Source organism: Drosophila ficusphila, unplaced genomic scaffold (assembly GCF_018152265.1).
Source record: "Drosophila ficusphila isolate 14025-0441.05 unplaced genomic scaffold, ASM1815226v1 contig_412, whole genome shotgun sequence".
NCBI classification, from domain to species: domain Eukaryota; kingdom Metazoa; phylum Arthropoda; class Insecta; order Diptera; family Drosophilidae; genus Drosophila; species Drosophila ficusphila.
Genome location: NW_025064326.1, coordinates 2,940,926 through 3,062,821, shown reverse-complemented (window position 1 = coordinate 3,062,821; position 121,896 = coordinate 2,940,926). Strand labels below are relative to the sequence as shown.

The window sequence follows — 121,896 nt, the reverse complement described above, 5'->3', positions numbered from 1 at the left end:
CCTTCCCCCTGAGTTCCCTACGTATCTCAGGCGCTTCCAGCTATTTGCACACAAACAAAAATAAATATTAAATCTCAGAAATCGTTTCTGGGCAGAGTGGCACACCCTTCTTAACCCCCGACCTGCAGCCTTCCCCCAATCCCGAATTCGGTTTATTACTCTTAGTGTGTGGCACGCTTATCGACGAGCGCAGCGTTTAGTTTTGTGATTGAGTGGGTGGACATGTGGATTGACAGCATGAGTCTGCTGGATCCACAGAAGCTCATCAATTTTCCGCCTCGATTTTCCACGAATCTGTGTGAAAACCACTGGCAGACTTTTGCGGATTCCCAGTTGAAACTCAACCGCTTTTAAAGTCGTCTCATTTTCGGCTGGTAATTAAAACCGCGTGAAACCCTTTACTGACGGTAATCCGCAGATACCCCTTCCCGCAATTCACTCATAAATCAGACAACGAAAAGCCATACATCATAGACGCCACAGGGAATCCCCCGAAAAAAGTAACTCAGAGATGACAAAGCTGCAAAAGTTATTTTGTAATTAGTGCACAAGGCAAGGACGACGGGAGACGGCTTGAAGGACACAACATGCCCAACAGGATAACGATGATTACGCTGGCGCAATGAAATTGAAGACGACTTTCTGCCGAAGCTGCACTAATTACCGCTGACGTGCGATGGGAACCGAAGCCAGGACAGCTTTTCCCGGATCACAGGACGAAACTCCGTTCCGGGGGACTGTCAACTCAAGTTTGACACTTTTTTGCCGACAATTTATGAGAGCGTTCTGAAGCAATGATTTTGGCACAGTGGTGACATCAGTGCAGTTTACTATATAAATAAAGATATATAAATAAATATAAATAAATAAATATTACATATACTTAAGAAATTAATAAGAAAAGATTCAAGAGAAATATTTACAGGAATGTTTTCTAGAACTACTTTTATAAAAAAATCCTGACAAATATAAAGTAAATACTTCAAGATTCAAAACCTCATTAAATAAAAATTAGTAGAGAAGCTATCAAGGTAACTTTTGTAATTCTTTTTTGTTAATACTTTAAATAATGATCTTTATTTATTTTTATCTTCAGCTTAAAAAGCAACTTGAAACCACTGTATATGATGGGTACGATGACACTCGAGCCGCCTGACAACGCCGCCACTTAGTTTAGAGTTTTATGGGCGCAATTCGATTATTCTTCATTTACGTCAATCAATATGGAGGCTGCTTTTAGCCGCTAGCCGCTATCCGCGCACCCTTAATCGCTCTGTTTAAATAGTAAAACGCGGTGCGGATAGGGATTTTTCCGAAATTTAATATCGCAGATGCGGCTGTTGTTGTGGCTGCTGTTATTGTGCCGCCGTCTTGTCTGCGAAATTGTCTGCCCCAGAGTCTGCTTTTCCGTGTATAGTATCCCTTTCGAATGCGAAAATCCCGCTGCCGTTCTGTTGACTTTCATTTCATTTCCCAGCTCGGCTGTTTTCCCGTCCGGCTTCTTGTTTACTTCGCTTTGCTGTTTACTTCCGCAACTTTATTATAGCTTTTGGCTGAGTTGCAACTGTTTGCTGTTTGCTTTATGCTTATGAGGGTTAGGCCAACGCGTCGTATTAGCAACGTGGCCAGGACATCCTGGCATGGCATCCCAAACGGAAGCAAGGATGTCTTTGAGGCATAGAATTTTTTGTGGATTATGAAGCGTTGAGTGTGGTGGGTGGGAATCGAGGCAAGTTGCTCACTCTATTGACCAAGATTATTGGCTACTTTAAGTGGCCATTGAGAAAGTGAAACTGGGAGTAAACTACACATAAACGTATAAGTACTCTGATTCATTATGTCCTTATAACTTAATGCTAGAGGGTAAACAAAGAACCTTTTAAAATTTTACTTACTGAACTTTTTCTAAAAAATACATATGTTATAAAAATATTTACAAATAAACTATTAAAAACCTTTTTAAAAAGCGAATGATTTATTGTTTTGCCACTTAAGTGCCTTATAATTAATGATACTCCATTAAATAGGAACCTAAACCAAAACTTGACCAATATAAAAAGCATCACGTACATCTCGAATCGATCAAATTACAAAGGGGAGCAACGAAACCTTATTCTGGCTGGTAAATCATCTATAGCCATTCCATAGATGTTTATCCATAAATCGCAGAATTTTTGAAAATTTTGTAGAGTTTGGGCCTGGGCAGAAGGGAAAAATATTCAAAATGGCTGACATTCTGAGAAGCGGAGGCGAGAGAAGCAGGACGCCCGTGTGCCAGGAGGAAAACAATGGAAAATGGCCTGGCAACATGTTAATAGCATTTCACGCACGGCTGAGATTCGCATGCCGACCCAAAGGAGGCGGCATTCCCATGTAGCAGCGCCTCTGATTGGTCCTTCGCAGCCAGGTGGCTGAGCGTTCCCCCACCGCGGCCCCAAGCCTCGACTGCTACTGTTGCCATCCACCGTCGACCAATGCCGAAGGACGAAGGACTCGTCCGGATTCTCGGGCCTGCGCAGCCCGCTTCTCCGTCGAGAGCTTTTCACCACAGCGGGTGCGAGCAGGACGGACGCGTTGATTATGCTGCGGAGGAGCATAATCCGCTGGCAGGACATCCATCTGGGCAGAAAAGAAAGGCGAATGCGGGCGCTTTTAGTTTCACTTCGTGCGTTGTCCTGCTGAGGCCAAAAAGCGAGCCTGGAGCCGCGGGTATATAGCTGGCCAAATCCATCTAAAATATATCTAAAAATCATCAATAAATAGGGATATATAGTTGAAAATAACTGAATAATCGTGTGCTTTTCGACAGTGTTTCGAGAAAGTGTTATTCTCTGGCTAAATCAAGAAAAAAACACGTTTCTGTGCCCACGCCTCGTAATACCCTTGAAAAGAAAAAACTCGCACATTCCAGTGGTTGAAAATTTCCAGTGTATATACTACGCTCCTCCCACCCCCTCCCCACTTTCCCGCTACTCATCCCCCCTGTCCAATGCATATATACATGTGATACATTCCAGACCGAGATGGCAGCTATGTATCCAAGTTCCGCCGCCACCTGTCCTCCGCCGATCCTCAAATGGAGGTCCGCATCGCGGCTGTTTCTGATTTGGATGTCACACAGTCTTCAGACAGAGTTCGATTCGGATCGCCGTCGTCCTCGTCCTCGTTGTCGTCGCCGTCGGTTCCCCAATATCCTGCCGCCGGTCTCGTGGTCAAACTCTGTCTGGATGTTGTCGTCCCACATTCTAAGTTATTAATTGGTTTATCCAAAGTTTTAAGTTCATTTTTCATTTCTTGTTCTTGTTTCTGCGGGGCGTGTGTTGCTCAGAAAATGTGAGGCTAACTAAAAATTAAAAAATAAAAAAGGAAATTATTTTTCAATAATTTGTTTACCTTTTTTACTTTTGCATAATACCTAATATCCTTTCCTTCTATCATCCACTTACAGCGTATCGCGTAGTGTATAATCAAGCTATATAATCTGTTATCTGTGTACCTTATTTGTGATATCCTAACCGACAACAACAAAATAGTTTGTAATACTTACAAATTTTGTTGAATAATACAACATAATTTAAACTAATTTATCTACCAAAATAACTGTGCTTAAAATACGAATAAAGGACGATTACATAATCGGGTACATCGGCGAAATGGATTACGTAACTCTCGTGTGCCATGTAAGTAGGCGTTGTGGCCAAAGGTCAAAAGTACATCGGATTTTGGGGGAAGCGATTTAAAAGGAATTTTCCAAGAACTTAATTAGAAATTCTCCAGAGTAGAAAATTTTGTTAAATTTTTTTTATTATATTTTTCCAGTTGAAAACTTGGACTCTTTTAATTTAAAAATAAAATTAATTGAATTTTTTACATTTTTTCCAAAAATGTTTTCAATACAATTTATTATTCTTTTATTTTATTATTTTTTTATAATCTCTAGGAATAAATAGCAAACTCTATTAAAAGAGATTACTCCTTCCATAGTGGGTATTGAATTTCATACACACAACAAATGAAGCATAAGAGGCAATCAAAATAGCCAACAAAGCCAGAAATATTTACAAAGTGATTTGCCGGCTCAGCATTTACCTCCCATCATTCGATATCCTTTATTTTCCCCCATCACTTCCCTTTGAGACCCAAGCAAATTTATGAACATAAGCCGATTACAAGAAATGTGCAAAATGATGAAATTGTACGAGACTTTTGCTTATCAGCAACGGAACACAAATTGTTGGTCCCATTATTAACCGGTACAAATCTCCTTTGCAGGCACTGTAAATGAAAATGCACCAACTCTCCGCAAGTCTAAATTATATGGCTACCAAGTGAAAATCCCCCGCTGAGAGAACGAGCCAACCCGAAAATAGAGTCATCAAATTTGTGCCGGCTTCACGGAAATTAACCGCCGCCGATTCGCCACGCTTATATACACGGCAATCCGCCGTGAAGTAGGCAACAAAATATATTTATGCGCCCAAGTGATAACGGCGGAAAAGCCAGCGAAGCACAACAGGCGCGGACTTAGGCGGCAGGACTCGGCGATCCGGAGACAGGGGCGGAGTCTGGAGTGAGAAGTGAGGATTCAGGAGTGAGGATTCAGGAGTGAGGAGTCAGGAGTCAGGAGGAAGAAAGGGGATTCGAGCACAGCATCAGCATGAAGGGTCTGACGGCGTTTAAGGAGAAGGCGACGGGCGTGTTCAGCGGGTGAGTTGAATATGAATAGATATACCCACAACACCAAGCAGCAGGGTTTTGGTTAAGGCAGCAACACTTAAAATTTTATATATGTTAAAAATTTAACTTGGGAAAAAATAAAATAATTATACTACCAAAAACTCTTTACTATATATTATGGTACTATAAAATATATACAAATAGATAGAATTCAAATTCTCGAAATCCTTTCTAGAAATAAGTAGTATTCTTGCTTGATTTGTTGACCAGTGTAAAGCAATGACGATGGGCAATATGCCTCGAATGAAATATGATTGCAATCAAATGGACTTTGAAAAGAACAAAAAAGAATAGAGAAGGAGAGTTTAATTTAACGCAAGGCTGGTCGGTGTTCGTGGTTGGCTGAACTTGACCATGCCAGGATAATGCAGTTAATGCCCACCGATATCGATACGCACTCCCGACTCGACTAGCCGGCGTCGCGAAACTTCGGCACGTGTCGCGCCCCGGAAAGTTGTAAAATTATTGGCATGCTTAACAAGTCATTAGAGAGGGGGGCCACGAATCTCGCAGGACTCTCAGGACTCTGGCAGGACTCTCCAGCGGTGACAACGAACGCGCTGGCATGCCGACGAGGCTCACCGGTGGCTCAGGAATTCCGGGCACGTTGCCAGCACGTGTCCCCGGAACTTACACTCCGGCAACTTCGCACCTTCGACTCGATTCCGGGAGAAAGACAATAAAGCCGCACTCCGGCATATTGGGCAAACACTCGACGAATGTGTGTGCTCCTGGTATGCAATTTGATGGCCACACCTCGCCTGATTTCTCGAGGACCTTGGGCTCAAATTAGGAATTGGAACAATAGGTGGCACATCGCTTTCATTAAGGAATGTGTTGCATACCGACGAAGGGCTGCTGCAGTGGCCCACGCAAATGAAATTGATTTTTACGACCCAGGACCTGCTGCTGAAGCCCTCGAGTGGCACTCGGCGCGAAGAAATTGAAATGCCTCATCGGGGGGAAGCGTTCAGTGCTCAGAACTCAAGGAGTTCCTTTATCCTCGCCAGTGAAAATGAAATTAGAATTGCCGCTGAAGACGCGTTCGTGTCGCTGACAAGCCACCGTTTTCCCCCCTCGGTTGTCAGGGCAAACAAACTAATACACAGCATACAATATATATTTCTTTATCTGTGAATGTGCCCCATTTACATCTCAATGGTCACGTTTTTGTGGCCGCCTTTAAGTCAAAGGCGAATGCCGCAAAGCCTCCAGTTCGTGGCGCCAGTTATCCTTAATCTATGCGGCGCCAAAGAGTCTGCAACATTTTTACTGACTATCAAAGCAGAACTTTAGCGCCAAAGATAGTTTGGCGAGACGTCAAAAAAACACAGCTCTACTTAAGGATGGGAAGTGATTTTAGAAAAAACAGTAGAAGATGAGATGTCCTGAAGTAAATTAAAAAAAAAACATGCAAAATAATCTAAGATATTTTTTATGAAATGTATTTTAATAATTGTGTAAGTGAAATACCCTTAAAAATTCCAGAAATATTTATTCTCACTTTCTTTATATTAATCCATGAATAACTTGAGGGGAATGGGCCTAAAATATCACATTGAAATGCTAATCGAAATATATTATTTCGTGATAAAACCAACCTAATGATGGTCATAACGCCACTCTGTTTTTTCTGAAGGGCAAACGACAATTGCCGCATAAAATTGGCGTCAGCCTTAAAGTCGGTCAAGGCGCAACTTGGTCGAAGGACGTCAGATGCTCCTTCTGCTCCCCGTTTTTGTCCTTTTTTCGAAGGGGATCCTGCGTGACCAGACGAGGGTAGCTTTGGCGGCAGACAGTTGAGTTATGTGACAGGCGGCGACTTCGACGACGACAAAGTTATATCCACTGTAGTGGCTTGTTTTCGGCTGGTGGCTGCTTATTAGTGGTATTGCACACTTACGAGGACTTTGTCTGGATATTTATGAAGAAAAATTCCAGGGTCACATCCCAGTTGATGTGTTACTTATCCCGGGTTAATGGCTTGCTGAGGAATGGCCGGTTAGGTCACCCCAGTTATCAGCTATCAGCTATCAGCTAACACACATCCATCCATCAATCAGTCGGTGACAAGTCTTTTAACTGTGTTTAAACTGGGAAATCAAATCTGGAAATGCGATTCGGATTCCGATTCCTACCTGCTCCAATCGACTTTAAATACCTGTAGCCTTGCTATCAGCACTTAATAAAATTGAATTTCACCCTCCCCTCGATTGCTACCCTCAGACGCCGCAATTCCTTTGGGACTCTTGGGAAAAACAACAACCACCTTTGAGGAAAAAAGTTGGAGGGGTGGCAGCTGTTGCTGCTAACAAGCCGAAAATATTTGTGTTTTCACGCCCTCTCGTTGACCTGTTGAATTCGGACTGCTATCCGCTCTAATTGGCATGAATTATGCCCCCAGAGAAAATATTTATGATACTTCTTATGGATTGATTTTGGGCTAATCATGAAGTAAATCTAAACTACTTTAGTTGGTACTGTATAAAAAGGATTTATTAACAATTTAAGAGTTCTATAAAATAAGTTATTCTCTACTTTAATCTTATATCTTACTTATCGTCCTATTTATTTCCTTTCTGCAGCCTGAAGCCGAACATGGAGAAGTTCGAGATATCCCAGAGCTACCACGGCGGTCACGGGGGCTACGAGGAGATGGAGGGGGCGAGCGGGAGGGCCGCGGACCTGGAGGCGGCCACGCCTACGACGACGACGACGACCGGCCCGACTCGCCCGCCTCCTTCGAGGAGATCGAGCGTCCGCCGCTGCGGAAGATCGACAAGTACTGCAAGGCGGAGTGTCCTTGCATGCCGGCCCGCTACACCATCGCCACCATGGCCTGCGTGGGATTCATGATCGCCTTCGGGATGCGCTGCAACATGTCCGCGGCCAAGCTCAAAGGAGAGCACAACGGGGTAACCACCTATTCTTTGTCCAAAACTAAAATTTTTCTCAATAGCCAAAAAATAATACATACTATATAACCGATAAAGGCATTGCATTGTTTTTATTTTGGAATCCAACGTAACTCATTCAAAAGAAATGTTATTTGAAATAGTTCAATAATGGATGATGGCTGGAAAAAGCATTTAAATTCGAGTACCAATAGATTCAATTATAATAAATTTAATTATTCTTTAAATGTCCTACTCTTAAACGAACTCTTCATTAAATTCTCCTCACATCTACAAATCACTCCACATTAAATTGACAAAATTGTCAGCATTAGAAGAGCAAAAATAAATACTAGAGAGTGGGAGCCATAAAATTCGCTTCGTTTGCTGAGAAGCTGTTGTCAATTAGGGAGTGTGTGGGTGTATGTAATGTGGGTGGATATCGCTCAAAAGTCATACACAAAAGACCACGCCCCCACGCAAACACATAGAAACCCATTTGAAACTGAACATCCGAGTTGACGCTCGTTAATAAATGCCTGCAGCGGTTTTTAATGATTGCCGAGCTCTGAATGATGATGATGACTAACCCCGCAAATGTGTTTCCGGATTTTCGCAGACTGTTTTCATGAACTGGACGGTCGCCGTGGAGAGCCATGTGGACTCGTCCTTCTTCTGGGGCTACTTGGTGACGCAGATTCCCGGCGGCTTCATCGCCTCCAAGTTCCCGGCCAACAAGATATTCGGCCTGTCCATCGTAAGCTCCGCCACGCTGCATCTCTTCGTGCCGTTCGCCATGACCCTGATGCACGGTCATGTGGTGATTTGTGTGCGCGTCCTGCAAGGACTCTTCGAGGTACGTAGCCCAACCATCCAACCAGCAAACCAACCAACCAACTGGAGAAGCAACCAACTTACCAAATTCGATTTTGCCACAGATCAAAGCCGGGGATTACGGCTGCGTGATGTTGCGAAAATGGGGAGGGTTAGATTTTGCTTTATGATAAGGCAAATATGTGAAATGGAAACATGCCCTAAGCCCTGCCAAAGGATGGGGATGCGAGTCCTGGCGGGGCAGAGAAAAAATAACAAAAGCATTTATTTTAATGCGATTTCTTTGTGCGAGGGACTGGGGAGTATGTCATTTTTCTTTGACTTGACGGGGCAAGAAAGATACTTCTCAAAAGGATGTTTACTTTCTTGGTTTTGTCGGTAGCTGAGAATGTTATCTTATATTTAATAGTATTTTTATTTATATTTATTTGAATTTTCTGGTTGAAATAAGTTAAGCAAAACTTAACTATTTAGCTCTTAAAATTTTTAAAACTAAGGTTACAAGATTCTTTTATTTATTTTACCATTCTCGAGTAACCAATATTTTCCCCTAGGGCGTTACGTATCCGGCTTGCCATGGCATCTGGCGCTTCTGGGCGCCTCCCATGGAGCGTTCCCGTTTGGCCACGCTGGCCTTCTCCGGTTCCTACGCCGGCGTGGTGGTGGGACTTCCGCTCTCGGGACTCCTTGCGGATGCCGTGGGCTACCAGGCGCCCTTCTACGCGTACGGGGTGTTCGGGATCATCTGGTACATGTTCTGGATCTGGCTGTGCTTCGAGAACCCGCGGAAGCACCCGGCCATCAGCATACCCGAGCTGAAGTACATCGAGAAGTCGCTGGGCGAGTCCGCACATCCCTCGATGCCCTCGCTAAAGACGACTCCTTGGCGCGAGATGATGCGCTCCATGCCGGTGTACGCCATCATCGTGGCGAACTTCTGCCGCTCCTGGAACTTCTACCTGCTGGTGCTGTTCCAGTCCTCGTTCCTCAAGCACAAGTTCGGTTTCAAGGTGGAGGAGGCGGGCTTCGTGGGCTCCCTGCCCCACTTGATCATGACCACGATAGTGCCCTTCGGAGGCATGTTGGCGGATCACCTGCGCAAGAACGGCATCCTGTCCACCACGAACGTGAGAAAGCTCTTCAACTGCGGCGGCTTCGGAATGGAGGGATTGTTCTTCCTGTTCGTGGCGCACTCCTCAACTGCGGTGGGTTATTGAGTTACCTAAGATTTTCCTTCTGGTTCTATTGAGACTTATTTTACCAGACTGGCGCCATGTTTGCCTTGACCTGCGGCGTGGCCTTCAGTGGCTTTGCCATTTCCGGCTATAATGTCAACCATCTGGACATAGCTCCTCGGTATGCCAGTATCCTAATGGGTCTCTCGAACGGAATAGGCACTCTGGCTGGCATCATTGTGCCCTATGCTTTGGATGGTCTTATCCAAGCTAATGTGAGTTAATCTTAAAACCACCAGAAATATATTTTAACAATATATTTTTAATATATTACTTATTTGTACAATTTAGCCTACTGGTTGTTGGACCACTGTGTTCACCTTGGCCGCCTGTGTTCACTTGGTTGGCTGCACTTTCTACGGAATTTTCGCCTCCGGAGAACTGCAACCTTGGGCGGAACCCCCACCCGAGGAGCAGAAGGTTTGGGCACCACCAGCAGGTGCCATTACCAACATGGATCCTAGCCAGGCGGGAATGATGGGAGACTACATGAAGGAGACCTCATTTGTAAGTGAAAATCTGTCTGCTAATATACTATTATTATTTATTGCATTCAAATTAGATTTCATAAGAACTTATTTCGTTTTGTAGATACTAAATTTTTATTTTTTGTGTAACCTTCACAATTTTATTAACTCATTAATGAACTCTATCATTTTGTTACCCATTCCAATAATAGGGCGCACCGGAGTACACCGAGCAGAGCCAAATGCAGCAGTCGAATGCCATTAGCTACGGCGCCACAGGGCACGTGGCCAACAATCCGTTCGCCATGGCCAGCGGTGCACCACCCATCGCCGAGGAGGATGCCCCACCGACCTACGGGGACGTGTCGAATACAGGACAATACGGATACAACACGCAAGGACAGGTGCCGTCCTACGATCCGCAGGGATACCAGCAGCAGTAAAGGGTCGCTTAGACATACGAGTATATCATAGCCTTTAGTTTTAGTCGGAAATCGTTTGACGTTATTGTTTGTTCTTGGTGTGCCGTTAAAGTTTTCCCCACACACTCTCTCTCTGTTTGTTGAGTTCCAGCCACGGAGGATCCTAAGTCCTTCGGACACAATACGAGTATATTTAACTAAGGAGTAACGAATTTGTCAGCGAATAAGGGGATTCCACATGCCACACTAACACAATGAAACTATGTACCTAACAGAGAAACTACATATGCAAACACAGCAATACCGATAGCCATTACCATTACCGTTAGCCCAGATATAGTAGGAACACACACTGGCCCAGTCGATCTATATAGCAATATGGTATGAAATAAGGGCCTCGCTTGCGCGAACTTCTATTTACAAGCTCCAAAAACCGAAACTGCAACACAAGATAGGGAAAGCACTGGAAATAAATAGTCAACTCTTGTGTATATCATAAACCACATAATCCGCACAAAGCATATAATAACTACCATATATTGAGTCGGTATAATCGTATATATATAGCCAAAGATTGTTGTTGAACTGCAAACTGCAAGTTTTATTACCGTTGATGATATTACCTTCTGTGTAAAGAGAACATTTTAATCAAACCCAAGCAATTGTTGATGTTCGGCACGAATAATAACCATAAAAGTACTAGCTAATCGAAGAAACATAATAATACTCTGTTAACTAATTCTTATTTGCTTTTGGTTGGTTCAGACGAACTTCTTGATGCACCTTTCGCTTTTGTGTTGAAGGAACATGAGCAAGGCATGATGTAGGTACTAAATTATAGAACTCAAGTAGATAGCAGTAGGCGCATATAACCTCAGACTTGGTCTTCATATGCTCACTATATTATAGTTAAAATAAGCAGAAGGAACACTTGGAGCACAATTATAAGAGTTTTTAGTTATTAGCACAATATAATTTAACTTCAAAGATGTTTTGTTTAAATCTATACACTCTAAAAAACTTGAAACTCTTTATTTATATTCCATCTTACTTTTTCAAATATAAAAAACTAAAAAATAATATTTTCAGTACATTTTTTTCTTTCCCAATGTGTGTTCCTTTTGTGAAAATTAAATAAAAAGTATTAACTATCAATTAAACTATATTTAACCTATTAAATCTCTCTAAACAAATAAATTTATACGATTTCGATAAACTTAGTAGATTGTAAATAAATTCTGAGTTGTGTAATTTTAAATCTTTAGTTCATTTTTGCACCAAATTTGATTTAAGAGCACAGTTTCACTTAATAAATGCACTGTTTCTTTTAGTTCTTTAAGTTCAATGCACCATTGTAAATGTTTTTTAGTTAATAAGTTTTATTACTGCCACGAAAAACATATTAAGACGCACTTACTTTCGCACTGTTCAATTGAAAATACAAATTTACAAGCAAATTATTTCTAATCGTCTGTATATTATCCAAACGTATTTAACTAACCATTAATATTATAGCTAACTATATAAAGGTAATTTAAAGTATTCACATTTAAATCACTATGTATTAAAAACGTGAAAATTTTCTAACTAAAAGAGTCAATTCTAATACCGTAATTTGTACAGCGCAGCGATTAAATACTCACGCAAATACTCGTATAGCAACTTTAAAATAGCTAATATATATTACAATTTTAATGGATTTGGATACAGGTTCCAACTGAAGAACAAAATACTGCTTGTGTGAGCGACAATACTTAGTGAAATAAGCTTAGTTATAGTTTAAATACTAAATTCAACTTTTATTTGTGTTGATTTGCCTTCATGATTTGATTCTAGGTACAAATTTTTAACTTATGCTCTGCGCATACAATTAAAAATGTTGGCCACTGGGGCGTATGTGTAATATTAGAATAGCTAAAATCCATTCTGTACATAAATCCATTTTTACTGTTAATCCATTCGTTCAAATGAGTATTTTAAGAGATCGATTCTCAGATTATCGACTTAATTTATTCTGTTTTTGGGAGATACTCAAGCTCTCTGGGCTGTGTGGACAATAATGACATAAATATGTTAGCCAGAAAGCCACGTTTGAACTTTTGCTAGCTAAGGTATGAAAATAATGAAAATCACTTGACATAACGGTTTGTAAATACAGTATATCTCGTAGTAAATGCCATCATTAAATGCTTTTGTGAGTAATTTAAGTGTACATAAAGCCGACTAAACCGAAGCGTAACTAAAAACTCGACGAGCGCAACTATAATAGTGTTAAACCATCAGTTTTGCTATAACCAGTCATAGATGAACAGGTTACATCTAGGGTATTTTAACTGCTAGCCAGACATTAACGTTGTGCTTGGAAATAAACCCAGAGTCTCTAAAATGCATACACTTTCATACAGAAATATAGGCGCACAAATACGAAACAAATATACGCTAACTATATAAATCGTATATATATTCAATTCATTAAATAAATGACAATTGGGCCAAGGCACTCATCGGATTATGCACCCGAGATTCCTTGAAATATTATTAAAGACGTAGCAAAGATATTAACACTATACTTAAACCGTGTATATAATTAGAAACAAATATTCTTTGTGTTTTCTGAGAGTTCTGTATGCAAGATATAAAATATTAAATCAAAATTAAGCATAATAAACTCATTCAGAGATCCCTTTTCTGGCAACACCCGCCCACGTTGTATAATTTGTATGTTAGCTAAACCAAATTAAGGTAAAAACTTATATATTTCAATGTATGTTAATTAACAAAGAAACAGATAAATATTCCCGGCAGCCACAAATGAATATTAACAGACAGTATTTATTTAAAACGTATCCTGATTCTATCAATGTTACTTATGTTTGGTTGAAAGAATTAAGTCCGACAATGCGAATTACCATATTTGAAGATCATGAAAAACAGAACAAAATTATACCTAATAAAATGTATTTGGAATTCAATAAAACGAACATGTTAAAAATTATGCCAAACACATTGAGTTTTTATTCCATCCAACTTTCAGCATACAACTTAACGATTAGAACTACTCATTTGTACAAGTCCCAATTAAAAATGGCTGCATTTAGAACTAATAACAAAAATACGAAATAAATAGGTATCAAATAGGAAACAAGCTAAAATCACATGTGTGCTACGGTGTAAAAGATGCATAAATCCAGGCGGTAAGTACTATATGTATTTCGTATTCTGACTACGCCGAGTTGAAAAGCATTATCTCCGTACTCCCTGGTACTCTCCATTCGAACGTCCTTTGCCGGGAAATCCTCGGGCAAAGGGCGCCTTCGCATTGGTGGTCACATAGTAATTCCCTCGAGCTCTGCAGGTAGAATATCGCTATAATTTAGTTTAGAATATCAGCATTTACTACTCACTTGTGGGAACAGTGTTCTCCCATGAGCACGTACTCCGAATCCTTGGGCTCACACCAGCCTATCAGATAGGAGAACAAATTGGGACAAGGACCTGCATAGAATCCTCTGGTCGTGGTTATAGATTCAATAAAGTAGGGAGTGACTTTTGTGTGATCGCAGGCCAAGGTTTCTGGGGATTGAAATATTGGTAATAAATTAAAGCTTTCAGGGAAATAAAATATAATGTAAAGTTTGCTTAATAAATCTATAAAAACCTTTTTCACACAATATAATTCGAATGTACTAAGCTTCATTAAAAGAAATAATAAATTAAATATATATCTAAATACAAATTAATTTGTAATAAATATTATTTATTTAAATTCTACATTACTCACGAAACAACGTGGCTGATCCGACGCAGGCTGGCTGCCTGGTGCCTCCATTGACATAGAAGTCCGCGTGGCCACTGGAGTGCCACTGCCCGAGGATTCCGGCTCCGGTGTGCAGGACATCCACGAAGTGGGCGTCGGTGGTGTCCAGATCCCTGGAGTTGTTCGCGCCCGCGTAGAAGAATATCGTTGGATCCAGGGCGGTGATCCTGCCGAGCTTCCCCTCCTCGGGCTTCAGGTAGTTGGCCACCAGACCGGCGATGTGGGCACCCACGCTGTAGCCGATGAAGTGCAGGTCGTCCGGCTGAACGCCCCGCGGATGGCGGGCGAGGTACTTGACCAGCTGGGAGATGCAGAGGCTGCCGAAGCGGGGAGCCCAGTCCATCTGGCTCAGGCAGGGCTCCTTCACCGCATCGGCGTAGTCCACGATGATGATGTTGTACTCGCCCACGCTGAAGTACGCCTCCCGGAGATCCGGACTGGGACTCAGGGTCCTTCCGCCCCCGAAGCCGTGGATGATGATCTTGGTGGGATGCCGCGGATTGAAGTGCGTGTAGTAGAGGGCATTCGCGTCCAGGACATCTATGAACTCCGGCAGCTCCTGAGTGCGACGGGTGTACAGGTAGAACTGGATCTTCGGATGGGGACAGCGGTACGGCTTCTGCAGGCAGGAATCCGTCACGTAGACCTGCGTTTGGTTTTGGCCCGCTGCCACTGCCGCGGCCACCACTCCTACATTTTGGCCAACTGTGAAGGATACAAGATTCGAGATTCCAGATTCAAGATTCAAGATTCGAGATTCAAGATTCGAGATTCAAGACTCAAGTTGACAAACAAGTTTCGCTCAACGATATTACATTTAATTACATAACCCGCTGGCTGCGACATTGAATGCTTGCAATTTGGCACGCTGCAAATGTCATGCGATTGCTGTTGCTGTTGCAGTTGCAGCAGCAACATTGGGTTGCAGCCACATTGCGTTGCAGAAAGTAAAAGTCACCCCGAAACGGAAGTGGCGCTGTTTGTGGCTCAGTGCTCTTTGTTTACCATTTGCACCGCATCGCGTTTATTTTTGACAAAACGTGCTGCTCATGATATAACTGGAGCTGGCAACTGGATGCGGAATGAATACGCGTAATTTATTCATCTGATTCATAGGGTGGTGGAGGGAGGTTGGGTGCCCCGGGAAAACCCAGTTGAGATCGGCTTATCCGACACTTGGCTGCCAGCAGACATGCGCCATGTGGTTCGCGATGGCGAGGAGGGAATTTCACATTCCTGGTTATGCCACTTGGGCAATGCATTAGTGCATATTACCTTACTAATAATTTGGATATTTTTACTACCTCTCTATTTAGTTAAGACGATCGTAACAGTTTCCTATATACTTTCTGTATATTTGTTTGATAATTTTGTTTGAATTTTATATATTTCTATTAGCTCAACTGCTGAACTAGTTCCCTCTTACTTTTTCAGCCAGCAACGTTGAGCTCACCACATGCGTAAGAAGCCAGCGCAGTGCGCTTTGAATCTAAATGGCCAAATTAAACATCTAACCCAAACATATGAGAATCGGCCTTCGGTTGACTCAGTTGGTGGCGCTTAACTGCCTACCAACAATTGGCCCACTTGCGGTTGGAGTGCTGGTAGTTGGTGGTTGGTAGTTGGTCGATAACCAAGAGCCATGCAACCGGTCTGGGAAGGCATTGCAGATGCAGACTCTTGACGGTTGGGTGGCCACTGGAAATACCCGATGATATTGGCTGCCTTATAGGGCTGAAATACCCCAGCGACACAGTGAACAGTGAACACGGCTTGTTTCGCTCGCGTTTCGATGACAGGTGCTCGCAAGACCAGCAGCTGGTTAAATTAATCATGCAATAAGCGTACTTTTACATCAGAGACCGCAGCATAATGCTCCTCTTTGTGTAATGCCAAAAAAAGAAGTGAACATAACAAAAATAAAGGTTGTTATTTGTATATTGCATGCACTCAATCAAACAATCAAAAGGTAAAGTGGTGAAAAGGTATTGCCCAAACTAACTAGTTGAAATTACAGGGAATAGTATTGTTTAGTTTTAAGACTTTTCTTTCTCTGTAAGCATGAAAATCCCCACCCGCACTCTTCTTTCTTCAATTAGCAGTGGGCTGTGGCCGCGGTCATGCCTCAATTGTCTTCGGCTTTTCTGTTTTCATTTGTTTTTCACAACCGTTTATCTCTGACTTCGTGAGCTGCTTTTCCCATCTTATGTAAGCCCACCCCCACACCCGCCCCCTTTTCATTTTCCTTTCCATTCGGCCATTACGCATGCCAATTAAATGACTTTGTTTTCGGTTTGTTTATACCTTTTTGGCGGGAAAATTTCATGGGGGAATTTTGGGGCCTCGGGTTGGCCGGAAAACTCTGTCCAACTAACACAAATCAAGCCCGAAACGGAAGCGGTCGAATGCGGAAGGAGAGACCCCAAGTTGGACGCGAGACACGAAATCTTCATCGCCTGCTAAGTGAAAGATGGTGTTGGGTTGGCTCGCTTTTGGCTCCACATATTTTTTGTTTGTTTATGGGTCTTTGTGTTTTCGATTTTGTCATGAGTCATGGACATTGTTTGGCTGGCGTTAGCGCTTTCGGATTATTGGCCAATTGACTCCGAATCGATATCGAGATTTGTGTGTCATAACCTTAAGGCTTTCGAGTGGCGGCTTGAGTGGAGCAACCACCATTGCCTGTCTTTTAGTTAGAGTGTCATGTTAACAAAATTCTCCAAAAATTGCCTAATTTCTGGTTATTACGCTTCGGTAATAAATGTCTTAATAGGAGGTTTAAAGTGTAATTTCAGATCTTAACACTGGCGGCCTACTTCTACTCCATAATTGCTACGATTTCCTTGGGTTCATTAACCCACAGTCTGGCCTAATGACACAGTACCTGCCATTCTATATCAACCGACGACCGTGGCCCTCCGAATGCCGAATCCGTCGGAATTAAAAACTTGACACTGACACGCACCTCGGCATCGCGCATACGCCCCATATAACACCTTCATCGGCAACAATAAAACAATGCCAGGCGGTAAATACGTTGCGAAAGCTGCGAAGAGTGTCAAGGTGCAGGGGCAAGTAAATATGAATTCGTAATTAAGCACCTTAAAATCAGAGATTCCAGAGCGCGCTTAAACGGCGGTCGCCGGGTCAATTAATTTATTAACTTGGCTTCGCGAGATTTCAAAAGTCTCGCCATGACAAGGCGGTATTTTTGTATTTTTGAGTGGGATGAGCCCCTAAAAATACGAGGTACTTGCGGAGAGACTGTTCAAGATATTTATACCGCTGTTGGCCAAGATATGAGGCAAGGTCGCAGTGGGGAAAAGAAAATGCTGGTAAACATTGTGCAACTAGTTAAAACCGAAATTCGAGGCGACGCCAATTCGAAGTGTCAACAAAAACAGCGGCCACAGTGACAGGGCCAAATGAAAGAAAGGTACCGAAAAAAAGGTGCCAACCGGGGCGAAAGTAAAAGTTAAACTTTAATTTGAATCTTTGGGTTTCTTTTAGCACACCGCATACGAACCGGCGAATTCCAGACGGGAGAGCGTGAAGCTCACGCAGAGCAGCTGCAGCCAAAAGTCTGCACTTTTCGGTTTCCTCACACACTTTTTCCACATATCTCTCCCCATTTCTTGGTTTCTGCAAATTCACGTTACTTTCGGTTCACTTGCAATTGCAACTGCGGTTATATAACTGGGCTATAAGAGCGCACTGTTTGAACTGCGGAAGGCTTTGGGTCAAGGCCTGCTCGTTGACCGGCGACGGCTGTCTCAAAGTGCGAAACTATTTCTTGGGCACCAGCTCGAGAGCTGGTCATTGGACCCGATTTCGATATCAGTGCACAGCGAGGCGACGGCGGCGGAGCTGGCGAGGCATAATTCCGGCTGCCTCCGCACAGAAATTGATTCACTTTTGTGTTTTTCCACACTTCTTTTATTTTTTGCGGGCACGCGCGGTCTCCCGAGGAGATTGGTTTTTGAATCTGGGCTTTCTCCGCCTCGAACTTCGCTTGCACGTGCGATTTGATTGCGCTCCAGCGAGCCACTGACTGTCAAGTTCGTGTCTGAAGTCTTTCGTTTTCGTTTTCGATTTCGGTGGCTGCTCGAAAAGCTTTCTGCTGACAAACGAGAGAGCCACCCGAATGTTAACGGACGGAAGCTGAACCTAAACGATTTGACAGTCTCTTCTGTCCGCTAGTGGCGCTTTAAAATGGTTACACCAAAAATCCGAGAGAGTCACTCATAAAACTATTGATAAATGATGTAACTTCCCTTAAAGTTAAATAATCTCGACTAGAGACTTTCCATAGAATAGTAAAAAATCAAATTAGGAACTGGCCGTATATTTAGCGATACACGTTCATCAGCTTCCTTGGTACACAGATGACTACACGATTTTAGGACTGACAGTTTGACAATTGGTAACGTTGAATTTGGGAACACTACTCTATGGGTGGTTACTCTAGATTTTGGAACATGCCGAGGAGTGGCAGAAGTCCACGGGCAGGTGCCACATCATGTAGCGGATCTTATGGCAGTGCTTGTCGATGTACTCCTGGCTCTCCTTGTCGATGTAGGCCACGATCTCGTAGTTGATGGCGTCGTCGTAGATCACCTTGGAGGGATACTCGGCGGAGCAGGGGTCCAGGGCCGTCTTGCTCATCACGCACCACTTGCTGGTGTCCAGGCCGCAGTTCTGCTTCTCGATCACGTTGAAGATGCGGCAGAGGGCCCGGTTGATCACCATCGGGATCACGAAGGTGCAGCGCACCATGTCGAAGTGCTTGATCAGGCTGGTGCACTTGAAGGGCGGGCACATGGGCCGCGTGGCGTTCAGGACCCAGTCGCTGGTGCCGCTGTCCTCGCAGACGATCAGCAGGGCGCAGTCGAAGGCGACGGCCGAGGTGCACTGGCTGAACTTCAGGCTGGCGGCGTCCTCGGCCAGGTGGAACTGCTCCACGAGGAACACCAGGATGCAGTTGAAGTCGCAGTCGCAGGGGTCCTCGTCGTTGGTGATCACCAGCCCGAAGCGCCGGTCCTCGGGCATCACGCTGGCGTACGGAGGTCGATCCCCCTGCTCTGCGACGCAGCACAGGACGTCGCACTTGCTGTGACAGCTGTCGTTCTCGTCCAACACCTGTCCCGGAGGACAGCACTTGCGGCTGGCCGCCTGCGTGCATCCGCCGGAGGCCGAGCCGGAGCTGCCCGAGGTGCCGGAGCCGCCACTTGCACTGTCCGAAGGACACTCGTCGCCACTGCCCGAGCCGGAGCGCACGCAACTGGAGCTGGACTGCTGCACGGAGGAAGACATCATGGAGGAGCAGCTGCCCACCAGCTGGCAGATGCGCGACCTCACCTCCAGCGGCCACTCCAGCTCCCGCTCGTCGAACCGGGGCGAGCGCGACGATCCGCACTCCGCGTCCGACAGGAACCGCATGCGGAACATGGGAATGTCCCTGTAGAAGGCCCGCAGGTCCCCCATGTGCTCCTCCACTCCAAAAGGCTGGCCGAAGCTCAGGCACCTGCTGGCCAGGAGCGACAGGGGCACTTCGTCGTAGCACACCGCGTCCACGAACTGTATGTTCTGACCGTCAGCGGGAATTTGGGTACGTTTCTCCAACTCGCGTTTCAGGTCGCGTATCACACCGTTCGGCTTAACTCTTATCAAAGGATCGCGCCGAGACCTCTCGGAACCGTGCAAAAATACTCGTAAATACATGTTGGTGAAAAAAGCGAAAACTACTTCCAAAATTATAAAAGTAAAAATAGGTATTGTCGGGTTGAACTCGGGGTTTGAACTGAGAATTGGTCGAACGGACCTACACTAGCTTGACAATTTATCAAAAAAGATTTGAATTCCGCTTGCTGAGTAAAAAAGATTAGTATAAAATGTAATTATAAAAGACATCTTTGGTAACAAGAACAATAAGCTTAAAGTTAACAAGAGCTCTAAAAACTAGCGATGTTCTGAGATCTCGAACTCGACTTCTACAAGAGGTCCTTTGGCGAAGGGCGAAACCTCGTGGGTGGTAAGAAAGTACGAGCCAGAGGCACTGAAAGGAAAGAGGGAGATCTTAGATTTGATAAAAAGAAAACCCAATTCAAAACTTACTCCTCCGAAACAAAGTAACCCATTTGGGAGTTGGGCATGTTGGAGTAGAAGCTGCAGCGCTGCGAGAAGAAGTCGAACCAACCGCCGCACTGCTGAGCCCAAAAGCCCCTGCTCGAAGTTATGGACTCTCCGTAGTAGACGGCAGCCCTGTAGTGATTGCAGTTGTAGAACCTCCAGTTGCTGATGTAGCTGCAGCCCCGCTGGTTCAGCTGGTCGAGGTTGGGATAGAAGTCCGCGTGACCCATCGGCGGCAGCATGGAGAAGAAGAACGGATCGGTGTGGATGATGTCCACGAAGTCCGCGTCGCTGGCATCCAGTTTCTGCTGCAGCGAACTCTGCATCATGAAGCCAGGACCCGCGGGATCCAGACCGGTGATCCTGGCCAGGGGCTGGCTCACATAGTTGGCCACCATCCCGGCCACCTGGGCGCCCAAGCTGAAGCCGATCAGGTGGATGTCCTCCCGCCTGCTGATGCCAGAGGACACCAAGTTGTTTATCATCTGGCCGAGGCACTCGGAGACGATCGGGGCATTGGTCACCGCCCAAGGGAAGTAGCACGGCCAGCGGACCAACGTCTCGTAGTCCACGGATATCACGTTCACAGGCTGGTGCTGGAGCAGCACATCCCTCACCTCCAGATTGGGCGTCAGGTTCCTGTTTCCTATGAACCCATGGATGAGTATTTTCAGTGGCAGGGCGGGTTGGAATGCATTCTTGCTGAGGTTGAGGGGGTCCAACTGAACGGGATTATCGCGGGTTTGGCTGTGTAAAAAGTTAGAACACAGTTCACTTTGAATCCAATCCTTGATTCCACTCACTTGGTGTAGAGCCAAAAGGAAATCCGCGAATTGGGACACGTTTGCTCCCCGAAAACACAGAACTCGGGCAGCCAGCCTCGCAGCTGCTGTTCCCCTCTGCAGAAACCGGAGATTGTTAGGAGGAGGATCCCCGCGATATACTTGCTCATGTCTGAGGTCTAAACTAATCTAAGCGCGCGTTCTAGCGACAATTCTATTAAATTTGCACGACCTGACATTGAAATTGGCTTGGAACATGGGGGCGCATATAAAATATTTGCCGACAGGTGATAAAGAGTCAAGGCTTCTCAAGGTGGTGGCGGGTGGGTGGAGCCAGTGGGTCAAGGTTGCTGCGGGTGGGGTTGGGCATTAGAAACTGGTAATGAAAATTTTAAATGCGAGTAGAGAGCTATGATTGGTAAGGGAACTCTGCCAGGTATGATAATTAGATGAATTATAAATGTAAATTAATAAATTGTACAAAGTGAATTGTTTAAGGAATACATTTTCTATAGGCTTTCATATTTTTCGAAAAGCTTTACCAATAAATTCCCTCGTAAACATTTCCATGACCATTTTGAATTATTCAAAATACCTTCAAATACCTTATCTTATCAATGATTTATTTATTATTTTCTATAATTTAATTTAACTAAATAAGCTTTCTTCTTAAACTCTTTTCTATTTCAATCCAGTTCAGATTTGAACCCAAATCTTCCTTGTCTATTTTCCCAATCACGTTCACCTTCTTCATGTCGAGGAAACCCTCCAACAGCTGCGGTTCAAGGTCAGACCCGATTTCATTTTCGTCCAGATTCAGATGGAACTTCGCCAGCAGTTTCGTATTATCCACATCCTCCAGTTTGCCCAGGGCGAAGTATTCTTTGCTAGCAGTGTTGAGGAAGTACGAACCCCTGAGTTTTTCCGAGACGTGGTATCCCATCGTTGCTTGATCTCCCGACGTGGGACACAGTCCAAGGAGATGGACCAACCAATCGGAGCAGCGACGTCCCCAGAAACCCACCGTGGTGTTTATGGACTCGGCGTAGTAGCGAGGCGCTCTCTCGTGATTGCAGCTGCCAGGATCCTGAGGATTTTCCTCCGAGCAGCCGGGCTGCTGGGGCCCGAAGTTGGGATAGAAGTCCACGTGACCCGCGGCACGCAGAACCCCCGACCGAAAACATCCGTGTGGATGACGTCCACGAATTCGGCGTCTCCTGCATCCAATCTCCTCGAATTCGGACCGAGGATAAATAGAGGTTTGGCAGGATCCAGTCCCGTGATCCTCTTCAGCTTCCTACTCACATAGTTGGCCGTCTGACCCGCCACTTGGGCACCCAAACTAAAACCGATCAGGTGGATCTGGTCGTTTGGCACTATTGCTCGGCCCACCAGGTTGTAGATCAACTGCGCCAAGCACCGACTGACCAGCGGGAGATTCTGGACCGCCTGGATGTAGCAGGGATACCGCACCAATGGTCCGTAATCGATGGAGATCACGTACACGTCCTCGTGGTCCAGGAGTACGGGGCGGATGTAGGAGTTGGGCGCAAAATCGCGGTATCCTGTGTAGCCATGGATGAGGATCTTGAGGGGACGCGGCGGCTGGAAGTCCCACGGATTGAGATCGAGGGGATCCAGCAGGATGGGCTTATTCCGGGTGGAACTGCAAGGTGTTTTAGAACATATTTATACACAAATTTAAATGAGATTATATGGAATATACTTTGAGTACAGCCAGAAGGAGATGTTTTTGTGGGGACATTCCCCCCGAACCACTTGGCAGGCGGGATCCACAAGACCCAGAAGAGGATTGGCAGACGCACTCCCCAGAAAAGCTGCTCAAGGGGATGCAAAATATAGTTATCTTTAACTTTTTAGGAACTCTAAGATCCACTCACCCAACAAAAAGAGCAACGCCGTCGACTTCATATCCCAAATACTCGCTCTTCTAAGCTCGGTGGTAAACTGGGTTCCGGCCTCCGAAAGTGGTTGCTATTTAAGTGGAGCGGATATCGCTGGCCACGATCTTCTATTGGCAACGGATTGAGACGTTGGCATACATAAGCACCCACACTGGGGCAAGTGGTGGTGTCAAACGGTGGTGCGATTGGTGTCAACCGAGAACGAAAGTGGTTGTAGTTAGGTTCGCGTGGTTGGCGGGTCTAATGAGTTGGGAAAAGCACTGCAAACAACTGACTTCACGGGCCCATTTTTTTCGCTTTTCTAATCGCTTTTGTATATTAAAATGTGGCATGAAATCGAAAGTTTCACAAGTAAGTTAATCCTATCCATTAAATAAAAAAGAATGAATTTAATTTGGGTGAATTTAAATAAAATTTAACCACAAAAACAAGAGAAAACAAACATTATTAAAATAACAAGCAAAAAGTCGAATATTTGTATTGACACATTCACGGTTGAAATATTTTCTGCATTAGTGAAAGTCAAGTGTTGCACACCATAAATAATCAATGAAAAAGTTTATTAGCTAATAAGTTAGGCTAATTAATTGTTTTGCCAACACCTTAAGTAACCAAATTAATTCCAAGCTGCACTCACGCCCGTTTGAATATAACTGTGACTGCACAATGCGGCAAACACTGACTTAGGCTTTCGTTATCTAATTAAATCAATGCCGCTGATTTTGTATATTGTAATTATCAGTTACATTTATTTCGAGCTACATTTAAATTAACAGTCCCTGTTAACTTAACATTACAGACACCGCATGTCGTAGCAGCCAGCTTGGGACATATAGCGCTTACAGAGGAGGGGTATTCCTTCAACTGTTGGAAATATTTGTATTGACTATTTAAACCTGACGTGTCTTACATTCATGGTCGTGCTATGTTTTACACAATTATAAAATTAAACATTATTCCGAATGGATATTGAACGCACTATTTGATTTTAATGTTATCGCTAATGATTAAAGCAGTCAACAGTCAGCTGATTGAACTGCTTGACGAACCAACCACTTGTTGCAGTCCAGGGTTGTCAGCTGTTTTGATAAGTAAAAATGATAAGTAAATCCGGATTTTTTAGCACCGCTCATCTGATTAAGATCGCCCGTGTCAGCAGCCCCGAACACCTTACATAATGGCCAAGCGACAGACTTGGGAGCAAATGCGGCAGATCTTCGCCCAGGCGGTGAATGCAGTGCATCCGGAGAAGATATTCGCCGACTTCCAGAGGTTCGATTTGCGGCCCCAAGTCGGGGAAACCCCCGCGGAGACCTTCATAAAACTGGATGGCGAACGGCAGGTGATAAGCGGGAAGACCTGCCACATCGTGGGCTTTGGAAAGGCCGTCCTGGGAATGGCCAACAAAGTGCACCAGGATCTGGGAAGCTGCTCAGCCGGTGGAGTCCTCAGTGTCCCCGTGAACACCCTCAAACAATGCCAACAATCCATTGCTCCTGGTTTGAGTGTCCTCGAAGGGGCGCCCAATAATCTGCCAGATGAGCAGGCTCTAAAAGCAGCCCGGGAAATCAAGCAGCTGGCCGAGAAGATGACGCCGCAGGACATACTCTTTGTCTTCATATCAGGCGGTGGATCTGCCCTGTTGCCCTTGCCCCGTTCTCCGTTGACCTTGGAAGACAAACGTTCCATTGCGGACAAGCTGATGAAACGCGGTGCCAGCATCCAGGAACTGAATGCCGTGAGGATTGCCTGTTCAGACATCAAGGGTGGTCGCTTGGCCAGGTTCGCCGCCAATGCAGGACTCCTGGTGACCTTCGTACTCAGCGATATCATAGGAGATCCCCTAGAGCTGATTGCCTGTGGTCCCACCATTCAACCCGTGGCTGGAGCATCCCCTTCCGACATCCTTAAGAAGCATCAGGTGTGGGAAGAACTCTCCCCGGAGATTCAAAAGGTTTTTGAGGCGACAAACGAGCAGGAAAATCCTCTGCTGCCGGAACACAAAGTCTTCATTGTGGGCAGCAATGTGATAGCTACATCCACAGCCGCCCAGGAAGCTGAGAAGCTGGGCTACATTCCCTGCGTGCTCAGTTGTGCGGTTCAAGGAGACGTTTCCCAAGTTGCTGGCGACTACCAGAGATTGCTGCAGGGCATCCAGGAGGCCAAGCATCAGGGCATTCGGGATCCGCAGCTGAGGGAGAAGTACGCCTTCGGAGAGAAGAGTTTCCCAGGATTCAGGAGGGCCCTAGAAGAGCATTTAAGCAGCAAGAAGCCATTGTTCTTGATTTGTGGAGGAGAGCCAGTCATAAAAGTTTGTAGAACATATTTCAATAATACCCCTAAGTATTTAATCAATCAATTTTACAGGTCACAGGTCAAGGATTGGGCGGCAGGAGTCAGCACTTGGCCCTGCTGATGTCGCAGGCTCTCCACCGCGACGAGACCTTGAGGGACTGCACCTTCCTGAGCGCCGGAACCGATGGCATCGACGGACCCACCGATGCAGCCGGTGCCATCGGCGACAGCAGCGTAGTGGAATCGTATTTGGGCGATCACACGCTCGATGAACTGGCTGAAACGCTGAGGAACTGCGACAGCTACAGCTTCTACAAGAATCTCGGGCAGGGCGAGCACCACGTGCTCACCGGCCACACGGGAACCAACGTGATGGATCTGCATTTCCTGGTCGTGCCTTAGTGTGCCTAGTGTGCCTAGTGTGCCGCCCCCAAAAAGACATAAATATGTATATGTGGGGCAGTTCGTTAATGGAGCTGCTCTTGAACCGCAGACGGGCAATAGTCGTTTAAATTTGTTTTTACGATTTTCCTCTTTAATTTCGCTCTATGAAATTTTTACGACTTTTTCATTAACATTTTTAATATCCATTCAAATTCAAATAATTTTGTGATCTTTATGCTCTGAGACGGTCTTCAGTGACAGCATAAAATGGCAATTAGCTTTCGTCTCCGGTTATGAAATCAGCCTGGAATTGTCTTGATTGTAATTATGTGCCAGGCAAAAAGTAATAGGCAATCGGCAATAGGCAATAGGCAGCAGGCGACAGATGTGATAAATCAATTTGTATATGCGATCACCGCGGAGCATAAATATATCTGAGTAATTTCCATTTAATTTCCATTTCTTTTGTACTGCGTCTCATAAAAACGCGCTTCTAATAAATCATCTTAATTGTTCGAAACGAAACGCCAAAGGCAAACAGTAGCTAGCGAGCAACTACAACAATAGCCAGCGATAATTGCAATTAAAAATGTAAATTTATTTGCTTCGCTTTATTTTTAGAAACTGAAAAACTAAAACGCGACGCGCGCCCAGTTGCAATTTAGCAATTTTACTAGCTAACACTTCGACTGCATATTTTTCTAATTGTGATTGTTTTGCCCGCTTCTATCAACGCTTTTATTGTTTACTTCGGTGTGAAACACCAGTGTAGTGTAATTATTTTGCCGCGCATTTGCCACAATTATTAAATAATCGCATTCGCCAGTCACTCTCTTGTGCTATTTTAGCTCGATTAGGTTTGTTATTAACTACATTCTGCAGTGCATGCCAGCGCCGATGACTAAGTTCTGATTCCTTCGAAACTATACTAGGAAAAGTCGGAGATATCTAGCTGCGGCGCACAAAAGTCATTTGTCTCTATGATGAATTGTCCCAAGATATGCATTTTACGTGCTGGCGAGTGAGTGATTGAGTCAAGCGTCCATTAAGTGGAGAAATTTATAGATGTTTTTATTAGGTACTTTTATTTAAATCAAATACTGTTTATCTTTTATACATTTTGTAATGAAAATATAAATATATTTCCACAAGATCACATTAAGATCGCTTTTTAATATCGTTCTTTTAATTGAATATACTAAAGTTCAGCACTCTACATGAGTGACAATAAGAAGTAAGCTGATATCTTCAGAGATTACCAGGAAATGCCTGATCTTGAGTCAATGGACTTCAATTGAGAGATGGAGGAGATGTAGGGCCCACTCTGAGATCCGTGGCAGGCGATTAGAAACGCTTCCGTTTCCGCTTTGATGGCACAGATGTCATCATCGGCGGCGGCTATATTTAACATTTTTATTAGCCACCGGACAAGCGGACCACCGGCAACTCCCCGCCCACAGACATGGAATGTCGCGTCAATTTGTCTGGCCGGCAACATGGCAACAATCTCGAATCTCGGCGAGCATCTCATCCTCCCCAACGCCTCGTCTCATCTCATCGCATCGCATCTCATCTCATCATCGGGGCAACAGATACGGCCATCGGCCATGGAGTGCAAGTGTCGCGTTGATTTATTAATTAAGCATTGGAGCGCGGCAGCTGAGCAACGCGTGGCAGCTGACGACGATGCTAATGAAGTACTCGCTGGAAATTTTAATTAACGATCCCCGATCCGATCGCCATATAGCATAGATTCCTCTTGTGTTGACTTATGACATCACACACCCAGAAGATCAGGGCATCGGAACACCAGAATACCAGAACACCAGAACACCAGAATACCAGAACACCAGAGTAGCAGAACACCAGCTGCTAGCTGACAGCGATCTCATTGCCAGACAAACTGACGGCGCTTATCACGAATGGACGAAAAAACGCCGAAGAGCCAACCACGAACGTTGCGCATACGCCGCGTGGCCCCAAAGCAAACAATTAAACACTATTCACCGCACTGCCTCCGGGCGACATACATAAATTTCAGTCGCTCGTCTGTTCTTAATTTGTCTAGACAATGGCAAAGTTCACTCCGAACAAATATAATATAGGCAAAGTTCAATTAACGCTCTTGTCACATGCCTTAGTTGGGGGCAAATGGATTCAAATTCAAATTCGAGCGAAGGAGCGGAAAGCAATTTGCATTCTGCTGGGAAATCGACTCGACTAACCTCCATGTGAGTCATGTTCGAAGACCTCGGTTGGAATCTCTTAATTTGAAGCAGATGTCTGGGGGAGATTTTGGGCAGATTTCAGGGGGCACAAGTACCGTGAACTCTTGTGGCAATGAACTTGACAAAGCGCTGGTAATTGGGAAAGAATGTTTGGGGAAAAAAAAATCTTAGCTCACGAGTTAAGTTTGTAAACTATAATATGATTTATTTATTAGGTAAAAATACAAGTTGAAAATGAGAGTAAGAACGTGGAAAGTTTTAAGTTCAGAGTTTTTGAAACTGAAATTTTACACGCTTTATAGCCACAAAAATTAGTTTAAAATATTAGATACGCTTTTAGTTCAAATAAAGTTGAAACCTTTCAAGTTTAGTTAGGTCTCGGTCGGTCTGATATGGATATCCTCAAGATGAACTGGCTGGCGATCGGTTTTCTGTTTTTAGGTGTTTTTCTCACCGTGGCAAGGCCTCAAAACACTCCCTATATCTGCGATGGAAAGGACGACAGGGTTTGTGACCAGTATCGCTGCATTTGCCGGAGAAAGCCTTCAACAGTAGCTTATTATACTCCGGACCCCCAGTATGAATTTTGAGCTTGGAATAAACTATGAATGTGTAAACAAGAAACTTTAAAAGTCTCTGAAAATGCATCTAACAAAGCAATCGAGTCTAAAAGGTTTTCAACGAAGCTTTTAGCTGCCCATAAACCTTTTCCCATCTTGCAACATCCCAGTACGATGTTCACCGAAACAATTATGCCTAACCGATGTTGGCATTAATAATTTCGGCCTGCTACTTGCCATTTATCAGAGGTATTGATCTCTCCATATGCCGAATGGGCAGCTTAATGTCAATCGGCTCTTTTCCAAGCTCTTGGCTCTTTTTTCTGTGGCCTCTGGGCCATTAATGCATTACAAATAGGTGCGGCAGACCGCAACAGCAACTGCAAAAGCAACAGCAACAGCAACAGCAGCATCGCATCGGCAAAGGGACTTGGCCACAGACGCTTCGGTGCCGTTGACCAACGTGACTGAGATTGAGATTGAGGCCTGCATCTCGCTCTGGCTACCTGCAAAAAAACGAAGAAAAAGCATATCCAGGCAGCAGACGACCTCAAGTGTAAGGCAGCGCAATCGAGTTGCTGGTGCAGCAGCAACAACAACGGCGGCAGCAACATGCAACATCCACAGTCCAGAAGCAGTTCAAGTTTGCGCCGAGGAATTCCTTGCCGCTGAAATAATTAAGCATTGCAACATTGTTTATTGTTGATGTTGTTGCTGCTGCTGCTGCTGCTGCTGCTGCTGGGGTGTTGCAGGCTCGTTTAACAAGGCAGCCAAGTTCTCAACAAGTGCCTCCTCCTGTTCTACAAGTTTTTTCCCCTCCACTCTTCATTTTTTTTTTGCGGCTGCCGTTGGTGCCACTCTAAGGAATTTCCATTTTATTTACATTTAGAATGTGCCGAACGGACTCGTCGCTTGTAAAGCGGGCCAAATCGAAAGCTATTAGACCTATTAGCATATCGGCTGGAACATGACAAATTTAGTGGCAACATTGTTGCCGTCGCGCGATAAACGCACAAAAATCAAGCGTCCTCGTTTATTACCGCATCGAAATGCCGCAATGCCATTGTGCAAAGAGAATAGGAAGCCATCGCCTCGAATAGAAAATATAGAAAAATACGAGTAAATGTAAAAAATGCCAATCGATTGGCGTTCAATTTACAGCGTTTACCTGATTGTTGTGGCCGGCCCACAGTTAACTTAATTGCCACTTCCCAAGCGCTTTATTTACGGAAATGCTGGCCGACAAGCAACAATTGGTACACAAGAAAAAAAAAGTTATGATAATAATTAGGAAAAATGAATTTTAAATGTATTATAATTCAGTAAGCCTTCATTAAGCTCTCTGTGCTGTTATTACATTCGTTTTTAAAATTAGCTATACAAATAAAATGCAATATTTTTGTTTAGATTTTTAACTTGCTGGTTAGTGAATTATCTTGAAGATCTTAATTTCTCTTGGTGCATCCACTGTGTGAAAGTGTTGTCAATGTTGCCGGTTGGCCATAGCCTACAATCGCGATCTGGTGATCGAGTTGGAAAGGAAAATAGCGAGAAATAATAACAACAACTAAAATTTTCCATAACCTTAAAAAAAAAAAAAACAAAAACAAAACAAAACAAAAAATGCTGCGGCTATTTATAAAATGCGCAATCTGCGAGATGCGTGCGGCTATCTGTCCGTCGGTCCGTCGATGCCGCCAGCTGTGTGCCAAGACAACGCTGGTCCCCTCGAGCCCCCTTTTTAGAGCCCCCTCTGGATCCCCTCTGGAACCCCTTTGGACCCGCACCCCACCCCCTGGCACTGTGTTGTCTGCGTTTATTGATTTATTAGAAAATTCCAATGAACAAGTTTTAATACACGACACACGGCGAACGATGAAGTCGATGTTGTCAGCATGCTTGTTGTGCTTTTTCTACTCCTCGGCTCAGCTCGTTGTTTTGTGGCACTTGTGTTCCTGTGCCACAGACAATATGAAAGGAAAGGCTGTGCGAAAGAGACGCCGCGACTCGGGCAGCAGCTGGAAAAAGTAACAAGTGCAATATTTTAATTACGCTGCAGCAGCAGCAACAACAACAGCAACAACAGCAGCAGCAGCAGCGACAGGGCCACAAGATCAGCGGCATCAATTAAGTTTGCAGCATGGATTTGGGCAGAGCGCGTTGCCAGATGGTTGGGCACACGAGGCGTATGATTGATATTCTTAGAAAATAATGCTTTTAAGGGATTTAAATTTATGAAACCTTGTCTTTTGTTCCTGTGATATTTAGACTTATGCTTATTCTTATTTATATTATAACTCATTTCTAGTAATATCAGATTTGTATCATTATAAATAGATTAATTATTTTATTAAATGGAAAAGTCGCATTAGAAAATATCTACATATCCGATTAACGAGGCTTGTGTTCTTTTTATCAGATATTGCTCAGCGGGTCTTGCTCCACAAAACTCTCACTTTGGCATATCTGACCCGATCTAACTCCTATAACTTTAACTAGTCAAACAATCCGGCAACGCCGATCGACTCGAAAGATTGTCTGCTCCGACTCTAAGCATTTTGCAATCAATTTAGATTTGCATTAGCAGCGCTGCAGTCTCGAGAAGCCGGAGCCCGAGATTTAGAGCCAAAAATAAACCGAACCAGTTGCCGCAGCGCCGAAAAGTCAAATGTGTAACAGCTTTGGCTTGAAGAGAGGCCCAAAGAAAGTCGAGATCGCAGCTGAGACAGAAGACTGTGGACTGGGCACTGTGTAGACTGTAGACTGGAGACTGTAGACCGAAGACTGCGACTGCGACTGCGACTGAGAGAGTTGAAATATTGTAATTGTGACTGTGGCTTGTTTGTTATTGTTGCCTTAGCGGTTGCTTGTTGTTTTTTCGGCTTGATTAATAATTAATCGCACTCGCACACACAGGCACACTCGCTCGTTTTAATTACTCAACTTAAATGGCGCTTTGAGCGACTTAAGCAACTTGCCTTTGTGTTCGAGTGTGTGTGTGTGTTGGTGTGTGTGTGTGTGCGATCGACTCTCACTACCACGAGCTCAAAACTAACTAACTAGCTGCTGGTTGTTTTTGTAGTTGCTGCTGGGCCGCCGATGTTGCTGCTGTTGCTGTGATGTTGCTGCTGTTGTTGCTGCTGTTGTTGCTGCTGCTGCTGCTGCTGCTGCCGCTGTTGTTGCTGCTGTTGCTGCTCGGCTCTGCTCCGTCTCCGGATCGCTTTTGCCTGCCTGTTTGCCTTGCCTCGGCCGCTTTGGACGCTCATTCAGTTTTTTGCGCTCAACGCTCGTTGTACGGAACCGAAAAAGCGTTCGTCCAGAGTGTCGCCAAATCGAAAATCGCTTATTACAACCGCCGCCCGCCCGCCCGACACGACACGAATCCGAATATCAATACGAATATATAGCCCTCTAATCACTTTTTTTCTGCTCTGTAATCGTTCGCGGTTTTTGCGGCCATAAAACAAAGTAAAATAAGAGTTAAACGCTGATAGTCGCGCCTCAAGAACAGAAAAACACATCTCTCGAAGTTCTCTCGTTTCCGCGATCGCTTGTCGTCAGCCAAACAACCAAACAACCAAACAGCTTAAAAGCCAGAAAGCCAGCCAGCCTCTCCGATTCTTTGTGATACCGATTCGGTATCAAATAAATATATTCGTATCCATCGCCATTCTTGCGGGCGAGTGTGTGAGTGATGTGTGTGTGAGTGTGTGCGTGTTGAAGCCGAAAGCCGAAGCCGAAGCCAAGTCAAAAATAGCCAAAATCGAAGCTTTACCACCGCATATCTGAGCAACCATGTGAAGTGCCAGTGATTTCCATAAGCCAAAATCGAAATCGCCATAGAGAGATAGGTCGAAACGTCGAGTATCTTGTGGATATCCGAGTCGAACCTGTGTAGAATGTATGCGACGTTCGCGAACTGCCAGAATTGGTTGTTGTTGCAGTTGCAGCCAAAGGATTTGTGGATTTTGGAGCGTAACTGAGCGGCGTGCAGCAGGTGCACCAGGTAAGCCAAACAGTCAAACAGCCAAACAGAGTTCGCTGTAGCGAATATCGCGCATACGCCATGGTGGCCGCGTGTCAAATTCGAGATCAATCGCCAATTAAGCTGCTGCAAAACAGCTGACTGGGAAAACTGGAACTGGGTGCACTATATGAATCATGTAGATATGTATATGCACCCAGTCGAGCTGATAAATTGTGCGTGAGTGTGAGAAATTATTGCATACAGCGGAGAACTGAGTAGATAATATGTGAAACCTACGTGGTAACCCTTTGATTCAAGTGGGAAACTATTGAAAGCTATACTTGAATTTTGGTTTGGGTACCATGATTTTAAGCTTTAAAGAACAGCTTCAGATTTTTGTAGTAGAAAATAAATGTAGCATTTAAATTCTATAAACAACCTTGTGAGATTTCTCCCAGTCTCTGGGCAAAAAGTGAAATTCTATCTTCCACCCCGGACATTATCTCCGGCGACATGTGGATATCGACTGTCACTTGCATATTCATAGGGGCCAAGTGATGAACTAAATCAACGGCATTCCACACCAGTCACAATTAGCGGCTGACACTGACATTGGCCATGGTAAAACCCTTTGACCATACGCCATATAGTCGCTAATTTATGACGCCATTTGGTTAATTGAATAATTATATGTGACTGGCTGGGCGTGGCTGGGGTTGGGGTTGGGTTAGATTGGGTTTGGTTTGGTTGGGTTTGCTTCGGTTTGGCTTGACATCGATCACGATTGCATAAGCCATCCCACACTCACACAATCAAACACACGATCGAATCAGAATCGAAATCTGAATCTGAGTCGGAATCGGAATCGGAATCTGAATCCGTATCGCTTTATCCGATTTACCTTGCTAATTCGATTGGGGGCACTAAATCAGTGTTAAAGTTCACCCCACTAGGCTCAATTAGTTTATTAATTGCGATTTGCATTTGCATCTGCGAAGCGCAAAAACCCGTTGGCTGCTAGGTGTGAAATTGATAGCTTCGAAATGTGCAAAAGCACAAAAATAAAACCCGATAACAAAACTAAGCAACCGCATTGCCGCAGCAGCAGCAGTAGCAGCAACAGCAACATAGAAGCGACACAGCAGCAACACATCAGCAACACATCGGTCGTATTAACAGATATAGCAACACAAATATAGCAACAGCTGACGAAGAGACCATGAAGGTCTACCACTTTCGGAAATTCGACAAAAATGAAATAAAAATCGTGAGCACGCAATGAAGCAGCCAAGTTGAAGTTGGCTTCCACTTCCATCTGAGCATCTCCATCTCAGCATCTCCATCTCCATCTCCATCTTCATCTCCATCTTCATCTTCATCTTGGCCTGGCAAATCACGTTGCTGATAACAACAACTAAGCAATGCGGCAATAATTTGCTGCCCATTCCCACTCCGCCCCGCTCTCGGCCAAGTTAAGTGGCTACTGGTCATCAGCAGCAGCAACAGCAACAGCAACACCAACAGCAACAGCAACAAGTAACTGGCTTAGGCCAACATTTTTTATCAAAAGTGGTGGCATTAGCCACCCATCCGCCCCCCGCCTTTCGTCCCTCCGAAAACTGGTCAGCGTCTTGAGTCTCCCAATAGTTTCACTTATTTTACACGCATTTCTTAACGATAAATAAATTCCACAAGCAGATGCGGCCAGCAACAACGGCAACAACGCAACAACAACTTGGCCCGGTCAGCAACAACTTTTGCTATCACGTTTCCATGCAAACAACACAGCCACAAAAATATTTTCATTGGTATTCGCTTGTACTTGAATTGCCCCACGAGTGCAAGGGGAGGGGGAAGGGGGCAAGGGGGAGGCTGCAGCAGGTGGCAACTGCAAACTGCAAACTGCAAGCTGCAGCTAATGCCTCAGGTGCTTTTGGCCTGGACTTTGCACCTTCGTCTACCGTTTGGACCATTCTGATGCCAGATTTCCGCCTGATGTGGCGCCCCAAGGCAGCCGAGAACGATATCCGATATCTTTGGCTGCCGTTCGATAGGTTTATGGGCTACACCTTGACTGGAAAACCACTCGGATTGCACAAGAAGTGTGATTCGAGGGGCTATTATAATTTGAAAAAATTACAAACAGATTTAGCATTGATTTAACCATTCTAAATTAATTTGTAAGTCAATTATGCGAATTGCTTTCTGATCTGCAATGTACTTTTATACTATCATTAAGTGTCTTCAATTTTAAGATATATTAATTATTATTTTAGAGCCACCAAGCCCACCTCAGTCACCTGCTAAACTTCTATGCTAAACGAAGATGAATGAACTCGAATTCAAGGTGGCCCCACGAAGCGATTTGGCAACGTCTTCTGTCTGTCAAATCGAGAACTGATCAATTTTGCTTTTTATTTTGGATTCTCTCTCAGAAAGATATTGTATAAGGTCATCTTCTTCAGAACCCGGCCATACAGGTTTTCGGCCAAAAGATGCTAAACGCCGTGGTTTCACTCAGCGCGGGCAACGCGGCGTATACCTAATATGCGAACTTGAGTTACTTTTCCAATTCACTTTTTCGCCCGCCCCTAAATATCGTATCAATTTCGCAGATACTCGCATATATTTATTATATATGATTTATCATGTCTGACACTTGGGCCCGACCACTTGTCAAATGGGAAATAGCCACGACGGCGACAGCACGCTGTGATTTTAGATAAATTCATAACTCAGCCCAACTTGTCTTGCCTTCAAAGTTCAAATCACTTGCCACTCCACCACCACTGGCGCATACAAACAGTTTGGCTCGCTGGTGTTTTATGTTAATTATTTATTTATGAGTTATTTTTGCGCGCGTTCATTATTCGATAAGCCCCAAATGGAGAGACACCATTTACATTTACAGTTATATATCGGGCATATGATACTATATGTGTTTGTTTTCATTCTGAATTCCACTTTTTTTTCATTTATTTTTTTCATTTATATTCGCATTTGCGCTCTTGGCATTTCGAAGGAAGCAAGTCAGCTGTTGCCGCTGGCGAATTTCGATTTAACGAACTTGAAATCGCTGTTCGAGTTGCTGGCGAAACGATAACAAACGGCCACCGCAAACTGTTGTTATTATTTTCATTTGCTTCTTGACTGTGTTTTGTGGAGCACTGGCAGTGCGACATTAATCAGCGGACTTTGAAGCAAAACCTAGTTGGAAGTACAGAGCAATATAAAGCAGAAACCTTGTGGTTCCCCAAACATATGTTTGGGTTTTCGATAAGTGGGCCAGCAGGAAATTCCCCGAACAGTTTGATTGGCGATTAGCTAACAAGAAGTGCGGATAAAATATGATTTATTTCATTCATGTTTCTGTGGAAATACCCAAATTAAAATTTAACAATATTAATTTTACACTTTAACTTTTATCTCAAAGATTGTTTGAATTTTATCTTATAGGTTTTTATAAAACACATACGCACATACATTCAATTCTAGTTCCCCTGTTCCCTTTAATCAAAGCAATTATCACAATTTAAAAGCCCAAAAGGAGTTGACCTCAACTCGCCTATTTGATTACAGAACTTGTTCTATCGGCCCTCACTTGTTTTGATCCACGGTTTGTTTATTTGTTTGATGATCATGATCATCGGAGAGAGATAGTTATGGGCGGCTTCACAGTTAGCTGGATGTGTCAGTTGAAACCACTTTCGGTTGGATTCGAAAAGCTTAAACTAGATTCGAAATCCAGATCTTTGCAACCATTCAATAACAAGATTTACATGTCTTAGTTGCCGACCACAAAAATTCAAGGAAACCTCAGCGGCGAACAAAATATTGCAGCGCAAACAAACCATAAAGTGCATATTTTCGCAACTGTTTTCAAGTATGATTTCATTGAGACTAAGTGAACAGGGAAATCTATTTATTTATGTAACGAAGCAATCGTGTCTACTATTACTGCCATAATAATTATCGTAATGGGGGTATTTTCCAGTTAGTCAGAGTGGATGTAAAGTCAACATCCTGCGGTGCATTCACACTTTTGCTGCGGTCTCCGGCTCTAAAATGCTCCATTTTCACTGATGCAAATCGCTTATCAAGACAAGAAAGTGCCAGTCACACAAACACGCATACAGGGTGCCTAAAGAACTTGAGATTCAAGTGAAACGGTTAGTTAACCTTATTTCTTAAATATTAATTAGCATACCATAACCCTTAGGATGTCTTGTGTGTGTTTCAAATTTCTTTAGAAATATTTTCTAATTATTGTGATGAACATTTTCCTCCTCTTTGATATCTTACGATAATAAGGCTTTTCGGTCACCCTGTTTTTGGGGTCTGAGTGGGACACGCGTTCCAGGCGATCATTCCAGCTCCGCTCTGCTTCTCCGGCTATCACTTCACTTGACTTCACTTTTAAGGCGGCGGTAGCCTCGTCGTCTCCGCCGGTCCGCCCCTCGCCCCTCCCCCCGCCCCCTTCAACTCCCCACCTCGCCGCCCTGATAAGCGCCCACTCTCCCCGTCTCTGTCGCTCCCCTTCGGCATTGCTGCAAAAGGTCTTCTTTGTTGTGAGTTGGAAAAGAAGAAAAAATCACAATAACAACGGGCAGAAGAGGATCGCCAAGAAGGGGCAGAAAAAAACAGCACGAGGTTTGTTGAGGCGGCAACGGCGCTTGGTTGTAGCAATTTACAATAACAGCAACAGGTACACTGAGAGAAAATGCAAAATAAAACTTATTAAGATGGTTTCAATGACATAAGCCGCACTATGCTAAATAAAATCTATTTCAAGCATTTTATATATGCTGCAATTGAAATGTAGAAAGGTGTTTTCCAAGGGAACGATTAAGTCCCTTTTGTTTCTGTGTACCCACTATGCATATAATAAAAGCAACAAAAACAATAACAACAGCGACTAAAACAACAGCAACAACAGCAACAATAGCAACAAAAAACAAATACAAAAACAAAAGCAACGAGCGTCATCGACGACAACAACGACGACTACTCCACCAACTGGCAGTGAGACGTTGATTGCCACGGAATGCCGTCAAACAGGTTAAAAATGTAGGTAGAAATTCAATTAAAAATTGGTTATTTATTTATTTTAGCATGCACAGAGATCGACTCTATATACGTATGTATGGCAGTAGTCACCCCGACTTCCCCTTCCCCTTCCCCTTCCCCTCCTCCTTTCTCTTGCGATTGTTTCCTCCGAGTAAATAGTAATTTAATTAAGCTCTATTTGTGGCACCCAAACTCCTGGCTGTCAATCAAACGGCGTCAAGCGTGCTCGATTTGAAAGTGAAAACCCCGAAAAGCCCAGCATGTGGCCACCAAGTGGACTGCAGCACACTCAGGTGCAACAGATCCAGCTCCACTCCACTCGAACTCAGGTGCAACTCGTTCCAAAGAAATTGCAATAAAAACTAATGCGCCCGAGAATTTGCATGCAAATCAATCATTCAAGGGGAGACTTTTGCAGAGTAGTCCACAAGCTGATACCCTTTAGTAAAATAATAATAATATAATATAAAATGCTTCAGAATAATAATAGATTTATTTCTGATCATTTACAATATTCATTTAACCATTATTAATTTATGTAGTCTTATTCCTCTAAAAATCCTTACTAGAGTTAGTCGATCATCATCGCAGAGCCATCAATTTAATATGCTTGCTAATATTCCAGCAGCCAGTTAAAACCGATCGCGTTTGCTTTTATTAATGCAAACCGCAAAAGTTAATTTTAGCTGTGCTATTTATAAATTAGCAACTTTGCGGCCCACTAACGACCGATCGAGTCATGTGCGATTGCCCATATACGTAAGCAGAGATATAGTTACGACCCCAAAGCCCGTAACTGGTTGCAGATATTACGAGAACGATCGCAGATCCCGGATAGCTTGAAGGCCAGAAAGAGACAGACGGAGACGGAGAAAGGGACGGGGAGAGCGGGGGGGCGAGAATCGGCTCAAATTCTGTCTGATGGATCGTCTCAATTTGTGACTGTGACGGGCATGATTAAGATACTAATGCGATCGATTTGAGGCCGCTTCTGCTCAGCTGGAAGCTGCCTGCCACTATCCACGTTTTTTTTCGGCCCTCTGACTCTGAGTGATCTGCGCCCAAAATCAGAAATCAGAATTCACACTCAAGTTCACCCGAATTGCTTCGGTTTCGGTGGGAACTGTCTGGGGAGAACTTTGCTTCCAGGAAGTTCGCCCACCAGGTGATCCCTCAAGCACTCCGCTCTGTTTGATATATTGCGGAAAAGTTTCGCCTACGGCCCAGCGTGGAAAAATCTGCGGTTGCTCACCTGGAGCTTTTCGCACAAAGTAAAAAGAAACATTTGCCTGGAGAATTTTCGGCATTTTCATCTAATAAAATTTCGCAAAAATGTGTAGTAGTTTCAGTTTTCGATGAAATTGCATGACCAGCGTTTTTCGAGGGAATATTCTAACAGGCTTGGAAAATTGTGAAATTTATCCTGAGAATCATAGTTTTGGGGGAAAATTATTTAAGTATTTGAGGGTTACCAAAATAAATAAATGTTGAGTGAATCCCAAAATATTTTATTGTGCTATGATTTCTTTCAGAGAAGTCTTTAGATAAAAGCAAATGAAATTGTAAATAAGTTTAATGTTCTTGAAACTAAGTAACCGATAAAATATGGATCCCCATTCCACTTCCCCTTGAATAAGTGTACTTCCACCAAATCCATCTCCATCAGAGTGTCCGACTGACAGGCATATGGACCTTTAGTCCCGCCCCGTTTCAATCAGTTTTATTGGCCACCAGCCCATATAGATGCCCATCAACAAATATGCGCAATAGTTGGCCCAAGGCTCTTGGCGGGTAAACGAACTATCCGATCAGCCATGACCACCAACTTGGGCCTACCGAACGGATCGGATCGGATCGGATCGCCTTGGAAATTTTCATGCAACTTTCCGCGTGTAAATAATTAAACCATAAAAGTCAATCGAAATTGAGAATGTTCCAATAGAACGGAACGCTTTGAGGGAGCCGAGAAGCGAGAAAAGCGTACTTACTTATGGCATTTATGGGCTGGGCCATAAAAACTTATGGATGGCCAAATTCGCGGATAAATTAAAATAATTGAAATACTCTGAAAAGTTAATTGCGGCAGGCGAGGCGAGCTTGTTGATGCTAATGACCAAACATAAATTTCAGTGGGCCAAGAGCAGGCTGGAGATACAGATACAAATGGAGATGGAGATGGCATGGGGCAGATACATAGATATAGATACGAATAGAGTGTACGAATATATTTCACCGGCCGGCAAGGCGCGCATATGTATGCAATATGTTTTTTCTCTCTTTCCGCGGTTGTAGTTCTACTCGACTTTTTCTGCTGGCCTCGAATTCGCGCTCGCCTCATTTCCATGAACGCATTTTCATTGCGCGGCCACAAATCATAAATGTTTCGTTCTCCCGGCCACAAAATATTTAGACAGATTTTGTTGCCAAAAGCCGTTTACAGGTGGCTGCGGTGGCGCTGATCTGAGGGGGTTTCGCCAGGCGTTTCTGTGGAGAATCAACTTTGCAGCATCATCGTCCCAGCTGGGCGGCGTGGTCAAGGTTAAGCGGCTACTCCAACTATGCATTTCTGTATCTGAAAGTCTGTGGATGTATCTACACATGGAGAAAATGTATGTCATATGGTGAGGAAATTTACCAAAAAATATTTGGCTTAGTTCCTCCTTACAGAATCACTTGAACCCCCAAACTAATAAATAAAAAGTATATATTTAGGTTTTGGGATTAATAAACCATTTGTTTTGTTTTATACAATATTTCTTTCTGTGTATATCTGTATCTGTTGGCTGACGCTGCAGGACATCATCATCATCGGCAGGCGTGCGCTTCTTTTAACGATTTCAACAAAAATATTTCGCTTTCTGCGCTGCTCATTAATTCGTTTCGATTAAAAATTGTTTTTTCTCGTTTTTTGTGTTAATTTTTTTTTTTTCTGCTCATCTGCAGCTTGTTGTGCATAAAAATCACAGCAAGATATCTCCCCGAAGAGTCCCAGCATCTTTGCCCCGCGTCAGATGATTCCCACAATCAGAATCAGAATCGAAATCGGAATCACAATCAGTATCTGGATTTGGATTTGGATTTGGATACGAATTGGGATGTGAATTTGGCATTTTGTCTAGCGGTGGAAAAACAAGTTGCCGCTGATGCGAGTGCCTCTGAAATTTTTATGGGCCGCTTTTTCGGGTGGTTTGGCAGGGGCTTTTGTTTTGGTTTGTTTATGTTTAAATCGTTCGCTATGTGCAATTGCTCTGGCAGCCCATTTGTTTATTATAAGGTCTGCGGCAGACTTCCCATGCGTGCCACTTGTTCTCACTTCGCCTTTCGGATTTGTTTAGTTCGGTTTTGGCCACTTAATATACAGAAATATACTCGCCATTGCTGCAGCCGCCTTATTTATTTGCCTTTGGCATATCTTTTATGCGCAGGGTTTCTCCAGCGGCTCTCTCTCACGTAATCATTGCAAATATTTCGCACTGATTTGGGATTCCGCCGACTATGCTTCTATTTTCCATTTTCCGACTCGGTTTGTTTATTTGCCAGTCGCCGCTTCTGTATGTGCATGTGCGTGTGTACTAGCGGGAAATAATAATTGAAAGTGTATTTCCAAGAATAGAATTTCAACAATTTGTAAGTGTTTTAGCCAGTTTTTAGCGAATGCAAAAATAATTAGAAATATGGCATGATGTTTCCCATAGCCGCCGATTCGATAGAAGTTTCGGGCGTTGAATTAATGGTTTGTTTTCGATTCGAGTTGCACTGACGAATGTGTGGCAAGGTTCGCTGGAAATCGGATCAGTCAACGGAGGGTTGTGGGCAGATTTTGAAGAGGAGTACTTAAAAATGTGTAGAATAAATATACACAAACTTGTCGGAAGAAAAAAGTGCTAGGAATTTCGCTTTGAAAGACGAGGCCATTTCTGGGATATACGGAAAGTGAATTTATTTATAAGCCAGTGGTGGGTGTCTCTAATTTTTCCACAGCCGTGCTTTCCATATTGCTTTAAATAGGTTTTTATTGAGGTCATTGCCAGTTATATGGATCAATTTAAAAGGTGTTACAAGGAAGTATTCAAATAGTTTAGTTCAAGATTGATGAGATCTTCACTTTCATTTTGGTATTTGACTTGATTCCTCCGACCAAAACACAATGCAATGCATACCGTTAATCTCAATGAACTGGCTTCGAATGAAAGCCAAATCCCAGCTTGGCCAAACAACTCGAACTCGGCCAAATGACTCGACAAATATCACGCATTCGCCGCCGAGATCAATGGGCAATGGGCAGCTGACGCTTTCCACAAACACACCCATCACGGGGAGTATTAAAATCTCATTACCAATGCTAATTAAAGGCGGGAGCCGCCCAACTTCGATCCGTCAAGTTCAAAATCACAGCATTTCTTTACACTTTTCTAACAGAGATCAGACATCAGAGATCTGAGAGGCGAGAGCAGCGATTTGTGGATGCACCCGGCGAGCAATGTTTGTTATTTTCCAAGTGCCCACACGCTCTTACATAAATTATTAACAGCCGAAGGCAAATAAATAAACAAACAGTGGGGCAGCTTCTTCGGATTCTGCAGCTGCAACTGCCGCTAAATCATTGATCATCGCCAACGCTAAAGCTGTCACTATCTGTACCTGACGATTCTCACATCGGCCAAAGTTTAATTGGCCAAATTAGAACGCTAATCCAAATCTGAACTCATGCTCCTAGCATTGAAATCTTTGCAGCTTGTTATCCTTCAAGAATAAATATTTTAAAAGAGGGATAAATATATATTTCTATGCCAAATGTATTCCGTTTCTTTCTCTGCATTCTCTTTTTTCTGGACTGCCCGTGTGCATTACCGACTACTTAACAGCAAATCACTAAACATGTTTAAATATTTTAACTTGTTCGGTAGCCTGTTTGTCATTCGCCAGCCGCATTTGCCGAGCGGCAATCTCAAAACGAATCTCTCTCGGACGTCCCAACGCCTTGACAAAAGAAATGAACTGTTTTAAAGTGCTGCAAGCCGGAGTCCAAGTCGAAGTCAAAGTCAAAGTCGAAGTCGAAGACGAGGCCTCGACTTCTTGCCGGCGAAAAGATCAGCCCAGCGGAAAACTACAAAACCCAAATTGAAAAATCATCAACCTCGTCAGCTCTGGATCTTCTTTTCTGCTTGGCCCTGGTCAATATTTGACTAAGAAATTTTTCACATTACCAGCGATTGGACGAGCGAAGAGTGGATTGATCTAGTTGATACTTAGTAATTGATTTTGGGGGGTATAAGTAGGAGAAGGGTTAAAAAATTAATAATTATAAAATGATAATGAAAGAGATTAGCATCCTTAGTAGATATTGCTTACATATATTTACAAAATTTTGTTATGTTCTTATCAATACCATTTTTTTAGTCATCTGAAGGTTAAGATACCATGGTGAGGCAATACCTATAATAAGCCACATATCCTTACAAAATATTTTAATATGTATTTCTACTACTTATTTCCTAGTCTTCTGTTCTTCAGTAGTTTTTATAATACTCTAGGGTACCTTAGCTTCGATTCCCTTTACAATCTATCCCCCTTAGACTTGTGCATGCTGAGTGAAATGTTAGCGGCGCACACAGACACATTCGCCGTGTGGCTGTTGCCTAGGAATTGTTTACATAGCAGTTAAGCCCAGCCTCGAGATCTTGGTCTTCTGCTGCCCGATGCCCATTGCCTTGTTGGCTTGTTGGCTGGTTGCCTGGTTGCCTGTTGCCCATTGCCTGTTGCTTGGCCAGCGTTTTGTTTGATGTCGGCCTCGTTAAGAGCCAACGAAGCCAACGAGCTGGCCGTGTACCGTGTTCCATGTACAACGTTAACGTTGTTTGCTCATGAACAGTTGATCGTTGTCGTTGTTGGCCGCTTACTTTGCATTAAGTTATTTTCATTTTCAATAGGCCGTGGCTAGGCTGAATACGAGTCCGAATCCCAATCCCAATACCAATCCGAATCCGATGTGGAATCCGAGTCATCTGCGATTCCTGGCCACTGGAGTGTTTTCCTTTCGACGGCGCTCTCGAGTGCTCTCCAAACTGTTGAACTTCACTTGTTTTCCCCAAGCTATTAAGCCACTCGATCGAGCGTTTTTCCCCCGACCGCCTCGCCGACCGCCGCTCATTTTCGGCACGATGACGCGGCCTTCCAGGAATTATGCAAATTTAGTGTCGAACATTGCGTTCGCCGGCGATGATGAGCGTGTGATTTATGCCCCTAAATCGCTCTAGCCGCTACTTCTGATTGCATAATTAATGAAGTTCGGCCCGGATGACAAGTAACAATTTTTCGGTGGGAAAATAGCCGTGGCTTGGTATGCTCCATCCGTCCCACATACAATTTCCACACACACCGCACACCCACCACACACAAGACACCAGAAATCGCATCCATCTACTCTTCGGCTTTGTTTATTTTTGTTCCGCTGGCCAGCGTCGCTTTTTGCGCTGCCCGCTGGCACAAAGTTGCAAAAATTTGGCCACAAATCAGCAATCGCAATTATCAAAAACGCTTCAAACACAGGCATCGCTACCTGTGCCTGTGCCACCATAAATTAGCAATTAAATGAGCTAGTGCGAAGAAAGCACATTTCCAAACTAAATATTGAAACGCAATAAGTTCTCAAAATTACCATTGATCCAGGTGGGGAAAAATCAGGTGGACAGTGGGATAACTAAATATATGCTTGGGTTTTTTGAAATACATTCTGAAATAAAAGGTTCTTAGCTACCTACTTACTTACTAAATTTTCTTTTTACTTACTAAAATTTATATTTGTGATAACAAAGGTTATGTATTCCTTTTCATGCTTTTTTACCCCACTGTTTTTCATTTTATTCGCTGTCTAATACAACAATCGCCGGTGAAATTAAGTTGAAAACTTGGCCCTCTCTGGCTGGGGATCTCTCGAACTCTTTGGATACGAAGGGGACAGGGGTCAGGGGTCAAGCGATTGGGGATGGGAAATACGACGGGGCCTTTACGGTGAATTGCGCTGCTCGTTTTTGGCGCGTTTGCGCTTTGCGATTAATGCGCTTGTGTAAATAAACAATAAATATTAAGTGCGCTACACGCCGTGGGCAAAACGACGACGAGGAAAAAGAACAATCTTTCGGATTCGGATCGTCGATGGGGGGATAGTGTATGGGGATTGGAGCTGGCGATGGAGCGCTTTGGCGCGCAATTAAATGTAGCACTTTATGCTGGGCACGATCCGAGCACGGGAAAGGCCTCCGGGGAACTCTCCACCTGGTGGGTGGCATGCGTGTGCTGCCAGGGACACAGTCACCCCCTCTGATCCCCCCGAAAATTCTACACACTTTACAAACGAATATCCAAGGGGTTATTGCCATTTTAGCTACAAATTAATGAAGGTCAACCTATCATAAACTAAAATTAGGAAGCTACCTTAAATTATTGTTTATTGTCTGGTTTTATTGCTAGAGTTTAAACTTAAAATTAAATTTAAATATATATTTTCGATTTTTTTTTATAAATTGGTTCATTGATTTGAAACAAAAACACAATTTGCTCTATGTTCACCTATTTGAGATGCGCACGAGCGGGAATTGGTCGGTATGCTTGGCTGAAAATCGCCAGCGGATCGGTCTTAACAAATTCGGATCCCCTTTCCTACATATCCCTCCCCCCTTTCACCACCCCTCTTTCGTCTGTCGTCGCATCCAGGCGTAACGCACAAATTGTGTTGATTATGCGGCTGCCATGCACTTTTCTTGTATTTGATTTGCGAAGCAATCTGTTTGTTGTGTAATAAATTAATGCACTTGATTTCAACGCCAGGAAAATGTCTGCGTTTGGGATATGGGTGGCTGGAATCGAAGGTGAGGGAAGTTCAGAAGGAACTCATCCGAGCAGCTGTTGAACTTTGGTCAACCAGCCGTGCTGAGGTGATCTTTAAAGTTCAAATGCCAAGGCATTTTTACTCAATAAAAATGGATCTTGATCATAAATCATAATCACCTTGGGTCTGTGGAAAATCCTGGGATTTTTTTTATTTGCGCATTTGATATGATCTCCTCTGGTTAACTCTGTTGACCTTGACTTACTCTTTCGCCGTGGTAGCCCTAATTCACTCACTCTCGGATGGATGGCTATATTTTCCCGGCAATTGTTTACAAGTACATTTAGTTAAATGCAATTCGGTCGATAAATTTCGCGTGCTCTACCTGGAATCAGCCGTTAGATAATAGTTTTAATTTGCTTATATAATGCTTATATAAGCATGTTTGAATAAGGCGCACTTCGTACCGAGAAAAGTGATCAAAGGTCGGGCGGGAAAACACAGACGCTTTTCGCTGGAAGGCGCCAACGGCGCAGAAAAGCGTGGCGGCAACTTGTTCCTCTTGTTTGGCAGCACTTGTTGGGCCAATACACCTGTATCTGTATCTGTACTACAGATTCTGTATCTAAGTCTCACAGCTCGCAGCTGTATCCATTGGCCAAAAGACTGGATGGGGAGCAGCGCTTTGCTTTTGATGTTGATTAATTGCAAAAGCTGCTGATTGATTTTTATTGCAAATATTGATAAAAAGTTCTGTATTAATTAACGTGAAAAACACGCGTTTCGTGTTAATTGGAAAATGGTTATTGAAACTAAACAGAACCCAGAGCCAAGTGAGCGTACAAGCTACGCAAACAAACAGAGCAGCAGCAGCAGCAACAAACAAACAAACAGGCCGTGAGATACAAGATACAAGTTGCATTTTGTAGAACGTACAAATTAACGCAGCCAAAAACCCAGCTGGAATAAAATCAAAAGTTTCGACACAACAACGAGAACAACGAGAGTATCGCCCGGTGCCCCTGTAAATGTATCTGTATCTGTATTTGTATCTGTGGGATATGTACCAGCCAGCATTTGATTTATGCTCAACTTTGATATTTACCGCCTAATAAACAAAAAATTAACGCAAACGCAGCTAGAGCGAGCTAGCCGCATTATAGACCGATCTATCCACGAATCCGAATCAGTATCTACTTGTGATTTTCGCTTTGATTTGTGCTTGACATGCGTGCGTCTGTCAGAGGGGCAATTAAACAACATCACCGAAGTGCCAGTTGCTTCGGGATTGGATTGGATCGCATCTGGGATCCGATAGGGATAGCCAGACACCTTAGCTGTAGCCACTGCCGCTGAAAGGGCGAGCGCTAATATTTGGTGTTTGTTTGGGAACCGGCACCCGAAACCCAAATCCAGGAGTTAGCGCCGGGCCACCAACGTGGCAGTGCGGAAGTGTGAATGACGTCCGAAAGGAGCTAAAACCTGTCAGGGGACATCATCACAATCGCATCTCAGGCTGCACCATCCAGAGATATTTAAATCCTGGCAATTAGTCAACTGAAGTGGCCAAAGGGCGCATCACTCGCCACCAAAAGGCGGTGAGCCTTGAATCCTTTCCTTCGGCTGTATTTACAACAAGAATTACTGCAACTTTGTGTTGACCCATTTTCAGTAAAAGCAAATATAACTAATAGGTACCAAATATTACCACAACTATCACAATTTTGGTCCGATCCCTAAATGTTTGAAATCGCATCTTTAATAAACCTTTATTCAAAATTTTTCATTTTTATGTGGTCGAAATTTTAACCCCTGTTCATGTCAGATTTTTCCAAGCTTTCAATGGTTTATATCCTACTGACCCGAAACTGGACTTCCAGAACCCATAACTGTGTCAATTTTCATTTAATTTTAAAGTGTCGTACCATAAAACTTTTTAGGTAATGGGTGGGTTTCTAAGGAAGCTGCGTTTAAGTTTTGTGCTGAAGAAGTTTTGACTTCACTTCGTCCTTACAACTATACCTCTAGGATCACTAATTGTAACCCCATTTAAAAGTAGAATACCTCGAGAGTTCGTGGCATTGCAGGACCTGAGAAAAGCCAGCCGGCAGACGCCTGACAGTCTCTCCTTCTCTCGGAGGAGCAGCAATAAATCAACGAGGACCGGGCAGCAACATGGCAACATTGCAGCATTGCAAGATTGCCGCATTGCAACAGCGCGCACCGCATTGCTCCTGGCCAGACAATTGGCATGGCTAATGCGAATGGCAACTCATAAATTTATTAATTTTTAATTAAACTTACAACGATTTGTAATTCCAACATGGTAGCTCCATTTATGGCCCGGACTGCTGATGGACTGGACTGACTCGCCAACTGGTCGAGTTGGCCAACCGAATGAATCTGCTCGCGGCAGCCGCTCATTCCGCCGATGTCAGCCCGGAAACAACTCATTATCCTAATTAAAACGTGCGCCATGCGCGCCCGTTGCCATATATGAGCAATGCACGCGATCTGGCAATCGAGGCGAGTCCGCGTCTGCGGCTGCATGCGAAATTAGAAGATTGCCGAGATCCCAGCTTCGAGATGGCACCGTCGATAAGATCGACTATCCGAGGGTCCAAAGGTGGAGAGCCTTGATTTATCGCCTTGGCAGTTGTAAAGGGAAATATTTGATGGGGAGGTAAAATACCTTTGGTTGGAAAGGGAAATAGAATGGTACTAGTAACAGATTCAAGTATATATTAATTCGTATTCCGAATTTCACATATTGTATTAATTATATAATTTCACTAAGCTTAAGAGATTATCTTATCTATTTCTGTTATCTTTATTGTTAATATACATATATAAGATATCTGTTAATAAAAAGCCCTCACGCTGCCATCTCTAAGCGCTGAGCTGATGACGAGCGCCTGTCTCCATTCATACGCACTGTGGACAGCCAGTCAGGCAGTCAGCCAGTTAGTCAGAGCCATTCACCGGGCCAGACTAGAACGGATCGGAGGAGAATAGCTTGTCCTGCCCAAAACGGGATGGTCTGGGATGGGGATGGGGATTCGGAGGAGGATGTGGATGTGGATGTGGATGTGGATGGGGCGAGGCTCTTCCCATCTCATCTCTTCTCGTCTCGTCTTGCGTTCATTGTCATGCGGCGCATTTACAAGATGCCAGCTGGCAGTGGCAACATTTCGCAGCAATTGGACGGAATTGTTGCGGCAACATTGCGGCTGCTCAACATGTTGCTGCCCCATGTTGCATACTGATCAATGCGGCTCCTTTGGCCCGGCTCCTGACATGAATGGCTTTAACCATTTTTGGGCCTACAGTTAAGTGCTGCACAGCACATCTGTGCCGCGCGGCCAATTGCATTCGAAATGAGCGAATCGCTCCGCGGATTCCCTATGAATGAAGCTCGTAAATAGCGAGTGTATAAGTGTATAAATTGTGCGGACAACAGAGTTTATAAATTATTTTCAATGTCAAACATGAGCCTTATAAATAAACAAGTTACCGCTGGCTGGCTGGCTGGCAGGCTGGCAGTGGGGGCAAAAATAGATCAATATCGATATATGTATTGGGGCGAGGCTGGTCCGCAATCCCTCTCTTTGGGTCAAAAGCAGCAATACCAATAGCAACAACAACAAAAACAACAATAACAAAAATAACAACAACAATAGCAAAAGCAAAAGCCGTGCGAACAAACAAACAAAACAGCATTCTGCTCAAATTGAATTTCGTTTTGCGGTTGCACTTAATTCGGCAATCGCTGCAATAATTTTGTTTACAATTTACGAGACCAAGAGTATGTAAACTCAGTGCAGTGCCTTCCCCCAGAGACTTCCCCTCCGGATCTCGGATCTCCATCTCCATGCTCCCTGCTCCATGGATTGCCAAGTTGTGTTCCCCATCATCGGCACCTCGTCTTGCGCTTGTTTTGTGGTTTTTTGCCGCCTCCGAGCTGCGAATTTATGGCGACAAGGTGACAGATTCTCAAACGATTTTATCATCTCGGCAACAAAGTCGGTGGTAATATCGTGTCGAGTTTAGCGCCCGCCTTTGTTTGGATTGGAGTGATCGCTAAGTTCGCCTATTTTATGGCTCTTTTGATTGGCTTTCCTGAGGAGCATGGAAAGTGTAACATAACTTTATGGATTCGCCGGTGTTTACGCGCTCCGGATTGGGGCCACCTTTTCGAGATAAAAAAGGATGCAAATAGGAAGAGGACAAGGTGTGAAATTTGCATAGTTACATTCAGAATTGGAATACTCTAAAAACCTTTGCATACAATCCATAAACAAAACTGCTTTCCAGATTACAAAATATCCTGCAATATGATTTCCCCAAACCTCTTGAAGCCATCAAGTGCAATTAATTTAATAACCTGCAGAAATCCCACAGGCGAGAAAAGCTCAAGTGGCGATACATAAAAATCAACAATGGATATTGGGCAACATTTATGTAAGTGGCGATTATTGCGCCATTACGCCTAGTTTATGTGGTAGCAACTATAGTACCACAGAAAGCCAGCAGATAAGGCCAGAAAAGAAGACTTGGCAACAGTAAATGAAACGAAATGAGTGTTTACAGCCCGAAGACAAAGTAAATTAATGTGTTCTGCTGTTCTGCTGGGAGATCCAAAATAGTTAGTGTAAACAAGGGGCCACTCTTGAAGGCGAGTGTGTGGGGATCGCTGGATTGAAACGCTGGTTAAATATTTATGAAATCATAAAATTTGATGTCTCCCTTCCGTTGGGCACTTGACAGTAATGCGACCATTACGGCAATGTGTCGAAGAACCCGATTCCCAACTCCTCAGTCCCGAGTCGCCGCGGTGCTAATGATGATTTTGATGTGCAGCCAACGGATTGGCTGCAGGCCCAGAAATTACGCGGCGATTAAGTGGAGTACAGCCCATTTACTTACCATCTCATTTCGTTTCATTGCATTGCATTTCATTTCATTCGATCCAGCCCGATTTCCCCATGCCGAGGAGGCGATGGCGATGTTTGTTTTATGCCCGATCCGTTGTTTTACAATCGCTGTGCAGTAAATAAATAGAGGGCGCAGATCAAAGGCCTATCAATTAGCACCCCTTTCGATTATGCTGCATGCTGGATGCTGTATGCAGCATGTTGCACTTGCGCCGCCTGCAATTCACACCCAATTAGTAATAAATTTGAATGCGCGCTGCAATTTGCCGCCATTCGGCTTAACAGTTATGGTGGCCTTTAAGTTTTATCGATGGCGCTAGCTCCCGACTCCGATCTTCGATCCGCGATCTCCGATCCATGGATCAGGGAGCCAATTTGATTTGTGGCCCACTCGAGAGGGCTCCCAGCCATCCACCTTTGATATTCTCGCACGTCCCCTCGAAAAAGATACGTGGATGCTCAACCGAACTTAATTGCAATTGACTTTTAATGCTTATGCGGCTGCCCGCTGTGTTAATTCGAATTCAAACTGTTTCCATAAAGTGGGAGCCATGTGGCTCCCTCCCCATTTCCACTTGGGATTGCCTCACGCCGCTGACGAGTGCAAGAAGGCTCTTCTTTAGAGAAGAGAGTTTCATACTCTCTATAAACCATAAATGGATTGTAAATTGCTGAGGGCTTTGCAATCAATCAAGTCAAAATAATGGACTCTGGAACTGCCTTTATTAACCGCTCATGTTTAATTGCAATGTTCCCAGGGGAATTATTAACTGGCGCTAATAAAACGCCTCAAAGGTATTGGGTTACGGCCAGAAATGCATAAATCAACTGCTGATCCTGATGGCTAATGGCCAGCGGAGGAGGCTTTGTTACCAATTTATAAACAAACAAAACGATTCCGACGACAACAAAGGAAGGGACATCGGCGGCGGCATCGAATTACCACAAGATCCCGAACCCAAACTGAAAACTGAAAACCAAGCTAAGACCCAGACCGAAACCCATATCCATGCCCCGCTTCTTACAAAACGCTCAGGATCAGCTTTCACAAGATGCAACTTAGACTCCGAGTCCCCAGTTGCAGTTTACAGCCAGTTTGTCATTCATCGCCGGGGCAAAACACACAATAATAACGTTTTAATTGAACAAAAGACAGCGGAGCCAACAAGAATCCAGAATCCAGGGAGCCAGTCGAGCAACAATTGTCCAGGAATCGGATTCGTATTCGTTTTCAGATTCGCATTCGGAATCGGATTTTAGCTCAGATTGTACTTGCCTCGTCCGCCTGCAGTTTTGCGGCTGCCTCTGAGGTTGTGTTTTTGTCTCCGCATCTGTATCTGTATCTGTATCTGTTCCCCTGTAGATGTATCTGTATCTGCAGTCGGTCTGGTTTTTCTGAAGTGACTGTGACTGTCACCTTTCCATCAAGTTGAAGGCAGGCGGCGGTGAAAGGCTCTCGTCGCCGTCCACGTGCCAAGCGGCATTGTTTGGCGACTTTTGTTCGCCGGCCGCTCGCTCGGAGGTAATTGATTAGCCAGTCGGCCAGCAGCCCAGCGAAACGGAGCGAATCAATGGGCACGTATAAAGGATCCCCTAATGAGGTCCATTTGTTGATAAACTGTGTGGCGAGGCAGCTGAAACACTAGAGCCCATTACAGTGGGCATATTATGTTGCCTAATTGGGGGAGGGCAGTTTTCGGGAAAACGATATCTTTATTGGGTCACCCTTAACCTTATGAAATATTACGAGGTTATATATCACAATTATACGTTTAATTTGTAAGCTGGTTGATTGTATTTACAACTTGTATATATTACAGTTTACTATTAATTAAGAGGTATAGAAAAGAAAGAACAGCTTTGTAGAATTCCCCTTTTCTTAGTTACTTTAGTTGTGAAAGATGGTTACTTTCGAGTATCCTGTCTCCTGGACTTTGATTAAACTATCCCAGTCGTAGAACCCGCATCCTCTTCGAGGACAATTAGGACGGACGCCCCCGTTGCGTGCCAGGGAAAACAGAGAGCGCAAAGGGATCGGGATCGGAATCGGGCGATCCTGCTGTGAAAGAGGTCCTGGCATGTGGTCAGTAGACAGCCGTCTAGAACCCCCATCCTGCCTCTCATCCGGAGCTCGACTTTGCTTTGGATTTTTGCGCTGCGAGATGTTTTTGCCAGGCACTTGCCCCTAACAAATGACACACGAGCACTTGATAAATGAACGCCGGCTGATAATGGATTTCGTATTTCCAACTGACGCTCTTTCTTTCTGTCGACCAGTGAAAGTAGCGCCAGGGATGGCAAACGGCGATAAGCCGTCCAAGGACTCAGATTTCTGGTGGTCCGATAAGCAGGGCCGTGCAAAAGGTAATTAAGTGCCATTAAAGTTGAGTGGAGAGCCGGCATTCCACAGGGCAAATGATTCTGTATCTGTTTATCTGCCGGATGCAGCGGCCCATCGGAGGGGGGAGCGAGACAGAGCGAGTCGAAGGAGGAGCACATAACGACACCAACACCATCGTAGGAACGCCAGAACACCAGAACCGAAGAACAGCAGAACAGAAGAGCACACAGAGACGGACAAATCAGACAGACGATTAACATACAAAAGGATCTCCACGAACTTTGGAGCCCGCCTTCTTCTCGGAATCTGTATCTGTGTATCTGTGTCTGTGCCTGTGTATCTGTGTGCGTGGCCGTCGAGTGGAGTTCTTCTGTGCGCCAATGGGCATGAATCACCGCGCGGAGGTGGGGCATCGTGGGGTTAAGCAGCCAAAGCGTCGACCGAGGATGGGATTTGTATCTGTAGAAACTAACCAAACCAAATTATGATGAATAGAGAAATGTAAGCTGAGCTTTGGAGAACTATATAAGGGATACTTATATCTCTAATAAATTTAGTACAAGCTTGAAAGTTTTAAATATGTAATCAAGATTTTGGATTTAAGAAAAACTCATTCTACACAAGTAGAACTCGGTTTAAGAAAAAGTACAAAAATGAATTACATATATATAAAGAGATAGTATTTTTCCCTTTCCACCATCTTCCGGGGAACTAGAGAAATAGCCGGGAAATTCGATGCCCGCTGAAAGAAGGAAGCACAAGTGCCGGACAGACGGCGACAAGTGAAGAACTGGCCAGGAACAAAGGCTACTTAAGCAGCCGTGGCGCCAGTTGGCCATGTGTGGCAAAGCCACAGTGTCTGCCAGCGCTCCATTTGGTCAGTCCTTCGACCAGACGACGCCAACGGACTTGAATGGGATGTGAGTAGGAATAGACAGAAGGTTCTCGCAGATCAGCTTCATTTCCGTGGGTCAAGTAATTAGGTTACTCTATGTAACTTGGCAAACTTCCTTATAGAACTTATTGTAGTGCAGAAGAAAAGTAATGTAGATAATTCTCACTGTTAGAAATTCATATAAATGCAACTCTATATATTACAAGATTATATTATTCATGTTCAATTGTATAAACTGATTCCTCCACCCTAATCAGACCTTTAAGAATGCCAACTAGCAGCTTCTTGCCAATGTGCAAGTTGCTGGGCCAGCTCCACCTCCCAAGCCCAGATATTCGCCGTCTTGCTGGCTGGTTGGCAGCACCTGCTTAGTTGGTAACAGCAGCAGCAGCAGCAGCAAGAACTGCAAAAACTGCAACAGCAACAGCAACTGGGATCTTTTGTGGCAGAGTCACGTTGGCTGCGCATGCGCGGGTGTTGCAGAGTCGAAAACAAAAAAAACAGAGTCGAGGAAAGAGCCGAGTTACCAAACGTAGAGTCATCTCCACAAACAAACAAGTGCAACAACAAAAGGCAGTTAAAATGCATTTAGCTGGCAGTCTGTTTGCACTGGTGTTGGGTATCTGTGTGCCTGAGTGCGAAAGAGCCGGCATGTGTCATTCTTATGGCTGCCACCGCTGCCCTTTTTTACCTCTTGCCTTCCGACCAATAAAATTATACTAATTCCTGACTTTTTGATTTCGTTTTCTGTTTGTGTTGTTGCCAAGGATTTCGTTACCTAAGCACACACACACACACTCACACACACACATACATTGAGCGCACCCAAAGTCGGGGGCTCTCGCTCGCTCTCACGCGATCCGTGGCATGTGCGGTGGATCGGTGGACCGGTGGACGATCATGATCACGATCAACGTCATCGTCATTATTCCACCGCTGCCTTTCTGGCTGCCACATCCGAGCAGCCGAAGTCCCAGACTTCAGGAATGCGCAGACAGTTTGGTTTCGTACTTGGCTCATTGCGCTCGTGCAGCTCGAGAATCCCCGACAGCTAAATGCTCCACTCCGCTGGCCGAAGGAAGCGCCTCGGTTGATTGGATACCTTATTCGCAGGAGTCTCAAAAGTAAGTAGGTGGATACTCCAGACGAGTTTAAACAGAAAGGATTGCTTCTTTGTGAGTTTCAAAAGCCTTGAATCTTTAATCTTTTGGCTAAAAAAAATGTTATTAGTACGAGTCTACTCTTTTTTTTCAAAAATAATTAAAAATTTAGGCTTTGTAATTCAAACGTCTTGTTAAAGAAAGCGTTTGTTTTAAATACTTAATTCAATTCGGAATGATCGAAGACAAAATGAATGGCTTTGTTCTACTTATAAGCTTAAAATTGGCTTACTATTCTGTGCAAGAATATATTTCTTAATCTGCATTAGATCTTTATTTTTTTGAACTGAAGTTTTTAAAGTATGTATTTTAGATAGTAGACATGTATTTGGAAATTACTAGCTTAAAAGATATTTAGAGAATATTTCACCACGTAAACCTTTAGTAGCCTCCCTGAGTTTTCCAAAATGCCTGCTCCCGAACCCCAGCGGTTTCCAGACCGAAAGCTCAGAACGAGTGGCATTCTCTCCGCGGAGAGAAACCACTCAAATGGTGGAGAGCGTCCACCAATTAACTGGCTGAGTGTGTGTGCGTGTGAGCGAGCGGTCACTCAAGAGAGCGGCGAGCGAACGAGGAAGATTTTGACGTCGCGCTGGCTGGGAATCCGAGTCCGAATGCGAGAAACGCTAGACGAGATGCGTGATCATGATCGCGATAATGATGGAGATGGGGGGCTAAAGCCCGAACTTTTCGAGTTCTCCCGATCGGCGGCGGCTCTCTCGGGCGCAGCTCTCCCTCTCTCTCTCTCGCGCGCGGAGTGGTATCTGTGTGTGCAGGGAGTGCATGTGTGTCTGTAGGCGAGCCGAGTATCTGAAGTATCGGAATCAGGTAGAGGTAGACAGAAAGGCGTTAGTCGTTCAACGGCGCTGATCGAGTTTGAATCTACTGCGAACCGAGCGGCGGAAAGTGAGCCAAAGCTTTCGAGGAAAATTCTCGGGCCAGCTGAAAACACAGAAAAAGCATCTTACAGATTCGCGGCGCGTGAAGATCCCAAATAAAAACAAAAAGTAAAAGATCTCGGTGCGGAAACAAAGAAATTGAGGCATCTCGGTTGTTTTGCGCGAGTGTGTGGAATGTCAACTGACGGGTTGTAAAGGGAAACCCTGAAATCCGAACAGCCAGCCAAAGCAAATAAAGCTGTGAATACGAAATGCGAAGTACAACAAACAGATACAGATACATTCACAGATAGAGAAACAGATACTGGAGATGCCCCCAGAAGATACGGCCAGTGAGTGGGTTTAAGGCCGAGGCAAACATAGTGCGTAGCGCGAGTGTCGGTCGGAAAATATGTGGATTACTTTCGAACCGTCAGCCGAAGGAGCCGCCGGGTGACAGGTGCATCCCGCAGATCAACGAGGACACCCGAGGACACCGAACCTAAAATCCCAAATCTAAAATCCCAAATCCCAATCCAGGGTGTCATGTGCCGCGGCATTCGCAACGCAGCCACTTCAAACGACCAGGCGCGCCTCGAATGCGGCAACACAATTTTCAACAAGAACTCCATCTACTTCATCTACAATTACCGAAGGAAAACAGTAGCCGTCGCGGGCCCAGATCCAAAAGAACATCCCTATCAGATATTTACACAAGCGTTGTGATTTATTTGAAAAGCGAAACGAGCGCCATAAACATCTGTAAATTGTGCAAATATATCCAAGTGTAACCGAAAGCCGCTCGCCGCGATAACGTCTCCCATTCCCATTCCCATTCGGATTTCGATTCCGATTTCGAGTCCCCGATTCCGATCCCGATCCGATCCCGTCATAAATTCAGTGGAACGAAAAGTGTACGAGACAGTTGGTCGCTCCTATTTTGCTTGCTTTCCCGACCGGGCGATCCATCACACGGCTTTCGAATTAATAACCGAACACATGTCGTATCGATATTCGACTTGAGCGATACGGGCCGGAGATCCAATATCAAGCGATACCACTCGACCATAGGAAACTTTATAAGACTGAGGTGAGTGCCGGGCCTTCGTCCACTAAGCTTATGTAAATGTGTCAAAAAAAAAAAAAAAACAGAAAACTGAAGAAAACACAAAGAAACAACCAGAGTGGAGAGGAGGCGGAGGTGAACGTTAATATCTGAACTTGTGAGAACTGCACACAAAACCATTGCATAATGACAGCTGTGCATTTGATAGCCAAAACCGAAGTTCATTTGATATTGAAAATATTTGGCCGTCCGAGGAGTTTTCAGGTTGTTCGCCTTGTCGATGGCATGTGGCATTCGGTCTGGGTCATTTGAGAGCACTCGAATTGTTCTTGGCCGAAACCCGGCTATAGGAATTGGTAATGGGATATTTCGAAAATGCCGTCTTGTTATTCAGGGTCAATTAGTTGACAGTACTCATCCACTTAGTAACAGTTTTAGGGACCAATTGGTATTCAAGAACATTTAATTTTAACCAGAAATAATTACTTCTTTTATGTTAAATATTTCTTTCAATAGTTATTCCTCTCATTCTTTTGAAATATAATTTTTATTGGGACATTCCCAAATTCTAATCAACCTGTTGGCAATAAAACCTTGCGTGCTTAATCAAAATATTTCCCCACGTATATCATAATCGTATTGTCCTGCAGTCAGAGGTAATATTCCCAGAACCCTTGACCTTTGTTGGCCAGCACAATGAAGTACCGTTCTGTTACACAACTAATATTAAAGATGGGACCCTCTTAAAATCCTAAAAAGGGAACATAAAAAGCGGCGGCAAAGACAAAACAGAAATGTCAATATCCTGGCTCATAAATAACCCGGCAGAATATAGTCTTCGAGTCCATTGTATCTTTGGAGTGCGTGAGTGACCGAGGTTTTTGTGTCTAGCTGGCGTTTATTATTAACCGATCTAATTGCTGACGTTGTGCGGCACAGATTAGTATACTATATCTGTGCTATGTGCTATGTGGGCAAGGTGTGTGAGGTGAGGTGTTGTGCTGAGGTATTGGGTAACCGGAATCAAACGTTAATCGTTAATAACAGAAATGTGTCAATTTGCGAAACATTTCGGAGTCGGAGTCGTTGGTGCCGCGACAAAAAGCTGAAATTTGAACTTTAGCAGGCGCTTGCGACATTTCACAGCTCGAATTGAGCTGAGTGCGAGTTATGGATGTTTGTAGTTTGTAGTATCTGGTATCTAGTTCGCGCTTAGTTTCACTGAATGGACGGCGAGCTTGGAAATCCCGGATAGCGCCTGGCATTCATCGGTCGGATGTCTAGGGAAACCCCCGTTTGTCCCAGATCACCGGCACTTCCAGCGGGCAGGTAGTAAAGAACGTATAAAACGCTGGCTAAACGCTGGCTCAAACTGAAACTGAAACCACACGCAACCACAGCCCACGGAATTCTGGGAACGTATTAAAAACAAACAACAAATTATGAACAAATCATAAACGTATTTATGAAATTCAATTTCATTCACCCTTTCCACGGTCCCCTCCTGATTTCGTCCACCAGTTTCCCTCGACCTCTTATCAGAGTCCCCAGATCTTGTGCACCCCCCAGCGTGTGCCATCTTTTCCAAATTTCAAATTTCTGATTCTAGATTCCCAATTCCAATTTAACCATTCTCGTCGAAGAGAGATCCCTTTGCGCCTAAGCGCCTGTCGTATAACAAATTTTTTAGTACAAGATAAGATGGTAATCTTTATGTGAAAAACAACATGTAATTTGTTCTAGGTGTGTGCGTGTGCGTACCTTTCTCAAACTCATCTTGAGATAAAATCTGGGAAATTTATAGCCTATAGCCGAAATATATAGAATACTTCTAATAATTTTCATAAATTTTCCAGATAAGTTTTCTCTCGGGTTGTTTGAGCATTTGCCGCCTGTTTGTAAATCAAAGCGCCAGCGATAAGTGGAAAATATGACGATCGAAGCTACTCTAATAACCGAAAAATGGGGGGCTTGGGTGGCTCTTTTGGGGGGCGTGGGGGGTGTGGCGGGTGTAGCGGGGTGCTTGGATTGAATTTCTATTCGTAGACACAAAACGATAAAGCGGTCCCAAAAGATCGTGTGTCAGTGCAAAAGGTGCAATGTCCGCCTGCGATTGCAACACTTGCCGAGGAGCAAGTGAGAGGGGTACTTACAGCGAGGGGGAGAAAAAGAGAGAGAGCGAGAGAAAGACAGAGAGAGAGAGGAAGGGGAGAGAGGGAAGAGCCACCATTTTTTAGTTGCACCTTTCACCCCGAGAAGGGCCATAAAACTTTGGCCAGGCGCTGCTCTCTTTACGCTCATCAAGTGGGCCAAAAGGAAGCGGCGTCGCTGCCGCAGTCGCAGTCGCAGCTACCGCCGCTGCCGACGTCGCCTGCCTTACCTGCCGAAGAAGAAGAGCAGCGTTCAGTCGCGCAGCGCACGTCGTCCAACGCACACACGCTCAGAGACACACATACGCGCACATACTTATACATTGAGAGAAAGATACCAGATAGTATCTGGCAGATACGAAAGAGTTGGACCCTATAGTCGTCCCGCTTGCACCCATGGCCGCCTGAGTGTGAGTGCAAGAGCGGATTGAGTGGAACGCGATCCAGCTATCCGATCCGATCCGATCCGATCCCATCCCATCCCATCCGATCCCATACGATCCCATCCGATCGGATCTGATCCGAACGGAGCATCCAGAGCGTCGTAACCCTTGCCGAGCAGCGCTTAACCCATGTCTTCGTCTTTGTCTCGTTTCAGAGTTGCAAGCGACCATGCGCGCATGGCTTCTACTCCTCGCAGTGCTGGCGACCTTTCAAACGATCGTTCGAGTTGCTAGCACCGAGGATATATCCCAGAGATTCATCGCCGCCATAGCGCCCGTTGTGCCACCGCTCCAGCTTCCGCTGGAGTCAGGATCAGGATCCGGATCAGGACCTCGATCTCGGCCAGGATCGGCCGGAGCCAGCGCACCCAGCACAGCATTAGCGAAAGCATTTAACCCGTTCTTCAGCGAGTCCGCGCCGTTCAGTGATAGCAGTGATAAAAGCCATTCGCCGACTAAAAATAACAAAAACAACAAGCGAAATAACAACAACAAGAAAAATAGCAAAAGTGACGCGAGCCGAGAGTTCAACGAAGTGCATAAACCAAGAACAGACCAATTAGAAAATTCCAAAAATAAGTCTAAACAACTAGTTAATAACCCAAAACCCAACAAAATGGCTGTCAAGGAACAGAAACAGCAGCAGCAGCACAAGAAGCAGCGGCAGCACCACCACCATCACAACAGCAACAGCAACAACAGTAACAACAACAACAACCACAATCGGAGCCACCAGCCGAGCAGCCAAAGTGCATCCACAGAATCTCATCAATCCTCGATTGAATCCATCTTCGTGGAGGAGCCGACGCTGGTGCTCGACCGCGAGGTGGCCTCCATCAATGTGCCGGCGAACGCCGCGGCCATCGTGGCCGAGCAGGGTCCGTCCACCTACAGCAAGGAGGCGCTGATCAAGGACAAGCTCAAGCCGGACCCCTCCACTCTAGTCGAGATCGAGAAGAGCCTGCTCTCGCTGTTCAACATGAAGCGGCCGCCCAAGATCGACCGCTCCAAGATCATCATCCCCGAGCCGATGAAGAAGCTCTACGCCGAGATCATGGGCCACGAGCTCGACTCGGTCAACATCCCCAAGCCGGGCCTGCTGACCAAGTCGGCCAACACAGTGCGAAGTTTTACACACAAAGGTGAGTTTTGCATAACTCTTTTTTGAACAATTTTACTAGAATGTATAGGGCTTTAGAATATTATAGAACTGCAGGGATAGAACGGAAAAATATGTTTAAAATATAGTTAAAGTACAATATTTAAATTGCTTTTCTGCTTAACAATTATTTGCTGCTTTACAATTATTTCCTGCAATAACTTAAATTAGTGGAAAAGATCTCCATAAATTTGTTGTTTTGAAATTTAAGTAGATCAACATAAAGTCAAGGTATGCGGAACATTTCTTGACTATATTTTATATCCTGTTTTAAAGTCATTCTTTTGGCAAGAGATCGTCCGAATTATATTACCTTTTTATATAAAATGCAGATACTACATTACCATTTTTATTGAGAAATGTAGACCAAATAAATTGTATACTGGTTTATCTAGATCATTTGATACACTTTTAGGTATATTTAATCAGCCACACTAGCATACATTATTGAAAACCGAAACCAGCCCACTTTATTAGGACACAAATCAAGGCCAAGCGCAATCAAATCCATCTTCGATTACTTCCTATACCTGGATTTTCCACCTGCTCTCTCTAAAACAGAGCTTATACTCCCACTCATCGCAACGCGTACTTTCCGCTACCAAAATGCGAATGAAGAGCGCCTCGGATTTTCCCTGAAATTCCGTTTCATCTAAGCGATTTGCATACCTGCTCCGGCTCCTTCGACCCTCTAGGATCCCTCGAGGATCCTCCCCTGTATCATTCACGCAAGCGCTGTGAAATCACGCGGAAATTCCACGGCTTTCCAAAATGAACAGGCGAACGGCTAAAAGGACACGAGCGAGTCCTTTTACCTGTTTACCTGCTGCTGCTCCGCGATGACAGCCCAACGGTGACCTTGAAACTTTTCCGAGGAATTACACCAGGAACGTTTAGCGCATGCGCTAAATGGCTTTTATATTGTATTTGTAGGAATAACAATTATTATTAAAGCGTATTTCGCATTATTTTCCGCAGGATTATAGGGTCGAACAATAAAGTAGTTAGAGGAGCAGGTAGCTAGCTGGCCGGCCAAGTGTCTAAAGCCAAGTGTCTAAGCCGACTGGCGAGTCGAGTTTGTCTTGGTTTTTGGCCACGTCTGTTCCCGCGGCTCGGCATCTGTGCCGTTTGAGTCCGTTTTGTCGGGTTGTCGGATCCCGCCGCTCGATTCTCGCTTCCCAAAAGAATTTACGACTCGCTTTCCTTTGTGCAAGGTACTTGAGAGCGGCGTCGATTCAAATTAAGATTTTCGGCAAGCGTGCAGAGTTTGCACCTTGCCGCACAACCATATACATAGGTACACCTATAGTATAGTATGGTATATGGTATGCGGATCCGAAGAGGTAGGCCGGGGTGGGCCAGGGTCTTTAGCACAGGCGCCAGTCGTAAAAAGGCGGCTGGCCGGACAACTGGAACGTGCGATTTTCGCAGCGACCTTCTTTGTCCCAGATTTCCCTGCACTTTCCACTCGCTCGATTGTAGTGGGTGTAGTTAAGCAGGGGTACTTACTTACTGCCGGTCAGCCAGCCAGCCAGGTAGACGGCCGAGGTGTGTCTAATCATCTGGCCATCCGGAGATCCGAGCCCTGGCCCGCTTTATATCCCCACGGATCGGGGCTCTTGCACTTGATCCACCGGATCGACCGGCTTAATTCGCTGATTCCGATTTAGGGCGCATAGAGCAGGCAGGTGGTGCTCAACCAAAATATTAGTCGAGATATACTATTTAATATAACATTTTTTACACTTTAAAGAGAATGCTTAGAAAAGTTAGAGAGTATTTATTTATTTATTGATGGGTTAGGTAGGCTCTTAATTCGTCTTTATAACTATTTAATTTGAAAACGGATTTGAAGCATTCATAGCTCAAAGATTCATGGGAAACTATTTGTTAATAATGTTAAATATATAAATCTGTATCCATTAACTCCAAACTCCTAATTTATTTAATTATTGACTTATTAGTTTTTATTAATTAATAACTGAATCTCATCACGTATTTCTTGTGTAATTTTTTGTTGCAGATAGTAAAATCGATGATCGGTTCCCGCACCACCACCGGTTTCGCCTGCACTTCGACGTGAAGAGCATCCCCGGCGACGAGAAGCTGAAGGCCGCCGAGCTGCAGCTGACGCGGGACGCGCTCAGCCAGCAGGTGGTGGCCAGGTCGTCGTCCGCCAACCGGACGCGCTACCAGGTGCTCGTCTACGACATCACGCGGGTGGGCGTGCGCGGCCAGCGGGAGCCGAGCTATCTGCTGCTGGACACCAAGACGGTCCGGCTGAACAGCACGGACACGGTGAGCCTCGACGTCCAGCCGGCCGTGGACCGGTGGCTGGCCAGTCCGCAGCGCAACTACGGCCTGCTGGTGGAGGTGCGGACGGTCCGCTCCCTGAAGCCGGCGCCGCACCACCATGTGCGCCTGCGCCGCAGCGCGGACGAGGCGCACGAGCGGTGGCAGCACAAGCAGCCGCTGCTCTTCACCTACACCGACGACGGGCGGCACAAGGCGCGCTCCATCCGCGACGTGTCCTCCAGCGGAGGGGGTGAGGGGGGCGGCAAGGGGGGTGGGCGGAACAAGCGGCAGCCGAGGAGACAGCCGCGGCGGAAGAACCACGACGACACCTGCCGCCGGCACTCGCTCTACGTGGACTTCTCCGATGTCGGATGGGACGACTGGATTGTGGCGCCGCTGGGCTACGACGCGTACTACTGCCATGGGAAGTGCCCCTTCCCGCTGGCCGACCACTTCAACTCGACGAACCACGCGGTGGTGCAGACGCTGGTCAACAACATGAATCCCGGCAAGGTGCCGAAGGCGTGCTGCGTGCCCACGCAACTGGACAGCGTGGCCATGCTCTATCTCAACGACCAAAGTACGGTGGTGCTGAAGAACTACCAGGAGATGACCGTGGTGGGCTGTGGCTGTCGATAGATTCGCACCACCATCATCGCACCTTTGCACCTTTGCACCATCGCACCACCACCACCACTAGAAAGCACCACCTTGCAACTGCAATCGCAAAAAGGTGCAAATGGGTGGAGATCGCGAGCGAGAGAGCATCAAATGCTGTTTGGTTCCAAGCCGTCAATGCTTTAAACACAACGCAAACAAAATGGACTGAATATTTGAATTTTAAGTGTAAATCGTTAGACTTTAGTCGTTAACTAGCGGCAGCCACGCCCACATCCACGCACCCCTAGAGAAATCCGCCAGCCAGCCAGCCACCGCCCACCTTGGATCCTCTGTCGGTTTCCCCAGCCAGGCTGGGGAAAAGTCACAGATCAGAGCGATTCGTCGAGAGCCGATAGCCGAGAGCCTAGTCCACTGTAAATAGCCGCCATGCCACGCCCCCAGCCCCCTAAAGAACCACCCATCCGTCAGATACTTTCGTATCTGTGTGAGCTGCTGCTGCCGAGGAAGATGAAGAGGAAGAGGAAGAGGAGGAGAGGAAGGAGGAGTAAAGTAAGCGTAAGAGCGACCAATTGAACAAATTGTATAAAAATGCTAATATATATATAGACGAGTATATATATATATGTGAAACAACCTTATCGATGCGAACTGGTATCTATGTATGTACATGTTTGTGGAGAGGAGAACTATTCTACTAGCCGTTTTTGTTAATAATTTTATAAAGCAATAGCAAACCACTTGTAAATTAACTAGCGAGAGTGTAATCGAATAATGACTTGAAATTACCTAGGAACTATCGAGTATCGTAGTTGTAGACCGATGTTGCATATGTAACTCTCTTGTATATGTACTAAATACCTATATACTTATATGCAATACACACACCAGCACACACACACACACAAACACACTCATCCATAAGCACACACACACTCAAACATATCGACGAAAGGGTATTCAAGCCTCGTTCCGAATTCAACTAAACGTAACTGTATAAACAAACGTATGCTCTATAAATATATGAATAACTATTTACATCGTTATGCGTTCTAAGCTAAGCTCGAATAAATCCGTAAACGTTAATTAATCTAGAGATCTAAGACCTAACGCCTAAGCTCAGCATGTTGGATAAATTAATAGAAACGAAAGAAAGAGAAAGAAATGAAAACCCACAAAAAGAAAACCGATGAGAGGAAAATATCGATTCGTGCCTGATGTTGCAGAGCACGATTTGTATATGTAATTTTTCACATAAACTTTATTATTTTATTTATTTAAAACAAAGCATATTTTTGATGACGACGATGATGATGATGATGCGGGAGCTATGAGGAAAAGAAAGAAGGAAAATATAAAAGAAAAACAATTTATTAAAAAAATAATCATTGAAGTTATTTATTTTCATAAGTGGGGAAAGGTATCAAAAGTAAGTATTTTCTAGTCAAGATATAAAATATAAATCCTTCGAGCCGGATTTGAACCAGCGACCTATGGATGCCTGCCAACTTCGAATGCATTCTGATCACCTCTACAGTCCACCGCTCTACCAACTGAGCTATCGAAGGCTATATCAGCTCAGGTGGCATTAATAAACTTCCCCCCTTATCAAAATTAGTTCAAGAAGTGCTCGGCAAAAAAGACAATCGAGCAAAACAAAGGCAAAACGCTTATCGCAGCATTAAAGGCAGCAACAAAACTGTCACAGGTATACGTACACCCAAATACGTGTTGATAAGAAAAGCAAGTGCTGCGTATTACAGATTAAAAACATAAGGAAAAGCAAAGCATTTATTGACTTCACAAGAACCAGCTGTGAAGTCGCAGCTCAACGGGTAATTTGTTAATTAAATGAGCCAGCTAAAAGCTAAAGGCAGCTGATAGCGATCTGCATGCATATCAACTTCTCTGGAACTGTCTAAAACGTAACAAATTGCTGGCAAATGAAACGATAGGAATCTGGAATAACTATTCAAACAGCTGAATGAACTTTGATGCTGATAAGGGCGGGTAATAAATATTAATTATACCGCATTTCAGGTCGACAACAAATTTTACGTATGCTTAGTTGATTGTTTAAATCAATGTCAGGCCAATGAAAGTGCACAACAGCCTAAACATTTCCATTAATAAACAGCTTTATTAAAATACCTAAACTAAAATAGCGTTATTCAATTTGATTTCAACATGCCAGCTGAATCGTACGTAAACATAATATATATAAAATCAAATTGTGGCTTTTTAACTCATTATAAATCACTGATAGGATGGGGATCGCCCTCTTCTCAGCTGTAGTTTGAAAAACGCATCTGACCTCAGGCTATTAATAGTTCCGCCGATTAGGCACTATTACAAAACTGAACGAAATGAAAATCAAGAGCGAGATGCAATTCCACCGCAGGAAGGTTGGATGAGTCACGCGGGGATTTTGTCTGGGTTTATCGGAAGAGTAAATTAATTTATCCATCCCATGGCAAGGTACATTTTTTCGGGTCCAATTAAATGACTCATCAGGCGGCCGAAAACAAGGCTGAGGTCCGTTGACTTGCCACACAAGAGGCGTGGTGAGATAAAGTCCACTCAGGGGTCTAAGTCCTTGCCAAAATAGTTCTCGGGTTTTCCGAGGAACTTGGCAATTTTTCCTGGGCCGAGCAAGATCTTTTGCAGCGATAAGACAACGCCCTCATATTGAGATTGGGATTCGGATTGGTATTGGGAAAATTCATTCAATCATAGCGGGAAATTGATACCGAGATCAAGAGGGCCCACCGCTCGAAAGGAGATCGAAAACCCCTGATAAGCAAAAAGGAGAAACTAAGCCGATGGCCGAACTCTAGTCATTCTTAAAAATTATGAACATTTGTTGTAAGATACCTGGGCAAATTACGAATAACCAGCCCAGCGACTGACCCCTCGCCGCGGGAATCATTTTTCCTTATCTAACAAGACGCTTGAGCAATCGATCCAATCCACACGCACACTCGCAGCCGAAAACCTCGCTCAATGGATCACACACAAGTCGCCGCTCATGGCGCTTGGCCGTCCCGCTTTGCCGCTCTACCGCCTTGCTCTCCCGCTCACCTGTCCCTCATTTCCACATTCCCACTGGCTCACCTGGCCCCCGCCCCCTCCTCGAGCATCCCTGCATCTGTGTGTTTTCCTCGGTAATTATCCGTAAGCTGTCAGTTTTTTCGCTCCGCTTCCTCCGATGCACTCTTGGCTAACCTTTTTCGACCATCGTAAGTGGGCTCTAGAGATGGTCGATCTAGAGATCTGAGGAAAGGCCATTTTAATATTTTATTAGTATTTCTGTTGTTGTTCCACAGGTATTTGTTTTTTGAAGTAACGCATGCCTAGGTTTGATTTATTAAACAGTAAACTGAAATTCTTTGCAAATATATTTCTTATTAATTTATTTTTGGTTGATATTCGAATTCCCTATAGTTAGTATACGAGCTCTTCCATCCCTAATTGATATTCCCATATAGATAAACCGATATTGGTCGGCTGACCGTTTTCGGTTTCCAATTTTATGACTTGCCGCATTTTTGGCATCCTAATTGGTTTGTTAAGTATCTCCCTTTCGGGCCGTCAAAAATTGCCCTCTGTCTTATCGGGAACACACTTTGTCCGAGTGCTGCTGCCGAGATATTCGTGGTTCTGGACCTCCTAGGCCTCCCGATCCTCTGGACCTCCGGACCTCTTTCCACTTGGCTGATAAGGAGGATCGTGTCTTCTGCGCGCCTTTGGCATGATTCACTTCGTTGGATTCCCGAATCTCCACAGTCCACAGGCCACAGGCGATGCTTCCAACTACTTATAGGAGTATTCGGTTCCCCGGGGAGATGACTCATGGCCGGCGTTTACTAGGTGGCCACGTTAATTGTCGCCCCCGATACGCACTGTCTGTGTTTACACCCGGCGCCTTGCTTTCATCTGGCCGAAAGAAACCCAAGAAAACGGAAAACAATCGGCGCTCGCATTCGATATTCATTGCTGGCTCTGCATAAAGCCAAGCTCATTTCCCCCCAAAACCCAAAAGCCGCCTCGCCATCGAATCACCGGCACTTAAATTTGTATCAGCTGATAAGTTGTCTTTCACTCGGATTGTTTATGAACTCGTTTTGCGGCGGGCCATATATAGACCTTCGATAGCTCAGTTGGTAGAGCGGTGGACTGTAGATCGGAATTGCAATAAGTAGAAATCCATAGGTCGCTGGTTCAAATCCGGCTCGAAGGATCAGGTTTTTTTTATTCATTTTTTCACCTTGCAAATGCATACCTCGAACATTCATTCATTCGTTCAGTAAAACATACTTGATTTCAATAAGGAAAACAATCGATTTAAAGCCATACATCAACCATTTACTCCATTAACCATTCAACCTTTTGATGTATCTGAAGCAGATCATAAAGGAGACAACAAATTGTAACAGAAATTACAGCCCTCGATTTGCATTTGTCCTTTCACAAAGGACCGGTCGGCCGGCCACAAAGCCAAGATCCAGAATAATAACAACTGGCAGCCAAAAAGGCAACAAAGGCCAGCATCGGCATAAAAGTCCAGACTTTTCGACTCACAATCGCTTCGGCGAATGAGTGCAGACGTCCTGCCGCTTTGGCTGCCGTTTTCCCCAGCTCCTCCGCCCAGAAAAAGAAAAAAAAACAGAAAAAACAGATGCTATCAATACATCATTTGCCTTTGTGCGGCTGTCACAAATTCATTCACCTGTTCTCGGGCCACGACTTCATCATCAGAAGCCGGAGGAGCCGGGCATCCAGACAATTATACTGCGTTGATCTCCAATTAGGCTGTCGAAACTCCATTTACACGGCCAACGGGCGTCCCATATCCCATAAAACATGAAGACCGGCTCTTTCGCATTCGGAGGGAAATACAGTATGAGGGCATAAAGGCAACAGATTCAACTCTCGTTAAGTTGCAAGTCACCATCATCATCATCATCGTCATCGTCCTCATCGGCGAGTTAAGTAAATACAAATATGAATGAATATGAGTTGAGGAGCTCACTGGCTCCTCCTTGGGTAGATCTGGATCTGCATCTGGATCTTGGCAGATCATCATCCGGCATTGTCTCAGCCGTCATTCCCCATCCTCATTCCAATTCCGATTCCAAGTCGAGTGTTCGGGCGTACAACTCAAGAGTGTTTGCCCTTTCAGCGATCTCGATCTCCATCTCGATCTCTTGGCCATATAACAGTTGCACTTTTGCCTCGCTTAAGATCGAAATTCGTGTAATTTCTTAATGGCCCCGGAAACATACTGACAATATGGCATGTATATATGTATATAGCTGGTATTCTGAAGCCTTATATAGGTCTGGTGCGCTCGACCTTAATTAGTTCAACACTCGTTAGATATTCCACAAGCCACAGGCATTCGCCAGTGCGCATTTGCATGCCGATGATCGCGATTATCATTATGACGATGGCATGCCGTCGAAGAACTTAATACTATGCTGGGGAGCAGCTTTTCCTCATTACTGAAATTCCAATAGATCAGCAATCAGCATTATTGAGCGCAGGAGATACCCTAGCACAGGCCCAAAACAAAGTTGAATAGCAATTATAAAATTAATACAAAATGTTCAATTAAGGAATTTAGTTTTTATAGCTTTGTTTAAACAGAGATCGCCTGACTTCCCCTACTTAAACCGTCAGTGTGCTCTGCTACCCAGCTATAAAACACTTAATACCCTGCATAAAGCAGAAGTCTTGCCACTTTAATAACCACACACACCCGGGTGTTAAAATGGGGCGCCACAGCCATGGAAAGCCAGTGTGGTTTGTGCAGCGCGTCGCTTTGTCTGCAGCTTCAGCTGCCGCAAAAAAATAAGAATAAGAAAAAGAAAAAAAACAAAACAAAGACTGAGAATGCTTTCCAGCTTTCCCCGGCAGACGGCCGAGGAGCAGAACGTACTCGCCGGGGGCAAGAAATCTTATTAAAGCGTAACTAAATGCCACGGATTAATGTCTAACAGGCGGTGGCAGCCAACAGGTGCTGCGCATAAATGCCAGTTTAGTGGCCACTCTGACAGCAGGACATGCCGGGTGGAGTGGATGGGGATTGGGGATGTGGACCCCACATGAGGATGCCGATGGGGCATTAGCATATAAGCCTTGGCCGGCTAATGAAGGCCACTGCAACTGCGTCTAGTTCGCTGGCGAAGTCTTTCGTTAGAGGCCGGCAGCAAGGCAGCAAGTTCGCTGCCTAAGTCTTTCGTTTGAAGCTGGCGGAAACGAGTGCTGGGTGTCCCGTGCGCTGACGATCGCAGAACGCAGAACGAGCCAGTGGCAGTAGCAATTGCATATTTGAGTGTAATCAAAACAAAAACAAAACAATTAATCAGCAGAAAATGGCAAAATGGCAATGACTTTGCCTGTGAATCGAATATATTTGTATTTAATATCCAATTAGCATATCCGAACGTGTGCCCTGCTATTCAAATGAGGCGAGAAGTTAATTGAATGTGAATTCATTGCTGCATGTTCGAGCCGTGTGAACCCAGCTGGAGTTTTGTGTCTTTTGGAGAATTTGTTCGTTAGGCAACTTAATAACTCGCCACATTCGCTGTGACATTTATAGGCTTGTTTCACAAGCCCTAATGACTCAACCGATCTCGACCATAAAGTATCAATTTTATTTCCTGCTACCACCTTGTCGACCGCCATTAGAATCGAAACGAAATGTATACTTACAGTTATACATAAATTATTGTTTAATTGTCCCTTTATTTGCAAGTTTTACAATAAATCGATTGCCACACAACAAAGAAAACTGCAGATCAAGTAGATGCATGCAAATATGTTTATAATGTATGCTTATAATTAATCGGCATACTTAGCAGCTGGAATATTGATTAATGGATGTGAGCTGGTCGTATTTTCAGCCTTGTTAGTAAAATCATTGTGTTGGACACTTGATTAAAAATAAGTTACAAATAATATTTATAGAATAATAATAATAAATGTAACAAAGTTTATTATTTAAATAAATTGATATAAAGATTAAAATATATTAAGATAAATGCATTCAAATTTATTATAAGCATTTTCAAATGACAAATGACAGTGAATTCAATAATATTTGATCACACTTAACCCTCGTTGATCGTTTCATCATTCCCCACTTCGAATCAATTCCCCACTAATCCCGCAGTCATTACAAGTTCTCCCTTCAAGTTCTCTGTCACTCATGGCATTAAATAAACAAAATAGTTGCTTATATGCGTAATTATGAATCGCATCAGCCCGAACAATTTTCCAGGTCCGCTCGTTGCCCCATCGTTGGCGGCAATTAATAAACTAAAGACTGCATTTGAATTTTCAATTTGACACAAGCTCCCCGCGTCCGACCGTTGAGTGTTAGTTTGATTTATCATTTGCTAATTGAAAAATTATACTGTTTTGTATTTGTCAGGCAGTTAGTTAAAATGTTGTCAGGCGGGGGAGTTCGCGGGGGGCTGACAGTGCCAATTTATTGAATGATTGGACTCGGAATCGGGCGCGCACATTGTAAATGATACGAGCGAGGAATTTTTCCTAGGAATTTTGATTGAGTTGAATAAGCAATCGAGTGGCTGATTTTCGTATTTAATATGTAAACGAATTGTGTAAGTGCTGGGCTAAAAATAGCCACTGCCATGCCAGACTTACCGACTGACTCGTCAAATTCCAGCCCTGCAACTCCGGGCAATCGAATGACTTAGGCAATGAACTTGTACCATTCCCAAACAGAACTCCTTCTCATTGTTGTCCCCGCGAAGGAATCAAGGAGGCTGCGGCGGGGGAGAGTGAAAATTTATAAGCTACCCGGCGAATTAATGCACATAAATAAACAAAATGTGACGTTGAGCGAAAGACAAGCACTTGAAGTATTTTAATTGTCTAAATGCCAGCGCTGATGATCAGCCCCGATCGCCGACAACAAACCGAACCGAAGGCAGGCTGCAACAATTGCTTGGCTCTTTGAAAGTACACTCAAAAAAAGTAGTTTTGGGTAAGATAAATAATTAAAACTCCTTCTGATCCTTAAATATACTTAGTTGCAGAAAATCTCCCGTCTTTTCTTATTTACAAAAGTCTAAATATTTTTAAAAAATAGTTATAATAATTTATAACACTTTCGGCATGTGTACTCGAAAATCGCCACTCAGATGAGACTTGGGAAACTGTGGAAGCTGCGAGGCGGCCAGGAACCTTTCGGCCGCTTGCGCCTACGACAATTTATGTGTTGGCTCGAAATTTCTCACAGAAAACAAAGGAAATTCCAGTTGGGTCGCCAGGAATGTGCCTCTCGCTCGCGCAGAGTGTCCCGCTCGCATCGCCATGCGATTGGGCCGCCGCCGCCGCCGCCGCTGACATTTTGCATTTCGTGCAACGCATTCCTTGGGGCGCTGCTGGGCGCATGCGTACCACACACCAAGGATCCATGGAGCATGCAGCATGCAGCATCCAGCATCCAGCATCCAACATCCAACCACATTGACACTGATGAGTCCGGCGGACCAGCAACCTCGAATGTCGTTGCCAGAGGCTGCTTTCGAGTCTCGGCTCTGAATCTGAATCTGGAAGAGGAGTGAATCCGAGTCCAAGAGGAAGAGGAACATCAACTGGCCGCCAAGGTGGTCACCCCAAATGCAACACGCAACAACAACTGCGGCTGCGACGTCGACAGCGACTGCGACTGCGACTTCGGCGTGATTGTTATGGCCGTGTTGGCCATCCAGCCAGTCAGCCAGTCAGCCAGCTCTCGCTGCCCTGCCTTGTTGCCCCAACCCCAAACCCCAATCCCAGCCGCATCCCCATCAGTTGCATTGTAAATTCGTAAAACAATAAAGAAATAAATTACTTTGGGCCCCCAGTCCAGTCCAGGCCCAAGAACTCTTGGCCACAAACACAGACACAGACTGAACAGAGCAGCTCACAAAGAACACGACAAAGCGTTGAAATCGTCGTGGCTTTTGTCCAGAAACAGCAACAGCAACAGCAACAGAAACACAGGAACAGGAACGGCCAACAAACACAGTGAGTGAGTCGGAGTCGGAGTCGAAGTCGGAGTCGGAGTCTGAATGCCGAGGGAAAATGGCCGTTCCCCCAAATCGCCAGCCAGTGTGGCCCCGCAGTCGTTGGCCAGGTTCTGTGTTGGTTTGGTTTAGTGCATCCCACTCCACTCCCACAACTCGGAAAGCAAACATAATGTCTGACATGAACTTTGCGCGCTGCTGAAATTGCGATTTTAATGCAATTCGTGAGCCAGCCAATCGTTCAAGTCCAAGTACAATTGGACCACCCCGATGCAAGTTGCATTTGGATTCGGGACTGGGAATGGTGCTTCGGGATGGGGACTCGGGACTCGGGATGGGAATGGGAATGGGCCCTCGGTATGGGGATGGGCAGGTCAAGTTCTTAGCCAAGTGAAAGACGGCCAAGACACCCGCACCAAGCGGGCCAAATGATGATGAGGCCAGCACGCGAACATATGCATTCTATTGGCGAGAGGAGATCGATCGCTTAATAGGCTTAGAATATCGGGAATTTTATTGGAATCTTCATTCTTTTTAATATTTTAATTAAATTTAGGTTTAACAATAGATGAGCAGAAAAATATATAATCAAATCGATAGACTCGAGGTTAAAATGTGTAACGTGTTCACACAAAAAACTGAAATATTCTTCGCTTACGAATTTTAGGAATTGAATTGTATTAATGGTAGTTATTTCCGGTGATTTGAACTTATTTTAAAAATGTAATAAAATATCTATATCTATATCTATATCTATATCTATATCTATATCTATATCTATATCTATATCTATATATATTCCATTCTTTTCCGCTAGAAAAAAACAAAACCACCCTCGTTTTTATGATCTTCCGCCCCGAGGGCTTGGCGAAACACAAAAGCATTTGGCGTTGCCAACATGTCTGCCATGACAAAAGCTCCAACTCTATATTGCTGCGGATGCGGACTGATCTGGGGAGCGATCTGAGGAGCGATCTGGGACGGGTCTGAAAACTGCGACTGAGCGGTGTCATGAAATGCCAAAATGTCTAGCTGCGTACGCTACACACTCGCTGGATCCAGCATCATCAGAGCACAATGATTTCAATAATCAACGGCGGCCTGTTGTTTCTGGCTGCTGATGTTGATTTTCGGCTTTTGATTTTGTGTTTCTGCCCCGCGGGCTTAATCTAGATATACACACACGGAAAAAACCGAAGAAAATCATCGACTATCAACCGAAAAAAGTGCTTCAGAAATTGGAATAAAGGCAAGTCGAGGTTTCCCCCCTTTGTTGTTTCTCATAATTTTTTGTAAAGGGGGCCCCGAGTGCCACGCCCCCTCAAACCGATCAACGACGAACAACTGTTCAATACATTTTGCGTCTTTAATGGAATTCTTATCGTGCAGCAAATTATTGTTATTAATTATTTTCAATTCAATGGAGCAGGTACGATCGGCGATCGGCGATCGGTGATCGGCGGTCGGAGCAGCCACATCAATTGCTCAAGGGTTGGGAGCGACACGCTGTCTGTGAATTGTGAATTGTGAGTTGTGAATTGTGAATTGTGAGTTGTGAATTGTGAACTGCGACTGCGGGTCCCAGGCGAAGTATGAAATATGAAAAGTTTCATTAAAAACTTATTCCGTGTGTTTGCGCTCGTGTGGAATTGAGTGGATTCAAGTGGAGTGGCCAGGCACACCTTGTGGTGCAAATTAGAAATCGCGCTGATTGCGGATTAGCCTCCAGTTAAATGATGTTTGACTGATGTGGATGTGGATGGGGATGCCGTTGGAGCTGTAACCGGAATCGGAATCGAGGTGGGTCTCCGTCTCCATTGCCCTGAACTCAGGCTCGTATTTCAGCGGCATTTACTATTAACACATTGTATAATTGGTCGGAATTCGACAGAAATATTGTTGGGCTTGCATAAAAATGTCATGAAATATACTACGTATCTTCATGTATATTTATTTTTTGGAAATATTTAAACAGTGAGTTTATTGTGAAGTTTCTGTTCTTTTTCCCGAACAATTTCATAAGTCTGATCTTCTCATTGGGAACTATCCACCACCAGTCTCCCCCTTTCTCTTCTCCAGCATTTGCAAATGAAGACAATGTTCACTATTCATTGGCCATCAACGTTGGCGGCTTTTGAGGCCTTTGGCCGTATCTCTTTATTTTTTTTTTTTTTTTTTGCGCCCCGTGGAGCGCCAAAAAGTAGCCAAGCGTGTGTCGATCGGCGATCTTTGGGCTTACAAATTAGAAAAACCAACAGCGGCAGTTGGCAGTCGGCAGTCGACAGTCGGCAGCTCGCAGGATGAGGAGGATGATGAAGCTCTCACAGCGTGATGATCGTTCATCATTATCATTTATCATGTTCAGCATTGAATGCGTTTTGCGTGCACAGCAAACAACAAATAAAAATGTCTGTTTGCTGGCCTTATGACAGGCAGAAATGCCATAAATGTGTTATACGACCGCCACGGCAGCGAATTCAACATTATTTTAATGATTCGTAATGGTTGTCAGATTTTTGGAGGCTGTGCTGAATGCTGAATGGGTGTGCTGGCGATTGTGAACTTTAAACGATCGCAATGCAGTAATCAATTGTTAAGTAACTCAACTTGGGCATTTAAGTGCCGTTAAATAGGCATGGAGTCATTAAGCGATGTTTAGTTAAAATAAACGGTTAGGCAGTAAACGCGTTTAATTGTTGTTAGCAAATATGGTAGCTGTTATTAGCCATCTTTGAATGCTTCTTATTATTTTCTTTTTACTGCTTATGAGCAATGCCATAAATTTGAGGCACAATACTTGGCTTTGTTACCAATCTCGTGTTCCCCAAAATGAAGCCATTAATTTTTCTAACCGCTTTGCGGTCGAACCGATTACCCACTTCCTTTTCAGCACCCACTCAATTAATTTGTTGCTATTTCTGACGGCCAGCCGGGGGTTCTGTGTGGTCCCAGTCATATCCCGACCGCAAATTACTAATCAGCCGATCCGCAGACACACACGAAGGTCCGAAATTTATGCGGCTGATTAGCGCTCCCCAAACTTTTTTAGCAGGCAAACAAATTAGCCCCACTTAAGCCCGTTCGGAAATTGGTCCGTCAAGAGCGCAGGAGTCTCCCCCAATTCGGGACCGAACACCCGAAGTGTCTATGCGGACACCTCCGCAACAACATCCTATTCCCAGCTCACAGCTCCGATTCAAAACGATCCCCAGTCGAAGTCGAAACAAAGTTATAAAAATAAGAACAAAAATCATATAAAAATCGTTAATAAATTTCACAGACGGACAGAGACTGCGACTTGGGGCTGGGGACTGGATTGGAGATAATATGTGGAGTGGAGTGGAGTGGGCATCGGATCGGTTCAGATCGGATCGGATCGGGATGGCAGCTGCAGTCGAAGGAGGAGGTGGAGTGGGTAGAGCTACCCTTTTATGCGGCCAGCTTTGGGCCCCGAGCCAGATAATCTAAAGTAAAACCCGTGGAGCATAAATAAAAAAGAAATTACTTAATTTCTTAATAATGTTGATGCTGTGTTGCTGTTTCTGTTGTTGTTACTGTTGCTGTTGCTGTTGTTGCCAATGGCTTGTTTCGACAACTTTTTTATAATCCTTTTAGGGGCTCTCCCAGGCGGCAGCTGCACTGTGAGAAACGCCTGTGCGGGCCGCTTGTTTTTTTCTCGGTTTTTGTTTTACGTTCTGTTGAAATGAAATCTTTATTTCCTTTCGTGACTATAATTAATAATTTTCGGGCCCTTCTGGGCGAGGAGGGGTGGAGCAGCATCTGACCACCGATCACACCACACACGGAGATCATCATCATCTGCCCATTGGAACTGATGATGATGATGATGATGATGAGGATCGAGTCGAGGTCTCTGCCGTTCTGCCTTCTCGGCGAGCAGAAATTGTTTTATGTCTGAAAATTGTTGGTTTGCCATAGCCTTTGATTTTGTTTCTGGCTTTAATGTTTCCCTGGTGGCCAGCATGTCTCCTGCGGTTTGACTTTGGTTCTCTTAAGCTTTTTGGGTGGTTACCTCGGCATATGTGTTTGTGTTTGTAGTAAATCACTTGCTAATTAGCAGGCAGGATCCGGCAAGAAGAAGATTTGAATATAAACGTAAGGAAATGTGCTGTCCAAAATAAATAAAGTTGTGGAGGTTTTGAAATAATAATTACATACGAAGTGTTTTTACTCTTAAGCTCTTAACTTACAAATCGTATGATAATTTCTAGTGACGAAAATTAATTGATAGCTTAACTATCGAATTCCAGCATTCAACGAAATTCCTTCCATAATTAATACCCACCCAGAAACGCTTGGGAATTCCGAAATGCAAAGCTCCGAAATCACTCTCGCAACTCCGGCAAGTTCGCTGTCCAAGTCTTTTGTTCGGGCCACCACTAAGCTTCACTTTCAACGGCATTCCTTTCGATTTGGCTGCTCAGCCGAGAATTAATGTCTTGCGATAGCAAATTTAATTTATTGCGATAATTTTTCATTTTTATTTTTGTCAACAGCCAGAAGGGGAACAGCTCACGACGAGGAGGCAACTGGAACTGAAAAAACAGCAGACTCCAGCGCTGAAATTTGAGAGGGGACTACCTGAAGGCCTGCACGTCGGAGTAGCCCGCGATAAGCGGTACTAATAATGGCTAATAAGCCCATTATAAGGGTATAAATTGTTTTGTTAGCACTCTCAATAAATTTCGCACAAAATTGTGTTTCCTTAGTTTATGTTAATGGAGTCGCAGCTACAAATTGCAATGTCTCTGTTCTGAGTTCTGTTTGCCCTTTGTCTTTCGTCGACGCCATTCACTTTGTTTGCAGCTCGGCTTTTATTATTTGCATATCATTGCCAGCAGATTTTTAATAAATTTTCGTGTTCGCTTCTTCTTCTTCTGCTTCAGCATCGGCTTTTCCACTTGCTTGTAGCATTTATCTCGGCATCTGTCCCCGCGGTCCGTGTCCCCGAGTTGGCAACATTTTGTCGGCGCTTTTGGTCTTTGTTCTTTGGCTGCGGCGGCTGCTGCATTTCAGGCTCCTTTTTCTCGTTCTTATTTTGTATTTAATCGATTGTTCATTGTTTTGTTTCGCTTGTTGTTGCTGCTGCTGCTGGTGCTGCTGCTGCTGTTGGGGGTCTTAATGTGGCAGCCGCATTTATTATTTCGACATTCTTAACGAACTCCGAATTTATGAGTTAATACAAAAATAAGCATAGGGATTCGATTCTTGGCCAGGTCTCAATTTGTAACCGGTCACCCCGCGGAGCTCGTCCACAGCTGGTGAAATTTCGCTTCATAAATTACTCACTTAATTGCCAATTTGCACTTAATTTTTCCTTCTCAGCCGCCGCTGCTGCCGCCTCCGCTGCAGTTAATTAAGCTGCCTCGAACGCATTGCGTATACGCAGCGTGTGCCGGCACGACGAACCGAATGCAATGGCCATTTCTTTTGACCTTGTGCAATGTCTATGTGTTATTATTTATGCGAGCTCAAAATGTGTGACTTGCAAGAGGAAGTGGTTCAAAATCAGCACTCCATACTAAGAGATGAAAACCTTTATGGGAATTTTTAAGTCAAAAACCAAATTAAATGGCAAGAAATGCTCTAAAAAAGTGTCTGTTTCGATGGCATTTTGTATTGCTGGCCTTAACTCACTGGAGACGTGTTGTCTGGCAAGCGAGTCTACGCCAAAACTAGGCAAAACCAGCAAAAGCAAATAAATAGTAGAGCGGAGAGGCGGAGAGGGGTTTGTGCACGGAACTCTTTTTGTGTTCGAAATCGAAACCTGTATTGTGGTTTTTTGACAAATGCTCAACATGCGACAGCTGTTTACCCAATAAATCCATTAGCTGTACAAACAGCAACAACAAAGACAATAAATTTAGCAATTGACAAACAAAAGCAGTGCCCGCTGGGTGTGACCAATAATCGATAATTGTAGCTTAATTTATTATTAATAAATTTGAAATTCCAAGCGTTGAGAGTGCTATAATGTCAAAATAAATTCATTAACGAACGTGTTATTTATAAATAAATCTTTAGCATATTCTCTACGTTCTTTGTAGATTGTACATTATTATTTTCAAGAGGTATAATTTAATTTTTATAATGTGTATTTTATTAAATTTCATGTAGCATTAATACCTTTTTGTTAGATATTTTATTTAACAGTCACCTTTTTTAAGACAGTTGGCCAGGTGTATCTTTAAAGCCCATGAATTTTTTAGGCAAATTTTCAAAGCAGATGTAGATATTGCATATAAAATGTGACTTTGTGGTTTTATTAACGTCATAATCTGTTTTTATCTGATATTTCTCTTGGCTAAACTCGATTTCAGATGGCCTGCTCCGCTTGACCAGCCCTGCCGCTCGAATGTAATTAGCAAAGGCGAGGCGTAAACATATCAAATAGTCGTTGCCATTGCCGTTTATCCACCAAACGTCGTAGACATCGCAGCGCCAGCGACGAACGCCAAAGTGACGTTGGCAACAGCGGAAAACAAAAGACTCAGGCAGCAAACTTGAAAACGCTGTGGCACATTTCTCTGATAAGCAACCACTTTCCGAGTTTGTTTGTATGCGAGTGTGTATGTGTGTGTGAGAGAGTGTGTAGCGAAGCGTAGCTGTATCTTATCTGGCCAATCAATCTTTGTTGTTTGCTTTAAACACGTTTCATAAAAATTAATTTTTTTATTTATTAAGCGAAGGCATTTGATGGCGTGCTGGGAATGATCCACTGCGAGAGATACAGCCAACGGTCGTGTGCTACACAAAAACCACCAAACAAACCACACACCAGGGGAAAGGGGGTAAGGGGGGAGGGGGCAGGGGGGAAGGGGTCAGGGGGTAGAAACACCTGCTGGGCAACCCTGCCTCCGTACCGGCTCTTAAAGCCCAGCCCTCGCTGGTTGTTGTTGCGTTATTATCATATGATATCATCACCCGAAATTCCTCGCTCGCAAATAAATCCTACGTCTAAATAAATTTCAAATTCTTGGCTCAAAACGCACACGTACGAGTATCTCCATCTCCCGCTGCCTTTGTTTGCATAGCGTCAGCAGCGCTGCTCAACATCATAAAATATTAATTAATTAGTCGAGGAAAGAAAAAAGGTCTGTCGGTTGGATAGAAAGCGTGCTCGGGCAGGGAGATATACGAGATTTTGGTAGTAAAACGCGGGAGATAAGCTTTATCATTAATTTCCTTTGTATTTGCTCAGCCTTTGGCCCAAACAAGTTCAAGTTTATGGCCAGCGCTGTCTCCCTCTCCCTCTATATATAACTCTCTCTCTCGCTCTTTCATCCGAATTGGATCGCCGCTACACTTGCTCTTGAAGAAGTTGTTAAAGTTCTGTTTATTGACTCGAAAACGATGAGAAAATCAGCCAAATATTGTGTGTCTCCGCTCGCTGAGCTGATTTGGTCGATAAGTAATTTTATTTTTATGCCATGATTAAACGACTCTTTATGTGAGGAGTCGAGAGCACGAAACTCGTTTCGGAAATATATTAACCCATTAACGGTGGTTTAAGCTCTTTATTTTTTAGGAATCGGACGAGTGATGTAATTAGAATGGACGAAGTATTTTTGTTTGCTTGTAAAAATAGTAAACATATTCTCAAGAGCAAGCTATTAATACAGTAATAAATACTTTGCGACTTCTTTTATTGCTTTCGAATACATACAATACAATCATTCAGCTGCTGTTTCAAAACAACTTTAATATTGTCTACCTCTTTTAGTGGGTTAACACTCAGCAGATTTCACAGGGCGTATGCGCAATAAGGAAACGCCAGCCTACTTAAAAGGCTTTTAACGGCAGCCTACGCCCCACTGCACCACTGAAGTTCAAGTGCAGACAAACAGATGTGGCGGAAAAGTCGGAGAACGGAACAGACCTCTACACAACTACAGCAAATAATCATAAAACCTAATTGAGTTCCCCAGTGCGGAGGAGAGACAAAAAAGGCTGCTACTAAATCAATCTGCAACAATTAATGTTAATGCCTAATAAAATGTTGAATATATCGCCGATCGCTTATTGTTCTTATTCATATTTCGCACTGTGCGATTAATGGCGCGCACGTTTTTGTAATATGTCACATCAAACTATGCGCAGCCCGTTGCATTAGCAATTAGTCAACGGCAACAACAAGTGGGAACAACAAGCTGCAATGCAACCGCAAATTAAATTGCTAACAAATTACAAAACAATTTAGAAGGCATTCCGAAAATGGCAACCCACGATCCGAGACTGTTGGATGCGCCAAGCATTTTAAACTAAGCAATTAATTCAAAGGTGCTTTTGGGATACACTCACCAGCAGAATTAAAAAAAAATACTCGAATTAAAATAAAATATTCAAATGGAAATTAGCAATTTAGCTTATAAGAACTTTATTGAAATTAAATTCTACTTTCAAGTAGAATATTTCATAAAGGAATCCTAAGACTAAGAGTAAATACCATTAAAAACTGGCACAAACTCTAATCAAAAGTCCATGTACTCACTAAGTTTTCTGGCAACTTGTATAAACAACTAACAAAACTATTTGCGGCATTTGTCGACAAGATTTCCATTTTGTAAAAACAGATTCCATTCGACAGCCGCAATTTAAATGGCTAACAACATGTGCATAAAGACAGCTGGAATTTTCAAATATTTTTTGATGGCTTCACCAAAATTGGCCTCCAAAATACAATTTTATTCTCGAATTGTGCTAACGACTTACTCGGCTTGTTGGTGGTCCGCCGGCAATTGCCGGCTCACGTTTTCCAACTCATGCTGGTAGCTTTTCGGACTGCCGAATCACTTGAGCCGCCGCTGCGTGGAAATATTTTAAATAGTTTTCTAATAGCAGCCACGAGTAAAATCGCTGCTATTGGGTTTCTGGAGAAAATGCATCTCATGACCATAAGTGATTTAAGTAAGCGATCAGGGAAGCTAAAGGCGGAATACCTGAGGTGGTGGTCCTCTACAATTAAAGTGATTAGAAGAGAAGATAATTTTATTTGTTTAGCTAATAACAAATAGAAGAACAGTAACTAAGCAATCGTATTTGAAAACCTAAACCAAAAAGTAAAGTAGAGTACATCATCATCAAATGACAGTTTAACCTTTTCCACTCCATTTGCTGCCTTTTCAATAATTCAACAGATGATTTATATTTGAAGAGCATCCGATTCGCATTCAAGGCCGGCGAATTCTTTGATGGAGCGCCGCGTAGTCTGCGATGCGTAAACAAGCGCGTCCAATTGCCCCATAAAAACTCAATTGCAGACAAATTGTCGCCGAAAAAGCTGTTTGTCTTCGGTGCCCAACACGTTTTCAACGAGGAGAGTGCCTGGGTGCCTGTATGCCTGTGTTCGGTGGTGGGGCAAGTATCGATTACAATTGCACCCAAATGTTGACGCTCCGCCTTTCTTTCGGGGCTTTGGAGGCTTTGAAGCCGGGGCCCCACAACGTCTAGCATATAATAATAACCCAAAACAGCAAACAAAGCTGGCCAAATTCGGATCGCCGGGGGCGATCGCGCTGGGCTGTCGGAGCCGTCTCAATAATTCTTTTTATTATTAATAAATAAGGCTTAGTGGGTCTGTTTGTTGTCGTTACTGTTCTGACTGCCGCTGCCACTCGGTCTGCGTGTATTTCAGTTTATTGCTGGCTTCGCTGGTGCTAAATAAACAAAAGGCGTGTGTCGCAGTCGATTCGAATGGCCAAGGCTTTGGCTTTGGCTTTGAGAAGCGTTTAAGCCGCTTGGAGCCCCGCGATCTGTCAGAGATCTTTCGCCTCTTCGGCTGCTGTCATCGCTGAAAAATTTCGCCAGCCTTTATCGCTGTTGTTTGGGCTTCGCATTATTATTATTATTATTATTATTATCTGTTCGGCTTGTTGTCGTTTTTGTATAGTTTTTTGGGTGCTGCCGCTGGGTGTGACAAATTAACGTCGTGCCCAAGCGATGGCAGCTACAAAAAAAAAAAAAAAACAAAAATCCTCAACAAAAACGCGCGACGTCAAAACGACGTGCAAAACTTGTGGAGCCGAATTGTCTGGTTGGTTGTTTGCTTAAGCTGATTTGCTGATTTGTTGCTGCCAGTGATTTTGAATGTGCTCGCGAGCGATAGAAAGTCAGACTAAACCGTATTTATTTGTTTATAAATCAGCTAAAATCTATGTGCGAGCATGCTTACATTTTCATAGAATAATTAGTTGGCAATAAAATCAAGAGTCGGTCTTTATCTCTAAATGGTTTTTGCTTCACTTTTAACCTTGCTATAAATATTTATGTGAGCTGTGGTCTGATATGGTGCTATGCTAACCAAACCTTTAACCAAAAAATGACGTCTAAACAAGCCAAAGTCAAGTTTTTTTTCGAATAGGCCAAGACAAAAATTACCATCTACTTAAGGTTTTTTTTTTTTATATTTTATTGTTCCTCACGTCCCGTAATTTATTGAGCTTTTATTTATGAAATGCGCAATTTAAAAATAAACATGCGAGTGGTTTCGGCCACTCCGTCAAAATGGGTCACTAAGCTTGACAGTTATAGGGCAATATACAATTCCCGCAATGGTCAAGAGGTTGGCAGAACAAAAGACTCTGGCAACGAACTCGTTCTATGTTCTGTACCCCCGGATCCACATGCACAATTAGTCATGCAAATCAGCGGTGTCAACGTAATTAAAACGTAATGACCAACAGATCAACTAACGGTCCTAAATGTCATAAACTATATCCATTCGGAGATCAGGGGGGGTGAGGCAAAAGGGGGGTAACTGGGTCTTAATGGCAAATTAAAGCCGCAAACGCGTTTCCCAGCAGCACCTCCAACACACCCCCACTGCCAGCCAGCCAGCAGCGACAATTTATTTTATTGCACTTAATTTTTTTCGTATCTTTATTATTTCAGGAAAATAAAATCGCAAGTCCATATCCACAACTGCGGTTTTGTGGCTATTATTTATGCGCTAGTTGGAGTGTGTTTTGCGTGGGTGATCGCCGACTTAGCCTGGCAACACTTTCCCGAGGTGTTGGTGCCTGAAAACCGAGCTCAAGTCCCAGAGAGATTAAAGTGGAACAAAGCGATAGTGGGTGGGCATTGAAAAGTTGAGTAAATAAGGAAGCGGTTTCGGTTTTACTGTGAACAGCACAATATGATTTGCAGATAAGCAATCAAACCAATAACTGCTGACTTTGTAACATTATTATCTGGTTCATTTACAATGACTTTTTTTAATTGAATAATATATACATTTTCTTGGCTCAAAGTCCGATTTATTTTCCTTAAATAACAGGATTTGACGACAGGTTGGCTCTAATTGTTGTTACCCTGGTATTATTCATTAGCGTGGCCGCGTCAATTTTTCATGATTAAAAATGAAAAGTGTTGGCATTAAGTGGAGCCGGTTGGTTGGTGGAAGCTGAGGAGTACCGCCGCTGCGAGAGCCGACTTCAAACGAACTCCACATATTACTCATACGCAACGTTGCACCTGCAGCAGCCGGCAGACACACTTAATTACTAAGCAGGAAATATTAGCGCACATAGTTAAAGCAAATAAAACTAATGAACAAGAAATATTAATTTGCCCAAAATAAGAAACACGCGATCGGCAGCATTCGAGTGCCGCCAGAGTTGGACTCGGAGTTCAACTTTAATTCCAAGTCGGAACCAGAGCCAATGCAACACTTTGCCGCGGAAAACCTGAACATGCATTTTAATTGCAGTGGCCCAGGCTTCGAGGTCCGCGAGACGAAGGAAAACAAAATGATCTGCCTCAATTTGTTTAAAGCGCGGCACCAGCGTGAAAAGGAAAGTGTTGGGAGTATTTGTTACCTGAATATTGGTTGCACTAGGACACATTCAATCATTTCAAATAATTCTGATTGGTAATTGAATTATATTTTTTTGTAATTTTAATACTCTTGGTTAAATAACACAATCAAATTTATGTCGATTATAATTTAAGTTGTTATTTAAGTTATCTATAACCATTTTACCATCGCTTATTTCCCTTTTTTAGCAGAGTATACCCATGAGTTGTTTAGACAATTGTCTGCTGCATGTCTAGTCGTCATCGTCATCGTCTTTCTGCTCTGGTTGTTGCACGAAGCTCCGGCGGCAACAACGAAGCTAACGATGCTTGGGCCCAGACTTCAGTCTTCGAGCGGCAACCCGTAGTTGAGCAATCAAATAAAAACACTAAGCCGATGAAAATAAAGAAAAAAAAAAAAAAAAAACGGAGAGAAAAAACATTGTCACGTCAAATTCATGTCATTTAATTAATTTTGTTTACTTGGCGCAACATTAATTTGTTTTTGCTGCCGTTGCAGTGGCGACTTGTTGTCTTTGAAAAAATTTTCCATCGTCGTCTGTGGAAACTGCCGTCGCTGTCGGCGTCGTTGAATATCCACATACTCGTACACTCGCAGCAGCGGACTTGAATAGCATGCCGAAAAATATTTTCCCACATGACTGCACTTTATGCAAATAAAACAAGACAAGAAATTCGCCTGAAATCAAAGTTCTCGTTGTGAATTTGTGAATTTGGCCGGGCTTTTCTTGTCTCGTTCAAAGATTTGCCGACAGACTCTTGACGGGCTGTCAAATAAATGTCGCTTTATTCAAATTTCGCATTCGCACTAATTGTCTGCCGAATGCGAAAGACAAAAGGAGCTGCTAACGAGCCCGGCTTTTGCCATTCTGCCGGCTCTTAAGTGCAGATTAGCCCTGGCTGGAGCAGACTTTCTGTCGCAGGCTGAGAAGCTCCTCAGCCCCGGCTCCTCAATCAACTTTCGATCAAAAAAGCACCGCAGAAGCGCTCCGCTTTTGTTTCACACACAAAAAGGATCGAGTGGAACCTTTTTGGCGGCATTTTGCATGGCTCATTTGATTTTTGTTTTAGATGCGTTCTGATAGATCGCGAAAAATGTCTAAAGACAATCGCAGGGACATTGGTTTGGGGACAGATCAAAAGGGAAAGAAAAATAATATTTAAGAATTCTTAAAACATTTATAACAATGCCTTGGAATATTTAATAAACCATTTCTCAGACTAAAACCTTTTTCATATATAATTAAATATTTTAATATACATTTTTATCCAGTCACTGTGCTTATTGAAATTGAAAAACGGAAATTATCAAACGAAACGAAAGAGATACGAGAGCCGGGAGGAACATACGACACCGGATGTCTGCAAAGGCCGAGTTTTTGCCGGGCATTTGAGGGACGAGCTAACGAAGGATATGGCGAACTAACTGCCTACAAAATGCCTGCTTAACCTGCGGATGAGTTAATTAAATCTGTCAATACTGGACCCCCGAAATTCGGGGGCAGCCGAGGTGGGGGACCATCGTGGCCATCAAAGCATGTCCCTGGCCATGTCGTCGACCATCCGAGCGAGCCATCATCATCAACAGAGGCAGCGTTGGCCATAAAAAATGTAGCACGCCATGTGCGGGCTTTTCGAACCGAGATCGAGGATTGAGAATCGGGGATCGAGAATCGAGAATCAGGGTTTGAGGATCGAGGATTGAGGATCGAAGCCAGAAATCGGGAACTAAAACTCGGCTCCTTGCCTGGAATGTAACTCGATTCCTATTAACTCATCAAGTTGGGCGCTGGGGCGTTGGTTCAATATATATGTGTGCTTTTTTTTGTGCCTCTGGTGGCCTGGCGGATTGAGAAATGAGCAAAAATTAAATCAGTTTCGGTTAAGCAAAGGGGAAAAGGCTTAAGGCAATTTGTAGCCCTGTGCGGTCCTTTTTCACCATCATCCGCAGGTGAGACTGTGTGCGAATGCGAGTGCGAGTGTGTCAATGTGTGTGCTGCCTTATAAAGGCAAATATGTTCACACACTTTGCTAATAGCTTCATAAATAATAACCAAGGAGGTCAAAATGTTGGCCAAAAGACACTGAGCAAAACGAACAGAATTAGATTACATAAATGAAGACAAATTATAGAGCCTTTTTGCTTTGTTGAAAGTGAAAGTATTACTTTAGGTTAAATTTGTATCGTAAAATAATAAATCTTCAGATCCTCTAAATTTTTTTAAATAGCAGCCTACACACTATCAATTTTACCAAGTATTTTACAACTTATATTTGTTATTAAGGGTTTTTTTTCACTGTAGGTAACTGGAGAGAGAGCCATAGAGATTCCAGCCGCCTTGTCAGCCAGTCAGTCGCACATCCAGTTCCTTGGCCGTATCCCCTTTCCCTTTCCACCATTCCTTTCCGTTTCTGCCCCACACGGAGTTGGTTTTGTGTTACACTGAAAAAATAGTTATATTCTTTACCAACAAAAATCAAAAATAGTCTTTCCTATGATTGACCTAAATAAATCATTTGTATTGTAGGAAATTAAATGGCTTTTAAAATATAAAATACATTTACTTAGAACTTTAAGGGTATTCTGAAAGGATACTCCCCCTCTTGTTTTCCTGTGCAGCTGCAGGTGTGTGCGTTTATGGTGGATTGTGCGTCTCAAGTTTTCAACAACAAGATATAAGCCAATAAAGAAGGAACATCGGCGAAAAGGATGAGCGGGCAGCGCACAAAAAGAAAGCGCAGGCAGGCAGGCAGGGAGAATATACCTTAATTACGGTTAATGGAGCGTTCGAAAAAACAAAACCGATGCCTTTTTGTACGAGTATGTGGCATGTAGTGTGTATCATATGTTGGATCTCCGGCCGAGTGCCACGGCGAAATAACTTAATCACATTTCGAGAGGAGACGACCGCAGAAATCTGCGAGCCATGTTCGTAATTTTGTATATAAATGAGATGCGGCCACCTAATGAGCCTGATTAACCAACCGGCCCGAAGTCCCCGAGATCCTCACGGGCGGTCCTCCAAAAACCGCTCCCCTCCGCAAAGAAACTTAAAAAAAAAAAAATCGAAAAAACAAGAATGGGTTGCGGTGTTTCATTTAACTGCTTTCATGCCACAGATCGCGTCGAATGGGACGCGTCCTTTTGACCTCGAGCTGGGTTTCTGCCATTCTGGGTTCTCAGCCCAGCAATCCGGGGATCTTCGGATCTTCGGATCTTCGGATCCCAGATCCACAGATCTTCGGATCTGGAGCTGCGACTTTATGATCTGACTCCGAGACGCTTTTAATTTGCATACGATGTGTCAATGATGTGGACGACGACAACGAAGACGGCGTCGCGTGTGGTTTTCCCTGCTGTCGCTGTCGCTGTGGTAATAAAAATCGGTTTTGCCTTAAATGCCATAAACAAAACGCCTGAACATTTTTGCTGACAGATGTCTTCATTGAAAAATATACATAGTCGGGCTGCTTCGGTTATCGGGTGGCGGGGATATGTTTTTAACATTTTTTTCTCCTTTTTTTTTGTGCTAAAAGATCGGGCATCCAGGGACGTTGTTTTGGGGTTTAGTCCCAGGCGTCAGGTGGCTTAAGCGTGAGAAAGTTTTGCAGGGCCTTTTTAGACGTTGTACTTGTTGTCTTTGCTGTCCTGAAATTGGGATTTTGGGATTGGAAGGGTACGTAGGAATAGTAGGGTAACAATTAGAGGCTTAAATTGTATTTTATTGAATTTAAAAATTATATTTTAAATACAACAACATTCTGTACAATTATTCTAGTCAACTCATTATTACTTATTGCTCCCTTAAGCTACTTTTGTGGATCAAAACAATCTCCACAAGTGGCTCATAATTTTTTTTGGCTGCCCTTAGTCATGTTTTGGCTATTTGGAGCTAACTGGCCTGACTCATGGCGGCGGAGACCCTCGTTCCCTCGTTTCCTCGACGGGTTCGCCACATAACTTAATCATAACTTTTTGGGTGGGCCCCGGTGCCCAAAACAATGCTGAATTGTTCTGGCTCGGCAAAAACACACACAGCTTGTGCTGAGGAAGAGGAATCCGGGGGGGATACACTTTGATTTCAATCTGAGGCTGGGGCAGCATAATAATATTGTATCATTGTATCGCAAGGAGCCGCAAAAGAGGAACGCATCGTCGTGATCGTGGGGGTTTTGTGCGATTGTGTGATTGTGGGTCCGTGGGCATGGGATTTTGGCCCATCATCATCTCCATCATCAATGGCAGCTGAGGGCCTACCGTACAAAAGGCTCGCTGTCTTCGGAGCCACAGCGCTCCTCCTGCCTTTTGGCCGTCGTTATTTGGGCCGTTCTTTGGCACGCTGAAAATTTTATGACTTCATTTGCCGACCACCAGGCGAGCGGAGCAGAAGCCCCCAAATAAAAAAGCGGGCAACACAGACCGAGATTGGCTCATAATAGGCCGCGTTCCTGCCTTTTGATGGCCTGTTTAGAGCTGGTCGCTTTTTCGGCGGTTCGCGGGCTGCAATACCCGGAATTTCGTGCAGAGCAAACACAATAGCCCAAAGGATTCTCTGAATTCTCTGATCAGCTTGCCGATTGGGTGGCAGCCACTCATTAACTAGCTCAAAAGAATTGCCCGCTTGATATGAAACCCCCGGGTTTTTAAAGCTGCAAATAGTGAGTTTGCTACTATTGCAGTTGCATGTTGATTGCTTCCTCCTCATAGAAGCTGAGATGTTCAGTAAATAAACAAGTATTTTACCTTCTTTATTTATAATCAAATTGTTGGATTAATCTAGTTTTTGAACGGATAAAAAGAATTTTTGTGGTATGTATATTGCCTTTACTCCCCAGATTTTCCTTGCTCAATAAAAACGACAAAAGGCATGCGAACTACGTATCGTTATCTGTAATTTATGCACTTGTACTTTGAATCACTTAGTTGCTCTTGTCCTGCTCCTTGATGATTTCCCCCTTCTCCTCTTGAATTTATCCCCCTGTCAGTGGCTCTTTGTTGTTGCTGTTGTCACACACAAACACACACAACACCGAGGGAGCGATTAAGGCGATACGATTGTGATCTTATCAACAATGCGCAACGATCAGCAGAGGGCACAACAACAATAACAAGAACAACACCATGGACAGGACACACAAGGAGTTGCAAGGGGTGGGGGAAAAGGATGAGGGGCAGGAGTTAAACGCAAACAAGTCACAAGTCCCCGGGTGCGTGCGTAGAACAGCTTTATAAATGTAAATTAGATCTCGTTTAGCATCGACTATGGGCCTCGTAAATAAATGCCAAATGACATCATTATCATCAATGCTTTGTTCGCTGCACACAGTGGACTCTGCTCCTGGTGGACAGTGGTGCGGAAATATGGGAGAATCTTTGGAATTTAAGATTTCATATTTTAAAGTATTGTGAGGTACGCAAAGAAATATTTAGAAATGGATATTAAATTAAGAATTGAATTATTTCAATTTGTTTCATAATTTAGGATACCTATTTTTATATATGTTTTAAGTGATAAGCTGATATATGAAACGCTTTCCACTTAATAGGTGTATTTAACCAGTGTGCCTTTGGCTGCCTCAATTCCGATATCGATCCCGATTTTATCCCCTTTCGGTTTGCTGTTGCTCCCGTTTCGAATGTCTCTGTTGCTCGTTATCTGTTTGTTGTTGCTGCCTTTGATGTTGTCGATGGCAGCGGTGATAAGGGGAGGGGATGGTGCAGGATCCCCTGACCAGGGGATATCCATAGGCCCGGACCCTTATCAGTGACGGGCGATCGGCTCTTGGCCGGTGATAATGACTTGTAAGTACAAAATGGCTTGTCAGGATTGCTGCTGCTGCTGTTGCTGTTGATGTTGCTGCTGTAGATGTTGCTGCTGCAGATGTTGCTGCTGTCCGCTGCGGATGCTGCGATTCTTTCGGCAATCTTGTGCTCCTCGCTGCACTTTTACAATTCTGCCTGCACATCACTTCAATTAATTTCGCTGCCTTAATTTGCGTTCTGTTCGCAGTTGGAAACTTCAGCGGCTGTTGTCGCCGGAGTCTTACAAGCAAATCGTGCTCGTCGGCGTCCGTTCGTCTATGCCAGCTTCATTATTTTTTCTCCGTTTGTTTTTTACTCGCGAGTCTCCTTTTTGTTTTTTTTTTTTTTTTTTTTTTTGTGGTAGCCTGCAAGCTTGTAAGCGGCAACTGCAGCAACATCATGAAAAATGCATTTTCAATGAGCGGCGATGCGAAGCCACATCCCATCGAGGCAGACTGTCTGTCTCTCCAGCCTCAACTCACTTAAAATTCTTGGGCCTTGTACGCCAACTGCGGCAGGAGCGGTGCTCGGTGGGCGCGGCAGGGGCGGTTGCACTTACAACCGACGACTGCGAACTTTTGTCAAGCACTGTAAAGTCGTTTTGGCCAGGCGGCGCTTGGGCCCTAAAAACAAAAGACGCTGATGGCAATGAGTGTGTGACCAGGATGCGAGAATTCTTTAGTAGAGTCTGCAATGCACAGTAAATATAAAGAGGGTTATTTTGGAATAAAAATAATTTATTATGATATTAAATTATGGTGCAATTACAAAAACTAAAACAGGATCTACTTACAAGGCAGCAACATTCATCAGTTAGGAGTACAGATGCAAAGGGTTTATAAACTATTTGTTTCCCCCAATTTTATTGTCCAGTGTAAATCGATGGTTAAGTTAATGACTCTCTATGCTGAACATGGTCAAGAGTTTGTTGCCAGTGGCTCCTCCTCGAAACTCGCCGGGTTGCGTATGCATTTTTCTCGGAAAAGCCGTCGCCCACATAATTTTCAATTTTCCCTCGGCTTAGTGACTCTCCGTTCTGGCCGTTTTGGCTGTTTGGCCGTTCTGACCACCGGATGTTGACGATTGCCGCTGCGGCGGCTTCTAATTGCCGTCAGAGGGGTCAGAGGGCACTCGAGGTGCCTTTCGCCGCAGACAGCTGCTGCTGTTACAGCGGCTGCGGCAGGGCAACAAATTTTCAGGCAATTAGTGAAAATGTTTCAATTTACAAAACATCCAAATGATAAGCGGGAAATTAGTAAATAAAGACATCAAAGCGCAGGGGAAGCGGCGCTAATGGCGCTAGGGAAAGAGGATCGGACAGGTGGACAGGGGATCGGATCGGATCCCAATAGAGAGGGGAATAGAGTGGCATGGAATGGAACCACGGATGCATGCAACAGGTGATTAATTATAAACACTGACAAAACATAAAAATAAAAAATTAACCACGAGCACAAATAGAGGAAAGCGGGAGGTTTCCCAGGGGAAAATTCGAGTGTGGGCAGTTGGAACAGGTTTATAACCCCCATTTCGAGGGTATGTGTGTGCCCATTAATCGCGGGTTAATTGCCTACAAAGCGGCAGCTAATTGCCCAAGTTGTTTCAGGAGTCATTGATGTAGGGAAAATGGAATTCCTCAAGACAAATTGATGGTGGAATAGGCTCATAAGCATTGTTTATCGTTATAGGTATTCATTTCACGAGTAAGTTAGAAGTTACCTATTGGAAGTTATCAAAACTTTTACTTAATCACTACTATTTGATTTATTTGATTAGATAATACAAAGAGGCCAAGTGGATCTTCCCCCTAAAGTAAGCAATCTCGAACCCCACAGCCTCTATAAACCGAAACCATTCTGTTCTGTAACCACATGTTAGTTCGACTTTATTATGCACGAGTCTAAAACAAACCACACGCAGAAATAAAACCATCAGAGCGAGAGCAGCAAAAACTACTTATGCTGGGAGCTGGGAGGACGGGAAGGGTGGATATGGGTTGGCCATAAGCCGAGTCCTCTTCGGTTCCCAAGCCACGCAGATGCTGCAGACGGAGCAAAAGGAGCAGACCGAGCAGAAGGCGCTCTTCTCCGGCAGACAAAGCGGTGCGTGTGCAATTGCCAACTCCAGCCAAAGAAGCGTCAGCCCAGGCCACCAAACTGGCCAGGATCCAGGGGTTCTGGAGGGGTGGAGCGGGGCGCTGGCCAAGATGGGACTTCGACTGGGGCTGTGCGGCATAAATTGCGCATAAAACATGGAAAATGAAGCGATAAACTTGAGATACGCGATCGTAAAACAAAGGCAACGTCGTCGTCTTCGTTGCTTTACCTCTCCAGTCTGACCCGAAGATTTAAAGAGCACTGAAACCAAATCACACTAAGATATTACAAATGATACAATAATTGAAAAGGAATTATTAACTAAACTTAAGAATTTTTCTTTATTTAGATTTAAAAATTGTTAAAAGGCATTCTACCAACTTAAAGTAAAATGTTTTCTTGTATTATTCGAGCTATTATAATTCCATTTGGCAAGCGTAAATGGACATAGTATTTCCCAAGTTTTTTTTTTAAATTTTGATCCTGTTTTTCCCAGTGCATACGGGGAGATCCCCTCCTCCGGTTCAGCATGTGGGGTAAGAGCCGACCATGTCCAGTGTATTTGTTTATGTTTGATGAAGCTGTTGGCTGCTGTTTGTTGGTGGCCATTAGGAGCGGTCCGGCCAACAAAAAAGCGCCCGAGGCCAGGATAATGAAGACCCAGAAAAGTGGGGATCCTCCCCGAGTCCCTTGCCACTCCCGTCCCTTTGGCCATTCCACAGCCGGTTACAATTTGCCTGCATTTATTTCGGTTTTGTTTTTGTTTTCGTTTTGTTTTAATGATCAACGGCCAAAGGGGGCGTGGCCATGTGGCCATATAGCCATGTGGCCATGTGATGCGTCACGCAATAAGATTTTTGTTTAAATCAATTTCTTGTTGCACATTCCCTGATGGCTTCAGGAAATGGCCCACAGCCATGCGGGCTCCTCATCTTTTATTATTATTTTATTTCACTCTTCGGCCTCCTTTTTGTTTGTTTTATTTAGCATGTTTTTGGTAGCCCGGCTAACAAGCCGCTAACAAGCCCACTCATACTCCTCCCAGGATGATCCATTCCACTCCGGCGGACTGCTCTTTTATTGCCGGCAAATATTTGGAACCTCTCCTTCAGCGTTTCGGCTCGTTTCTTCTTCGCCGAGGGGTGCTGTGTTATTATTTGGCTGATTAATTAACATGCCGCTCCCGATCGCCGAGTGGACCACCGAAGGCGGCGGTCCAACAAAAATGTTTGCAGTAGTAGCACCAACATGGAAGGCAACAACAATAGGACAAGCCAACAAAATGCTGACAAGGATAACAGGCTACTGGGACCGATACAACGGATGGGAATCCAGAAGGCTGGGCAAATCAAACAAAATTAAATTGTTGATTCCAAACAGTTTGGAATGCACTGCAAGTAAGGCGTAGAAATAGGATTTTAGGTAATATTTTAAAAGAGTATTTTCAAGTATTTCGTATCAGTAACCTATTGGAAATAAATCCCCAAGAAATTATTTTAAGGGGGGGGGTAAGGTTTTAAAAATTTTTTTTTTACATTTTTTTTTTTATTTTTTTTCTGAATGATTAATATGTCGAGAACATTGTGTAAAAAATTTGAGTCAATTAAAGTCAAACTAACGGAGTTACAGCGTTTTAAACAACCGTATGTGGGCGTATTTTCACGTATAAAAATACTTTGAATCGATTTTGCCGAAGACGTTATTTTGAAAGTCGGTGAACATCAGAACTCAAAATCTACTGAACCGATCCTTTTCAAATTTTTAACACAAATTCTCAACATAAATACGCAGGTAATCAGGAAGAGCTTTTTTTAATTTTTAATTTTTTTCTATTTTTAAAAAATAAATTAACAGCGATTTTCTAAGCTAAAATCGCACTTTTCACTTTCAAGTGCTCTTAAAAATAGACAAAAAATAAATTTTAAAAAAACTCTTCCTGATTACCTCGGGAAATTCATTATCTTTACAACGCATATCACATTTTATTTTTAAGATGATCCGTTAACGCCGTATGATGTTCACCGCAGAACAACTTTTTCTTTAGGCGCTTCGGAAGATTAACCGCCACAGGCTTATTTCTTAATATTTTTTAATAATTTTTTTTTTCTAATACTCTTCAAAAGTTAAACAATAACATGTAATTAAGCTCAATAAAATAAACTTACTCATTTTGCCGCAAAAAAAAATCAAACATGGCCCTTTTTTTGGCCTTTAAAACCTTACCCCCCCTTAAAAGCTCAAAATGCCTAGAGATATACAAATTTGATCCTGTTGTTTAGAGTTATGTTGTTATGTCACATTAGGATCTAAGAAAATTGACCATCTATTGAACTTTTAAACTGCCTTGGAATCACTTTTCTGTAATCCATCGGAATCATTCCATGTAAAGGGTCATAAAAGCAATGAAAAATGGCAAAAGTACGATTCTATCTTAGTATTTTCAAAATTAAACTTAGAATAATCCTAAACTAAGGGCTTATTGTATTGAAACGGCTATTACAGATCCCCGTATATCTACCCAGATCTCTGCAGAGTCCCCCTTCGAGGCATCGTCCATTCATTGGGTCCGAAGATCCGAAGCCCAAGCCAAAGCTCGCCTTCTCTGTCTCGCCGGCACTTCATTTTGTGGGATCGTCCGACCGCCTGACTGGCTGTTTGAGGCCGGCTCCTCGAATTTTGGAATTTGTTCTGCCTTGTTAAGAGTTGTTAAGATTATGATATATGTATGGGACGTCGGCGAGTGTGTGTCGGTGTGTGCTGGTGGAGATCGGGACCGGAGAGCCGGGCCGAGCCAACTGAGCCAACTGAACCAAGACGACGACAGCGGCAGCCATTATGATTCACAGCAGGAATGTGGGAAACGGCTGCCTGACCATTTTTTTCCTCGATTTTTGGGTCTCGACTGTGAGGAGCTCCATCTCCATCTCCTCGAAGACTCCGAGATCCACACACAGATACTCACGCACACGCGGACAGTTGCATTTACCACATAATCGATTCATGCATGTGGCAAGTTAAGAATTTCTTTCATGTTGCGTTTTCGTTGTTAGTTTCTGTAGTCGTTTTTCCCTCTCATTTTTTCTTTATGATTTGTTTGAGCCGCATCTTTTCGGACCACCCGTGAAATCACTTTGGGTTACCAGTTACCAGTTTCTGGCTGGGAGTCCGACTTCTCTTTTCCCCTGCTGTATTTTTGTCTGTTTTCCTTTTTGTATTTTTTGTATTTTTGGGTCTTGGGCTTTTGTTAAATTGCTCTTGTTTATGTTAACATTTAAATTGTGGCCACGGGTAGTCTGGATAGTAACCCAACCCCGGCTGCCCAACCAAAACCAATATTTAAACTCAACGCTCCATGAATAATCATCGTCATCGTCAGCGTCATCATCTCTTCTGCGGCCTTTCAGCGGGGCCATCAATTCTGATTTACCAAAAGTGTTAATTAGCCCACGGATCGGTTTTTTCTCCTCCATATTTTTCTCATTTTTTCGGATTTGTTTGCCCTCCAATCTCGGGAAACTACTCACAGTGGGCACTTTGGAATCTGCTGGAAATTCTTTAATCTGAGCTTTATCAAGTGGAAAATTTAAGGGAATTTATTGAGCCTGATCACTCGATTTTCTGGTTTTTTGATTTGTTTTCTTTGATAACAACAGTTTAGTCCATCTTTAAGACTCGGGAAATGCCTAAAATATTTTATATACTTGCGTTTTTATTTTTGCCACAGAAGGGAATGGAAATCTTAAACACAGCTCTAGAATTTATTACAAGCAGAGGATTGCCTTGATATCGGCAAAAAGCTCAACTCTATAGGTTCCGTGGGTAATTTAACGCTCCTCTTTGATTGACTTGCCTGCCTGCCCGTCTCCCAAAGAAGCGACATTCAATCAGTGCTGCAGTGATTCGAAAAAACCCGCTGAGTGCTCCAGTGCTCTGGTGCTCCGGCATCGACTGTCCATTCATAGTTGGCCAGGGATAGTGCTAATTGCTGGGTTCTGTCCCTGCCAGCTTCTGCGCCTGTCCCCAAGTGCCGCGCATAGTTGTCGCCCCATAATTGTGGCACTGCCGCCGAAGGCATCGTGCATCAGGCATCGGGAATCGAGAGTTGGGACGGGGCCATCATCGCCTCAGCCGTTGACTGGTTGTCTGTCAGCTGTCCATCAAAGCGTTGCCAAGTTGGTGTTAATGGGTGCCTAGAATGCGAGTGCCCCTTCCCGCCGCTAAACTCCCATTCCCATTCCATCGGCAGCAGCAACAGAAGCAGCAGCTCCCTGGGCTTGTTGTACACGAGGCTACGCATGTTTTTGCTTGTTGTCCTTCGGGGATTAAGCGTCAGGTTGGAGTAATTGCCGAGTGCTGAGTTCTCCCCTTGCGTTCGCCTGCTTCGCTTTTTTGCCTGGCATTTAATTTATTTTTGGATATGCTTAAAGTAAACGAAAGAAGCCACACAGACACACATGCACTTGCACCCAGAACCCGGTCCACTCCGCTCAGCAGCAATGGAATCGGAGCAGTCGCTCCTAACTCGTCGCCGTCGGCGACTGGATCTCGCTGCCCAAGGCAGACAGCTCCTTGAGGAACTGCCTCGCGTTGGTCAGCGTGGAAGCCCCGTAAATGATCCGCCGTTGCACATTGGACGTTTGCTTCTGTTTGATGAAGTCCACCAAATTCTGGTACTCGATGTAGTTGCCGCCGCCGACCATGAAGACCACGGCGTCCTGGAAGGGAGCCCGGTTCTTGGGCAGCACGTCGCCACCCTTGAGAAGCTTGGGATCCAGATACAGGTAGTCGTCCGTCTCCGCGTTGCTGCGGCATTCCATCACCTGCTCGGTGATCTTGGTAACAGGAAGATTCTGCAAGGGATTAAGATTATTAAAAGAAGCTGTTTGATTTAATAATACGCCATACGTACATGCCGCTTAACCACCAGATTCTTGACGCCCTCCATCACGAAGGAGCTGCCCTGCGAGACGAGCTTAGTGAACATGGACACAGTCTTGGTGCCGCCGCCCTCGTACTGAGTGGCCTGGCTGATGCCCGGCGAGCGGTTCATGATCCCCTTCCAGCGCTGCACGTACGCCAGAGCAGTCAGATCACAACCGGCCGCCTGCAGCGCCTCCTTGAGCCGCTCCTGCTCGGATTCGGGCAGCTGCTGGGCGCAGATGAAGTAGATGATGTACAGGCGCAGCTTGTCCTCCGCCTGGCCAAACTCTCCATCCCGCAGAAGATCCAACAGCGGCTTGTCCAGTGTCTGTTTCGACATGACCTTCTCCTCGATCTCAAAGTACGAATCCAGTCGTCGTGCCTTAATGAAATTCAGGATGGCGGTGGCGATCTTGGTGTGCATGTCGATCAGTCGCTTCTTCTCCATCAGCTGCGGCAGCGAATTGACGGCGTTTGTCAGCCGGGTGGTGGTGTCGTTGACCAGCGAGAAGGCAATGTCCGACTCGCCCTCAATGCCCATCGAGGTCTTCAGGCGCTTGATCTCCTCCTCGGAATTGCGGTAGGACTCCAGTTCCTCTTGGATGGCCTCGGCCACCGTGGGAAACGGACTGCCCTTGTGCGTCATCCAAAAGCGGTCGTTTCGGTCCAAATCGCACGCCTTGGGCTTCTTGCGGGCTCCTAAAAAGGGAATTTTACAATTATAGCTACTAGATAATGGTAGTGAACCATCAACTTGCCCGCACTCGCCGACTCATCCTCCACGTAGACCAGATTCAGTCCCAAGTCCAGAACGTCGTGAACTAGCGCCTGGTATGACCAGGTGTGATGCAGTGGAGTGGCTAGATCCATGTTCCTGTCCAGCAACAGCAGAACGGGTCGCTGGAAGCTGAACACTCCGCCGCCCGCCTGCGTGGCATCCATGTGGAACAGATTGGCACGCGCATCCCAGAGATTCTCGCGCAGCTTCTTCTCCAGCTTGCGGGCCACCATCTCGGCGGCACTGTTTCGCGGACAGCGGATGATGGGCACATTGCCCAGGGTCACGAACAAGGCGAAGAGCGAATCTACAATGGAGTCCATCAGGGCCTCCATCTCGTCATCCCGGGTGTTGGCTCGGTTGATGGCGTAGTAGGAGAGCTGCTCGCTTTGCTGGTGCTTCAGCACGAAGAAATCGTCTTCCAGGCTGATGAAGTTCACATACTGATCGTAGACACGATGGATGTTCGCTACGCAACCGGCGTGCAAGGCGGCAGCGGCCAGATTCTCGATTTTACTGCGCGTAATAGGAGCCAGGAAGTTCAGGTGGTACACATCGTATAGTCCGTTTGAGAAGTCCTGCTGAATCCTGTCCAGATTCTCGTCGGTGGGCAGGCAAAAGTATATTGCCGGCACGTCCGGAATGGAGTCGCGATCGGAGTGGAGTTGTCTGCAGTGGTAAAGAATATTTATATAGATTCCTGGAGCAGGCGAATCCTCGCCAACTTACACATGCAGGGTCACGCCCAATTCGCGCAGCTCCTTGATGGAAATAATTGGCGAAATAATGTCCTGGCCCACGCGATCGTAGATCAGGATCTTCCACACGGGCTCCGCAGCTAGGGCTTTTGGCTGCTGTGAGTTCAAATTAAGCATCTGCTTAATGGCATCTGAAAGTGATTTGTGGAAACGAAAAACTCATTAATTAAGATTTTCCTTTGGCAGGTGGCATTGTTTCTTTGGTTTCTCACTGATTTGGCGTTCCCGAAGGGTCAGCATTGCGGTTGTTGTGTGGCGGCCGTCTATAAAGGTCGAATTTAATGGATCTTTAAGAAACTATCACCCTTTTAGTGGTTAAAAAACATAGTTTTACAAAAAACAACACGTCACAAGCGACTGTGGGGCAAGCGTTTTGGTCAATTTTAGTGCATAGTAAGGCATCAGCTGTTAGAAGGAAGAGAACATAAGATGTGAAAATACCAATACAAGTGTTTAAATACTTCTGTTTGTTAAATAAAAATGCATTAATCATTTGTTAAGCTTGCTCTATTATTTTATTAGAAAAAAATTAATTAAGTTTTTGTAGTTTATAAAAATGAAGCTCATTGTTAATAAAATAAATTTTTATTTCATAATTTTATTGAATACATTCTGTGGTATTTTTGGTGTGGTATATTCATATTTGCAGGGCTGCAGTTGCATCAGGTGGGCAGCCCGATTGTGACACTCTCAGTCACACCTGTCAGCTGATTTCGAAAAGTCTCTTTTCCGTGAATTTTCCCCGTTTTCCGTCAGTTATTTTCATTTCTTCGACGCGAGCGGTTCGTACGGTTTTGTTTGAAATTTGTCGAGAGTGTCGCATCGAAATGATTTTTGAGGGGGAGAATCCGCAGCAGCGCTTCGCGGTCGCCGCCCAAGCGGTTCAGGAATCTCAGCTCCGCTGGCGTGTATCTCATCTACAGGCATTAAACGCGAAGAAAAAGCATCCTCGTCCCAGGTGCAGTGGTCGCGTCGTCAGCCGGAATCACTTCTTTAAGCACAGTCGCGGTTTCCTGTGGTTTCTGCTCGTCAATTTGCTCTCGGGCGTGAACCGCGTCAATTCCCAGTTGCTAATCAACGTTCAAAATCAGGTGCGGGTCAACAGAAAAAACTAACTCAAATCACTTAAATCGCATATAAGCAAAATACACCAACAAAAAACAATGACGCTAGCAGCGCTGCCCATCTGATTTTCGAACATCTTATTTCGAAAATGAGCGCCAAAAGAAAACAATTCAAAACCCGAGAGAGTAAAGAGCGAAAAAGTGGTGTTTGCTAAAGCAAAATAAACAATTCGGTTGACTAAAAAGTTTTAAAGTGAAGAAAACATTGATGCAACTATATATAGTACTAATATTATAAAATCCAATAAAGTTTTAAAAATTGAAAATATAACTTTCACAAATGCAAAAGTCTTAGATAAAAGTACAAAATTCATTGCTTTTGACAAATTATAGTTTGGATAAATTGCTGTTCCACTAGCCAATTATTTCCTATGGTCTCCTAATTGCTTGTTATTTAGAAAGACATTAATTGGAACTGTAAATAGTTCCAGTTCCAGTAATCTTGTCAAGTGCTCTTCATAATAATATCAAACGTTAAATAACAATATCATCAAACCGAAAGCAATGCAGTTTAATGTCATTAGTAGTTTTCCCTTTCGTGACGTTTCAGTTTTCGGCTTTAATATTAGTTGGCTTTGTTTGACTGGCTCAATATTGACACTCTGCTTTCGGCTTTTCCATAAATTTTAGATTAGTTGGCCAAAAACAGCGCTGTGCCTTTAATGAAAACTGACGGCAACAAAACTAGCTGCCTCTCGCTCTTTCGCCCCTGCTATCTCGCTCGTTCGCACGGGGGCCATACATATTTGTTTACATGTGACATCCTTCATTGTTCTGCACTCTGTCCCTGGCCCCAAAATGTCCTGATGGCTCTCTTCCTTCGCTCCGATTTTCTGCCATCCTTTGCCCTTCTCTCTTCTCTGTGTTATTCTTTGTTTACATGCGCCTTTGTGCAAACACACGGAAAACCCAGCAGCAACCAGAAAAAAACAAACGAAATTGTAGGTGTTTTGGGGGCCGAAATTCCAATACCCTTCAGAGAAAAACTATTCGTGTTCAAATTTAAGAGAATCCAATATAAAGTGGGAATACCATGTGACTGGGTTTAAAGTTGTTTATTATTAAGAACATGAAGTTCTCTTCTTGTTAACATTAAATGGTATCATATAACCAGTAGTCTGATTAAGCAGATAAGAAAAAAGTTAAATTTTTCTGAACAAACCTTTACCCAAAAACCGCGTTACCCTAGGTGCCAGACCCAATAGCAACAGTAACCCACATCCAACGAATTTGCTCGTGTACACGCGTAAAGGGCAAATTCTGTTGTTGTTGAACTACATTTCGAGATGTTGTGGGATGACGAGTTGAGTTCGCCCCCATCCTGCCCTTCGCCAGAGCACATCTCATCTCCGTTTCGTTTCGTTCTCGCAGGGCCCTCGTGTTTTCTTTTGCTATTTTTCAACTCTCTTGACTCTAATTTGGTTCATGGCCGCCCAGCTTCAGGAGCTGTCATAGTTAATTTAAGTCCCGACAACACAAGGAACCCCTTGGCCTCAGCTCCTGACTGCCTTTGTGTCGTATTAATATTTTAGTTGGACGGGGATGCAGAGAAATGCCGAGAAAGTAATTTAACACTTGTTGCTCCCTAATCCGATTCTCCGCAGGGCGGCGAGGTGATCCAGGAGAGCATTACCTCCAACATTGGCGAGGACCTGATAACGCTGGAGTTCCAGAAAACGGACGGCACGCTCATCACCCAGGTCATCGACTTCCGCAATGTAAGTGCAGCAGCAGCACCCGAAGATCTGTGAAGGTATCTGGTATTCCAAACTGTACTCTCGCCCGCAGGAGGTTCAAATCCTCAAGGCCCTCGTCCTGGGCGAGGAGGAGCGCGGCCAGAGCCAGTACCAGGTGATGTGCTTCGCCACCAAGTTCAACAAGGGCGACTTCATCTCCTCGGCGGCGATGGCCAAGCTGCGCCAGAAGAATCCGCACACCATCCGCACTCCCGAGGAGGACAAGGGCCGGGAGACCTTCACCATGAGCAGCTGGGTGCAGCTGAACCGCTCCCTGCCCATCACCCGGCATCTGCAGGGCCTCTGCGCCGAGGCCATGGACGCCACCTACGTCCGGGATGTGGACCTCAAGGCTTGGGCGGAGCTGCCAGGTTAGTTATCCTTTGTTTCAAGGAGCCAACCCGCTCCATATGTTAAACAAACTCGATTATTCTGAATGAAACTTGAAAGCATCTGCAAGGTGCACACTCGTATTTTCAAACAGTAGTCGAGATAGATAAGATAAGTTCGAATATAATCTGAGAACAAAGGAAGGAAAACTTCCAGCAGCTCTAGTGAATTGTCCGCTGTGAAACTTTTTGTTTACGCTCTTGTTTCGTTTCGTTTCGATTTCGTTTGTTGTCTGTCGACGACTCCTGCAGGCTCCTCGATCTCCAGCCTGGAGGCGGCCACCGAGAAGTTCCCCGACACGCTATCCACGCGCTGCAACGAGGTGAGCAGCCTGTGGGCGCCCTGCCTGTGCAACCTGGAGACCTGCATCGGCTGGTATCCCTGCGGGCTGAAGTACTGCAAGGGCAAGGGGGCCGCCGGAGGGGATACGTCGGGCGCCCAGCAGCAGGCGCAGCCGACGAACTATCGGTGCGGCATCAAGACCTGCCGCAAGTGCACACAGTTCACCTATTATGTGCGGCAGAAACAACAGTGCCTCTGGGATGAATGACGACGCGGCGAGCTGCAGCTGATGCAGATGCGCTGCACCAGGCGGCGGAATGGGAGCGACGAGGGGGTAGTCACCTGCCCGGGAGAAACAAGAGCAGCAGCAGCAGCAGCAGGATCAGCGGGAGCAGGAGCTGCAGCTGGAAAGGATACAACGACAGCGGCAACAACGACAACCAACAAATTAAGGCAACTGCTCTTGTTGGTCCAGCAGCAGATGCCTTTTGCTCTGTGGAGTTTTCCGGTCCATCACATTTCCCAGCCCCACTCCCACTCCCACTCCCGTTCCCATTCGCATTCCCACTCCCAAGCCCAACATAAACCCCGACAGCAGCAGCATCAGCATCATTCTCAGGTTGCCCCCACTGCGCTTCGCCCCTCATCCTCATCACAATCATCATCATCATCATCCTCATCGTTGTCGTCGTCGTCCGCAATGGCCGCCATCGTTGCGTGATAATGAACGCTTGGAACACCCAACTTCCCCAATCCACTACACGTCCTCACGAAAAAAAACGAGTGTTGACACTTTTTCCGCTCACGATTCAAGATTCTGGACGATGTCGTTCGAATGCAGCCCAACGGGAGGAGCTTGAGCCACGGGAAAACACAGCAAAAAAGGAGTAAAGCGAAATAAATGTAAAAATGTGCTTCTGTATACTATGTATATATATGTATATTTAACGATGATTAGCTTTTAGCCAGCTTACGTTTTACGCTTATGCCGGATTTCGTTTTAGACCTAGGTTAGGTGTCCTTATTCAATTTAAGCCGGAGTGAGCACGTTTGGCACATTAATATCTAATCCTTTTCTCCCTTTTTAATCTCCTCCGTTTAAGTTCTTAGTTATGATTGATAAATATTTGAGTAATTCCAATATTTCACTTTACCTTTCCTACTTGCATAATACTCTTCAGCTTTATAAACCCTTCAAGGACTTGCTAACAATTTTTTATACGAGCTTTCCCTTCCTTCAGTCGCTTATTTACCTTGCCTAGTTCAATTCCAATTTGTTTACTTTGCCCGTTCACTTCACACTTTTCATCCACATTGTGTGCAGCAATTTCGTTTCAATTACCCTTTTAGAGCGTTTTATATTTCCTTTGTTTGCCTTTTCCTCCACTTCACTTTACCTTAACTGAAGCCTGATTAGATGTATTAAGAATGTTGGACACAGTATCACGTTCCGCGCTCTTTCCACTCGTGTTGCGTTGAGCTCAAGAATATTAAATAGGAATAGCAGTATAAATATAAATAAATTAAATGTGGCCTTAGCATATTTTATGAGCGGTAGAGAAGAGAAATTAATTGAACTAAGGAATTTGTCAGGCGGCAGCAGAACTCGTAATTAATTGTGCTCATAATAGTTGTAACCGAAGAACCACGCAGGAATACACATAATATATTGCCATTTGGGTGAGTGTGGGGAATCTACTAACCAAAACGACTGCCGCAGAAAAAGCTTTTCTATCTTTTCCACTCGAAAATGGCTGTTTGAGATACCCTTGTCCCGTTTCCTTCTTTCTAGTCTTTCTTCCACTAAATCTAATCTTTATAAACTAAACCGTAAACCGTAAACACGCCTGCCTTTTTGCCTTTGACTTGTAATCTTTTCCACTTTATATTCGAAACAATTGAAATACCTTACGATGAGAGAACCTTAAGCAACTTTAATGATACCAATAATAAACAATACCAAGAACAATAATCTATTGTATAAATTTCAAGAACCTAGTCTACTTAGAGTGTTAAAATGGCATATTTTCCTAAAAGCGTACTACAAACAAGTCAGAAAAAAGTCTTTAAACAGTTTCGACGACAAGAAAAACCAACGGTGATAATAATTTTTTCTACGATATAGAAAGGCAACTCCTTCGACTCTCTGTATAAAAATAAAAACGAAACGAAATTGATCAAGTGTATAAATTGATTAGTATTAATAAGCATTTAAGAGCGAAAGCAACTCGATGATCTGAATTGTGTAAAGAGCATTTGCCAATAATAAGCGATTAATCGACTAGTCCTAACAAATAATTGAAATTAATAATTAGTCTTAAAACAAATGCTGACAAATTCTACGTTTTATAAAAAAGCAATAATGAAAACACTAAAGCGGACTTTTACTGTGAACGGAACTCCCATTTCAGGCTTATTTGCATCGACTCCGCTTCGCCGGGAGTGCCAAGTTTATTAATGCATTTCTCCTAATCATTGAAGAGCTCCAGGAGTAGCCGCCGACCCCTCGATGCATTAAAATGCCCGGCATGCTGTGCGTTCTGTGTTTGCCGAGCTCCGCCAGGACCTGATCCTTCCTCGGGCTGCTTGAGCCCCGCATCCTGTCTGCACTGCAGGCTGCACGGAAGAAGCAGCTCGTCCTTGCCGCCGCCTTGAGCCAGTGGCAAATCCTTTATGCGATTTGTAATTCATGAGCAGAGCGCACAGATTCTTATCATTTATTTTACTGCGCAATCGGTATCGACGCGGAGTGGAATTCACTTGAGGGTGAGAAGGGGGGAGGGAGTGCGGGAGGGGGAAAACAGGCAACCAACAGACATCTAGACAAACACTTGCAGCCAATAACTAAATTCATGGCGTCGACTGTAGCCGACGATAGCTTAAGACGTGCGGAAACCAAATCGGCGTCGTAGAAAATTGAATTTGTTACGATTTCGCTGGGAAAGGGGAGAGTGGTGATTGGAGAGGAGGAGGAGGGGGTGTCTTGGAGTCCTGTTCCAGGATCCTTCGAACCCGGTTCCGAATCGGAATCGCAATACCCAGCTGGATTCGAGGGGAGCAACGTATGTGCATGCCTAATGAGCCATGAAATGCCAGAGCCTGGATCCCTATTGCCCTGGCTTTTTTTGGTGGGTCATTTCCTGGTGGGTAATCAGCGACAGCTGGCTGCTCGAAAAACTAGGGTGGTGAAGCGGGTGGTGGGGCAGGACCACCCGTGGGTCAGGGCCACCCGGTGACCTCGCCACGAAGCAAAACGAACCGAACCCACGTCTACACAATTAAAGCATGCAGCTGCTGGCGTGTAAATCAAACAAAATCAACTCTTCGCAGGCTCTTAATTAAGTTTACACTCTCGGAATTCGATTTCCCCGGCCATATTTCTGTTTTTTCCGTTGGTCAGCCGTTCACCCAGCAAATGTGGCCGAATCAATATGAAGGTGAGTATCGAAAAGTTATTAATTAAACAGTCTGTTAAGGATATATGGAGTATTTACTGAAAACCTGTTGAAATCTTCAACCTCTCATAAAATAATAATAAAAACGATTAACAATTTTTAATAAACAGAATATTTTTGTATATGTAAAAGTATTTTCACATATTTTTTACATCTTTTTTATTCTCACTCCCACAACACCTTAAATGCACAAATATTTAAAATATGTGACTACTCGACTTTACCCTTTTTTATTTCACTTTAAGAGTGCCATGTTGGTTTTTGCCTCAACCTTTCGCAGGGAAATTCTTCAAAAATCTCCGCTCTTGAAACTTGCAATCGGCGGCGGTGGTATGTGGCTTGTCAGTGTCGGTTATCAGGCCAGCGAAAGCAGCTTTCCCACCGACTTTCCCCCGAGAAAAGTTCTCGAGTGGGGCCTTAAGTACACCCCGATGTTCGTGTGCGAGTGGCCGTGCTCATTGCTGTGGCCATGTGAGTTTTTCCTATTGACTTTTCAGGTCAAAAGGCGGCTGTGAGCTTAATATTTGCATAACTACTTAAAGCAGCCCACACCACACGAACACGAACGTTGGGCCTCTTGTGGTACAAGGGCTCGAATTGGGGGCTCGGTCGCTATGCATTCGTGTGCCTATCTCTGCGTTAAATTAAAATCACTCATACGCCGTGTAATCATCGCAAATAGGCCCTCCAGAGGGCCTCGCCTCCGCCGCAAAGTTCAAGGCGCACTTTAATCCCCCCAAAAACCAGAACCCCACTAATTTGGCTGAGTCACGTAGGACGGTGAAACAAAAGCAGCTGCAAAGCCGACGACTTGCCAACTACTTTGAGAAATGTAATTTTCACTCTTGCCAACTTGACAAACTGACGCACAGACTGACATTTCGCCGGCCCTTTTCATGGGTGTGGGCTTAAAGCGGCGGAAAGGGAGGCAAAGGGGTTGGAAAATAGCATTTCAGTTCACCCCCTGTCTCCAGAGTAATTGAAAGTTTCAACAATTAGCAGGGATCGTTGGGAGTACAAAAGTTTACGGCCAAACGACTACGCCTAATGGTAGGCCATAATTATTGTTTGTGCGACCCTTGAATTGAACTCAATTTTAATGATAATGGCTGCATTGCCTGCGGGTTGAAAATCATACAAGTTTTGGTTTGTCTTTGCCCAGAAAGTTTCATTAAATAAACCTCCTTAAAACGATTGGAATTTTAAACTTTTTTTTTGTTGTTAAATAAGTGGTAATTTCGCCATCCCCTAATTCAATAATTAAAAGTTATAAGACATTAGTGTTTAATTTCATTTTCCACCCCCCGAATAGCAATCACAATTATAATGACTGTATTTGTTCCGAATCACATCGATTCGATCTTGCGGAACACCTGCCTCCTCCATTTGTAATTGTCATTTGATGACAGTTAATTGAATTGGCCCAATTGGATGGCCCCGAGGCGGCGGAAAAAAGTTCCCAGGGACCTTTCCTTCGTCTTGCTCCTGTCATCATTATCGCTGCCATTATGCGTGCGGATGGCCGATGGTCGGATGGTCAGCCCTCGTTCGAGCCCCAACTGCACTGCACATAAATCAATGACAATCAAAATTCATTTCGTTGCCTTGATTTATTGCTTTTGTTTGATTATATGGGGGATGGGAGGGGGTTAAGGGGGGCGGGGCATTAGTCCCCGAACAGGGAGCCGTGATGTTCTGCCTTATCAGCAATGCATATTAATGTGAGTTATGTGTGCGCGCCAGAAAAGAAACAAAACAAAACAAAACTAAGCTCAGCTCAGCTCAGCTCCCTTTTCCGAGTGTTCCCTGCTTTCTGTGCAAATATTAAGGATACACAGGGAGCAACGGCATGTGCACGCCCTCTTCATCTGAGTAGCAACCTTTCTGCGATTTTATTCCGGGTTTTTTGTTATTCTCTGGGTTGGCTGCTTTATACCCCGAAATCCACGCCCCCGCCCTGCTGCCAAATCATCAATCAAACGCGTGTGATTTGCTACAGTTCAAATTTCGCTCTCAGTTCAATCGTTCAGCCATTCAAGCAGAAATACAAATATTTGCTTTTTTCCAAAGTACAAAAGCAGCCCCAAAGGGGGGAGGTGGGGTGCACTTGGGAAAAGCAGCAAGAATATTCATACAAAAATATGTTGCCAATCAAACAAATACTTTTGTAACATTTTTTTAAGTACAATAAAGTCTTTGCAATAAATTATTTGGAGTAAATGTTTTCACATATTGTTTCCCTTTTTAACTATTTTTTTTGAGTGCATCTGGTGGGCGGTTTAAAAGGCATTGGGGCGGCCATGCCGAGGGCTTAGTTCTGTCCTTCCTGCCTGACTGACGTGGCTTAAAAATCGAGGCCTCTTCTCCAGCTTTTCCCGTCAAGGGGCAGCAAAAAAGGGTAAGCCACTCTTCGCTCACAGGTAGCAGCTGTTCCTTCCCTCCCGATTTTCCCAGCCCGGTCCGGCCCTTGCTTTTCCATTTTCCGACTGCCTAATCTCCTGTGTGATGGGCTGGCAACCTGTTACATGGCTCCCCGCCCACCATTCCTCCGGCCAAAAGGAGCCGAGGCCAACAAATGGCCTCCGTAATAAGGCGCTGTGAAATTATTTAGAAAATTTAGCTAGCCAAGGGCAGCACCTTTTGGGGGCTTTGGATTGGATTTGCTGGAGGTTGGCTGGGGGCAAAAAGTAAAATGGAATTTGTTTTCATCTCGTAGAAAAAGTTTTGTGGCTGCAAAGTGGAAAGACCAAGAAAGCTTAAAAGGTTTAGCTGCTTATTATAATCTCCCAAATCATTTTTGGTTTACCCCAGAAGCTTTCATTCACTGGGCTGTGGAGAATTGAAAAAAAATACTTTTTTTGTAGAAACAATTTGTAAGAGAAAGGGGTTATTAAATTAAATATTAGACTACACCGCAAAAGTCCCCTTTAAAGATTTAATTTTAAGACAATTTTTTATATGTTTTCAGTGCAACTATTACCTGATTTTTTTAAATGGTTATTGCAGTAAAGTAAGAGCCACCCATTATGTGAGCCACAATTAGCTTTAGCTTTGCTCCAAGACAAATCCTGAGCTCGGCACTTGAGCACTTTCCGGCAGATGCTCTAAGAAGCCGCCCGGAATTGCAGGGCTTTTGAATTGTTGCCAAAAACAATTTATGGCAGCATTGTGTCGTGCTGAATTTTGCGCACAATTGAGAATTGTGCAATTGCATTTTGGCCGCAGGACGATGCCGAGATAAAAGGGGAAACGGTTGTCCCAGCTGCGTCTCGAGCTTTGCATATTTATTCGATAACGAAATAAGCGGCAGTTAAATTGTAAATAAGGTCTGAAGCAGCTGGCGCTGCCACAATAATTAAAAACAATACGCTAGGAAATTATGCTTAAAAGTTTAATGTGCCGGGCTGGCAGGGTGAAAGTCCTGCGAAGAAGGAGCGGAAGGAAGCGGTCCAGGACGAGACAACCAGACGCATAAATCTTGCAAGTGCACACTTGGCTTCATTGCAACTGCTTTTCCTACGTGTGCACTGCTCGAAAAAGATGCCATTTAAAAAAAGTTAATAAAACAAGTTGTTGTTAAATAAAAAAAAAACAAGTTAATGATAAATGGTGCAGCTTCTTTGAAGACTGTTTTCTTTGAAATATTTAAAGTTATGCCAAGGATTTTGCTCTTGTATTTTCTCTATTAAAAATAAGTAATTTACATGTGCGTTATTTTCCAGTGCTAAAAGTGTGTATTTCTCCGGCGGAGTCCCGAGTGCATTTTCTAATGACAAAGTCAAACAGGCGACGATGGTTAGCGGAATGCCAGAGTCTCGCTTATTGTCCTGCGTCCTTGAGTGTCCACAACTTGCCGCTGGCGATTGTCGTGCAATGCGACGGCAAGTGTTGAAAGCATGTTAATTGCTAACCATAACACCAGAAACAACAACAACAATAACAATAAAAACAAGAACAACCGTGCAACAACTACAACTCCGGCGCCAGCTTGTCAAACAAAGTGGAGGGGAAAATCGAGGTAACAAGGGGAAAGTCGTAGGCCTTTTGCTCCACTTTTGCGCTGGAACATAAAAGCAAAAGCAGCAACATTTACATGTGCCCAGCGGAAGTAGCCAGCCCCTCCATATTTTCCAGCCTATTTTCCTCACCCCATTTTCCCTCACTCCTATTTTCCCCACCCCCATTTTCCCCCTAACTAGGCCTGCCTGCAAAGCTCTCGGCGCGGAAGTATTTGTCGTGATATTTATCGCATAAGCCATTTCTCTTCGGGCCCTCAGCGGAAAATTGTGAAAATTTAATTGAAAATATAGCCGGGTCTTGAGAGGCCACCTACACGTACTTCATTGTTGTTAAAAAGCCGGGGAGCTGGGGAAATCGGGGGTACGGTCCGTATCTCATCAAATAATAAAGCCTATTTTTTGCATAATATTATTGATTCCGGTTTTTTGGCAACAGCTGGCACCAAATGGTGGCAATAAGAAAGCGGGAAAATGTGTTAAACAAATAAATATGCAACATTTGAAAATGGGTCATATCAGGATCACATGTGAATGTAGTTTTTTTAATAAGCTCTGCTTTAAATACAGTTGATATACCAAACACTGTGGGGAAACGAACCTAAAAAAATAATAGGATTTAATTGAATAATTTGAAATTCAATGATGGGTCCGTATATCGAATTCATATCAGTTTCTCTGATTTTTTATGGTATTACAATATTTGATTGCCTTTCGTTTTGCACTCCAACCGAAATTAAATTTGCCAAACATATCTGCATTACAAAAAGCAGTTTTTGTTTCTTCTAAAAGGTTTGTCGTTTTTTTTGTGGGCTCTCTTGTTTATGGACTCTTGCCGTGTTTATTTCACTTGCACCTTTTATTTTTTACTTTCGCACAGCTTCGCCACTCTTTTCGCTATAAATTTTTTATAACCCAACTGCTGTTTCATTTGAAAATCTGAAAATCACAGCTGAAATGCTATATCAAATGATGAATTCCCGGTTGAAATGAAATGGAGCGGCGAGGAGGGTCTATGAAAAAATCTATTAAAAACGAGAAGAGGCCTCGTCAAAAACATTTAATATAAGCTTTAACTTTTTAATTAAAAAAGAGGAGAGAGCGAAAAAACGAGCATCGTAAAATCGCAAGCCCATAATCCTTTAAAACGGCAGCAGAAGGGCAAATAAAAACAATCACGTACATTTCTGCATCCGCAAATTAATTTGTTTACTTAGGCTGCTGCTTCTGCTGCTGGAAACTTTGCTGACAGCCTCAAAAAAAATCAGTTTAACCCTTTTCAAGGTGGTATTAAATGCCAAGCGATTTTATAGCAATTTAAGAGTAACATATATTTTCCACACATTTTTGGAGTGTTTTTTAACTTTTAAAAGACTAACATTTATTTGATGGTAGCAGAAATATTTTCCCTCCTGACAGTAAGTAAATATATCTTGTGCTTTAACAAATAAAAGTAAAATTTAAATCATAAAAAATTATAAATTTAGTATTCACTTTACCCTTCTTATTATTTCTGTTAATAATTTTCCTGTTTAAAAACCTTGATTTGGCGGGTTAAAATGTAGGTATTTTTTATAGCATACTTTTTGGGGTGGCGTCTCCTTTAATGCTGAGGCTAAGCATAAAACCATTTACAAGCACTTAGTTTGCATATAACCTCAGCCCAAATAGACGAGAGGGGGCTTCGCGAGGAGTGGGCGGAGGGGGCGTGGCAGGGCAGACGCATTTGCATGTGAAATATGCATGAGTTGCCATCTCCTGTCTGTCTGTGTGTGCAAATAAACATAAATGTGGGAAAAAAACGCTGAAATTGCAAATGACAAGTTTTGCACTAAGCAGCAGTGCAAATACTCGGCGGACGGCGAAGGGAAATGCGGGGTGGAAGGCGAGGGAAAAGTGGAAAAGCGGGGAAATGGGGAAATGGGCTGGCTAGTGTTGCTTGTTACATTGACACACTTACTGCATGATGAAGCAAAATGAGTGACAAACTGACTGCGCGATGTTGTAAGCTGCTTATTAAGCAAAGCGACCAAGAGGATTGCACCGCGCCGCGACCCAAAAAACAGCGGGCCAAAAAATATATACATACATAAATGAGCCCTGCAAAGCGGCCAACTTTAAGTAAATAAATGGGTTACTTTCACTGGGGCCGCTCACTCGAGACCCAAATCAATGTCAACGAGGGCTTCCCTTTGGGATCCGGCTCTTCCCAGCGAAAAAGTATCAACAAAATGGGTCGTTTACTGCGAATTTTCTTGTGCTAGAAATCCCTTTCCCCAAAAATGTAAGTTAAAGTGTTTTAATTTGTAATTGGCACTTAAGATTACCAATTGAGAGCCGGAAATATCAACATAGTAAACAAATTGTTTTGAGAAAAAATATAAATTAAAATATATTTTAAACAATATGAGCGAAAGCCAAGTAACACTTTTTATTAAATTTGTTGTGCCAAGAAGGTACTAATTTATTCCAGTGTACCCTTCCACCAGCACGTGCCGTTTCGTGATGAAGTTGCCCGAGTTGAGAGCTAAAAAACAGGAGTTGGGAAAGGGGCCTTTGAGACTGAGTTAAAAGCCGAAAAACTTGGCTCACGCAAAAAGGTTTAGACTCACCGCCGAGATTTCTTTTGGCCAGGGAATACAAAACTTTGTACATTGCTTCAATAAATAACCGAATGACACGCAAAACAAAACATTAGGGGAAATAAATTCGAAACAGCCAAGAACGAATACTCTTTATTGAATAAAAAAAAGCAATTATAAAAAAACATTATGTGATGTAAAATTAAATTAAAAAAAGTTTCATTATTAAATTGCTTTAAACAAAGAAAATTAAAGACATGCAACAATTTGAGGCCCTCAAAGCTGTTGTAAAAATTCATTAGAATTTTCACAAAGCCCCTTTTAATAAGGGCAAATAAAAATGAAAGCTCACTCGCTGCTTTGCTCGCTGACATGAAAATGTGAGCGTTGTGTTCCATTAATTTGCCAACAACAATACCGAAAAGGGGAAAAAGAACATCTAGACGAAGAACTCACTGATTTTCATGCCTGCCTGAAGCCATTCTTGTTGTTATCCTTAGCCAGGATGCTGTTGCTTTGACGGTTTTAACGAGCATCGTTTTCTAAACACTTTGAAATGCGAAGCTGCGTTTGCAAACACTGCTTCAAACATCACTCATACGCAGTGGTGAACAAAAGTAAAGGCTTCTCGCCCTCAGCTCTTTGTATAATTGGTTTTCAACGAATTTTCTTGGTAAGGTAATAATTTAAAAAACATAAGGCTTTGAAAACATATATCCCTGTTTATTAGGTAAGATTATATGTAGTAAACATTGTGTTCTTTCAACAGTAAAGAGCCTTAATGCATAGCGTCTTGGCTGAAAGGGAAAAGTGCATTTTGACATCTTCATGCGCTTCGTTGATCGCAAACGAAAACTTTAATGGAAACGCATTTTCGATGGGGCACTGAGTGTGTATGGATTTTTAGCTCTACTTTCAGGGAGTCTGGCGGAGAAACAATAGGGTTTGGCTTTCAACCTCAAGGGTTTGATAGCTTTGTGTAGCGGAGTGCTCCTGGAAAAACGGAATAACTCACGTTCGGTTTACTTTTACCGCTCGGTTGTTCACCACCTGGGCAAATTCCTGGCATTGTTTGCATGGCTAATTGGTACAACTCCGGCCGATATCGATTTTGGATATGCCCCCAAAATCGCTTGCATTCTTTTTATTTCTGCCACTGCCTTTGTAATATCTGCAGCTGCTGCATCTGGCAAATATTTATGCCGACTGTCGGACTTGGTTCGGTTTTGCATTTTGAATTTTTTCCCATTTAGCCTTTGCCTGTTTGAGCACACATGGGTTTTCTGTGGCATCCAAGGCCTCGAATTTAATTAAAATTTTGCTTTATGCCCTTGCAACCGCATCGATGGCAATGATATTAGCAGAATCCCTCGATGTTACAATCAAATAAATGAACAAATAAAAGTGGGACAATATTAAATGCATTGAGCCGTACAAATGAAACATAAACTTTACCCTTAATGAATAAAATGTTGTTTACATGGTTTGTAAACCAAAACTGTTTGTTGAGAGCGTAAAATAAATATATTTTTCTGATTTTAAGTGTGGAGATTGAACAGGTGTCCTTCAGGTGCAGTGTTCCCAACCTTCGCGCAGTGTTGCTGTTGCACATTAATTCCGTCTTGTGGAATCCCTTTCGCATTTAACTCTCTCCGGGGGGTTGAAAGTGCCACGCCTCTGGGCGAGAAAATGTTACACATTAAAACCTTTTTTGCTGTGCTTCAAAAGTCGTAAAACCGAGTTTTATGAATGCGATTAAGCGGGTGAACTGCAGAAGAGCATATTTCTCCTTCGCCGGACTGGATTCGCACCGCCTTCCATTTAACTGTCTCATTTTGCCGGCTTGGGTCGTCCTACTTTGCTGTTGTGCCCGGAATTTGTCATTTTTAATGACTGTGAAAAGAATGCGTTCGTAATTACATGGCAGAAACGAAAAACTTTCTGCGATGTATTTATGTGTGCGGCCCCGGCATTCCACTGTGTCATAAATTATTTTACTTATTATACTCTTTCGGGTTATGAGCAGGGTTTCCAGCACAGTTTTTGGGGGAAGATAAGTGAGCTGGGAACACAAAGAAATACATTCTACACTGTGGTTGTAAGGGGTTCGGGTTATCCTTTGCAGGTTGGAAATATCTTTCGTTTATTTTTGAAACTTAAACTTATTCGCTGTAAGTAAATGCATGAGTATACCCTTTACTGTTTTGTCGAACTCAAGTTTTGGGCATAACTAAGTAGCATGAGCCAACTCGAGATGGCCATCTTCCCACCCGCAAGTTCTGGCCATTGTTCCCCCACTTAAATTCGTTTCCAGCTTGGCTGCTGCCTTTCGTTATCCTGCCTTTCATCCGCATCCTTGTAGGTGGCGATGTCTCTGCCATTCTCTTCCTGTCTATTCTGCTCCTCCTCCGCCTTCTTCTCCGCCTTCCCTGCGGTTCCTCGTCCTTTTTTCCATGGCTGGCATCGCTTTCTTTTTATTTGTCGTTGCATTCGCACTTAAGTGATTTTGACACTTGTCCTACTTTCCATGCGTTGATTTTTTGTGTCAGCAGACCAAACGCCTCCCCTCGAAACTCTGTGGAGGTGTACTTCCTGACGAAGTTGTTCACCTTTCAATAATGCCATGACAGTCGGAGACGGAGGCGGAAGTGCCATGGAGCAGTTGGATTGGAGCAGAGTGGAGTGGAGTGGAGTGGTGTGGAGTGGAGCAGTTTGGAGAGGAGTTGGAGTAACCCAACTTTTTGCTGTTACTCATTTTTACTGTTTTACAATTTGTGCACGGGTAGAAAGGGTTATTTCTTCTACTGTATGTAAGCTAGTAATCAATATAAATTCTTAGAATATTTTAAAAACAATTTTGAATGTCATTTAAAGTGCGAAATCTTTCTAAAGGGGAAAATAGAAAGATCAAACCTAAGAATAAAATTATCTATTAATTGTGGAATAAATATACGAGTCCTATTATTGATCCAACCTATCAGGCTTATGCTTTGGTTCTTAATTATATAATTATTCATTTTTTATAGTATATTTTTTTCAGTGCCTCTCATCCATGTTGGCCTCCTATATCTGCGTTCGTTAGTTGTAGTTGCAGTTGCTGTTGTAGTTGTTGTTGCTGCTGCAGCTGCAGTGGCAGTGGCAGTTGTTGTGGTTCCAGTTGTCATCATTCCGTTCATAATACTCAACGTCATCAGCGTCTTTTGGCTTTGCACTGCGATGATGGGCGACAGGCAGCTGAAGTGCACTTTTGCGGATTTGCCTGATGATTTGTCGCTGTGTGGGTCTCTCTTTCCCTCTCTCTCTCTCCTTTTCTCTCTCTCTCTTTCGAGCACCTCTCTTCCTGTCCCTTTTCGAGCATCTCCAACTGGCTTTCTGACTGCTTGTCAGCCTGTTCTACTGTCTTTTAGCTCTTTGCCCGTTTGTCTTAGCCCCACTTCACATGCACATCGTTGCCTTTCCGGCTGCGAGTTCGCTTTTTGGCTTTAACTTGACTTTACAGAAGTTATTGCATACCAAAAACTGGATTTGCTTTTACCTATTTGACTTTTTCAATAACAAAAAGTGATTTAAATTCATCTGTTGAGATATCTTAAACATTAAATTTATTTTACACTTTCAAACTTTATAAATTACTCTTATTTAACTCAAACTGAAGTTCAACTTTCTTTGAATCGATTTCTCCAGCAAATCGCAACTTTGTATCGTCGTTCCGAAAATAATGACATCTTTTAAGCGTATTAGTTGCAAAATCTTCTACGCTTCGCCCACACAAAGTAAAAGCAAAACTTGGACAGATTAAATCATTTCCTGTCCTAACCCATCTCCACATAAAATAGAGAGCTAAAACTTTTCATCGCCCGAAGTTTTGACAAGAATTCCGTCTTTCCTTTCTTTCCTGGCCATTTTTTTTTTTTACCCGCTGGCAAAGTATAATTTACAGCTCCCTAAGTCGCACACACACAGAGGCGGAACCACACACTGATACACTCGCACACACGCGCACACAACCAAAGTCACTTTGGCATTAAAAACTAATTTTATTTCTAATTAATTTTGACGTCTCGTCGTTTGCGGTTAAATATTCGGGCACGCGAGCGAAGACTTTGTGCCATTGTGGTGCGGTTGGTGGTGCGGTCGGTGGGGCGGAGTCATTAAAAAAGTTGCCAAAAGACTGGCTGAGCACAACTTTCGGCACGTTCAAAGGCGGAAGTGGGTGGTGGGTGGAGCGCCTCCTCCTTCTTGTCTCCTTGTGGCTCCTCGTGTATTTAGTTGTCAGCCTCAGCCTCGGCGGTGTAGCACAGTTTAAACGCCTCAAATGAAATTAACAAAGAAAGAGCCGTAAAATGTCACCGCAGCAGGTGTAGCACACACACACACACATCGTATATCTGCCACAGACAACGACCATATATTCTATATATATATACCCATCTCGGTAGGCACTGGGTGATGGGTGGGTTAGCCGCAATGCCAAGGCACTGGCATTATCCCAAGGCATCGGGGCCTTTGGTTAAAATTTAAATGAAGTTGGCTTTTCCAAGATGCGGAATAATTCATGGAGTGGGAAGAAAAGCCCGAGAAGTGCTTACTTTTTGGTGAAGTGATTTTTTGAGGGTGGATTCGGGAGAAGAATTTTTAATAACTCATAATTAACCGAGAGAATATCTACGCTAATTGTTAGGATTACCCAGCATCCATTTATACATTTTGTTTAAATCCTTTAAGAGGACAAAACAAATTGAAGCGTTTTAAGCCGCAACTCAATACATTTCGAAAGGCAACTTGAACAATGGGCCGCACATCACAGCTTACAGTGCTTACAGCCTCACAGACCCCATTCCTTAAATGGGTTTATTATCGTGGTTTTGGCCTCCATCCCGGAGTAAGCCATCGCCCGGCTAACCGATCATTGGGCCGTCCATTGTGCCCACTGCGGCGTATACGCAATATATTTTTCGGGTTTTATTTGGCGCTGGTCATATACAACAATGTATGCAAATAGTGTGGGTATATGGCTGTGCACACCCACCCTCTGCCTCCCCCTCCCCCTGGCCTTCGAATTGTAAACAATATTGTCAACAAAATGCCCGCAAAAACCCAGACACCCTGGCACATAAAGAACCATATTCCAGCATTCACATACTATTTTTCGCACATACGGACGGCAAACAAAAGTTGCACTCGTTTATTTAGCTTGGCCCAAAGGTTTAGCGCTGCCAGTGGAATTTTTTATATGAGCCGCCAAAAGGGAAGCGAAAATGAGAAGTAATTCGGAGGTTACAGACCCTTGGGATACCTTTTCTGACTTCTAGAGGAGATGTATGTCTCACTAAATAGAAGTTATAAACTTTTCTTTATCACAATTAAAAGCTTATTATATTTTTATATTGTAATACATACAAAAAAACATATTTAAATTACTTTCTAAAATGTGTTTATTTCTGAAAAATAAGCAAACATCTAGTTCATTATATAAGAGCACTCCCACCGCTCTTTCTTTGAGCTTTATTTAGGGCACTAATTAATTCGTTTTTTTCACCTTTATTGATTTTCTGTGAAAAGGCCGATGCAATCGGGATCTGATTGTGTAATGTGAGTATGATTTTGACCTCTGTGCGTCGAGGGTGTCGGAACAAAGCCTCGTTGGCCATAATAAAACCGTAGGTCATTTGCCAAAGCGCTTAGTGTCAAAGTTTATTTGTTGAACGCGTGTTTTGCCGTGCGTCTCTGAATGGTTTGCCGGCCCTTTTATGGCTTTATTAAAACTAATAAATAATGGCGGCGGCCAACACCTTTTGGCCAGCTCCGAGCTCCCAGCTTCGAGCTCCATCGATCTCTGGCCCGGACGGAAATCGGCTTTCACTTTTGGTCTTTCCCTTCCACCCGATTTATCGGATTGTCGCAGTTAATGTCTCCGCAGTGGCCGCCTTTTTGCGCAATTAACGCGGGTAATCCCCGTCGGCCGGCCGGCTCGATTTAAATGCGTTTATTTACTTAAACCGTGTAAACAATTGATCAATGCGCTGCCGCTGCATTTTGTGAGTGAATAAGCACACCGAACACCGACGGCCGCCTGAAATATTCAATTAAAAGTTGTTAAGCGAAACAATTACAAAGCGGCCAACAAAAGCATCGGTGCATCTGTGGATCTGTGGATCTGTGCGCGTCTCCGCATATCGAGTGCAAATGAAACAATGTCAACAATGGTGGGTCGGTTGCTCGGTGGTGCAGATTCCCCAAAAGCCCCCAGCGGGAGTTGTGCCACCGCAAACCACGCGGGAGTGGAATTGCAGCAGCGAAACCACAGTTCAGAAGCTCGTATGCTCTTTTTATTTAAATATTTACCAGCCTAATAGGCGAAGTTTCAATGGTGTTACTCCAACGATCTGCACATAATTACACATGGTATTTTAAATTTAATATATGTTTTTGAATATTTTTAAAGCAAGTAACTATTCATTCATATTTCTCAATATTCATTAGCCTTTGACCACGGTTTTATGTCCGAGGTGTTCATTATTTTATCTGCAGAGTGAGTTATTTCCCAAAATCAATGGAAATTCTTGTTACTTCACTACATTATTGTTTTTGTTGGTAGCGTTTTCTGTTTGCCAGTTCGTAAGTTGCCCTTAATTCGATTGCCTGCGATAGAAATTTACAAATGTGAAATTTAATTAACTCCCTGGAGAAGGCATTCGAGTGGAAATGTATAAAATCAACAATAAAATGGATACAGTCCACTGGAGGGAACTGGGTAAAAAATGACGTTAATGGAGTTTGAAAAAGGCTTCAAGTTGGTGCATAAATGCGGGGAAAATATTTTGTTGGCTGGCCGCCTTTTCAGGCCAATCTTGGTGGCTTTGCCGGCTTCATTAGCTATTCCGGAGTTGGCTGTACATCAGGCGGGGGATTCATCTTAATACCCGAAGACTTTTCGGGGCTCTTGGCTCCGGGATGCACCATAATGTTGCCTGCCCCCCGCGAAAGCCTCCTTGCCTCCTCATCTCTTTTGGGGCACAAACTTATGCCGCACATTATGAGAATGCCGTTGAGCGTCGTCGCCTGCACATAAATTAATGAAAATTTATTTATGCCCCGAAAAGTGTAGAGCAAACAATGGCGGCAGCTTGCGAGGCTCCGAAGAGCCGACGGGGAGAATGGTTTCCAGTGCATTAAGCAATGAAGGCGCCACCAAAGGTTGCATATATCTCCCCGGGAAAATGTGCACCAGCGCTATGAGCAACTGTCATGCAACGCGGAAAAACCGATGGGAAGGGGAGGGGAACGGGGAGTTGCAACTAAAAAATCAATTTGTTAAGCTTCAAATGGGAATTTTTCGTCGGGGGGACAACGTCGCTTAGATAATATGCTTTTGTGTCGGAGGGGAAATATTTGCGAGGATAACAAGCAAGGTGTCCCGTGTCCCGAGTTTCGTGTCGCATCCTTCCTCCTTCTTTGGAGCTGAACAAAACGACTTTTCGTGCTGGTTGCCAAATGGTCAACATTACATTTCCTATCTTTGCTCCCCCTTTTGCTTTTTTGCATGCAGTTTCCGTTTCCGTTTGGCTTAGATGGCCGCCCCCTCCTACTGTCCTGCTGTTCTGCCACGCCCACTTTGCATGTCGTCACGCTCTCCGTGTCCTGCACTCGAAGGGCACTTATCGTGCAGGAGGTCCTGGCGCTGGAACAAAGTTCCCTTTGCTCAGTTGCGCAGTTTGTAGATGTTTTGTCGAAAATGTCAACAAAATCCAGGCATTAATACCATATTTAGACGGAAGCCTGTGAGTCCGAGTCTGTTTTCCTTTTTATGTCCCTTTGCCACATCATCAATTACACATTTTACAACTGCTCTGTGTTTTTGCCCAGTCTTTGCCAGTCTCGTGGGAGGGCCCACTGGCGAAACAGACATAAATCAAACATTTCCCACGTTGCGAAACAATTTCCGACTCAAGACCCCTCTTTTCATGTCTATCTTCTGGCTGAGTTTTATTTATGGCATCCGCCAAAACACAAACTGAAACACACACTCCGACGGACGGACAAACGGACAGACGGACGGACATTTGATAAATGTATAGACAATATGACTTCAGCTAGAAAATGTACAATTGCTTTTAACTTGATACGTAATTGTTGCAGCCTTTGTTGTTCCTGTTGTTGTTGTTGTTGGTTCGGCGCATTGTATTGCATTTTGATTTGTGGTTTGTAAGCCTTTGTTTGGCCCATAAATTTGGCTTATTTTGCCTGCCATTCGGGGAAGTTTTGCCAATTGAATCAAAACTTTAATGCCAACTTGCACAATTGCCTGTGAAATGGTACATGGCGTATAAGTAATTCTTTAAACAAAATTGAATTCCATTTTGATGAATTTTATTAAAAGCTTTGACCAGCTATGGAATTTTTGGTTTTTCTTCTTGAAATTGATTTTATTATTTTGTACAAACGGAAGTTTGTGCCGCCTTTTCCCCAAACTTTCCGCTTCATTTTCATTACAGCAATACAGCAGCAGGAATCCGTGGAAAGCAGACAGAAAGTGGAACAAAAATGTAATTTGCCGCGCAACATTTCATTTAATTCATTCCTTCATTACGTCCATTGTTGGTCACAACTCATGATTGTTGTTTTGAATGTAACTGCCGCGCTCCACAAAGGACCTTTCGGCATTTGCGGCATGCAGCTTAATTTAATATGCCTTTCACTCAGCCGTCGGTTTACTTTGCCGACTTCCGTCCGATGATGTTTACTTTATGGCGGCGTTTTATGTATTTATTTTCGGGAACTGAAAGGGTTTTGGCCGGCACGTAACTTCGCCAGATGTCCAATCTTGAGTGCCTAAATTATTTATTAGCCATCTTTTGCGACAGCTTACGACCTTATGAAATATTATATTCTTTGTGTCGAGCCAGCAATACCAAATGAAGCATATGGCATTAAAGGCGGTGGTGGTGCTTAGGTGGGTCAGCCCATAAATTATTTGTGGCCTTATGTGGCCCACAGGTCAGGCATAAATCCAATCAAATTGACAGCAAGTCAACTCGGACAGGATCTACATATTTATTGGACACTTTTCCTTATTTTCCTTAGGAAAATAAAGCACATTTTTATTTTCGCAGGCTATTGTGTATGCCAAAACTATGTACAGCATTAGTTCGGTCGTGCAGGCCCAGAAACCTTTCACGATTAATTAATAAGTGTTTTTGCAGCTCAGCAGTACCTTCTCGTTGTAAAAAGACTCAGGGCTATTTAGCTCGGCACACTTTCATTTAAATAACCATGAGCTTTTTGACATCCGTTCCACATGCCTTTAAATTATTCATTTGCATTATTGTTTGCACATTTGGCCAATTAAATTGGCCACAAGCAGACTATATTTATTCATAATTTATACATGGGATTTCACAATATCAAATTAAAACCACTTGACTACGGTGGGCGATAGGCCAAATTATTCACGGCTGATTGCCAACGCAAAGAGCTTAATTCTCGTCAACGAAATTTGTCAAAATAATAAATTTGTTTTTGTGCATTTGGCCTGTGAATTTGTCCCATTTTCCCCATTTTGTT

At 43.8% G+C, this 121,896-nt stretch overlaps 10 protein-coding genes and 2 non-coding genes across 16 annotated transcripts; 6 read left to right on the top strand and 6 right to left on the bottom strand.

Moving 5' to 3' along the window:
• Window positions 1-2,642: 2,642 nt before the first annotated feature.
• Window positions 2,643-13,584, top strand: LOC108092544 (vesicular glutamate transporter 1). The gene is given in 10 exon segments (XM_017192175.2): window positions 2,643-2,709; window positions 3,449-3,680; window positions 4,273-4,707; window positions 7,323-7,393; window positions 7,396-7,652; window positions 8,251-8,487; window positions 9,020-9,670; window positions 9,730-9,915; window positions 9,992-10,207; window positions 10,380-13,584. Coding segments are annotated over 8 exon segments (1,899 nt in total). The 5' UTR covers window positions 2,643-2,709; window positions 3,449-3,680; window positions 4,273-4,657; the 3' UTR covers window positions 10,611-13,584.
• Window positions 13,580-18,436, bottom strand: LOC108092539 (phospholipase A1 member A). Of its 2 annotated transcripts, none has more exons than XM_017192167.1 (4): window positions 17,933-18,436; window positions 14,371-15,111; window positions 13,994-14,162; window positions 13,580-13,938 (listed from the first exon to the last, which is right to left on the bottom strand). In XM_017192167.1, exons 1-4 carry the CDS (start codon window positions 18,036-18,038, stop codon window positions 13,833-13,835), a joined length of 1,122 nt encoding a protein of 373 aa, XP_017047656.1. In that variant the 5' UTR covers window positions 18,039-18,436; the 3' UTR covers window positions 13,580-13,832. The 2 variants fall into 2 exon arrangements, with proteins under 2 accessions (XP_017047656.1, XP_043063840.1); XM_043207905.1 differs by lacking the exon at window positions 17,933-18,436 and adding an exon at window positions 15,222-16,165.
• Window positions 18,437-18,735: 299 nt separating this feature from the next.
• Window positions 18,736-20,206, bottom strand: LOC108092588. Its single transcript, XM_017192235.1, has one exon. The coding sequence runs from the start codon at window positions 20,125-20,127 to the stop codon at window positions 18,871-18,873; it is 1,257 nt and encodes a 418-aa protein (XP_017047724.1). The 5' UTR covers window positions 20,128-20,206; the 3' UTR covers window positions 18,736-18,870.
• A 158-nt stretch (window positions 20,207-20,364) lies between these two features.
• Window positions 20,365-21,487, bottom strand: LOC108092350 (inactive pancreatic lipase-related protein 1). Its single transcript, XM_017191884.1, has 3 exons — window positions 21,339-21,487; window positions 20,521-21,282; window positions 20,365-20,461 (listed from the first exon to the last, which is right to left on the bottom strand). Exons 1-3 carry the CDS (start codon window positions 21,485-21,487, stop codon window positions 20,365-20,367), a joined length of 1,008 nt encoding a protein of 335 aa, XP_017047373.1.
• A 432-nt stretch (window positions 21,488-21,919) lies between these two features.
• Window positions 21,920-23,521, bottom strand: LOC108092307 (pancreatic triacylglycerol lipase). The gene is given in 4 exon segments (XM_017191841.2): window positions 21,920-22,484; window positions 22,487-22,983; window positions 23,044-23,155; window positions 23,219-23,521. Coding segments are annotated over 4 exon segments (1,155 nt in total). The 5' UTR covers window positions 23,250-23,521; the 3' UTR covers window positions 21,920-21,969.
• Window positions 23,522-24,326: 805 nt separating this feature from the next.
• On the top strand, window positions 24,327-27,083 carry LOC108092547 (glycerate kinase). The gene is made up of 2 exons (XM_017192181.2): window positions 24,327-25,553; window positions 25,610-27,083. Exons 1-2 carry the CDS (start codon window positions 24,420-24,422, stop codon window positions 25,937-25,939), a joined length of 1,464 nt encoding a protein of 487 aa, XP_017047670.1. The 5' UTR covers window positions 24,327-24,419; the 3' UTR covers window positions 25,940-27,083.
• Window positions 27,084-28,536: 1,453 nt separating this feature from the next.
• On the top strand, window positions 28,537-28,773 carry LOC108092349. The gene has a single exon (XM_017191883.1). It carries the CDS (start codon window positions 28,542-28,544, stop codon window positions 28,737-28,739), a length of 198 nt encoding a protein of 65 aa, XP_017047372.1. The 5' UTR covers window positions 28,537-28,541; the 3' UTR covers window positions 28,740-28,773.
• A 3,202-nt stretch (window positions 28,774-31,975) lies between these two features.
• On the top strand, window positions 31,976-64,882 carry LOC108092493 (protein decapentaplegic). Of its 4 annotated transcripts, none has more exons than XM_017192088.2 (3): window positions 31,976-32,715; window positions 59,594-60,580; window positions 62,621-64,882. In XM_017192088.2, the coding sequence occupies exons 1-3, from the start codon at window positions 32,613-32,615 to the stop codon at window positions 63,529-63,531; spliced, it is 2,001 nt and encodes a 666-aa protein (XP_017047577.1). In that variant the 5' UTR covers window positions 31,976-32,612; the 3' UTR covers window positions 63,532-64,882. The 4 variants fall into 4 exon arrangements, with proteins under 4 accessions (XP_017047577.1, XP_017047581.1, XP_017047578.1 ...); XM_017192092.2 differs by lacking the exon at window positions 31,976-32,715 and adding an exon at window positions 37,722-37,743; XM_017192089.2 differs by lacking the exon at window positions 31,976-32,715 and adding an exon at window positions 55,763-56,869.
• A 91-nt stretch (window positions 64,883-64,973) lies between these two features.
• Window positions 64,974-65,078, bottom strand: Trnay-gua. Its single transcript has 2 exons — window positions 65,042-65,078; window positions 64,974-65,009 (listed from the first exon to the last, which is right to left on the bottom strand). It is a non-coding gene; the product is annotated as a tRNA-Tyr (tRNA).
• Window positions 65,079-67,655: 2,577 nt separating this feature from the next.
• Window positions 67,656-67,750, top strand: Trnay-gua. The gene is made up of 2 exons: window positions 67,656-67,692; window positions 67,715-67,750. It is a non-coding gene; the product is annotated as a tRNA-Tyr (tRNA).
• Window positions 67,751-96,676: 28,926 nt separating this feature from the next.
• On the bottom strand, window positions 96,677-99,141 carry LOC108092435 (protein sly1 homolog). Its single transcript, XM_017192016.2, has 5 exons — window positions 98,960-99,141; window positions 98,719-98,878; window positions 97,970-98,658; window positions 97,201-97,910; window positions 96,677-97,141 (listed from the first exon to the last, which is right to left on the bottom strand). Exons 1-5 carry the CDS (start codon window positions 98,985-98,987, stop codon window positions 96,809-96,811), a joined length of 1,920 nt encoding a protein of 639 aa, XP_017047505.1. The 5' UTR covers window positions 98,988-99,141; the 3' UTR covers window positions 96,677-96,808.
• A 214-nt stretch (window positions 99,142-99,355) lies between these two features.
• LOC108092436 (out at first protein) lies at window positions 99,356-104,655 on the top strand. The gene is given in 4 exon segments (XM_017192017.2): window positions 99,356-99,838; window positions 101,476-101,589; window positions 101,660-101,978; window positions 102,249-104,655. Coding segments are annotated over 4 exon segments (1,449 nt in total). The 5' UTR covers window positions 99,356-99,574; the 3' UTR covers window positions 103,001-104,655.
• Window positions 104,656-121,896: the final 17,241 nt, after the last annotated feature.

What these genes read in the sequence shown, in the direction of transcription:
- LOC108092547 (XM_017192181.2), top strand. Translation starts at nt 24,420, where the DNA reads ATGGCCAAGCGACAGACTTGGGAGCAAATGCGGCAGATCTTCGCCCAG. An exon ending in GAGGAGAGCCAGTCATAAAA is followed by an intron (nt 25,554 to 25,609) that starts GTTTGTAGAACA and finishes TCAATTTTACAG; the next exon opens with GTCACAGGTCAAGGATTGGG.
- LOC108092349 (XM_017191883.1), top strand. Translation starts at nt 28,542, where the DNA reads ATGGATATCCTCAAGATGAACTGGCTGGCGATCGGTTTTCTGTTTTTA.
- LOC108092493 (XM_017192088.2), top strand. Translation starts at nt 32,613, where the DNA reads ATGCGACGTTCGCGAACTGCCAGAATTGGTTGTTGTTGCAGTTGCAGC. An exon ending in GCGTGCAGCAGGTGCACCAG is followed by an intron (nt 32,716 to 59,593) that starts GTAAGCCAAACA and finishes GTCTCGTTTCAG; the next exon opens with AGTTGCAAGCGACCATGCGC. An exon ending in GCGAAGTTTTACACACAAAG is followed by an intron (nt 60,581 to 62,620) that starts GTGAGTTTTGCA and finishes TTTTTGTTGCAG; the next exon opens with ATAGTAAAATCGATGATCGG.
- LOC108092539 (XM_017192167.1), bottom strand. Translation starts at nt 18,038, where the DNA reads ATGGGGAGAGATATGTGGAAAAAGTGTGTGAGGAAACCGAAAAGTGCA. An exon ending in CTCCCGTCTGGAATTCGCCG is followed by an intron (nt 15,112 to 17,932) that starts GTTCGTATGCGG and finishes TATCCTTCACAG; the next exon opens with TTGGCCAAAATGTAGGAGTG. An exon ending in CGGATCAGCCACGTTGTTTC is followed by an intron (nt 14,163 to 14,370) that starts GTGAGTAATGTA and finishes TTCAATCCCCAG; the next exon opens with AAACCTTGGCCTGCGATCAC.
- LOC108092350 (XM_017191884.1), bottom strand. Translation starts at nt 21,487, where the DNA reads ATGAGCAAGTATATCGCGGGGATCCTCCTCCTAACAATCTCCGGTTTC. An exon ending in TCCTTTTGGCTCTACACCAA is followed by an intron (nt 21,283 to 21,338) that starts GTGAGTGGAATC and finishes CTTTTTACACAG; the next exon opens with CCAAACCCGCGATAATCCCG. An exon ending in GGTTACTTTGTTTCGGAGGA is followed by an intron (nt 20,462 to 20,520) that starts GTAAGTTTTGAA and finishes CTTTCCTTTCAG; the next exon opens with TGCCTCTGGCTCGTACTTTC.
- LOC108092435 (XM_017192016.2), bottom strand. Translation starts at nt 98,987, where the DNA reads ATGCTGACCCTTCGGGAACGCCAAATCA. An exon ending in GGATGAGTCGGCGAGTGCGG is followed by an intron (nt 97,911 to 97,969) that starts GCAAGTTGATGG and finishes TTCCCTTTTTAG; the next exon opens with GAGCCCGCAAGAAGCCCAAG. An exon ending in ATCTGGTGGTTAAGCGGCAT is followed by an intron (nt 97,142 to 97,200) that starts GTACGTATGGCG and finishes AATCCCTTGCAG; the next exon opens with AATCTTCCTGTTACCAAGAT.
- LOC108092588 (XM_017192235.1), bottom strand. Translation starts at nt 20,127, where the DNA reads ATGTATTTACGAGTATTTTTGCACGGTTCCGAGAGGTCTCGGCGCGAT.